At 34.4% G+C, this 118,808-nt stretch overlaps 10 protein-coding genes, 1 non-coding gene and 2 pseudogenes across 14 annotated transcripts; 9 read left to right on the top strand and 4 right to left on the bottom strand.

The window, feature by feature from the left end:
- Positions 1 to 15,703: 15,703 nt before the first annotated feature.
- On the bottom strand, positions 15,704 to 33,096 carry LOC129316729 (G-type lectin S-receptor-like serine/threonine-protein kinase At1g67520; annotated as a pseudogene).
- Positions 33,097 to 35,360: 2,264 nt separating this feature from the next.
- On the top strand, positions 35,361 to 37,817 carry LOC129315954 (uncharacterized). Its single transcript, XM_054960141.1, has one exon. The coding sequence runs from the start codon at positions 35,843 to 35,845 to the stop codon at positions 36,959 to 36,961; it is 1,119 nt and encodes a 372-aa protein (XP_054816116.1). The 5' UTR covers positions 35,361 to 35,842; the 3' UTR covers positions 36,962 to 37,817.
- Positions 37,818 to 39,084: 1,267 nt separating this feature from the next.
- LOC129316728 (uncharacterized) lies at positions 39,085 to 40,383 on the top strand (the record flags this gene model as incomplete). Its single annotated transcript, XM_054961120.1, has 1 exon — positions 39,085 to 40,383. A coding segment is annotated over one exon (1,137 nt), but the record flags the coding sequence as incomplete, so codon positions are not given.
- Positions 40,384 to 46,874: 6,491 nt separating this feature from the next.
- On the top strand, positions 46,875 to 58,276 carry LOC129315596 (thiosulfate/3-mercaptopyruvate sulfurtransferase 1, mitochondrial-like). The gene is made up of 12 exons (XM_054959427.1): positions 46,875 to 47,126; positions 47,949 to 48,143; positions 52,130 to 52,189; positions 52,363 to 52,425; positions 53,411 to 53,535; positions 53,648 to 53,810; positions 54,982 to 55,041; positions 55,392 to 55,450; positions 55,862 to 55,943; positions 56,662 to 56,725; positions 56,856 to 56,923; positions 57,860 to 58,276. The coding sequence occupies exons 1-12, from the start codon at positions 47,040 to 47,042 to the stop codon at positions 57,953 to 57,955; spliced, it is 1,122 nt and encodes a 373-aa protein (XP_054815402.1). The 5' UTR covers positions 46,875 to 47,039; the 3' UTR covers positions 57,956 to 58,276.
- Positions 58,277 to 58,470: 194 nt separating this feature from the next.
- Positions 58,471 to 60,655, bottom strand: LOC129316727 (transcription factor bHLH52-like). The gene is made up of 2 exons (XM_054961119.1): positions 59,915 to 60,655; positions 58,471 to 58,698 (listed from the first exon to the last, which is right to left on the bottom strand). Exons 1-2 carry the CDS (start codon positions 60,653 to 60,655, stop codon positions 58,471 to 58,473), a joined length of 969 nt encoding a protein of 322 aa, XP_054817094.1.
- Positions 60,656 to 63,583: 2,928 nt separating this feature from the next.
- Positions 63,584 to 63,656, top strand: TRNAR-CCG (transfer RNA arginine (anticodon CCG)). The gene has a single exon. It is a non-coding gene; the product is annotated as a tRNA-Arg (tRNA).
- A 297-nt stretch (positions 63,657 to 63,953) lies between these two features.
- On the bottom strand, positions 63,954 to 66,674 carry LOC129316018 (uncharacterized). Its single transcript, XM_054960247.1, has 6 exons — positions 66,307 to 66,674; positions 66,150 to 66,213; positions 65,398 to 65,590; positions 65,067 to 65,140; positions 64,746 to 64,901; positions 63,954 to 64,274 (listed from the first exon to the last, which is right to left on the bottom strand). The coding sequence occupies exons 1-6, from the start codon at positions 66,506 to 66,508 to the stop codon at positions 64,151 to 64,153; spliced, it is 813 nt and encodes a 270-aa protein (XP_054816222.1). The 5' UTR covers positions 66,509 to 66,674; the 3' UTR covers positions 63,954 to 64,150.
- An 805-nt stretch (positions 66,675 to 67,479) lies between these two features.
- Positions 67,480 to 70,305, top strand: LOC129316371 (aspartic proteinase CDR1-like). 2 transcript variants are annotated; one of them, XM_054960760.1, is made up of 2 exons: positions 67,480 to 67,965; positions 69,289 to 70,305. In XM_054960760.1, exons 1-2 carry the CDS (start codon positions 67,487 to 67,489, stop codon positions 70,073 to 70,075), a joined length of 1,266 nt encoding a protein of 421 aa, XP_054816735.1. In that variant the 5' UTR covers positions 67,480 to 67,486; the 3' UTR covers positions 70,076 to 70,305. The 2 variants fall into 2 exon arrangements, with proteins under 2 accessions (XP_054816735.1, XP_054816734.1); XM_054960759.1 differs by having other exon boundaries at positions 69,277 to 70,301.
- A 4,976-nt stretch (positions 70,306 to 75,281) lies between these two features.
- LOC129315409 (uncharacterized) lies at positions 75,282 to 85,425 on the top strand. Its single transcript, XM_054959068.1, has 9 exons — positions 75,282 to 75,589; positions 77,289 to 80,261; positions 80,340 to 80,426; positions 82,315 to 82,467; positions 82,592 to 82,755; positions 83,102 to 83,249; positions 83,329 to 83,451; positions 83,946 to 84,033; positions 84,986 to 85,425. Exons 2-9 carry the CDS (start codon positions 77,511 to 77,513, stop codon positions 85,177 to 85,179), a joined length of 3,708 nt encoding a protein of 1,235 aa, XP_054815043.1. The 5' UTR covers positions 75,282 to 75,589; positions 77,289 to 77,510; the 3' UTR covers positions 85,180 to 85,425.
- Positions 85,426 to 87,401: 1,976 nt separating this feature from the next.
- Positions 87,402 to 95,119, top strand: LOC129315511 (serine/threonine-protein kinase STE20-like). The gene is made up of 9 exons (XM_054959253.1): positions 87,402 to 87,665; positions 88,485 to 91,446; positions 91,533 to 91,610; positions 91,844 to 91,996; positions 92,168 to 92,331; positions 92,603 to 92,750; positions 92,828 to 92,950; positions 93,427 to 93,514; positions 94,622 to 95,119. The coding sequence occupies exons 2-9, from the start codon at positions 88,705 to 88,707 to the stop codon at positions 94,813 to 94,815; spliced, it is 3,690 nt and encodes a 1,229-aa protein (XP_054815228.1). The 5' UTR covers positions 87,402 to 87,665; positions 88,485 to 88,704; the 3' UTR covers positions 94,816 to 95,119.
- Positions 95,120 to 95,833: 714 nt separating this feature from the next.
- LOC129314939 (GRAS family protein RAD1-like) lies at positions 95,834 to 97,613 on the bottom strand (annotated as a pseudogene).
- Positions 97,614 to 108,427: 10,814 nt separating this feature from the next.
- LOC129315833 (nuclear transcription factor Y subunit C-2-like) lies at positions 108,428 to 111,458 on the top strand. 2 transcript variants are annotated; one of them, XM_054959911.1, is made up of 2 exons: positions 108,428 to 108,567; positions 110,168 to 111,458. In XM_054959911.1, exon 2 carries the CDS (start codon positions 110,221 to 110,223, stop codon positions 111,022 to 111,024), a length of 804 nt encoding a protein of 267 aa, XP_054815886.1. In that variant the 5' UTR covers positions 108,428 to 108,567; positions 110,168 to 110,220; the 3' UTR covers positions 111,025 to 111,458. The 2 variants fall into 2 exon arrangements, with proteins under 2 accessions (XP_054815886.1, XP_054815887.1); XM_054959912.1 differs by having other exon boundaries at positions 108,455 to 108,567; positions 110,239 to 111,458.
- On the top strand, positions 108,467 to 118,318 carry LOC129315832 (peroxisomal 2,4-dienoyl-CoA reductase [(3E)-enoyl-CoA-producing]-like). Of its 2 annotated transcripts, none has more exons than XM_054959909.1 (6): positions 108,467 to 108,567; positions 113,040 to 113,266; positions 114,265 to 114,424; positions 116,253 to 116,422; positions 117,121 to 117,343; positions 118,008 to 118,318. In XM_054959909.1, the coding sequence occupies exons 1-6, from the start codon at positions 108,564 to 108,566 to the stop codon at positions 118,160 to 118,162; spliced, it is 939 nt and encodes a 312-aa protein (XP_054815884.1). In that variant the 5' UTR covers positions 108,467 to 108,563; the 3' UTR covers positions 118,163 to 118,318. The 2 variants fall into 2 exon arrangements, with proteins under 2 accessions (XP_054815884.1, XP_054815885.1); XM_054959910.1 differs by lacking the exon at positions 108,467 to 108,567 and adding an exon at positions 112,426 to 112,444.
- The last annotated feature ends 490 nt before the right edge of the window (positions 118,319 to 118,808 follow it).

The following is a 118,808-nucleotide window of genomic DNA, read 5'->3' as shown; positions in this document are numbered from 1 at the left end:
CATTATACCATGTACTCGCGCAATATATAACTCATTGCATTCTTTCACTTTGTTTATTAGCTTCAGTTTTTGTTCATTTTCCCCCCACCATTTCAAATCTTTTTTTAATATAATCACATCTTTTTAATCTTTGTATTTCCTATTATTTATCCATAGTTTTTTGTTTAACCTTTAGTTTTTTTTTTATTTAGCTTAAATATGTCTTTAAAAAGTGCTTGGTACCTTATATTAACTTTTAGGTATTTTTGTAAAAAAAAAGTGCATATTTTTTTATTATAAGCTCATCTTTTTAATCTTTCCACTTTCTAATATTTATTTATATTTTTATATAAACTTAATTTGTTTTAGCTTATATATGCCTTTAAAATGTTCTTTATGCTTTATATTTTTCTATATATGTTTTTTCAATTTTTAGATAAAATTCATAATTTTAATCATATGTTCATAAAAATGTATCATATTACAAAACATTTATAGTATTTTCTTTTTGAAAAAATAATTTTGATGTGGGACTCAAAGAAACCACCAGGCACTCACACCATATATTAGTTATGGCATTCTTTCTTTTTTGTTTTCTCCTTGGGATTTTTGTTGATTTTCTCCCACCATTTTAAAGCTTTTTTTAAATATAAACACGTCTTTTTAATCTTTCCATTTCTTATTATTTATACCTTGACTTTTTTATTTAGCATAAATATGTCTTTAAAAAGTGCTTAGTACATTATATTTTTCTTGATACCTTTCTCAATTTTCAAAGAAATATAATCAGTTTTTGAAAAGTTAATCATATATTCACAAAAAATGTATCATATTATCAGACTTTTAAAGTATTTTCTTTAAAAAATAAGTATATTTTGATGTGGGACTTGAGGAAATCATGATGCACTCAAATTTTTTTGAATTATTTTCTTTAAGAAAATGCATTTTTTTATTGTAAGCACATCTTTTTAATCTTTCCACTTCATATTATTTTTTTATTTTTGTGTAAGCTTCATTTTTTTTTTTAGCTTAAATATGTCTTTGAAAAGTCCTAGATGCTTTATATTTTTCTAGATATCTTTTTTCAATTTTTTAATGAGAGTCATCTTTCTTGAATAATGTTAATCATATATTCATAAAAATATATCATATTATAAAATATTTACAATTTTTAAAAAATATTTTTGATGTGTCACTTGAAAAAATAACCATGCACTCGCACGATATATAACTCATTGCATTCTTTTTTTTTTTCTTTGGGATTTTCGTTTACTGTTCCCTAGCATTTTAAAACTTCTTTTTTGCAAAATTATAATCACATCTTTTTAATCTTTATGCATTTCCTATTACTTACCCATATTTTTGTTTAACCTTGAGTTTTTATTTAGCTTAAATATATCTTTAAAAAGTGCTTAATATGTTATAACTTGCTGGATATATTTCTCAATTTTCAAATAAATGGTGGCAATTTTAAAAAAAGTTAATAATTTATTAACAAAAATATGTCATATTATCAAACTTTTAAAGTATTTTCTTTGAAAAATATATATATATATATATATATACTTTTGATGTTGGGCTTGAGGAAACTATTTAAAAAGAATGTATATTTTTTATCACAGGTAAAACTTTTTAATCTTTCCACTTTCTAATATTTATTTAGATTTTTGTATAAACTTCATTTTTTTAGCTTATATATATATATCTATATATCTTCAAAAAGTGCTGTATGCTTTATATTTTTCTAGATATCTTTTTTTTTGAATTTTTAAATAAAATTCATAAAGTTAATCATATATTCATAAAAATGTATCATATTATAAAGCATTTACAGTATTTTCTTTTAAGAAAATATTTTTGATGTGGAACTTGATGAGAACATCATGCACTCACACCATATATAATGCATTGCATTCTTTGTCTTTGTTTTTTTCCTTGATATTTTTGTTTATTTCCCCACCATTTTCAAAGCTTTTATATATATATATATATATGCATCTTTCTAATCTTTGCATTTCCTATTATTTATGCATTTTTTTATTTAGCTTAAATATATATTTAAAAAGTGATTAATACATTGTATTTTTCTTGATATCTTTCTCAATTTTCAAATAAATGTCATCAATTTTGAAAAAGTTAAACATATATTGACAAAAAATGTATCATATAATCAAACTTTTAAAGTATTTTCCTTAAAAAATGTATATTTTTTATGTGGGACTTGAGGAAACCATGATGCACTCACATTTTTTTTAAGTTTTTTTTTTTGAAAATGCATATTTTTTTTATTATAAGCACATCTTTTTAATCTTTCCACTTCCTATTATTTATTTATGTTTTTGTATAAACTTCATTTTTGTTAGCATATATATGTCTTCAAAAAGTGCTTTATGTTTTATATTTTTCTTGATATCTTTTTTCAATTTTTTAATGAAAGTCTTCTTTCATGAATAATGTTAACCATATATTCATAAAAACATATCATATTATAAAATATTTACAATTTTAAAAAAATATTTTTGATGTGCGACTTGTGGAAACCGCCGTGCACTTATACCATATATAACTCATTGCATTCTTGTGTTTTCCTTGGCATTTTTGTTTATTTTTCCCCGGCATTTTAAAACTTTTTTTTCTCAATTATAACCACATCTTTTTAATGTTTATGCATTTCGTATTATTTACCCATATTTTTGTTTAACCTTGAGTTTTTTATTTAGCTTAAATATGTCTTCAAAAAGTTCTTAATACATTATAATTTTCCTGATATATCTCAAATTTTGAAAATTGTTATCATATATTCACAAAAATTATATCATTTCACCAACCCTTTAAAGTATTTTCTTTATAAAATATCTATTTTTCACGTGGGACTTGAGAAAACTATTTAAATTTTTTATCACAAGTAGAACTTTTTAATCTTTCCACTTCCTAATATTTATTTATTTATTTTGTATAAAATTCATTTTTAGCTTATATATATATATCTTTAAAAAGTGCTTTATTCTTTATATTTTCAAGATATCTGTTTTTCTAAATAAAATTCATTAAGTTAATCATATGTTCATAAATATGTATCTTATTATAAAACATATACATTATTTTCTTTTAAGAAAATATTTTTGATGTGGGACTTGATGAGACCATCATACACTCATGCCGATATAATTCATTGCATTCTTTCTTTGTTTTTTCCTTGGGATTTATGTTCATATTCTCCCACCATTTCAAAGCTTTTTTTTTTTAAATATAAACACATCTTTTTAATCTTTGCATTTTCCATTATTTATCCATAATTTTTTGTTTAGCCTTGAGTTTTTTATTTAGCTTAAACATGTCTTTAAAAAGTGCTTAATTTTTCCTTCATTCCAAATTGTAAGACACTTTTGGGAGTGATTTACCATTTTAAAATATAAGACACTTTGAGAATATTAAGGTTTCATTAAATATGCTTATTTCATTATTACGCTTTCTCTCTCTATTTAATACTAATTAAGTGTGGATTAAAGGTTATTAAATGAAAGATATTTTTGTAAATTTATTTTTTTAAAAAAATAAGGTTATTAAGTGTATTGAATGAAATTTTTTGATATATGAGATTTTGTCTAAAAGTGTCTTATAATTTAGGACGGAGGGAGTGCATTATATTTTTCTTGATATCTTTCTCAAATTTCAAATAAATGTCATCAATTATGAAAAAGTCAAACATATATTCACAAAAAACTTATCATATAATCAAACTTTTAATGTATTTTCTTCTAAAAAAATGTGTATTTTTAATGTGGGACTTGAGGAAACCATGATGCTCTCATATTTTTTAAGTATTTTCTTTAAAAAAAATGCATTTTTTTTATATTATAAGCACATGGTTTTGGTCTTTCCACTTCCTACTATTTATTTATATTTTTGTATAAACTTCATATTGTTAGCTTATATGTGTTTTGGAGAAGTCCTTAATGCTTTATATTTTCCTAGATATCTTTTTCAATTTTTAAATGACAGTCATCTTTCATGAATAATGTTAGTCATATATTCATAGAAATGTATCATATTATAAAATATTTATAATTTTTAAAAAAATATTTTTGATTTTGTTGTGCGACTTGATGAAGCTACCTTGCACTCACACCATATATAATTCGTATTTTTTTTCCTTGGGATTTTTGTGGATTTTTCCCCTATATTTTAAAGATATTTTTTTTTTGAAGTTATAATCACATCTATTTAAGCTTTTTGAAATTATAATCGCAAATCACAGGTATATAAATTTGGTCTTAGATATTCATTTTGGGAGAGAGGAGATAGAGGGAGCAACGATAGAGAAAGGGGGAGAGTTAGGGCTTGGACATTTGGGGATCATGGTGGAGATATATGCTAGGTATCTGAATACTTTGATGTTTATACTAATTAATCTTTGTTTAGTATTATGATTAAGCTATTTAGAGGAAGGCCTAAGAGAACACTCTTGGAAGTTGTTAAACGTGATCTCTTAATTAATAATATTCCTAAAAGCTTGATAAATGATAGAGCACAATGGTGTTTTGCAATCCATGTAGCCGACCCCACCTAGTGGGATAAAGGCTTGTTGTTGTTGTTGTATGATTAAGCTATTTGGATAACCCTATACCTAAATTATTGATATTTGCTAATTTAGGACCCTAACCCCCTTGTTTGGTTGGAGGGAAAGGGACCCTTTCTTTGGCAATTTCATGGTAGAGGGAAGGGGAGGGAAAATTTATTAAAATTTTACCACCCCTCCCCTCTAAATTGGGGGGATTGGGAGAGGTTCTAATGAGACCTTGCTTGATAATAGTAAAAAAAAAAAAAAACATAGTAGAGATAATGGAACGAAAAATCCTGAGGTTTTAATATTAATGATCAATGAACTAAGATGTGGAGAAAGGCAGAATAGAGACTTTCCAAATAGACTCAGAAGGGCTAGTGAAGTTTAAGGACCAGATTTTTGCTTCACAAGTTGGAGACTTGAGATAGACCATTATGGAAGAAGCACACCCCAGCTAGTACATCATATTCCCTAAACAACCAAGATGCATCATGACCTCAAGTAGGGTGGTAGCTAGGCATGAAAAGTGACATGATAGACTTCGTATTCCAATGTCACATATTCCAGGTGAAGATTGAGGATCAACAACCACCCAAAATGTTGCAACCTTCTTGATGGGTTTGTTAGGTTTGCCAAGGAAGTTAGCTAGTCATGATCTCATTTGGGTCATTGTGGACCGCTTGACTAACTTGGTTCATTTCTTAGTTATCAAAGCCACCTATCCATTAGCAAAGCTAGTAGAGTTCTATGTATGAGAGATTGTGTGACTACATGAGCTACCTGATAGCATTGTGTTGGATAGGAACCTAAGGTTCACCTTGAACTTTAGGAGATCTCTATAGAATGCTCTGGGCATTTGGTTGCTATTTAATACTACCAACCATGATAGACTAGCAGGCAAATCGAGCATATGATTCAAATGTTGAAGGATGTGTTGTATGCTTGTGCCTTAGAGTTGAAGGGGAATTAGGATCACCATCTACCCTTGGCTGAATTTCCGTATAACAATAGTTACTATGCAAATATCCAAAATGGCGCTTACAAGGCCCTATATGGCTGTAAGGGTTGTTAGACCACCCTGAAGATAGAACTCATCAAACAAGGTTTTTTTTACCACCCATAGTCGTTAGAAAATCAACGCTAATTGCTGATGAAGGTCGTTGGAGTTTGAGGTGGGAGACCATGTCTTCATGAAAATGGCCCCGATGACTAGCATTGAGAGAGCAATTAAGGCAAGGTACATCAATCCATTTGTGATCCTGGACCAAATTAGGCTAGTGGCCTATTGGATCACATTACCTTTATGCCTGCATCTGTTCGCAAACAAAAGACGAATGGATGAAATTGTCCTTTGAAATTCGCTCGCTCGTGAACATCAATATAATAGGGATGTCCAGTTGGGGACAATATCGTAGATCAGGTATAAATATGGTCCCAGGTTTTCATTTCGGGAGAGAGGAGACAGAGGGAGCAGTGTTAGAGAGAAAGAGAGAGAGTTAGGGCTTGGAGATTTGCAACCTTGGAGCATGATTCGAGTCTCCCCAACCCTCTAATAAGTAGTTCCTACCTCCAATCTACATCCCTGTGTTGTATATGTTAGGTATCGGAATTATTTGATGTTTATACTGACTAATCTTCATTTAATAGTCATGGTTAAGCTATTTGGATACTCGTATGGTAATTAATCAGCTAGTCTTGTGAATTTGAGGATTTGTTAATGATTTGAGTAAACCCTAGACTTAAATTATTGATATTTAATAAAGAAGGGCATGGAATGAGGACGTTAAAGGAGCAAATGAGGTTAAAACAAGTTTTAGGGAAAAATTTATGTGATTTAGAATTTTAAGAAGTACTCTAGGTTTTCTTGGTATTTATGGGGGTTTATATGATTTTGTTGATTTACTACTTTATTAGTTGTCTTCCTCTAGTTGGGGAGCTTGTGCAGGTAATGTTTGTTATTGTTGCTTGCCGAGAGGTAACCATATCTAATTTGAGATTCTAGTGCTAATGGAAATGTGCATGTCTTATGATCTGGAAGCATGGTGTTATGAATTGATATTGGTTTAAAATGTTTTCCTATATGTGTTCATACCATATAATTGAGATGGAGTTTGATTTTGAGTTATGGGAGTGATGTAAATTGGTATACTACTGACCATATGGTCTACCACCACTAAGCACCCAATGGTTGACTTATATTCTCAGGACCCTTGATATTTCTCCTTCTTGTGGCCAAGATTAGAGTTGGCCATTGAGACATATGACATCTCTTTGGGTTATAGAGGAGAGGGAATCCATAGACCAATGTTGGGCTCTGCACCTTTGGTTAGGCTGTATGTCATCATTGATGATTGTTGATACATGATAATCTAGTTTGCAATTTTTTTCTGGTTAACATATTAAACATTTAAATGTTGCTTAATTGTTCTATCATTTATGCTTGTGTGAAATTTACTTTATTTTATGGTTATTAGGACTTTTATGTATCTTAATTACCTTATGTATTAGCTAGTCTAGGATTACTGCTGCATATCATGTTTAGCATTTAGATGACTGTAGTAACTTTATACTGTGCTGGGATTGTGTGTTAGTAGGCATTGTATGGAAAATTAGACCAAACCAGCCGGGTGAACTTGTGAACCGGTGACTCGACCTATCCCCCGATCTAGTTTTGATCCTAACCCAGTCAGCAAGTGACCCAATATAACTTAGCTAACGCAGGGTCAACCAGGTGTAAATTGGATAACCCGACGGATTAGTTGGGTCACCTATTTTGCCATTCAAAAACCCTAAAAATTCTTATTTTACCCCTTAAAACCCTTAAAATATGATGTTTTGGGGGTTTTTTGTTTTAAAAAAAAAGAAAAAAACTAAAAAGGCAAAAAGGCAAAAAAGTTTTGCTGGTTTTGTTTTTGAATTCTAAAATCAATTGATTGAACCCCACACCCACCAACTTTGAACACTCATCCCTAGCGCTATCTCAAATCAAACCCCACCCATTGGTCATCGACCATCATTATTGCTCGTTCTACCGTTGTCGCTCTCTTGGGCTCCTGGCTTTCCTAGTTTGAACTCTATCTCTCTTACCGTGTAGTAGAAGTGTAGAACTTGTTGTGTAGCAGAAGTGCAGAACTCACCATGATCGTGATGCGTACCTCATGTTGCTCTCGGCTCTCCTCTTCCTCAATGTGAAGCAAAACTTGCAATGAACCGAAGCTTGTCATAACGTTGCTATCCCCTATCTCTCTTAGTGAATCTCCTCATCGTCTAGTCATTAGTTTTTTTTATTGCTATGCCTCTTCCTTCTCTGCATTTTTAATTCAAAATGAATGGTTTCTACATTATTTATTGTTATTGATTTATCTATTATTGCTTAGCATTTTTGATTTTTTTGTCTATTGTTATTTTTTTTATTATTGTTAGACTTTTGAGTGGTTATATTTCTATAATTATTGTTATATTAGTATCTTGTGTTAGAGATTAATCTTGGATTTGGTTGAATATTTTTATAATTGTCTTTTTATTTAAATTGTGTTATTTTAATTATGACTGGTTTGCCACCAATTTAACCCTCGATTCAACCCCGGTTGATCACTACCCCTTGACCCAGTGCCTTGATTGGTTGAATGACCAATTCGGTTTTAAGTACCTTATTGGAAGGTGCCTTAATCTTGAATTTGGTTGAATATTTTTATAATTAATGTCTTTTTATTTAAATTGTGTTATTTTAATTATAACTGGTTTGTCACCAGTTTAACCCTCGATTCAACCCTGGTTGATCGCTAACCCTTGATCCAGTGCCTTGATCGGTTGAATGACTAATCCAGTTTTAAGTACCTTATTGGCAGTTGTCCATGTGATCGCAAGATTTGAATCTGATGATGTGTCAAACATGATAATTGAAGTTTGGAATATTCTGTGTGTTTTGTTTTGAAACTTAACAATATTATTTTGTCTTGTTTTGTCAAGTTTAAGCATTTCTACCGTGATAAAAGTTTTTATCAATTTGAACTTTTATTATCATGGTAGGTGTTGATTAAAATTGTTCTCTTTGGATTAGAGACATTAGGTTCTTGTGTTAAAGTTTACGTTGTGTTTATGGGTTGGTAGGCAACTTCCCGCCCTAAAAGAACTATTATTGAATCTAGCTAATGAGCATAATTTGTGGTCACCAATTTTGGAAAATAAGGATGACTTATTAAAGAGTAAATATACTTCCATAAATGAATTCTTGGCTAGTTTAGGATTGATTATTATTGATCGAGTAGGGATTGGATAGCATCTATGTGCCAGAGCCCGTCTTGGTTCTCTAGTCAAGGTCGAGATAGGCTTGATACCATTTTATGGCACCTTGAGTGTTCAAAAAAGGGGAGGTTGTCGTCTAGTCAAGATATTTTTGCCTTTGGCCAGGCAACATCTCCTAATTAGAGAGCTAGGATGCCCAATTACACGGGTTTGTTTGTTCCTTTGTTAAACCCATGATCTCAACCAAAAGAATAAGGAGTAGAGTTTATAATTTGGGCCAAGCCCAATGAGCCAACCCAAATGTGACGAAAAATTTTACAGCTAGGCTTAGCAAAATAATAGTTTTTTAAAATATATAAAAATATAATAAATATTAATTAATTATTTAAAATTTAGGCCATTTTATACTAAAATACTATATATATATGAGTGTGTTACTATATATATTTTTTAAAAAAAAAAAAATATTTATATTGTCATATTTTTATTATCTTTAATCTAGAAGGTATCTCAAAATAATATTTGAAATATATTTTAGTATTAATTTTTAGATTTTAAGATCCACATAATTTTTAAAAAAAATTTCGAGTCTTATATTCGAATTAAGTATCCAAAAATTATATTTTATATTTTTTATAAAATAAAATAATTAATTTTAAAGTAAAAAAATTAATCAAAAATAATTTTAAAATAAAATTTGGGTTCCTTTTCAAAGCCCAAAGAAATTCAGACTAGCTTAGTCATTCGGACTTTTCAAGGAGTTAGGCTTATTCAGCTAGAATAACCCAGCTCGAGTTCCCAGCTCTAATGTGGAGCTTAGTAAATTTATTGTGCTTATGTGGAAACTATAATGTAGTGACATGTTATGCTACATGGTACTTGTTGGAATTGGGAACCTTGTTAGTATTGATTAATGCATGACGTTTCTGCCATGATTTTGGTATATTGGAACATTGTTGATTAGATTGCAAAAGCCCAATAGGTCAGGTTTATCACTCATGGATAATCTGTTGCCTTAAGCGTGGTTATTTAGACATCTTGTCTCACTCATTTCCTTAATATTTTTCAAGGAACATGAGTGGAGCTACAAGAAGGGAACCGGTGTAGGGAAACCAGGCTATGTGAGAAGCATAGTTACATGAAGGACATAGCTACTATCACCCTTAAGACCCTTTTCATTGTTATTTTCCGTTGTACCCGGAGTGCAAGTTGTATTGATCTTGGCATGTTTCTTTATTTATTTACTTTAGTGTATTTTGGAATTACCTGATTGATTGATGGAGGAAGATTGGAGCTCTACTTAGGATTTGCTTGCATGTTAGAGTAGGTGGAGCCTACATAGTTTGTGTGATATAACAATTTTGGGAATTGTTTGCTGTTTTGCGTGACCAGGAATAATTCATGATTGTGTGTCTTTGAGGTGTTTAATCCTTTCTTGTTATGGTAGGCTTGCACTAAGGGTTCGCTCTTTTTCTACCATAGTAGACACAGAAATTTGTTGTTGATTGATAACATGTGCATTAGTCTTGTCCACTATGATACCATATATCATTTATGAGTAGTGAGGTCATGTCATATATCATTTATAACAGACAAACAAAATCATTTGTAAGGATGAGACTGAGCAATGGTCATTTATGAGTAGCAAAACCTACTTTTGTAATTGTCATGGTTAGTGAAAATGTATTGCTTATATTTGTACAGGGGATTGCAGAGGATGGGGCTTATTAATTCTTCCTTTTAACAAATCATTATTGCCAGAATATAAAAAGATTTCTATATGTGAATACAATTTGTATTTCTGATATTTATTTTAGTATTGAGGAATTTGGTAGCAAGTTAGGTTAATTTGTACGTTTGAGTGCAAATTACGCTTCTTCGCCTTTCTTTTTCATATCAGGGATGGATTGAAATTGTAGCAAGATATGTTGATATGTACATTTAAGTACACATTACAATTCTTCACCTCCCTTCGCCTCTCTTTTAAATTGTCATATATAAGTACTTACATCTGGTTCATATATCTAATTTATTTACACATTTTCAATAATAATTGCCTTATAACGGTCACATATGGAGCTGCTTATCTGTTTGTCACTTATAGGAGTTATAAATATTGTATATGCAGGGCTTAGTATATCAAATGTCTATTTAATTTGATTTTTTACATAATTCCATGTAAATCACTGAGGCTAGAGATATTGAGTCAATGAACATGTCTCGCAAAGTAAATTCTCATTTAGTATCCGAGTTGAAATGATTGTCAACCATGAAGTTGCATATTTGCTTGTTGCAGGCACTACGTGTCTATTTCAGTTGCCCGTTTTTGTTCCTCTTCAACTTCATACCTTACTGTAATTAGTCTAGGTTATATTATTAAAGTGAGTTAAGATCCATTTTTATATCTCAACTATTTTCATTAGAGCATTCAGTATCTTAAACTCCGTATAACAATGTTGCTGTTGACATTAAATGAACAAATATTGGCTGCTAACATTGCTAACTCAGACTTACCAGCAGGCGTAATGTTGCTATGATCAAATTACTTCAAGGGTAACATTGTTATAATTTAGTGGCATTGAACTTTTGATAAATTTATTTAGTGGCATCAAATGCAGTACTTAATAATTTTCCCTGCGATTAAGATCTTCATTTAGTCTCATGTATCGTTGCAGCCACAGTATCATTTAGGAATGTTCTAATGATTATAGTTCAGCTAATTTTGTTTGATGCAAGCAGGAAAAATTTTGATAACATATTTAAAAGAAAGATGTAATTAAGTTAACCTACGTCTTCGATAAAAGTTGTGAGGGAAAACTAAAATGTAAACTCTGCTATCAATTGGAAAATGTAGAAACTGCAATTTCTTATAATATTTAAATTATTGCTTGTATTATCGCGAAGATGACCATAAAAAATTAATGGTAGAGTTGAACTGGTCACTCAATTATGAACTACAAATTGAACAAGTCAAAGAAGTTCATCCACAATATGTCATGAGTTAAACTATTCATGAAAAAGTAATGAAGTAAAATCTACTCATCACATGGTCCATGTCTACTTGATCATTGAAAGGATCAATTTTATAAGTTTTAAATGTTATAAGAATAAAAGTAATGTTAGTTTCGTTGTGTATTTTGCAATTCTGTACTTTACAATGCTTATGCTGTGATATCGGCACGTTTCAAAAGGTGTAATCAATTTTTTTTTCATGATAATAAGATTAATTTTTTTTATAGGTCCAATTTGGAAAACTACATATATAACAATTGAGTGGTTATCGGTTGTATTTATTTTATTTTATCTAGATTTATCCTTTTGAAATTCAAAACAACTCATTTAAGAAGAAATAATCAAATTGTTTTATATTTTGCAAAATCATAAAATTAAATTTTGTTTATTTTATGATAGGTTGGGTTTGAAAAATTATATATATATATATGTAATGGTGGTTAATGATTTTATATATATATATATATATTTTATCTTTGTTGAATCATACTCAACTATTTGAATTTCAAATACAGTTGTTTAAAATCAGAGTGTGTGAAATTATTTTATGTTTGTTTACAATAATAGAATCTCACAATTTGCTTAAAAATTTGAGTTCAAGGATACAAGATACGCTTCAAAGAGGTCGTTCCATCAGTACTCGTCTGCCGGCTTAAGGTGCACCATGTGAGGGTTTGGATTAGTTTGGGGGGGACAATGAGGATATCGAGCACAAATAAAAGCAAAAAAAAAAAAAAAGGACGTGCCTAATATTTGGTTTACTATTTTTAAGATAATTAAATTATTTTGTGATATTTAAATTGGAGTGATGCTGAATTGAGATTTAAAAATTGTTTCACTTTCAATTTTGATATTACACTTAATTCTTATTAAATAATGTTATAGAAATTCGAAGTGCTTCATCCTGTTAGATAAAATTCTGCAATTAAATTTATGATCAACTCAACACTAATTTTTAGTCTACCCAAAATAAATTGGATAATCAATGTATTTAGTTAATTTATATATTAGGTACATTGAATTTTTTTTTTAATAAGTCAGAAAGCTGGTAAATTGAAATAATTGTCAGGTTAAAATTGAATATGATATAAAGTGCTCTGCTCAAGAGATATTATTCCATGAATGTGCTTGACCGTACTGTTGTTGCAAGACAACGTTCGATCCATTGGAGTAATGTTGTTGCAGGACGAAGCTGCCAGTATCCAACAAGGCGGCAGTAGTGTTACTGATGAGATCTTGAGGCTGATCTGCTGGAGGAGAGTAAAGGATGATTCGTTCCTGACCTTGATGTGTAATTTTCAACACGCCACAATGATCCAAAGTTAATGCTTCTGAAGAAGCATTGAGAATTTGATCATTTCGATTGGCAATCCAGACCTTTGTTTCAGAGGGAAGGTTGTAGACTGGCAAATTGTAAAAAGGGGTGCGACTGTTTAATTCCAGAAAACCCATGCAACATGATTTAGCTAAGGAGCATATTTTGAGGTTTTTTGTGATTTAGCTGATCACCTGGCTTCAAATGATCCCTTTTATCTAGAGCATGACAAGAAGATTTCCCCAAAACAAGTAGCAACAAGACCAAAAGTTTCCTAATCACAGACATGATTGAAATCATCAGGATCTCATAAAACTCTTAGTTGACACCTGGATTCAAATAGTCTCTTGTGTCTTGTGCATTTCCACGACCCAAGCTTCCTGAAAGCAAGCAGCAACAAAATAACGAGTTTACTGATCAGAGACATGATGCAGAAAACGGGGCACAACTAGCAAGAAATTAGTATTTCTGTGACTCAAGCATTTTGATGATGTTCAGATACCATCGTTTGTTATTGGTTTTCCAAGGTTTGTCCTAGTTACACCTGTTGTCTTCGTGACAATTGGCAAATTCCAATATGATAGCTATAAAATGACGAGTGATCGGTAATACATGCTTTCCTAGTTTTCTTTTAAGACCTACGGTTATTTTATATACACACACACATTGCTTTCGTTTGATTTGATTTGATTTATTATCAAGTTTTTATTGACTGCTTGTTCAAAAGACTAGAGTTTTTACCAGTGACATTTGTATTTATATATAGTAAAAAATAAGGCTAGGTACTAAAAAATTAATTTAACAAGTAGCAATTTAAACAGTTGTAAATATGGAGTACGTCACAGTTGTAAATTTGGCATTTTAGTTTTATTGGTCGCTTCCATGATTTACAATTGAGACTCCTAATTTATAGCCATCTAATTTGATATTTGTAACTATTTTCAACCTAACTATCATTAAACTAAACTTTTTGAAGTGCTACTCTTCCTTTGTTATTAACGAGTTCATGTGGATGGGGTTTAAGACCGTTGCTCAATTTTTTTCCATGGATTTTATGCATTTTGATCCTTCATTTTTTTTTTCATCCTCATCTCTGATAATGGTTATTCAGCATTAGACCAATCTTATCCTATAATATAGTCAGTAATAATAAATTATAAACCTTCATGTTGGACTAGAACCTTCATGTTTACCATGAACTTATGTTACTCATTTTTCATTAGAGGTAGTGCCGCTTGCAGGGCGTTGGAGGGTTGACTGATTCAGGGGGAAAAAAAAAACTCTGCCACTTGCTTACATATAAGTTGAAAGTTGGAAACATATTATATGCAGGCAAGCCTTTGTCTTTTTTCTCTTTAGTTTGATTTCTTTGATATATAACTTCATCACAGAGAATCATTCCACTGTCATAAAATGTGCCCCAATATAACCTGATCCCCATTCTGGAAACTTGAGCGTTTGAGGACAATGGTGTAGTTATACATGTGATGCACTCTTTGACATGTTTTTACTTTTTAGAATTTTCCATTTTTGAATACCCTGCTTGGCCAATGAATAAGAAGAAAATAGATGATATTGGGAAGACAGTTTTTTCTTTTACCTGAAATAGTGGGAAAACACTTAAATTTAATTTAGCATGTTGATTAATATCATAAAAAATGGATCATTCACAGTCTTATTTGTTTTTTCAAAAAACGGTGTGAATTTGCTTCTTCCCAAAAAAATAAAAACAAATTAATTTTTTTAAAATATTTTTGAATCAAATCCAGAGGAAAAAGTTGTTTCCTCTTGATTCAACTTCCTGTTGATGGCAGTATTAAGGCTTTTTCTGTCTTTAAATTGCTGGTCTAATTTGTTTCTTTCTCTTTCTTTTACAGTTTTGTAATCCTTTGTGTCCTGCACAGCTAATTAAATACATTCCCATTTCCACTAAAAAAAAAAATTCCTCCACAGCAATTTAAATTAAAAACAAAATGAAATTTCTGAGTAGGTTTTTTATTTTTTACTTTTTTTGGAAGAAGTCAATTTACACCAAATTAATTCCCTCTGTTCAGCGTGTCATAAAAGATATTCAAGTTGTTCATCTTTAAGGTTAAAAAATAATTGAGTTCATCTATAATGACTTCGTGGATCTTGGTAATAGCCTAATTATTTTGGCTTCCATTGCTAATCCAAACTTGCACCAAGATATAGTAAAATCGAATCCAGATTCCATGCGAGGGAGGGATTAATCTCCTGTGGAATACATGAATATATTTGAAAAACTTAGGCATTCAAATTAAATCAATATTGCAAAAGACGTTTAGCTGGCTTGAAAAGCTGTGACCCATGAATGTTTGACAGAAGCATGTGAATAATTTGACACTGAAAGTTATACAGAGGGAGGTCTTGGCTGCATAATCATACAAAATAAATGGACTAATCATCAATGCTCAAGTTCTTGAACCAAAAGTGTAATATAAGCAACATGCATGAATACAATTAAATATGATGTGTATTACTGAAAATTTGAACTTTACATATTCCATAAAAGTGTAAACAAGGAAGAAAGAACCTCATGATGCTATCATTTGGAAACCATTAAATTTTTATCTCGCTAATATATCAGAGATGGTCAAGCTATTAGCTGAATAAACAATGGGCCTTGTAAGATGTTCATTTCCTGCACTAGCATGATCTCTAAAGCAAAATGCAGGTCTCTTTAGCAAACGAGGCTTGGCACTTTCATTTGTCAACATTGACAAAATTTCCGACATGGTGGGCCTATCAGCTGGCCGTTCTTCTGTACGTAATAGACCAACATGAATGCATCTCAAAACTTGATCTAGAACAACGAAATCGTTTATCGTTAGATCTACCAATTTCAAAGCTGCTGCTTCACCTTCTCTCCAAAGCTCCCATGCCTAAGGCGTGTTAAATGCTACCCATTTCAAGCACTAACTACACAAAGGACTTATATATGGTAGAAAATTTACTGTGAAATTGAAAACACTATTGTAGTTTGACTTAAAAGATTTTGTTAATGGAGGAATATTTTTATTCAAAACATAAGCTGCACACGGCATGCATATATACAGTGAGACGCGATCGTAATCCTCGCATATGTTCTGCCTAAGATATCTCCTGTGACCTCACGATATTTACAATTAAAATAATAATATCTAAATCCCTATAGTCACGTCCTTTAGTTATGCCGCATATCACGCATGAGCCCACGTGAATAGTTATTACGCATGAGAGTACCATGCATGCATGCTTTCACTCCCCCTCAAGTTGGAGTGTGGAGGTCCGTAACACCCAATTTGCTAGTTAGATCATGATGGCGTTCCTTGATCAAGGCCTTCGTAAATATGTCAGCCACCTGATGCTTGGTCCAAATCTTTCGTGGGGATATTTCCTTGGACTGTATCCGCTCGCGAACGAAGTAGCAATCCATTTCGACATGCTTAGTTCGCTCATGAAAGACGAGGTTTGCTGCTATATGAAGTGCAGCCTGATTGTCACAATAAAGAGGAGTAGCTTCTGAGCAACGAATACCCAGTTCTTTGAGCAACCATCTCAACCAAACTACTTCACTCACAGTACAAGCCATCGCACGATATTCTGCCTCTGCGGATGATTTAGACACAACACTTTGTCTCTTAGAACGCCATGAGATTGGAGAACCGTCGAGACTAACAAAGTATCCAGTACACGACCTCCTCGTCATTGGGCAGCCTGCCCAATCGGCGTCACAGTATGCAACGAGCCCCAATGAACCAGAGCTTCTCATAATAATTCCTTGTCCTGGAGTCACTTTTAAGTAGCGGAGGATGCGTTCTGCAGCGTCCATGTGGATCTTACGTGGTGACCCACTAAACTGACTCAATACATTAACAGCATAGGTGATGTCAGGACGTATGATAGTGAGGTACTAGAGTGATCCTAACAAGCGACGATATCGTCCTTCATTAGCAAAAGGGTCTTCGTCTATAGGTTTTAATCTACAACTTTGTTCCGTGGGAGTATAGCATGGTCTACACCCCATCATTCCACTATCTTTCAAAATGTCTAGGATGTATTTTCGTTGACTAAGCATGAACCCCTCACTAGATCGGGCAACTTCAATGCCTAAGAAGTACTTTAGCTTCCCCAGGTCTTTGATGCTGAATTGCTGATGGAGGAAAGTCTTTACACTCTGCATGTGAGTCTCATCATTACCTACCAATAAAACATCATCCATATAGATAAGGGCTGCTGTGAACCGCTCCCCCTGTCGATGAAGGAAAAGAGAATGGTCGGCAGGAGAATGTATAAAACCACGTGCAAGAAGGGCATCCGTGAATTTGTGATACCAGTTCCGTAAAGCCTGTCGCAAACCATATAGGGACTTCCGTAATCGACACACCTTGTGCGGTCCAGAACGATGGAAACCCTGTAAGATCTTCATATATACTTCCTCATCGAGGTCGCTATAGAGAAAAGCATTGTTTATGTTGAGTTGGTGGACAAACCAATTCATCTTGGCAGCAAGGGCAAGAAGGCACCGTACGGTCACAAGCTTAGCAACCGGAGCAAATGTCTCATGAAAGTCAATACCCTCTCGTTGAGTAAATCCTTTTGCTACGAGGTGAGCCTTATATTACTCTACCTCTCTCGTGGGTTTATACTTAACTTTGTATACCCATTTCGAGTCAATAGCATGTTTGCCAGGTGGGAGATCGACAATCGACCATGTACCATTCTGTTCAAGAGCCTCGATCTCACATGCTATGGCCTCACGCCAATGTGCATGTCGGACTGCTTCTGTAAAATGCTTGGGCTCATCTTGCTTATCAATTGCTGCCAAGAATGCTTTGTGCGAGGAAGAGAAACGCACGTTAGAAACAAAATTAGTAAGAGGGTGTGCAGTGGAGTTACCTGATACAGATATCGAGATCCCTGAAGAGGGTAGAGTAGGATGAGACGGATGGGCTAAAGAAGTTGGAAGGTCGAGGTCATAATCTCCTAAATGGCTTGGTGCTTGCCTGGTTTGTTGACTACGACGAACTGCGTTAATTTGTTCAACTTCTACAGTAGGAAGACAGTCAACCGATTGCTCAGTACTTGATGCAGCACCAGTCTTACCAAGAGAAGAATGACTAGTAAGTGGTACCTCTAATGCATGTGCTACCTCCTCATCATCAATAATGGCACCATGGGTAGGTGGCTTACTAACCAAAGCTGTAGTCTCGGTTTGTAGGCTCTGGAAGGGAAACTGAGTTTCCAAGAAAACCACATGGCGTGATACATAGACTTCTCCACTATGGATATCGTACAAGCTATATCCCTTCTGGCCTGTGGGGTATCCGATGAAGACACACGCTCTCCCACGTTCATCAAACTTATCTACAATTCTTGAGTTGTGTACATATGCCAAACACCCAAAACTGTGTAAGTGTTCACATGTCGGTGTCTTACCAAGTAGCACCTCATATGGTGTTTTATGACACAACACCCTCGACGGGAGGCGATTGATAAGGTGCACAACTGTCAACACACACTCCCCCCAAAATGACGTTGGCAAGCCTGCTTGAAAACGTCATGCTCAGCCACCTCCAATATATATCGATGTTTGCGCTCCACAACCCCATTTTGCTATGGGGTATATGGGCACATGGTTTGTAGTGTAATGCCCTTCTCAACATACAATGCAAGCATAAAGCTGGACTAGAATTCTAAGCCATTATCTGTGCGAATTGTTTTCACTTGTGCCCCATACTATGTTTCTATCATGGTCAAGAACATTGGTAAATATGTTTTCACATCTGACTTATGCTTCATAAGATAGACCCAAACAGTTCGACTAAAGTCATCTACAATGGTGAGGAAGTAATGTGCACCTGACAAAGATGGTACTTTATATCCACCCCATATATTGTAACACCCTCAAAAATACAAACCAATTTTTTGCAAATTATTAAAACCATTATCGTGGTAGAAAATTTTCTTACCATGATACATTCAAAACATAACACAAGTCTTAAAATATCTAAAAAGGTAATTAAAACCATGAGAGACAGACATAATCCTCATGGAATGATATTCAAATCAGATCATACATCAAGAGGGACAGACATAATCCTCTTGGTCATATAAATACTTTTAATAAAAAGGATTAGAGTTTACATGCTTCACAAAGAAGATATGTCCTAAGTTGGCACAAGATACATTGTATAATCCAAAATAAGAGGCAACGCAAAAGATGGTGTCTCATACATTATAGTTACACCTCTGGTGCTTTCTCGGCCGGACTCGCTCCTATAAAAATATTAACTAAGGGGAATGAGACTTAAAAGTCCCAGTAACCAAAAATTAATACGTAATGATGCATGCGGTTGTAACTAATCATGCGATTGCTAAGTGGGCATATAAAATATTTAACCGAACAATATTTTCAAACAAACTGAACAAGTATTTAATTTGCATGACTGCACCTTATATCCTCCTTTCGCCATGCTCAGACGCCAAATCACCCAGCCAAAGGTGAGTTGGACCAACCGAGAAGCCACTCATTGGGTCCAATGAGGGCTTACCACGTGTTAATAATTAACCGAACAGAAATTCCCATTCACAACGCATTAATAATGGTTACCTTGTGTCTTGAATAACAAGTTCCCATTCACAACTCCTTTTTCACCACTATCTTTGTCAATATAATCTACATAATTATTTCACAATACTATATATTAATTTTATATTAAAATAAATAACTCTAATTTAAAGAGTTAGAAAGTCTTAGATCTATAATCTATATTAACACTAATTTAAGATTTATGCCTCATTTAACTTCTCAAATTCTTTTCTAAAATTCCCATACCCTAATAAACTATTTTTTTATCCTCAAATCACTTCTAGTATCACAATTTCATGCTTCTATATTTTAAAAAATTCGTCCAAAAATAAATTAAAATTTTAGAATTATCCTCAAGCCTCAAATCACCTTTCTATATCCTCAAAAATACCTATTCATACTTAAATAAATATTTAATAATCAGAGGTTCATCCCCACATCTCAGATTTGACATAAATTCAACCATATAGATCTAGAGTTTAACTCAAAAATTCTTAAACATGAGTTTCAACCTCAAGAAAATATTCTATAATATTTATTATATCCCTAAGAGTTTTAACCTATATTTTTAATCTATCAAATCATCAGATTAACTATCCTATAGAAAAATCTTAATCAGAATATTTACTCTATCCTACAAAATAATCATATTTCTAGAAAGCTAATACTATTAGAAAATAACTATAAAATTAATTTTGTAATTAAATAATTTTTTAAATGCTAATCTAAACAGGAAAGTTAGAACATACCTAAAGAAAAAGAAAATAATCCTCCCTTGCAAGAAGACGTCGAGCAACGTGAGAGGAAAAGAGAAAAATAATATAAAAATGAGATTGTGGGTCCTAAAATTATATTAAAAAAACTATAGGTCTGAATTTAATTATTCAAACCTTTAGGCCATTACTTGCAATTTTCTCTAAATTGCATCTTGGGCCCTTAGTTACAATTTTCACAATTGCATAAACTTTTCTTTTCTTCCTTCCTCTGCACGCTCTCGCTTTCTTTTATACATGAGGAATCCTTTCCTCATCCCACATCTAACCGATGTGGGACTTCTACACCCCCCTTTCATTTTTTTTTACTTTCTTTTCTTTTTTTTTTAAACTCACACACACACAATAATTTTTTTTAAATCTTAAAATTATATCTTAACAAAATATTTCTTATATAATTTTAAATCTAAGTTTTTAATTCATAATTAAATTTCTAACCATATTATTATTTCTGAATAATCTCAAATAATATAAATTCCTATTATTATTTATTTATTTATTTAAATAAAAACTTAAATTTCACAACAATTTTTTTTTTCTAAAAAAAATTTAGGATGTTACAATTCTCCCCTCCTTTTAGAAATTTTGTCCTCAAAATTTAATGTTGGTAAGCTTAGAAACTAAGTACCTAAGCAAATAAATGTGGATAATCTCGCCTCATACTCTCCTCGGTCTCCCAAGTAGCATCACCTAGGGCTCCACCCTTCCAAATCACCTTCACAAGTTGGATAGTCTTATTGCACAGTTGTTTGTCCTTAAAGTCCTCAATTCGCTCTGGTTCGGATCTAAAGGTCAAATTCTCCCTCAATTCCACTTCTTCAAGTTCAATAACATGGGAGGAATCCGGGTTGTACTTCTTCAATTGTGATATGTGGAACACATTATGGATACCTGCAATCTATGGAGGCAATGCAACTTTATATGCAGCAGGTCCAATTCGCTCCAAGATCTCATACGGGCCCATAAATCTAGGTGTCAACTTCTTTCCTTAATGGATCTACCAATGCCTGTCACCAGAGAAACCTTCAAAAATACATGATCTCCTACTTCAAACTCTAACGGCCGTCTTCTCTTATCAGCATAGCTTTTCTGTCGACTCTGAGCTGTTAGCAATTTTTGCTTAATCATTGCAGTCTTCTGGGTGGTCTGCTCTACAATTTCTGGACCAATGGTACTCCTCTCACTTAATTCTGTCCAACACAAAGGCAATCTACACTTCCTTCCATACAAGGCCTCATAAGGCGCCATCCCAATACTAGAATGATAGCTGTTATTATAAGCAAATCCAGCTAATGGCAAATGACTATCCCAACTACCTGATAGTTCAATGGCACAAGCTCTCAACATGTCCTCCAAAGTCTGGATCGTCTTCTATGTTTGTCCATCTGTTTGGGGGTGGTATGCGGTGCTAAAACTCAGTCTGGTACCCATAGCCTTTTGTAGTGCACCACAAAAGTTAGAAGTGAACCTTGGGTCACGATCTGACACAATTCTAGAGGGTATACCATGAAGTCTAACTATCTCCTTGATGTATATCTCAGCAAATTTTTCTAATGTAGAGGTAAACTTGATTGCCAAAAAGTGATCCGATTTGGTGGGTCGGTCTACTATCACCCAAATAGCATCCTTACTCGAGGGTGTTCTTGGCAATCCAGTGATGAAATCCATGGAAATATCATCCCATTTCCACTTTGGAATATCTAACGGTTGTAGTGTTCCAGCTGGCTTCTGATGTTCTATCTTTATCTTCTGACATGTTAAACATCTAGAAACAAATTCGGTTACATCTTTCTTCATTCCTGGCCACCACCAACCTCGCTTCAAATCATGGTACATTTTAGTTATACCGGGATGAATTGTATATTTGCTCCTATGAGCCTCTTCTAAAAGGATATTCCTCAATCTTGGATCATTAGGTACACAAACTCTACCTTTATATCTTATCACTGTGTCATCAGAGATGGTAAAATTTGGAGCTTTACTTGCTATTATCTCCTTCCTTATATTCTTCAAGTAGTCATCACTCTGCTGTGAGACTCTGAGATCTTCCCAAAATTTGCTCTCAAAGTCTGCTACCTGGAGTATGGCCATTTGATGTTCAATCACATCCACTGAAACATCATGAAAACTATTCCACAAATGATATTCATGAACCATCAAATGTGCAGCATGAATAGTCTTTCTACTTAAGGCGTTAGCTACCACGTTAGCCTTACCCGAATGGTAATGTAATTCAAAGTCATAATCCTTCAAAAATTCCATCCATCGCTGCTGCCTCATATTAAGCTCTTTCTGATCAAATAAATACTTCAAGCTTTTATGGTCACTGAAGATTTGAAACTTAGATCCATACAAGTAGTGTCTCCATATCTTCAGAGCAAACACAACTGCAGCAAGTCATGTGTAGGGTAATTTTCCTCGTGTGGCCTCAACTGTCTAGAGGAATAGGCAACCACTCGGTCATCTTACATCAAAACGCATCCTAAACCCTTTAAAGAAGCATTAGTGTACAGAGTGTACGGCACCACAGGGTCAGGAATAGTCAACACTAGAGTAGTGGTTAACCTCTTTTTCAATTCTTAGAAAGCAGCTTCACATTTGTCAGTCCAACTAAACGGGGCATCCTTCTTAGTTAGCTTAGTTAAGGGCATCGCAATTTGCGAAAATCCCTTAATAAAGCGACGATAGTAACCTGCTAAACCTAGAAAGCTTCGTATCTCTGTAACAGATTTTGGCTGTTCCCACTTCATCACTGCATCAATCTTGCTAGGATTCACCGCAACTCCATCTCTGGACACAACATGGCCTAAAAACTTTACTTCTTGGAGCCAAAATTCACACTTGCTTAATTTGGCATAATGCTTATGTTCCCTCAAAACTTGCAAGATGATTCTTAAATGCTCGCCATGGGCCTCCTCATCCTTTGAATAAATAAGAATGTCATCAATAAACACTACTACAAACTTATCTAAATAGGGTCGAAAGATCCTATTCATATAATCCATAAGCATTCGTAAGTCCAAACGGCATCACCATGAATTCATAATGCCCATATCTCGTCCGAAACGCTGTCTTAGGTATATCCTCCACTCTTACTCTCAATTGGTGGTACCCTGACCTTAAGTCAATCTTTGAGAAAATTACGGATCCCACAAGCTGATCCAGTAAGTCATCAATTCTCGGAAGTGGATATTTGTTCTTGATGGTTACTTTGTTCAATTGTCTATAATCAATGCACAATCAGAGGTTTCCGTCCTTCTTCTTTACAAAAAAGATTGGAGATCCCCAAGGTGAAACACTCGGTCTGATGAAACCCTTCTCAAGTAGCTCTTCAATTTGCTTTTTCAGTTCTGCTAACTCTGAGGGGGACATCCGATAAGGAGCCTTAGAAATTGGTCCTGTACCGGGTACCAATTCAATTGAGAACTCTACCTCGCGCTTTGGGGGTAAACCGGAGACTTCGTCTGGAAATACATCCGCAAATTCTTTGACAATTGGGATATTCTTCACGCCTTTATCAATCTCAGCTTGGATGGAGAATAAAACCATGTAGGCCTGGCAACCCTTCTTCATATATCTATCAACTTGCGCTACCGACAAGAATACATGATCTTGAGTCTCGACTGGAGTCACCGACAAAGAAGATAAAGACACACTCCTCTCTCTACAATCTAAGATAGCATCATTTGCAGCCATCCAATTCATTCCCACAATTACATCCATACCTCTCAATGGTAGGATAATTAAGTCCATAGTTATTTTCCTATTTTTAAACTTGACCACTAGGTTAAGGCATGCCTTAGCGGTCCTCACAGATTCTCCCGTAGGAGTAGACACATTCATTTCAAAAGGTAAAATACACACACAAAAATCAAGATTCTTTACACAAGTTTCAGAAATAAAAGAGTGTGTAGCACCTAAATCAAACAGTGCAACAATATCATGATGAAGGATTTTGATGTTACCTTTAATGGCATCTGGGGAGTTCATCGTGTCCTGAGTAAGGGCAAACACACGGCCAGAGACAGTAGGATGTTGGGAAGGGTTCTTCATATTTGAGCCCTGGTTGTCCCCACAAAACTTTACAATGTGACTGGGTTTCCCACAAATGTAACAGACCCAGCACTGTCCGAAATGACGACGCTTGCATTTAGTGCACTGCTGAGAGCTTGCTGTACTCGGGCCAGGGGTAGATACTGTTGGGCTCCTCTGTGACCCGTGATAACTACTATGATAGCTCCTCTGTCCTTGGCCCCTTTGAAATGGACCCTTCTGTCTTCCTTGGTTCCATGAGCTACTCAAACCCTGATGGTTTTTCTTCATAATGCCTCCGGTGGGTCGAGGGTAGGTTGGGGGTCTACTATATGAATAACCCCTCTTCTCTCTCTCGACTCCTTCTTACTGCGAGCTACTACTTGTAGTTTTATGCACATTTCGTCATAATCTCGGATATCTAGATGAGCCAATTGCTCCCTCAATTCTAGTCTAGCCTTCTCCAATAAGTGCTTGGCCTTTCATTCAGAATCATCCCTATACTGCAGGTACGTGGAGTATCTAGATAACTCCTGAAACTTAACAATGAATGTGTCCTCATCGAAGTTCCCTTGCTTAAAGGCATGGAACTCCACTTCCTTCTCAGACCTTAACTCTGATGGAAAGTAATGCCTGAATAATTTTTCCTTGAATTCCTCCCAGGTGAGTGTAGAATCATCCCTGGGCCTTGCTGTCTCCCACCAATCTCTTGCTCCTTTTACTAGGAGCACTAATGCTACTTGTACTTTTTGATTGCTAGTGCATGTGACTACTCGAAAGATGGACTCGAGTCTCTTCACCCATTCCTCTACCACGGATGGTTTAAGGTTACCATCAAACGTAGGAGGGTTAAACTTCTTAACAGTTTCCCACACATCAGTAATGGTCGGTGGGGCTCTCTGTTCCTCCTGCCTAATTTCCTCCCTTCTAGACTCATGATCTCTCAGAGTGGCAGGATGTGAGGAACTGCCTTCCCCCACATAACTCTCAACATGAGCCCTATCTCTATTTTCAGTTACCTTTTGCCTCTTTAGCTCCATCAACTCTTGTTCGTATCCTTGAACCTTGTCTGTTAATGTTTTTACAAGCATTCTCAATTCCGCCAAGTCAGGCTCCTCATTTGGCAGTGGCGGTGGTAGATGTTCATGTTAGAATCCTGAGTTACCGCAAGTAACAGGCATTTTCTCTCCCCTCCTAAAGGATACAAGATATAAATAATAAAATTAACCTAGTTATATAATGGCCATACAATGAGAAACACCATAACAATGTATATTGCCAACCGACTATATGTAATGCACCACACATAATAAATACATATTAAATTCACACAAATAATAGTTTCAAACAAAAGTTTAAATAAGTGTTACTAAAATAAAGGCTCGAAACATGATGCTCTGATACCAATATGTAACACCCTCAAAAATACAAATTGATTTTTCGTAAATTATTAAAACCATTATCGTGGTAGAAAATTTTCTTACCATGATACATCCAAGACATAACACAAGTCTTAAAATATCCAAAAAGGTAATTAAAACCATGAGGGACAGACATAATCTTCATGGCATGATATTTAAATCAGCTCATACATCAAGAGGGACATATAATCCTCTTGGTCATATAAATACTTTTAATAAAAAGGATTAGAGTTTACATGCTTTACAAAGAAGATATGTCCTAAGTTGGCACAAGATACATTGTATAATCCAAAATAAGAGGCAACATAAAAGATGGTGTCTCATACACCATAGTTACACCTCTGGTGCTTTCTCGGCCGGACTCGCTCTTGTAAAAATATTAACCACGGGAAATGAGACTTAAAAGTCCCAGTAACCAAAAATTAATATGTAATGATGCATGCAGTTGTAACTAATCATGCGATTGCTAAGTGGGTATATAAAACATTTAACCGAACAATATTTTCAAACAAACCGAACAAGTATTTAATTTGTATGACTGCACCTTATATCCTCCTTTCGCCATGCTCGGACGCTAAATCACCCGGCCAAAGGTAAGTTGGACCAACCGACACGCCACTCATTGGGTCTAATGAGGGCTTACCACGTAGTAATAATTAACCGAACAGAAATTCTCATTAACACCATACATTAAAATACCCTGACAAGTCATGCATCATTCAAATATCCAAACAGAATATATCCGAACAATAATATCTCATCATGATAAACAAAAATAAATTTTTTAACCCACTTGGTAATAATTTCAAACAAGTATATACAGTATTTATTTTCAATAATTCATAATTTTTTCAAATAATAAAAACAACACATAACCATTTACAAACACACCCATCACAACACATTAATAATGGTTACCTTGTGTCTTGAATAATAAGTTCCCCTTCACAACTCCTTTTTCACCACTATCTTTGTCAATATAATCTACATAATTATTTCACAATACTATATATTAATTTTACATTAAAATAAATAACTCTAATTTAAAGAGTTAGAAAGTCTTAGATCTATAATCTATATTAACACTAATTTAAGATTTATGCCTCATTTAACTTCTCAAATTCTTTTCTAAAATTCCCATACCCTAATAAACTATTTTTTTTATCCTCAAATCACTTCTAGTATCATAATTTCATGCTTCTATATTTTAAAAAATTCATCCAAAAATAAATTAAAAATTTTAGAATTATCCTCAAGCCTCAAATCATCTTTCTATATCCTCAAAAATACCTATTCATACTTAAATAAATATTTAATAATCTGAGATTCATCCCTACATCTCAGATTCGACATAAATTCAACCATATAGATCTAGAGTTTAACTCAAAAATTCTTAAACATGAGTTTCAACCTCAAAAAAATATTCTATAATATTTATTATATTCCTAAGAGCTTTAACCTATATTTTTAATCTATCAAATCATCAGATTAACTATCCTATAGAAAAATCTTAATCAGAATATTTACTCTATCCTACAAAATAATCATATCACTAGAAAGCTAATACTATTAGAAAATAACTATAAAATTAATTTTGTAATTAAATAATTTTTTAAATGCTAATCTAAACAGGAAAGTTAGAACATACCTGAAGAAAAAAAAATAATCCCCCCTTACAAGAAGACGCTGAGCAACGTGAGAGGAATAGAGAAAAATAATATAAAAATAAGATTGTGGGTCCCAAAATTATATTAAAAAAAACTATAAGTCTGAATTTAATTATTCAAACTTTTATGCCATTACTTGTAATTTTCTCGAAATTGCATCTTGGGCCCTTAGTTACAATTTTCACAATTGCATAAACTTTTCTTTTCTTCCTTTCTCTGCACGCTCTCGCTTTCTTTTATACATGAGAAATCCTTTCCTCATCCCACATCTAACTGATGTGGGACTTCTACACCCCCCTTTCTTTTTTTTTTACTTTCTTTTCTTTTTTTTTTAAACTCACACACACATAATAATTTTTTTAAAATCTTAAAATATATCTTAACAAAATATTTTTTATATAATTTTAAACCTAAGTTTTTAATTCATAATTAAATTTCTAACCATATTATTATTTCTGAATAATCTCAAATAATATAAATTTCTATTATTATTATTTATTTATTTATTTAAATAAAAACTTAAATTTCACAACAATTTTTTTTATCTAAAAAAAATCAGGATGTTCCATATATCGCAATGGATCATGTCAAAACAAGAAGAGGTTTTTATTGTACTAGAAGGAAATACAAGACGGGTCTGTTTTGCTCTTAAATAAGAATCACAGTGTGCCAAGAGCTCATTATTGAAAGCATTTGAGAGTAAACTCATTTTCTTCATTTTGTCTTCAGGAGGGTGCCCGAGTCGATGATGCCAAACCTGCAGATCCACTGTGTTTCGCACATTCATCACACTTCGCACCTGTGTGGCTGCCTTTTGTGACATTTCCGACTCGAACATATATAGCCCATCTCGTTCTCTAGCCACTCCAATCAGGGTCCTCGATCTGTAGTCCTGGATAAGACAAATATTATGCACAAGAATCACCATATAATCATATTGTTTTGGCAGCTTCATTATAGACAACAAATTGCATTTAAAATCTGGGATATATAGAACTTTGTCTAGCTGTAGATGATCATTTATTATAGCCTGCCCAATGCCTGCCACTTGCATACTATCTCCATTAGGAATTTGCACTGGAGGCTGATTTAAAGCCTTTGAAATGTTATGCAACAACGTTGGGTTGCAAACTATGTGGTCGGTTGCCCCTGTGTCAATCACCTAGCTATTATTAGAATTCACCATACCTACCATATTGGCTCACGGTCCACTTTCAACCTTATTGACGTCTATTTCTTGGTTGATGCATTATAGAAGGCATTCATATTGATCAGTTGTCAATCCTGGAATAGGACTCTCAGTCATGCTCACCTGTACAGCACGTGGCATACCCTTTTTCTCACCCCAGTTTGTCCGTCTTTCTCGTTTGTCACGACTCCCTTTCTTCCAATCTTCAGGGAACCCAATCAACTCGTAACATCGATCTTCTGTATGTCCTAACTTTTGGCAATGATTGCATTTAGGCTTTTCCCTTTTTCCATCTCTGGATACTTTATCAGTACGCACTTGAAACGCCGCACTTTCAATCATAGGCCTCTGCATAGCTGAAACTTGCCTTTGTTGTTCATCCTCTGCAACCAGGTGGTATGCTTGTCCCAACCTTGGTGTGGGTTTCATACTAAGAATCTGAGTTTTAATGGTGTTGGATGCCTCATCTAGTCCCATGAGAAACTCGTACAAGCGATCTCGTTCCTTCATTTCAATAAGCTGCTTTCCAATATCACACGTGCATTTACCACACTCGCACTTAGGCATCGGCATGATCATCTCTATTTCATCCCACAAGCTTTTCAGCTTGGTGTAGTAAGTGGGTGCTGAAGATCGATCCTGCCGCATCATTGCTACCTACCTTCAGAGTTCATATACGCGAGGCGCATTACCTTTTCTGAATCGTTCCTCGAGATCTGTCCATATCTCACGAGCACTCTTAGCGTAACGTACGCTAATGTGAACATCCTTGTCCATCGAACTCTTCAACCATCCCTTCACCATTGCGTTGTAACGCATCCACGCACTGAGTTCCGACGAGTCGACAGACGGCATTGACGGTGTGCCATCAACGAATCCTATTTTGTTCTTAGCAAAGAGAGCGTTCGCCATGTCATTCACCTACTCCGCATAGTTGCCTTCATTAAGCAGCTCACTGACATAAACTTGCCCTGGGTTATCAGATGGGTGTAAGTAATAAGGAGACAATGTGTCGCTACTGTTCTTCCCATCGGCACCACTATTAGCTTCATCAGTTTCAATCATGGTTGAACACAAACAAGGTATTCAGGACCTCAACTCTGATACTAAAAAGATTTTGTTAATGGAGGAATATTTTTATTCAAAACATAAGCTGCACACGGCATGCATATATACAGTGAGACGTGATCGTAATCCTCGCGTATGTTCTGCCTAAGATATCTCCTGTGATCTCATGATATTTACAATTAAAATAATAATATCTAAATCCCTATAGTCACGTGCTTTAGTTATGCCGCATATCACGCATGAGCCCACGTGAATAGTTATTATGCACGAGAGTACCATGCATGCATGCTTTCAGACTTACATGTCCCACTAAATTGAATGGGCCATTGGCATTGTAAAAGCTGTTGTTTCTTCTGCCACTCAATCTCAAGCATTAGGATTCCAAAGCTGTAGACATCTGACTTTGTAGAAAAGAATCCTCTCAATTACATATTCAAGAGGCATGTATCCACTGCTTAGATTTATGTATGACAAAATACTTAGCTCATAATTCATACATACATGCATGCTTGCATGCATACATATACAACCTAAATATATATATAGACAAATCGAATGCAAAAAGGAAATATAATGCAGTAGCTATTTAAATAGTACAAGAATTAAATAGAAAACAAAAAGTCTTTAGCCAATGTGTACTCACAATGTACCAACAATTCTATTAGTGTTTCCCTCTGATTCTTGTGCAATAATTCTTGCTAAACCAAAATCAGAAATTTTGGGGATCATTTTTTTATTGAGTAGTATGTTACTTGCTTTCAAGTCTCTATGCAATATTTTTAATCTTGAGTATTTATGAATGTACAGTAATCCCCGAGCGATATCTTCAATTATGTTGAGTCTTTTCTTCCATTCAAGTAGCTTGCTTCTTGTAGGATCTTTGAAAGAAAATTGTCAACAACGGATGAGGAAGACAAACAATAAGCTTAGCAAGCAAATACCATTTGGTTTTAGTAACTTCTTGAAAAGCATGCATAGATTGAGGATGTCTTTCTTACCAAATAAGATGAAGTCCAAGCTTTTGTTGGGCATGTACTCATAAATTAAAATTTTCTCGTCTCCTTGAATGCAACAACCTAGTAGCTGGACAAGATTTTCGTGCTGGAGTTCCGATATTAGCTTCAACTCATTTGTGAATTCTGTCATTCCTTGTCTAGAGCTTCTTGAAAGTCTTTTAACAGCCACTTCTTTCCCTGTTTGTAGTCTTCCCTAAATAAAAATTAATGACTTGATCATAATATATCTTAATTTATCTATCAATTGAAATAATTCATTTGGAATGACCCTGTAGGGCTATACCTTATAAACATGTCCAAAGCCTCCCTCTCCCAACTTGTTCTCTGATGAGAAGCAATCTGTAGCTTTCAGGAGGGATGCATAACTAAACATTTTCAAATAACGTCCATTCTTATCATAGTTCTGTATGTCGTTTGCATTTGCAACTCCATTTGAAGTTTCCTCCATCTCTGATATTTGACTTTCTGCTGAAGTTTGAATGGGAGATGTAAATTCAACTCTAGGATTTATGATAGGTTACTTACATGTAATTATTGTGTACCTTTGACCCTGAGTTTCCTCTTTAATAGGAGCAACCACACAATTGCAGATATTATGAATAGAGTGATCACAGGGACAGCAATAAGTAATTTGTCTGTTTTTGCATTTGAATTTGATTCTTGGTAAGGTCTTACTGGCCCTGAACTTTTCTCTGGTGATGGGATCCCTGTATAATTAGCATAACATATTAGACAGTACTTTTAAACATTTGGAGTTTAAATTCTAATCGGAGCCAAAACTAACCAAAGGAATATGAGTGATACGATAGAATCTATTAATCACTAGATATTAGTGTCCGAATGATTCATCATGATACTCATCAATACAATGTTTAGTAGCTGCTTGAATGACCCACTGCTTTGAAATAACATCCCTTATAATCGATTGACCACATTCTGCATGTTCATCTGTTTCATTCGCATCATTTCGAGGTACGAACATGAGATACTCTCCATCTTCTTTTGAGACAATGGTGTAGTTATAGGAGCTTTGGGCTTCTTCTGACATGCTCTGGAACTTCCCGTTTCTAAATACCCCGCTTGCCCAATAAACCTATTGAAGATATTGCAAAAACACTTAAAAATTATAATTTTAATATTTTAACTTTATATAAAATTTTAATTCAATTCTTTAATTTTGTAAAATATTTTTTAAATCTTTTAATCCTAACATTATTAGTTTCAAGTGATTGTTTTTTGTACCGATTATTGTTATTAAGAAAATAAACTCAATATGTCAATCTTTGAAAGTTCAATAAAAAAATTTATTGGGATAAAAACAACAGTGTTGGCATTAAAGAATTTAAAAAACACTTTATAAATTTAATAGACTAAAATAAAATATTATATAAAGTTAAAGAACTAAATGTATCCTTTAACCTAAATTTATATTAATGGAACTCAAAAATAGAGTCCTTTAACTATTTTGTTCGACTAAAAACCTATTTAAGGGTATTCTATACCAACATTACAAATAGTAAATGAAATGTCAACATTATTCTCTATCCTTCATTACCTGCCCCCTTCTCCTAATGATTAATTGCCTCGTTCTGGTTCCCATTCCAATGTGAAAGGACCTGGATAAGGCATCCCACGAAAGTATGAAACTAATGACAAGTTTCTTCCAGTTTTGTGGTTAACGCCTAACCTCATTCCTGGAACAAGAGTATCAGTGGGATAATCAAAACTCTGACACAAGACAGTGTTTGTTCCATTTGGGTGGTGATGTTGCAGGACAAAGTTTCCAGTACTCAACAAGGTGGCATAAGTGTTGTTGATGAGATCTTGAGGTTGATCTGGAGGAGGAGAGAATTGGATAGTAGGCTCTTGACTTTGGTGCGTAATTTTCATCACGCCAGAATGATCCAAAGTTAAAGCTTCGGATTCTAAAGAAGTATTGAGACTTCGATCATTGGGATTGGCAATCCAAACTGGAGGATCATCATTCTTTGAATTGTAGACTAATAGGCAGTAAAAGGGAGCGTCATAGTACTTTGCTATTTTCTTGAAAGCCATGCAATGATGGCCCCTGGCTGAGCATGTAGAAGGGTTTGTGTGATTTAGCTGATCACCTGGCATCAAATGGTCACTCGTGTCTTGTGCATCACAAAAAATTCTCCAAATCCCCAGGATCCCCACAATAAGAACCCATAACACAACCTCAAGATTACTCTTCACAGACATGGTGGAGAGGCAAAGGGCATAACCAGCTAGAACTCAGTATTTCATGAAGCTTTTTGATGATATTTATTCATGGCGTAACATTTTGTTCTGTGTATTTGTTGTTGTTGTTGTTGTTGTTATTTGGGTTTTGGTCCTAGTTAATAACATTAACTGTCTCGGCGGCATTTGGCAAAACCCAGATTGATATCAACTTCATATCGATCAATTGTTTAAATTTTTATTATAAGGATTTGATTTGGTCTCAACTCTCAAGTCCTTTTCCTTCTCGTGAATTCTTGTTCTAAAGTCTTTGTGGACGGATTCAAGTTCAATGATTACTGGCTAATTAAGGGAGTGTTTCGGCAGATGCTTGGTTCAATTCCCCCCCCCCCCACCCCTTATTTTGATTTGACTCTCAGCAGCCCATCAGCCTTATGCTATGTAGTTTGTACGTTAACGTTAACTTTTTTAATCAATTTTGTTATATATATTGACAATATTTGATTTGAGATTTACAAAAGGAACATTTAAATATTTAAACTTCTTTGTTTTGTTGATATTAATTAAATATTAAAAATACGTGACTAAAGGGAAAAAAATGGTAGCCCTCTGGGAGAAAATAGTAAGTAAATAATAACTTAGATTTAAGTACATTAAAATTTGATTAAGTTTATGAAACTAACAACTTGCATTTAAAAAAAATAATAAGTTGTCATTTGCGTTAAACCAAGTTGTTATTTTCATAAATCCAAGTTACATATATTCAAGTAATTATTTTCTTATCTCAAGTCAAGTTATCATTTACTTTCAACTAAGTTGTTATATTCATACAATCAGGTTGTTATTTTGCCCTTGTTTTTCTTCTCTTGTGAGAAAGTTGACAGTGATTTTTCCTAGGTTTTTCTTCTATCCTTTGTTCTGAAATGAAAGATACAAACTTGTATTAATATTAATAAGTGGATATATCGTCAAGCCATTGTAGATGCTAAAGCTAATTTTTAGAAACAAAATGTTTATAATACATATCAGTGAACAAAAGATATTGTACGCATCATTTGAAAGTTGAAACTTTATGTTTGTGCCATGGTCACAGTGACTTGATGAATTTGTACAAGACTGCAAGAATTAAAGAAAACTAATGATTTGACAATACCCTGAATGCCCGATATTGATAATGAATCATAAGAAAATAAATGATATTGGAAACACACTTGAATTTGATTTGACATATCATCACAAAAATAAGTCATTTAAATTCCCATTAGACCAAAAACGAACATAAATCATATAGCTTATGATAATATCAATTTGGATTCCATCATATTTTGCGTTTTTGTCCTTTTTTTAATAAAAAAATATAAATTCTATCTTATTACTTTTCACACAATACACTGTAAGTATTTTTTTTACCATTTTTTATTTTTTTAAATTCCTCAATTTTTAAGTATAATAAATATAAATTTAGAAAAATATATCTACAAGTGCTTATAATTTCAATTAATTTTAAATTAATTTTATATATTTTATTTTGTTTTAATTGAATTCTTATAGTTTGATTTATTATATATATTAACTCTTGAAGATTAAATTTACTAATGAATTATCAAATTTTACAAAATAAAAGCACTCTTGAAGTTTACAGAAGATTTAATTACAAACTTTTAGCCGAAATTTAAAAAAAATTAATATACTGTTTATATTTTTATTAATTGTTAATAAAAATTCTATATGTATAAAAATATTTAAAAATAACTTAAATATATAAATTTTGAATTATAAAAATTATGTATTCTAAAGTCATATAATCATTAAATAAAAACATAAAAGTTTTTAATTTTATTTTTTAAAAGGAATATTTTAAGCATTCTAACTTTTAAGAATAAAAAATTTAATTAATCAAACTATAAGAGCTTAATTAAAATAACATAAATTATAGAAACTTAATTCAAAATTAAGTAAAACTATAAAGACCTATAAATATATTTTCTCTATAAATTTCTTGTAATTACTATACATAATTTTTTAATAATAGTAAGTCTCATCTTATTATTGTTTAATGGATAAATTTTTAAAGCTAAGAATCAATTTTATCTCTATTGTTTTTTTAAATTCTTCGTGTATCTTAAAGTTGACATTAAATTATTTTTGTCCTTGAATTGTTTGAAGTGCATTGCCTCCTTATCTCGCTATTAACACGCCATTACTTCTGTTTTTGTTGGAGTGGGTTCTATCATTTTTTTATAAGATAAAATTACAATGATGAGTATTTTGGTTGAAAGACAATGAAAGCGATGATGAGATCTGTTTATCTAGAGGCTAAATGGCTGCGACAGAAACTAACTTTGAGAGAGTTGTGCAGATGACCCTTATGAATTCATATTCACGCTAATTGTCCTTCTCCCATTTCTGGCCTAAATTACAGCCCTAGCATTCGAGAACGAGCCGTCTTCTTTCACAATCTCAGCAGTCAGCACTCTGTAGTTGCCTTTCCCTGCGGCTGCCATTTTTCGCTCTTCATATTCGCTTTCTCTCTATCCTCACTGTTCTTAATCCTTATTTCTTTACACCAACTATCATGATTTCGTTCTCAGACCTTGTTTCAGGTTGGTTTGTTAACCATATTGGTGGAAGCTCGAGGTCACCATTTATTCCTCGTTCAGGGAGTAGTAACAGTAATTTTAATACTGGCATCTGAGTCCCTTATTCGAGATTTCGGGTTGAGGATGCTGAGATTAGCGCGATATGAATTCGAAGGAGACGCGCTCTAATGATTCGTCCTCTATCAACAGTCTCACGTCGTTTTCAGCCTTTCTCTACAGGCATTGCTTCAAAACCCTCGCAAGCATTCACTTCCGCCACCCGTTCGACAAAATGTCTGGCCCAAGTTAAAGAGGCAGAGGAAGAAGCTGCAGGTCAACCTATAGACTCTGTTCAAGTTTTCAGGAAATGGGGTTGTAATGATGATGATTTAGCCAGAATTTTTGAACGGAACCCACAATTGCGCAAAGCTGATATTGCCCTGCTTCAAGCGAATCTCTCTGTGCTTAGTCGCTTGGGGCTAAAGGCACCTGACTTGGTAAGGATAATCAATTGTAGGCCTAAGTTTCTTCTTATTAGTCAAGTTCATCGTTATTTTGATGATAGATTTGTATATCTTAATTCATTGTTTGAGTCGAAGGAATTGCTTAAGAGAGCCATCGTGACTAACCCTTCTCTCCTAACCTTTAATTTTAACTCCATTGAACCTGCTCTTGCAAAATATCAAGAATTGGGTGTAAAGAAAGAAGAATTTCTTGCCTTGATCTGTACCCGGCCCACAATAATTCCAAGGACTTCATTTAATGAGGAGAAGCTTGAATATATACGAAAGACAGGGCTTTCCCCGAATTCAAAGTTGTATAAATATGTGGTTGCAATAGTCGGCGTCTATCGTATGGAAACAATTGATGAGAAGTTAACGAATTTTGCCAACTTTGGATTCTCTGATGATGAGATATTTGAGCTTATTAGGCGGCATCCTCTTGTCATGACACTGTCAATCGAGAAGATTCAGAGGAATATGACCTTCATATTGACCGCAATGAAGTTTGATGCTAAAACTGTTCTTGAAATCCCGCGTCTCCTGTTTATAAATCTGGATACGTTGTTGAGGCCAAGAGTTCTCCTAGTAAGGAGGTTACAGGACATGGATGTTAAGTTAGAATTTACACACCGTTCAATAATTCGCGCTTTGAGGATGAAAGAGACTAGGTTTGTTCAGTTTTTCATTGAAAGCCAACCTAAGGAAGTTGCCAATGAGTTAATGGAGTTCTATACCAAAGCGAAACAAATTAAGAGTCTAGCAGGGTCAAGAAAGAGGTTTATTCAAAAAGGCTTTCCATTTTGAATTGAGATCACAAGTTCACAACACATATCTGATGCGTCTTTCACTGGTTCAACATGGACTGGGTTTTCTTGGAAACAGGAGTGTCAGTTTTGTGTTTCATCTGGCAGTTTCGAATTTGTTCCTTCCTTATGATGCTTGATGGTGAGTTGGCATTCAGGATATTGTTGGTGAAAAAAGTGCATATTGGGCTTCAAGGTGGGGGAAATAGTAAAATATAGCTTGGAGGAGTACACCGACCGCACTTAAACTTGATTGAGATGCATCCAGGTTGATGAAATTCTAGATGAATGAACTTGGAATTGCTCCATGACAGAGTGCTTCAGGGTAAACCTGAACGATGAAGCTGAGTGATAAGAAGCCAGGTTTTTTTTTTTTTTTTTTTTGCATAGGTGCTCTTACTAAACGCAATCTTGTTCAAGGTATGTTAGGTATTAAATGTGAGCACATCTTTCTCAGCAGGAATTCAAACCAATTCTTGTTAAATCCAATTCTTGTTGTACCAATTTATTATTATTATTATAATTATTATTATTTTTGAATGCGTTGAGATGTTCCTATTGAGCTGCACAATAGAAAGCCATTTGAATTTTTAGGTCGATGGGATATGACCTTTCCTCTGACACAAGAAACTTCATCTTCATGTCTCTAGTGTTCTCATAAATTGTTTAGAAGTATGGAATGTTGCTTATTGGTTTTTCCCCCTCTTCTGATGGAGATATGTTGTGATTCTAGCAGCGTAACTTGCTGTCGTTCAATATAACTATGCAACATGGATTAAAAACTGTGGACTGTACTGGATCTAAGCAAGCTATTATTAGACTTCCTTTGATGTCTGATCAAGTAACTCAATTCAATTGCTAATAAATCTGCAATTGAAGAACTGTGCTCACGCATTAAGTGCGACTGGTTTGCTTTTTTTTATCATTCCTCTGGCAATGTGGCCATCTGCATCTGATTTCCTTTTCGTGTTTATCTCACAGAATTAAAGCATGTATTAGTGTTATACATACTTTTCAGATGGAGTTATAATCGCACTTATTTTAATCAAAGCATTATCATTATCATATCTGTTACTTGTTATTACAAAGTACTAAACCTTAACATCACACAGATACATGTACATCTTTTTTTGGCCAAAAGACACGCACACACGCACGTATCTTATTCTAAAACTTTATAAGGAGGTTTGGACAGTGAAATTTGTTTATATTTTTAAAATTATATTCCCGTCTACCTAGCTATTAGGTAGTAAACACTTGACAAATCAAATCAAATCAAATTTAACTACTGAAAGTTATATTGTGGAGTCTGATATACTTGAAATTACTTTTGAGAAGTAGCTCGTGCTTTCAAATTGCCACAGTTCTTATGGATCGGAAAGGAGTTTATTGATTGAGAGAATTAGATGAATTAGGGATTTAGTAATGTTAATAAATTGCAGTAATGTGTTCCGAAAAAAATCGGAGTAATGTATAGATTTTTCAAACTAAAAGAAATATCTCAATGAGATGGGTTAATCAAAATGGAACTTAGTGTTTTACTCTATAAATGTTAGAATAATATAAAAATTCAATTTTATTTTAACAAATTGCTAAAAGTATTTTACAAGAGTAAATTCACAAAATAATAATTATATTGTGTGAAATAATTAATTTACTTTAACTAAATGATATATTAATAGAAAATAGTTCAATTTAATTACAAAATTTTCACTAAATATATCATATTTAGAAAAAAAATATTATGACACATTTAATGAAAATTTTAAAATATAATAATTCTAAAAATATTCTCTTAAATTAAACCTAGACAACGACATGGTTTGAACCTGGAGGTCAAGGCTCTAGCCCTGGCCCAAAACAGAAGGAGGAGAAGAATGAGAACCCGGAGATCTAGACGCAACCCAGTGCGAGCGCCCGATTCGGGTGGCTGATAGATCTGGACAGGCTAGACCGTCTGGTTCGTAATCGTATCTGAAATCGCGTCCAAAGGAAGGTTCAGTATGGTTTGTCATTATACTTTGGAGTACTCTGCTGGATTACTCACTGTAATCTAATTTGCCACTGACCATTCGAGTCCCGGCCTTCAAAATTTCTAGTTGAAAATACTGTAATTGACTTTGATATGAATTTGAAGGAAGCGCGCTCTCATGCTTCGTCTTTTATCAACTTTCTCACGTCGTTTTTCTGCTGTCTTCGACCGCGAAACCTTCCCAACTATTCACTTCTGCCACCTGTTCGACCAAATGCTTAGCCCAAGTTGAAGAGGCAGCGAAAAACACTACAGCTCAATCAACCGATGCTGTTCAAGTTTTTAGGGAATGGGGTTGTAATGATGAGGATTTGGCGAAAATTTTGAAACGTAACCCATGTTTGCGCAAATCTAAAGCTGCGCTGCTTCAGTCGAAGCTCGCTCTGCTAAGTCGCTACGGGCTAAAGGCCCCTGACCTGGTGAGGATAATCAATTGTAGGCCAAGGTTTCTTAGCTCCCGGGTTAATCGTTTCTTCGCCGAGAGGCTTTCATATCTTAATTCATTGTTTGAGTCGCAGGCATTGCTTAAGAGAGCCCTTGTGACGAATCCTTCACTCTTAATCTATGATTTTAACAAAACCATTCAACCTGTTCTTGCACAATATGAAGAGTTGGGTGTAAACAGAGATGACTTTCTTTTCATGATCTGTTCTCGGCCCACACTTATTTCGAGGACTTCATTTAATGAGGAGAAGCTGGAATATATACGCAAGACTGGTTTAACCACGGATTCAAAGAGGTATAAATATGTTGTAGCAATAATTGGCGTCTCTCGTCTGGAAACAATCCGTGAGAAGATGGCACATTTTGCCAAATTTGGTTTCTCTGATGAAGAGATATTTCAATTTATTGGGCGGTCTCCTTTTGTCTTGACACTGTCAATTGAAAAGGTTCAGAGGAACATGACGTTCGTGTTGGGCACAATTAATTTGGAAGCGAAAATAGTTCTTGAGAATCCACATCTCTTGTTTTTAAACCTAGATAACAAGTTGAAACCTCGGTTTTTCCTGATGAGGAAGATAGGAGACATGGATTCTAAGTTGAAATGTACACAGCCTTCAGTGATTAGTGCTCTGAGGATGAAAGAAAAGAGGTTCATGAAGGCATTCATCGAATGCCATAGCAAGGAAGTGGCCAATGAGTTGTTGGAGTTCTATATGAAGGCAAAAGAAGTGAAGAGATTAGCAGAATCATCGAGGAAGCATGTTTGTCTAGGATTTCCATTTTGAGTCCCTCCCATGTGCTTTTTCATAACTTGCAGCAGGAATATAGATCAGGACGCATGTTGCAAATTCGTTGTAGTTGTTGAGGGTATAAGGGATTTTCTTGGAAACAGGGGCTTCAATTTTTGTGACCCATCTGGCTTTGAAATTTATTTCTTCGTTCTGATGCTTGGTAGTTCATGCTGGATTCCATCCCTCTTTCCTTCCTGTCTCTTGTGGTGAATTTTTCTGTCTGATGCATTTAAACCTTTCAGTTTTACAGTCAATAATGTAGAAGAATTAGCATCAGATGATTTGGGTTTCGGGGCTAAAATTGAAAGGAACAAATGTAAATGATGGAAAAGAGGGGGTGGGGGGAAGCACGTTGATGGGGTATATGCTTCCTCCATCCATATACTAACACCAGAAGTTTCATCTTCAAGTCTCTCATTTTCTCTTACATTTTTGGGAATTAGGGAAGTTGTTTGTTATTCTTTTCTTTCTCATCTGATTGTTATATGCTTTGCACATAAAATACAAATTGTGTGGTTTAGTTGAAAAAAAGTTAAAAAAAATTATTTTCAATCATAAAATACTTAATAAATATAAAAAAAAGTTTATTGAACTGTTATAAGATCAGTTATATTATATGATGGTGATTGTTAGTTTTTAATGAGACAGTAAAAGCATAAAATTAAAGTAGCAGAAATAAGAATGTTGAGATGGATATGCAGACATACATGTAAAGATAAAGTCTGAAATGAGTACATACGTGAAAAAATGAGCATAGTATCTATTGAGAAAAAAATAATAAAAATTATTAAGATGATTTAGATATATAAAAAAAAATGATCGCGAGCAGCACCAAAAAATAAAATAAAATAGATAATTTTAAATTTTATTAAGAGGGATAAAAAAAATATTTTTAAAAGTTATTGATTGAGACCTTTTAATTAATAATATTTTTAAAAATTTAATATATGGTTGATCTTAACAGCATCGTACAATTTATGAAATCAGCTCATCCAATGGAATAAAGTTTCTTGTTTTTGTTTTCTTCATTATCGTCGTCTGAATGTTATATGCTGTGATGGTAGCCGTGCAACTTCCTCTAAATCTAACTGGAAGTAATTGAAATATGCCATCAACCCAGTTCTTCTCGTATAATGTTATCTTTTTTTTTTTTTACATTGGCATATTTACTGATGCAAGGGCTGCATTACACATTTTGAGATTAATAAGCTGCCACTGACGCCATTTGTCATATCATCATCAACAGCTTGTCAGAGATCGTGCCGACTATTTTGGTCTGGCATAGCCTTCCAAGGTCAAGCAATAGATAAGTGTACTTGTTCCGATGCATAGTGACTTCCATGGAATTTTCTGTCAAGCGAAGCTCGGAAATCTGATTCTTGTTAATGAGAAATAGCTTCCGTACTGTGGTTTAGTTAACCCCCTCCCCCTTCTCTTTCTCTATCAATCTCACTCTTTTTCGTTTTTACTTTTTCCTCTCATTTCTAAAAGGATCTTCCCCCCAAATAGCTTCCGCACCTTGGATTTATTTATGATATTATGCAGGTGAATTTTAAATCAAGTTATGGAACTATTAAATACAACACACCAAATTTTTTTTTTATAATTTAATCAATCATAGTTGGGTTACAGCCACCCAACACATTTTTATATCAATAATTTTAATATAAAATATTTTATAATTGGTTTCAACTCACACACTATGACATTTCAGATAAATTTTTACCTCCCACATGCCATTAGGCTAAATCACATTGTGTCCATCCTTATACTACTCCCAACAAGTAAACTAAATCACATTTGTCCATCCTTATACTCCCAACAAGTAAAAAAGCAATTTAATAAATTTTCAACACAAGCCAGTTATTTGGCCTTATAATCATGATGCATTTTTAACCAATCCAAAGTAAACCAAATATAAAATTACAGTCATCCAAATTGTACCAAAAATAAAAATAGTTTGAAAGGCATGATTACATTTATATAGTCATATAATTGACAATAAACAAAAAAAAGTCTTAATATTGGCAATATAACACATTATAAATCATAAATTAAATACCCAAAAAGACAGTGAATCTATACCACTAAGCCTCTGGGACTCCTCCACGTGTCACTCGTGGCTCTTCTCCTGAAAATTGTTAACCACATAATGAGACTCAAAAGTCCCAGTAACCAAAGCCAATTTATGATAGTGTATACAAACAATTAAGTGTGTGCTTACTAAGTGAGAATTAAAAATAATATAATTCCAACAAATATAAGAAATATTACAATATGCACAAATAACCATCCTTATATCCCTCCATTAACCTCGAGCCGTAGCCCTCACTTGGTGCTAAATTACCCGGGCAAAGGTAGATTAGCCCGAGCCCTTACAAGCCACCGATTGAGCTCCAATAGGGACGTACCACGTGGCACATAAATACAACAATAATAGCAAGTCTCCCAACACCTCCCACAATAATTAAACAAATTCATATAATATTGCACAATTATACAATATTACAAAATTCATAATTTTTCTCAATAATCACCCAATTAACATGAAGTAACACTAATCACAAATTAAAAGCATGGTTACCTTGTGGCTTTTTTCAATAAATTATTTCTTAAATTTCTCTCTCACCACAATCTTCACCAGTAATACAATCTACAAATAACATATTATTTTAAATATTAGTTTCAATTTGAAACTAATAAAATAATTCTAATAATAGAATTAAAAATATACATAATCCTAATCTCAATCTTAATACAAATCTAGAGTTAATACTATTAAGTAAAATTTTTAACTCCTCTTATAATTACCAATAAACATTAATAATCTAAAAATCACTTCAAACTAATTTTTATTATCAAAATTTTCTTTTTATTTCATAAATTCGTACCTAAAATACTCAAAAATTAAAAATTAAGTCTCTAGCTTAGAATCATAATTCTATAGCCATAATAATTCATTTCTCATCCCAAATAATCATCTAAACCTCAATAAATCAACATATATTTTCAGATCTAGTCTAGAATTTGATCCATAATCCACAAATTCAAATATCACTAATAAATTTATACTCTAGAATATTTTATTATATACTAACAACCTCAAAAACCATATTTATTCAACATAATTCATCCCTCTTCCAGATCTTAAATTTTCTACCACTATAAAATCAGAACCAAAGAAGAAGGATGACTAAGAAAAAATTTTAGAACACTTACTTAATCTTAAAAAGCTTAAAATCACACCCTAAATATCCTATTAAAAACTTTTACCTTAAAAACTCAGATCTCCCGCACCGGTAAAACTAGACGCTCTTTCAGTCTCAGCTCACGCACACGAAGAATGAAGAAACGAAAAGAAACGGGTGAGTTTTTATAAAAATTCAGTGGGTCCCACATTTTTTTTCTTTTCTCTCTCTTCTTTCTTTCTTTCTTTTTTTATTATTATTATTATATGTAATGATGTAACGCGTAAACGCCGAAAGCAAAACTCTTCCTTCTTCTTCTTCCTTTCTTTTATTTTAAATACCCTTCTTTTTTTTATTATAATAATAATTTAATAATATTTTTTTATTATTTTTTTTAATTAATTTTATTTTTTAATTTTAATTTAGAATTATATCCTAAGTTAGATTTAATAATCATCTTCTACTAATTTGCTTACCTCTAAATATTTTTTTTAAATTTTTATTTACCAAAAATTAACTATAAAAAATTTAAATTGAAATGTTATATTAAATGTTACCTTTTGTATATACTTGATCTCAGAACAAGCAAAAACATTAAGTGCATGTTTTCTATCCGGAAAAGCGTTTTCTACAAAGGAAATGGGATAGATGCACTTACCACCCTTTTCAGAAAATACTTTTTTATCTATCAAACATTGCATGAGAGGAAAATAAAGATGGCAGGGTGTATTTGTGGCAGTTCGAGGCCCTCGATTCTCGCTCGCTTAGCATTGTTGATAGAAAGTGAAGCATCTCTATGACAAGTAAGAGAAGCCATTGACATGTTGTGTCTGATATAGTTTCCCCTCTTACTTTCCTAGATATTTTAGAATATTTCTAGCATTTAATAGTATGAACAAATATCACAGCAAGCCAAAAATAGTAGCTTTACATCATAGCAGACAGAGAATCTGATAGAGCCCTGCTCTAAATTCAGTGCCATCAACAGAACCTTAAATGCAAGAAGACATGAATGAAGAAAATTATGAGGTTTTTTATGATAAGTCATAAGAATCGAATCAGTGTTATAAAAGAGAAGTTCATAATAATCCGGACTAAAATTCTATTCCGTATGAATAAAAATTACAACCACAAGGAAATAATACAACAATAAAATAAGATCTCTCATTAGTGTTTGAAAGACCAACACTCTCCTTATTTTTGTTTAACTCACAAAAATATTCTTAAGTGCTAACCAAAATAGTACAACAAAACAAAGCAAGCAAAAAGTGACTCTAGTATCGAAATTAAATTTAAACTATCCTACCAAAATATCTTGATATAATCCTTCTTTTTTGGACCACTAGGATATTAATTCTAACCTGCTAGATATTTCTTTTTTACACTTATCTACACCCTTAATCTTCTCTTATAGATCTAACTATATCTCACAATCACATCAAAATTTCACACATTTGGTATGTCTATAGAAATATGAGTTAATATTATCATCCTCAGGATATTTCCTCTTTATTATATGGGAGCGACGTGCTCCTTTCATTTAAAAATATAAAAATTTTTTAATAAAATTTTACTTTTAATAAAGTAATTATTTACTTTCAAACTAACTCTATCTTCTCATATTTATCCCTATTAAATATCATATAATAAATATAAAGTCATTTATCAATATGGGCACTTTTAGAGAAAAAAAAGATAATGATTATATTTCAAAAGACTAAAAATATTTTATATTTTTTAATATCTCACTCTAATGAATGGAGTAGTATTATTGCCAATGATTCCATGTTCAGCCTTCTGTAATATTTTAATCAGTGAATTGATAATTTGATATTATTTGTGCACAAGCACGATTTTAATATGATTAGAACCAATCACATTTAATTACGCAAAAAAAAAAAAAAAAGGAACCAATCAAGTTTTCTTCCATTACACCTGTTCGTTCTTCCCTATCGTTAACTTCATCGTTTTGCTTTGTGTTTTGTGATGTACCTTTGCTTCTGTTATGTGATATATAGTTAGATTTATGGGCCATTTTTTGTGAATACATTATTAATGGAGATCATCCATCTCCAATTCTAGCCAACTTCAATTGCTGCAATCAACCATTTATTGTTGTATCTTCATCTGATTTTCTCATATCTGTTGGACTGTATGATGATGATGTTGTATAAATTGTTAAACTGATGCGATGATAAAGCTGAGTGTCATGTGTGGGGTAAAATGCAACAAGCCACAGTGAAAGTTAATTTAGATGTAAGGATTTCATTTATAATTTATAAGGATGTATGTTTATTTACTACTATTGATATAAAGATTTTATCAGTGGATAATCTATAAATATTTCTACAAACACTTTAAATTTAAAGGCATACTTTAGTTTTAATGAGTCCTTAAAACTCAATTTACATAAACTTTTGACAAACAAATAAAATGCAACAATCTATCATCCATCACTTGTTTTTTAACTAATTAGTCATGGCAGATAAATGGAGAAGCTCTTTTAAATTTTTACTTGAAAAATAATAAAAGAAAAAATTAATTATAAAACAGTCACAGATGCTGCTGGCATTCAAAGATTTGTAACTGGGTTTTTTGAAAAGAAACTACAGCTGGTTCTGCTAATTCCTCAACTATCTTCTTTTTTAACTTTTTTATGTTGAAACGAAGAAATTGTTTGTGAAAAATTTGAAATGCTGAGTTAATAAGTAGAGAACCAAGACTTCCCCAAATTTGCTCTTGTAACTCAATACATTTGCTACTCAGGAAAAAAAAAAATCACATTTGCTCATATTAAAATGCTTTTTACACTATCCTTTTTAAAACATGTTTATCTGTAATTTAAAAAGTTACATATTAAAATTTTAAATGTAAAAGTTTTCATTTTGAAATGACAAAAGTATTCTTTCTTTGATCAAAGACAAAAGTATTCTTTCAAATAAGATCATCCCTGGATTTAGGAAGGAGAGCCAAAATAAAAACTTAATAAAAAAGAAATTCAAACAAGCCAAATTCCATATCCATAACAAACTTTTTTTTATTAATTAGAATCTAGTTTTTATTTTCATAATATACAATACAAAAAGTTTAACAAGTCGTTAGACACTTGCATATTTATCAGCTTAGATACAAAGTTAATTTTCATTACATAGCCGATCTTTTGACATTTTAAATTTATATGCTATGTATAGAATTAATTAGAATTAGTTATCTTTTCATTCTTTTTATTAAAATAAACATGAATGATTATACCCAAAAGAAAAACAATGAATGATGATCTTATACAAGTAATTATATCTATAAAATTAAATTTACAATTTACAATGAACAAAATTAAAAACACAGATTGGTGCAATTTAGATATGTTTAATGTTATATATACATAAATATAGAGATTAATTAGTCTTGCACATATTAATGTTTTTAAATTTTCGTAAACTCCTACTCCACAATTCTATTGTTTCGTTCTTCGTCAATTTCTGCCTCTTCGGCTTCAGAAAACGATACCCCACTCAGAAGCATCTCCGTCACGCTCAGTCTCTGCTTTTGGCTGCTTTCATTCGTTGGCACCTCACTCTTCCAGCTATCTCAGGACACACACTTCTTATATGATCGCTGACGGATATGGCATCTTCTCTTCTCACAAGGATGTTATTGGGTCCTCGCCTCATTCATTCTTCGAGGCCCCAAATACTCACTTCTTTCTTCAATGTAAGTCCCGTCTGTTTCTTGAAATCCCATATGGGTTTCCTTGTATTCTCCAATTTCTGTATGGATTATGTAAAATTGTCTCCATTATTAGACTCAATTCTGTGTTTGTGAATAGGGAACTTTGTTCTTGTGCTCATTTATCCTCTGCCGTTTAATCCTGTATATTGGTGTTCTGTAGTTTTTTGTTGGTTTAGGTGTTCTTGGTCTGTTGAGCTGCGTGGCCTGCTTTCTTTCTTTACTGTCTCGAAGTGTGATTGAGTGTGAACCGAACGGCAATTAGCAAGTTTATAACTGCTGGTTATGATCGCTTTGCTTGCCCCTCCCTGTACGAATATATTGTTAATACAACCTGGTGAAGCCAAACAACATCCGGTTGTGTAAATTTGACTTCTTCTTCCTTTTTTTTTTGGGGGGTTAATCGCTGGTTTTAATTTGTCATGGATGGTGATTAGCATGCAAAATGTTTTCTTTTGCTGGTTCTCACGTGAGTAAGTAATTAAATATACGTTGGCAATAAGTGCTCTATATATGTGTGAATTGTTGGTATGAATTGTTGTTAGGCTCTAAGATGAAAACATACATTTTGGTATTTTGATTAACAAAATTTTAATTGACACCACTAAAGAGTAGCATTTTATGCGATCAACCATTTAAAAGCTCTACCTTTTGGCAAGATTAACTTTTCACTTTGTTAGCCCATTTTTCTGACAAGTTATCTTGGTGATCAAAACACATTTATTTCTTTCTGCATTGTCTTATTTGTTGTAGCTGTTCTTTGATCTTGGTAGTTCATTTTGTATAGTTAATGTCTTCTACCTGCAGAAGAGTTCATTTCCTCCACAAACTGTCCCAGCCTATACTGCTCAAAAAACAAGGACAACTAGTTGGGCTCGATTTGTCATGGCTTCTTCCTCTATTGTGACACAAGCTTATTGTTCAACAGTGTCTGTATCTACAGATGATCCTGTTGTTTCCGTGGATTGGCTCTATGCTAATCTGAAGAAGCCTGATATGAAGGTTCTTGCATTAACTGCTAATTTGGATTGCCCTTGTGTGTGCTGCATATACAACAGTCATCAGAAATAATTTATTTAAGGCTAATTGCAGTTTCCTTTAGTCCAGAAGTCCAGAGCTAGGCAAATATCCTAAAAGCTAAAACAAACTATCTCATATGAGGGAAACAAAATTTTATCTGGATCTTATCAACTATTTGGTGGCTCTTTTATATGTCATCTCTTATTATGATTTAACCAAAACACTACTGTCTTGATCATGAATTTTACCTTCCTAAAACAAGTTTAAGAATTAAAGATCTCATAATCTTGAGATGCCTTCTAACGTTGCTTTTCGCTAACCAAAATTCTCATTCACCAAACAAGTTTGAGAATCTCATATAGATGACTACAAGTAGGTGAATGATATCTATTAGAACTTTTTGACAAAAAGTTGATGCAAGATGTGTAGCAGACATGTCTATGGATTGAGTTAACATCAGAAACACAAGAAAAAACCCAACTTTGGGTCCAAATGAGTGGCTTAACTTCCAATATTATACAATTATTTATTTCAAAGAGTTTTCTATTTTCCATGATCTTTTATTTTTAAAGAGAACTCCGCCTATGTTTATAGCCGGTCCCAAGCCCGGGTAAAGGAGGAGGGTTGTGTTAGGCCATCAACAGCCAATGTAAAAATTTGTTGAATCTATCATGAACATGGACAATAGACGTTATAATGTTAATGCTAGGTCGTTGCCCGTAAGTAACGCGCTGCATGGCTCGAGTACAGTGATAAGTGAGTTAGAGCCGCTGCATCGGCGCCCGGATGTAGTGTTAAATGAGCAAGGGCTACCGCGTCATTCTGGACGCACGCGGCTAAAGAAGTTAGTCCATAAGAGCAAAATTAGATTTGGTACTTGGAATGTTGGGACATTAAATTGTAAATCTGTAGAGGTTGTAGGGGTTATGATTCAAAGGAAAATCAATATCCTTTGCTTGCAAGAAACAAAATGGCGTGGAGAAGGAGCTAAGGATATTCAAGGTTTCAAACTTTGGTATACAGGAAAAGTAAGTGCACGCAATGGAGTAGGCATCATTACAGATAATGAGTGGAAGAAGAACGTTGTAGAAGTTAGCAGAATTGGAGACAGAATTATTTCTTTAAAAATGATAATTGGACGTGAGACTGTTAATATTGTTAGCGCTTATGCGCCGCAAGTCGGGACAGAAGCCAGTCTTAAGGAATTATTTTGGGAGGATCTGGAGGGGTTGATTCGACACATACCACAGAGTGAAAAGATTTTTATTGGAGGAGACTTTAATGGGCATGTCGGGAGGGAAGCTGGTCAGTATGCGAGGGTGCATGGTGGTTTTGGTTTTGGAGAGCAAACAATGAAGGGCAAACTCTTCTTGATTTCTCATTGGCGTATGATTTTAAGATTGCCAACACTTGTTTCAAGAAGAGAGATGAGCATCTCATCACTTACAAAAGTGGAGCCTCAAGGTCGCAGATTGATTTTCTTTTGGTTAGGAACACAGATAGAAAACTTTGTAAAAATTGTAAGGTGATCCCTGGAGATGCTGTAACGACACAACATAGGGTCCTAGTCCTTGATGTGTGTATTATGAGTAAAATCCAAAAACGTCGACAAGTAGTAACACCAAAGATTAGGTGGTGGCAATTAAAAGGTGAGAAGCAAGATATTTTCAAGGCGAAATCTTTTGGATAAAGGAATTTGGGATTCTCAGGGAAGTGCTAACATCATATGGGAGGATATGGCTAAAAAAATACGGGAGGTTGCAAAAGTAGTTTTGGGAGAATCGAAAGGTTCTGGTCCGAGAGATAAGGAGTCTTGGTGGTGGAATAATAGTGTACAGGACAAAATCAAGTATAAGAAGAACTGTTTTAAAGCCATACATTTGTGTAACAATGAGAAAAATTGGGAGAGGTACCGTATGGCTAAGAAGGAAACTAAGAGAGCTGTGGGTGAAGCTCGTTCCAAAGCTTTTGAAGAATTTTATAAGAACCTTGAGACGAAGGAAGGAGAGCAAAATATTTATAAGATTGCTAAGAGTAGGGAAAGAAAATCAAGAGATCTAGAACAGGTAAGGTGTATTAAGGATGAAGAGGGAAGAATTTTAGTTACAGATGATGAAATTAAAAATAGATGGGAGACTTATTTTTGTAAACTTTTCAATGATGGAGAGGATTCATCTAGTAACTTGGAGGATTTAGTAACTGGTGAAGGAGAACAAAATTTGTCATTCTATCGAAAAATACGTGATAAGGAGGTAAAGGAAGCTCTTAAGAAAATGGCAAATGGTAGAGCTAACGGACCTGATTGTATATCTATCGAAGCGTGGAAATGTTTAGGTGAAGAAGGGGTGAGATGGTTAACTAAGTTATTTAATGTGATTTTACGGTCCAAGAAAATGCCTGATGAGTGGAGGAGAAGTACATTAATTCCTATTTATAAAAATAAAGGAGATATTCAGAATTGTACTAACTATAGAGGGATTAAACTCATGAGCCACACAATGAAATTGTGGGAGAAAGTAATTGAGCACAGGTTGAGATTGGAGACAAGTATTTCTGAGAATCAATTTGGTTTTATGCCAGGTAGATCAACTACAGAGGCATTTATCTACTAAGGGGATTAATGGAAAAGTATCGTTGTAAAGATAAAGATCTACACATGGTTTTTATTGATTTGGAAAAAGCTTATGACCGTATACCAAGAGAAGTGCTTTGGAAAGCGTTGGAAAAAAAGGGAGTACGGATTGCTTATATTAAAGCCATACAAGATATGTATGAGGGGGTAAAAACTAGTATAAGAACGCCTAGTGGTCAAACAAAGGATTTTCCTATAAAGATTGGACTACATCAGGGATCATCTCTGAGTCCTTATTTGTTCAACTTGATTTTAAATGTTTTGACGGAACATATTCAAGAGGAAATCCCGAAATGTATGCTCTTCGCGGATGATATAGTTCTTATAGCAGAGACAAGAGAAGAGGTTAATTGCAAACTTGAGTTATGGAGGAGGACATTGGAGTCGAAAGGTTTTCGTCTGAGTAGAAGTAAGACGGAATATTTATATTGTAAATTTGGTAAAGGACTATTCGAAAATAATTTGGAAGTGAAATTGGGAGATCAAATTATACCTCAAGTGGAAAAGTTTAGATATTTGGGAGCCATTATTCAAAATGATGGCGAAATCAGTGGAGATATTTCACATAGAATTCAAGCTGGGTGGTTTAATTGGAGAAAAGCTAAAGGAGTTATTTGCGACCGTAAGGTGCCTAATAAACTTAAAGGAAAGTTTTATCGTACTGCTATCAGACCAGCAATGTTATATAGTAGTGAATGCTGGGCTCTAACGGGACAGCAAGAGCATAAAGTTGGAGTAGCAGAGATGAGAATGTTACGATGGATGTGCGGACATACACGTAAAGATAAAATTCGAAATGAGCACATACGTGAAAAAGTGAGGGTGGCACCTATTGAGGAAAAAATGGTAGAAAATCGGTTGAGATGGTTTGGGCATGTACAAAGAAGACCAAGGGAGGCACCAGTGAGAAGAGTGGAACATATAACTTTGAGTCCGATTAAGAGAGGTAGAGGAAGGCCTAAGAGAACACTCTTGGAAGTTGTTGAACGTGATCTCTTAATTAATAATATTTCTAAAAGCTTGATAAATGATAGAGCACAATGGCGTCTTGCAATCCATGTAGCCGACCTCACCTAGTGGGATAAAGGCTTGTTGTTGTTGTTGTTGTTGTTGTTTTATTTTTAAAGACTTTTCTATTTTTGGCATTTTTAAATCCTTCTTGGCCATATGACCAATCTGTAATAGGTATCATAAATTTAATATGCTTTGTTTCTAAATTCTTTAATTCTACTAGAGGTACATGCATGGCCTGAATTTTCCATCTTTGTACTTTCTGAACATTTTACATTACTTTACATCATCCATGCAAATGCCTAAGCTTGTCTAGTCTATTCAGGTGCTGGATGCCTCCTGGTACATGCCAGATGAGCAGAGGAACCCAATTCAAGAATATCAGGTCTGAACATGATTTTCTTATCAATCCCATTCTTTCTTGTTAAAAATTCTAAGCAAATTATGAAACGTGGTATGGAAAGGATATGCTTCTGCTTGTGTTTATTTATTGTCTTGCAGTTCACTTCTGTTTATCATCTGGTTATACATGTATTTTGTTTAACACCATTGCAACAGGTTGCTCACATTCCTGGGGCCCTTTTCTTTGATGTAGATGGAATATCAGATCAAACTTCAAGTGTGAGTGGTCTCTCTTCATGTTATTTATTAAGTCTTTGTTTAAAAACAATTTAGAAGTTGTATACACTTTTATGTTAAAGTTTTTATTAATTGTTCTTAGCTTATAAAAATGAGATCCTTATGGATCATACTGTGCAAAGCAATGTCTTTGCAATTTTAGTGTGAAACTTTTCAGTAAATAATGTCTCTGAAAAATTCTTATTTGATTCAAACCAATTGTTGCTACATACAGGAGGAGGTAGGCCTCAAGAGAAGCATCCAACCAACATCTCCGAGAAAAGGAAAAGATAGGAACATGAAAGCAAAATAAAGACTCATAACACTGAAAACAATTAAAATAAGGAAATAAAATCAGTTGACTCCTGCCCATTAACACCTATAATCCCATGTGATTCTTACGAAGAATTTTTCAGGTAAATGCCTAAGAAATTAAGCCTCATGAGATATTAACTGGCAATAGATATCTAAAATAAATTACTAGAGTAAATTGAAAATAAGAAGGATAAGAAGGTCGACCTGGAAACATGACAAAAGCCAGCTAACAGTCATGCGATCAATTAGCCATAAATGCTAATAATCACATGATTTTCAGCATAGTGGATTCCTTAGATGCAGCAGTCACGACATTTGTTTTATCATTAATTGTGGGTCTTATAAAGTTTTTCCTCACGTGAAAATATTGCTATCTTATATTTTCTCAATGCATTTTTAATGTCAAGCGGTAATAAATGAAAACTTTCTGCAATTATACATGGTTTATGTTATACATTAATGTTAATTATATAGGTTGATATTCATTTTTTTTATTTACCTCTGCTCATATTATGCATTCTTAATTATTTTTTATTCTCTATAAATGTGATTATTTTCTTCTTAGTGAATGATGTCGTGGCTTTTCATTTAATGAGAATGTTTTGAATTCCACTGTATTTTAATGCAATTTGTATCCCTGGTATATCTGATATATAAATATGACTTGTTCCAGCTGCCACACATGTTGCCATCAGAAGATGCTTTTGCTGCTGCTGTCTCTGCTCTTGGCATAGAAAATAAAGATGGATTGGTTGTTTATGATGGAAAGGGAATATTTAGTGCAGCTCGTGTATGGTGGTAAGCCATGATATCTTGAAAAAGCATATTAATCTCTCATTGGAATGTGGAATCTAGGATTTCTGCTATTCATCTCTAACTAATACCTTCGTCTTGGTTCACTGGTTAAAAGGATGTTCCGAGTTTTTGGGCATGACAGAGTTTGGGTATTAGATGGTGGCCTGCCAAGATGGCGTGCATCAGGATACGATGTTGAATCAAGTGCTTCTGGTGATGCTATATTGAAGGCTAGTGCTGCAAGTGAGGCCATTGAGAAAGTATATAAGGGACAAGCAGTAAGTGTGCAATCTGTCCAAATATCTGAAGTGCAGAACACCTGCTTATGGACATTCATTATGAAGGAGATTATTCTATTAACCTGTAAATTGTTAAGAAATGCTTGGTAATGATTAGAATGATGATCATGGATACAAATGTAACAAGTGGCAGGCCTCAAACTTTTAAACTTTGTTTTTTGAATGAGATAGAAATTATTAAAAGCATATCTTAATAATACTAAATTGCCATGTGAATTCAGTTAGGGCTCTCTTTTACTCTTTCCTGAGTGGTCTAACAGATAATGGAATTGATTTGAGCTACTTTCATCGTTATTCTTTTATCATACCTCTCTCTGCATGCCTCCGCACTCCTCCATAAAGGGGAGAGATGTAAGGACCTCTTCTGGCTTTATAGAAGTGATTCATGGCTTCCACTCCTCCTCCTGTCATCTAGCAAGAATTTTAAGTCACATAGTGACACAGCAATTATATGGCTAAAAGAAAAAGGAAAAGTGTTGGTGTTAATTGTTAATGTTAAATTTTCCTTAAAACAACTCGAGGAATAGGTTTGTTAAAATTGAGTTGTACTATGGTTATTAAGCTTATTCATGGAAGATTTAATAATCAGAGGAATATATGTCGGTGATATATCATATATGTTGGATTTTCCTGTAGTTATGTTGAGACCACTAATTGCTGTAGTTGCACTCTTCCTGTAGACTAACATGGGATTGTGACAGATATATGTGTATATAAATAAAGATTATCCTTCTTTCTTTTAACGCATTTTAGTTGATAGAAGCTTTGGCGGTGGATGGCGTAGATTATGTCAACATTATTGTGGAAAACCCAAGTATACCACAACAAATGTTGAATCAATGATATGGCATTGCAAGAATTTAAACGTTGTCTCAATTTTACATGATGGGTTCTTTTTATCAGTTGCTACTAATTAGAAGATAGTATGGAATGCATACTTTTGAAAGAATTTTTAATGATTCATGTCCTCACCTTTTGATACAATTTGTAAGCTTATGCTTCTGCTTTGCTTAGAAAAAATAATTTTCTTTTCTAGTGTAAAAATATATATTCGTCTGTGGCTCCATCATAGATTCCTATAGGTTGTGTGTTGGATTTAAATATATACAATCTTTTAATGCATCATCCACTCATGCATTTCTCCTATCAGGTTGGACCAATCACATTTAAGACTAAATTTCAGCCACATCTTGTTTGGACCATCGAGCAGGTGGGTTGCATTTATGATTAGCACTTCAAATATGAATTCTCTGAATGCTTGTCTTGATTTCTCAAAGTAATAGGTTAATCATAACTAGAAATTGCAAGTGCAAGTATATATGGCACGGCCACAGAGGATAGTTTATATGTGCTGTGATGATGATGATGATAATAAAAGCATACAAGTAGTAAGTAGTCAGGACCAGTAATGATTAAAGTCAGATGTTGAATCTAGCTAATGTTAATATATGCGATGCTGAATCTACTAGTAAGCAGTCTCTTGAAATGTTTGGTCTTGAATTTGATAGGATTTCCTATTAATAAATGCATTCTTAGTTATTTTATATCTTCTCGTTTTAGGTCAAGAAAAATGTTGAGGAAAAAAGTCACCAACATATAGATGCTCGATCAAAGCCCAGGTATATTACATTCCTTTTGACTGCTCATATACTTTCACATGGTTCTCTTCACTGTTGTGAGCATTTACCTTCCTGATTTGTGTATATTGAGGTTTAGCATGTGAGCAGTTGGCTTCAAACATGTAATTTCATCTTACTATTGTTGGTATTTTATTAATAGCTTAAGCAATATCAAATGCTCACAATTATGGATGGAGTTTGTTTAAAGTCTCGAGGCAGTGTTTTTTTTTTGGAATACTGTATGGGCTGTATTTTTCATAAATTTCAATCTTTTTTTGGTACTAGTCTTTATTTCCATTTTTTCCGCCATTTAGAACAATTTCTTATTTTCTCTTTAGGAGTTCACTAGTTTGGGATTTCAATTTCTGGTGTGCCTCTGTAGGACTTTATAGAGATTTTATCCTCTGGCAGGTTTGATGGAGCTGTGCCAGAACCCCGCAAGGGAATCAGAGGTGGTCATGTACCTGGCAGCAAGTGCCTTCCTTTTGTCCAGGTACAGCATATGGTCATGTCATTACTATCATTATAACCCAGAAAAGCGCCAACCTTTCTAGTCATAGCATTGTCTTGGATAGCTTCTCCCAAGTTATGCCTCCAAATGTTGTTTTGTGGTTTTGGCTTCTTAAATTCAGTCTGCTGAATTTTCTCTGTTTACAAATAACCAACTTTCCCGTGTACTATAGATTAATTTTTTTTTTTTTTTTAAAGAATGAGGTTGTGTTTGATCCTAGCTGTATGATCATGAAAGATAAGTTTGACAAAGAAAAAATATATATATATTTGCATTGAAAAACTGAGTTTCTTTTTTTTTTTTTTTCTTTTTCCGAAGAAGCCTAACGCACTCATACTTTTGAGGGCCACGAATTGGAGGAAATTCTCTAAATGGTCAAAGAGGATAAGAAGCGCTCTGTGACAAAATGGGCAGGACAACAAACCTGGAAAAGATGGAAATTTTTCTTGAAAGTGGAATCAAACTTCAGTTTATGTCAGTCAATAATGAGATGGCAAATCATAAATCATAGTAGCTCTGATTTTGAGCGCGCTATAGAATAGCAGTGGTTTCATTCCATATCCTCCAGGATAGACTGATACCATCAGAGCTGGACATGATAAATTTTGTTGAAGTTATTAACGTAGACTCAAACACAAACACAATATAAAGAAAATATTTGCGAGACTATTTTATCAGTTATGTTCGTCTTCATCTGCAGGTGTTGGATGCTTCACAAACATTGTTACCGCCAGATCAGCTTAAGAAGCGATTTGAGGAAGAAGGTGTGAAGCCTATATTGTGACAGATGTCCCTATGCTGAAATTAACTGTTTAGTGCTCGAAACTTCTGATACCTGCGGATGACATGTTTGATATAGTTCTTCAGTTACCTGACATCCTTGTTCATATGCAGGAATCTCTTTGGAAAGCCCAATAATGGCTTCTTGTGGCACTGGTGTGACTGCTTGCATTCTTGCATTGGTACCTCTCTCTCTCTCCCCTCTCTCTCAAACACGCACACACAAAATTGGATGAACCAAATGGTATATTTTGCTCTTGGAAATGAAGGGTAAAGCAAATTGTCTGAAGCTACTTCTTAATGGGTCAATTAATTAATGCCTATCTTCCCTTCCCAATGGGGTAGAAGGGGAAAAATTATTTTGAGATGGTTGCCTTTAAAAGGTATGGTTGCTATTATCCTTGCTTCCTCTCCTCTCCGTCTGCTAAAAAGGTTGGTTACCATATTTCGCTATGATACTTGTGTTACCATATTTGATTCTGCCTCCCATGGTTTGGTCAACGAGCACACCCCTGAAAAAAATTTGGCATCGCTCTCAGACCCATCTGACAACCTGGCTAACCCTTTGATGTTGAACAGGCCTATCGGCCAGGCAGGTTGGGCCTCTATTTTCTGACCTGGCTTTTAACCAGGCTGGGTCTAGGTTTGGCAAATCCTGGTCAGTTGTGTAGACCCACTATTGCATTCAGCACACATGCAGGCCCCACCCATCTATCAACAGTAACACCTGAAAATCTTAAATTGGAAGTCAAAGGACAGATTGATAAATTTAGAGTGTCAACTACTATTTGTGTGGTTTGCGGTAAACGACAAGCTTGTCACTTCTGTTAAACGCTACCTCAAACAAACCCTAGAGCCTTTACCTATAGCTCTTGAGGTTGAGCACATAGGTGCATGTCATTATTCTAGTTAAAAATGGGCGGGATTCCAGTATTCAGCTGAGTAGGACTGTGCTCATTTAGAAGAAAGATTTTTAGGTAGACCTGGATTCCAGAACACCTGTGAGAACATAGATGATATACAAGTGTATTAGATATATAAATCTTTCGGGTCTGTAGAAAGAACATGGTAAAGGTGAAACCTCTCATGCCTTGTTTTGGTTATTCCCACTTTTTCAGGGTCTGCATCGTCTTGGAAAGTATGATGTACCGGTCTATGATGGATCTTGGACTGAATGGGGAGCACATTCTGATACACCAGTTGAAACTTCTTAAATGCAATTTAGCCGCATTCTCATGACCAGCATGTTGAATGTATCTGTTGGCGAAGGGGCCACATCCACCATAGTCAACCTAGCGAGTCCGACATTTTTTGTTTCTCTGCTTCTTCCCTTCTTTTCTCAATGATTAAGTAACTAATGTCATTGAACCTTGATAAAAGTTGTTACTGAAGCTTGTTATGTGGTTCATAAAAATAATGTAAATGGATTGTTCATGAGAACCTGATAGAAATTGTTAAACGTAAGGTATTAGCTTGTTTCGGATTCACTGAGAAGTTGAATATTGTCAATGAGACAGAAAATGACTTGCATAAGACACCAACTGGGGAAAAAAATTGTAGTTTCTTTTTTCTATTTTTTTTTTAATGCAAATCCAATTCAAGGCCAAAGAGAAGCCAAATATTCTCAGATTACATTGAACAAGAAAGAACAAAATGGTGATGGCCACAACAACAACGACGACTGAGGAAAGAACGTTAATTACAGTGAAGGATAACAAAACATGATTGATTATTGGAGCTGTTTCTTCTGAATGTCTGTGACATTGATAAGCTGATTAAGATCTTTGAGAATGGAAGGTCTTGCCTGGATATCAGTATGATTTGTCAAGGTGGTGACCAAGTGTTGTGGAACCAAACATTTTTCTTGCAAGTAGAGCTTCTCTTCTACACCGGGACTGCCAAGTATTGCTTGCAATTGCTGATATAGATTATCACTCAAAGTTGATGGCTTATCTTCCTGCAAAATAGTCAAGAATATGATGAAACAAATTAACTGAGAGAATTCAATTCAAAGTGTTGGTTATTAATCATTGGTGGATTCAAGTTACAAATTTTTTGTTTTCAATGAACGTTTTTATAGCATGGGATGAGCTCGTTTGTGATTCTAATAATTGTCAGTAAAATTATTCTGCCTGTGGAAAATATTATACCAAACATATATATGATCGAAATTCTTGGCATAATTAAGATAAAAAAAATAATTAAACTAACTAATTAAAGTGAGTAAAAGGGCGGCAAAAGTGGAGGAAACATTGAAATAATCCGCTATCTGGATATCAACTCGGAAATAGATTTGTAAAACATTTTTCTAAAACATAAAAAACTTATTATGCACAGTTTTCCAAATAATCGCATTAATTAAGTGGTAAAAACAATTCATTTGGTCATATTACATATTTAGTTATTTCTTTGTCGTTAAAATATTTGCTTAACAAACATTTTGTTTCCAAATAAATCAATAAATAAATAAAAAAGAATGCTTGCTCCTGAAGACTCGTTTATGCTGACCATGTCTTCACATCCGCTTAACTGCCTCCGTAGATTTCTCTCCCCTCACCTCTAACCTCTTATATATTTATTTACATGCGCGCGTGCGCACAATAAGAATAAGAATAGGAATAAATGTATATTATATTATATTATATTATCATTATTATTATTATTATTATATACACTCTTTCTATTTATTTCCTAGAACGCATAAAGAAAGAAAGAAAATAGGCAAAACTCCCACAAAAATGTGAACCAAAAAAGATTGAAAAGCAGAAAAATGGTGAAACCGTCAGTCTCACACGCGCGCGCTTGGAATCCAAGTTTCCCTGTCAACCTTAATTACCAGACAACCAATATCCCTGTTGGTTTTTCAACGATCAAGAGCCCACAAATCATATTCTAGAGTAAATAGTTAGTACTTCAATTAATTATATCTATCTTGAAGCTGCATAAAAACGACAATCACATATGAAAAAAACTCAACTGATAACGCATTCCTTACACTAATTTTCACAGATAATTAAAATTACTCCAACAAAACAAACCTGGAGACCAATATCTCCATTAAAAAAATATGTTCTTTTTTCTCTTATGTATGAAAATTAAACTTTGAAAAAGAATCTAAAAGATTCAGAATCTTGAACGAACAACGTCGTACGAAATTAATATACGATACATACCATGAGTGTGTTCATAAGTTGAAGCATGGAAACTTGAGATTGCAAGTACTTGACATACTTGGAAGCTGCAAGAAGCATCTCAGCTGTGTTCATCTTACACCCTCCTGGAACCATCTTCCCCAGCTCCTGCGTCTTCTCTGCTATCTTCTTCCTCCTTTCTCTCGCTGCCATGCTCTGCGCCGACACCTTCCTCTCCGTCTTCACCTCCCCGCCGCCCCATATCTTCTCACCATAATCACTCGCCGGCGCCGGAAGTTGCAGAGGTGGAACTCCATCATTAAGCTCCAGCATTAAGGAAGAACAGTAAGGATAATGATTACTACTTTGCTGATCAAACCCATCATAGAAATAATAATCAATATCATTATAATGATATGGTAAATGATAGTTGTTATCTTCAAAGCACAACTTCTGGCGTTTATTATTAGGGTAGGGATATTGGAAGGTCTGATCATCATCACTTGGGAAGACGTTAATGTTATAGTCAGATATCTGTAGAAATGATGGTGTCTGATATTCAAGAGGGGAGGTCAATTCTGGGAAGGAATAATAATAATCAAACAATAAACTGTTTTGATTATCATTATTAAGGAAGAAGAAGCTTTCATGATCTGAAAAATCTGGCAACGGTGGTGGTGTTTCTTCTTGGAAGAAGGAACAGTAACTGCTCATTTCTGCAGGATCGTTCATGGTTTGCAAAGAGGTTTCCCAGTTGAAGCACGGTTTCAGGGGCAATGCCATGGGCAAGGCAAAGCAAAAACCTGGTGCAATTACAAACAAAAAAGATAAACATATGTTATCAAGTTTAGCAGAAAATTGAGGATAACATTTATATATACGATGATAACACTCTTGTAACCGACAGTATACTAGGACGACTAGAATTCTGTTTAAGTGAGACATTGATATCAGACATGATACTTCATACACTGTTTAATGATACTCGTGGTTGTTAAGTGATCAGTAACTAACAAGGAAGAAGCAAAAGCTCATTAAATATAGAAGACAAGATACACAAAAATGCAGTGACAGGAATACGTGTAAATATACTATGTACGTTAGAACATGTCTCAGAGAGAGAGAGAGAAGATACCTTGGAGAGAGCAAGAAGAAGCTGAGAATGTTAGTATGAGTGAGTGAGTTGAGTGAAGGGGAGAGTGCAATAAATAAATAAGAAGAGAGGAAGAAAACGAGAAAAACTGATGACATTATCGTCACTGCCTTGTTGCTGCTTTGTGGGTTCAGATATTTCAGGAGAGGTTGGAGGCAGTTATGGAATATGTGCTTTTATTAATATTTTTTTAATATTTTAAATCATTTTTAGGTTAATCATAAGCTTACTTTTCATTTTAATTGTGCTCTAACTATAACTGAATCACAGACTTGGGAAATAGATCCTCTCTCGTTACAAATTATATTGTTGTCTCATGCTTCAAATCTGGTTCGTTGGCTTGTTGAACTGTGTTACTCACAATACTTAATTCAACGACTAAAATATTATATATATTTGTCATTGAATCAAGTTTTTTCCTCAACCGTTAGATGAAGTCAACGAATAAAATTTCAGATTAAAGAAGATGACTGCAAATCTTTTGATAACAGACGATCTAAATCCCATTAACTTTCGCACCAAGCTAAGCAAAACCGTAAAAAAAAAAAAAAAATCCGTCTTATAAAAAAACCGTAAAATCTCTCTCTCTCTCTCTCTGGGCTTAAATTTTTCTTTCTTTTTTATTAAAAAAATGACATCTTAGAATTCTTCAAGGTAATATTGTAGTATATGGTATCAATTGAAGGAATCTAATGTTAGAGTGGAAAACGTTCTTGTTCAATTAATTAATTAATTTGATCATATACTTCGATTGTTTTATTTTTAACTTTAAAAAAATACATATAATTACAAAACTATTTCCCTGTTATTATACAAAAATTTTGAAAGTGGCAACTAGTAAGCATGCTATTTATGACTTACAAATAACAACAATATAATTTTTATTATATATTTTGATGATAAATATATTGAGATATATGCTCGTTCTCATGGCAAACGTGGGGAATAAAGTGTTTATTTATTAACAGGAAGAAAAAAAAATTGCTTGCACTTGCTGGCAGCACACCCCAGAGAGACAGAAATTTTTAAATAGATCATGTGTATTATATTATTCATAATCAATTCAATAAAATTGTACTAATTTAATCAAGTAAAATATTACGTGTCATTGTTTTAGTAATTTTATTTTTATAATTGAATTCCTATTTAATTTTTTATGTTTTTTATCTATATTATTATTAATGTCATAATTAATTCACATTTAATATTATTTAAATAATATATTTTTATAGGATGATTCATAGATGATATGTTGTATTAGATCTATCTAAGAATTCTCAACCCAAGGACACACACTTTGACCGGACAGGAGTACGTACAAATGAACCAAAGAATTAAATGTATAATATAAAAAAATTTATCCAATATATATGAAGAGAGAATTCTCAGCTCATGTAAGTTTTTGAAAAATAAAAAGATCTAATTGTTGACTGCTTCTTCAACTTCATAAATTGCTTCCTTTTTGGAGTAAAACAGTAATAACATGTAACTATCTGCGTGTGTGTTTATCAGCAAGAATTTTTTTTTTTTTTTGGTCGCATGGGATGATTGGGATCAAATCTTACTACTTTGAAAAGAAACCAACAAAATTTACGATCATGGCCTGCTAAAATATAATGCAAGTTAATATGATTGTGGGGGAAAATATATTTTTTCTCATATATTGTAAATAACATAATTATACTAAAATTTTATTTGTATAGCTAAGATATATTTCAATAAAAAAATCTAGTTTTGTTCCAAAAAAAAAATCTGGTTATAATGCAAGTTAATGACTTTAGTCAACATTGGTGGTTCTTCAACTTAAAACACTTATCTCAGTTGTTGTTAGCTTAAATATGTAAAGGTTAAAAATATTTTTTTTTCTCAACTTTACTTGAAAGGTCAATAGGCACCATGAACTCAAATAAAAATTAATTTTATCCTTTAATGTTAATTATTCTCTTTCTCATCACCTGTCATTTTCTCATTACATTTTTTTAAAAGACTCTTTCTTCTCTATTTATAAGCCTTACATCATTTTTTTTTAAGAGTTTTTATTATAAAATATATGAGTTTAGGATATTCACTAATATTTCAAGTAGAAGTTGAGAGGTAAAAATAATTCTTAACTCAATATTTTATAAAAAAATATTAAAAATGAAATATAAGGCCTATCAACAATGAAGATATAGTGAGTTAAAGTTAGGGATACCAATAGAAAAAATTTCTAATATAAAGGGATAGAATAAATCTTTATCATGATACCCACTAATCCTTTAAATAAAGTTAAAATGTAATAATAACCTCAACTTTTAAATTTTGTATAGTCGCCATTGTTCTATCATTTGGTTAAAAAACGTGCAGACTTTTACTTTTTGTTTTTGTTTTTTTTTTTCAAGGGAACCACAAACATGTAGTGTAAATATAAATTAGCCCCTTTTTTATATGAGAAAAGTAAGGCCAAAGCCTCGTTAAGTTATACACATTTATTTAACATTTTTTGGGTTTGTTTTGCTGGATCGTACATAGAAAGAGTATATTACTCTATTACATTACCAGACAACCAACAGACATCCGATCGCGTGGCCTAATGGATAAGGCGCTCGCCTCCGGAGCGGGAGATTGTGGGTTCGAGTCCCATCGCGATCGCTATATGTGTGTGTTTTCAGAATACCCCCAGCGTTTTTCCTTTTCACTCAGAAACTAGAAAGTGAAAAGCAAAGGTCTTCCAGTTCAAGAACGCGCTTATGTTTACAAACTGTGAAAGAGCTTGTAAACGTAACAACGTAAATTTGATATAGACAAGATTTTATTAGACCCACTTCCTACATAAATCCATTAACTATTAGTCTGTAGATATAGATACAGTGGGATGAATTCATGGTCAGACGATAATCATGCTGAGGTCATAATAGTAAAGGGATGGCTTCCATTGAACTGAGACAATTAAGCTAAGGCCTCATTAAATTAATTTCCAATTACACATGTAATTCAATCCCTGGCAGAGGAGCTCAGACAAAAATTAATGTTCTTTCAAACAAGAAATCAGAAAAGGACACATCTAAACGGCTAGCGAAGGTGAATATTTCATTTAAAAAAAAAAAAAAGAAAGAAAGAAAGATACCAGAACAGACATTTTTGCATTATCTTTTGAATAAGAAAATGGGCATTGGAGCAGATGGTCGGTTTAGCATCTGGAGCTTACAGCAGATCCAATCCTCAGTAGACAGTCTAGCAGCAAAAGCTTCAATACTTTTCAATTCTTCCCTGTAGAGAACATAAAACGGTAAACTTCATAACATGCGACTGTTATCAATTCAACCAAGAGTTTAGATCCCTGAATTTGAAAGATTGTTCATTTCTCAATATCTAGAGTGCATCGGAACTGACTCTTGTGTCATCATCCACCACAAACTTTCAACACAATCTTTTTTCCCCCTTAGGGGCTCTACAAAGACACAATCTTATTCGAATTCACCATCATCATTACGTTATTTAAGTAACATTCTTTTTCTATCAATTTTCTTATTTAGGCACACAAAAGACATTTATCCCCAAAATTACCTTCTCTATTTTATTTTTCTTTTCATTCCATTTCATTTTGAACATCAACCAGAAAGGTTACCATGGTAATGGGTGTTGGAAGTTATGTGTTCAGGCTCAGTTTGCCTATTTATTAACCAAAGTCAATAAAATAATGTGTATTATTAATAGAGGCTAGCAAGTATGGAAAATCACCATCCTCCAGGGTGCCCCACATAGACCACTATGCTGATAAGCCCTCCTGGCATTAAAATTCTCTTGGCAGCTTCCAGTGCTAGTAATGTTGTCTCTGATCTTGTTATTATTTCTTTGTCACCACCAGGAAGATAACCTAAGTTGAAAGCAACAAGCCTAAAATACCCAGCATATAAGATAGGGCTTAAACCTTAAATAAGATAATAAAAATTAGAGTTACCAAGAGACCATATAGGTTGTCCAGAGTTTTATTCTGAATTGTCAACATCAAATACCAATTGATGGATAAGGGCATTAAGAAACTCAAGGAAACATGGGTACCTAACAGATGCATTTGTTGGAATCACTTCCTCCATTTTACTATGGCAGATGTTGAAGAGCTTGATAAGTTGTTTCTGCATATATTCTTCAGTTATTAGTAGAAAAGGGTGACACCAAAGTCCATAGTCATTTTTTGAAGGGGGGAAAAAAGCCAAATTTATAAGGCTATGCTCAAGGCCTATAGCATGCCAAAAGCATATGCACAGCCAAATAAAAAAAATCACTAAGTCAGGTTTTTAAGGATTAAAACAATCAGCTGTGTTGTATAAATAATAGTTGTCAATCTACACTAATTTAGGGTTGAAATTCTATACTTAACTTCACTCCTTACCTCAGTTGGATCAAGGGATTTGTCCAGCCAGGATGAAGTCATATCCAAAGCATCTTTCTGAATGTCCAATGCATAAACGAAACCCTTATTTGAACCATGAGCAACCAATTTGAGCATTGCCAAGGTGTCATAACCATTGCCACAAGTGGCATCAACAACTGTATCCCCTTTCTGGACAACATGCTTCCATACCCTGGTTGCAACAGCACTCATATCAGGTCAAACCATTCCATCACAAGGCATATTGATGGATCGATTAATCACACATACATAACTTTAAAGACCAGGCAACAAAAGAGATGAAAATTAAACAAGAACTTTATGTCATGGACTTTATGACACAAGTGCAGGATGTGACCAATACTGAGTGGTTCACACTTGAACAAACAAAAGCACAATACAGTTTCAAAGCATAGTATTCTGATAAAATAACCACATATACATACATTGATATATTGATCATTCTTAACTATAAACAGACCCGCTATCCAAGGACGGTAACAAAAGTGCATTTTAGGCGGAGATGTTGTTCTGAAGAAACATTCAGCCATTCAGATGAGCCCCATAATTAATCCCCTGACTGCAAGCTAGCTAGCTAGATAGTGAACGATGATACTTCAAAATGGAGCCATAAAGTGTTTGACTCTCTATCAAACTTAAAACTACACTTCAAAGCAATAAAGGCAGGAATTTGAACAAAAACTTTACAAGATAAACAATAGGAGAAAATAAAAAGGCCACTGAATGCGTACATGTGAGCAACGTCCGTTGCCCTCTTCTTGCCAAAGAGATAGCCCATCAAAGCATCCTCCATTCCTGAAAAAGGGCATTTGCAGAAAATTACGAACAGGAGTTAGGTCAGTTCAATAAGAGAAATTAATATGCGCTAGATTGAAGGATATTGTGCACCAGAAAGGGGGGAATCTCGGGGGACCGAAGAAGATTTGAAATGTGCTCTATTTTGCTGATTCGGCTTCAGGCAAGAACAGAAATTCCAGGAGCTCTTGCATGGAGTGTATCTTTGAGAAGGATCGAAGAATCTCGGCGATAATCTTGTCTGAGGTTTCTGAATTGCAATTGAACCTGGCCAGAATCTCAGTAGTAACGACATGAATTGTAAATTGTAATTGAACAAGTCGCTACAATGCTCCTGTTGTCCGAACTCCGAACTGAAAATCTTGTTAACTGGGTTAAAATTCCTTCCTCAACTGACGAAAATCCCAATCCCATACTCATAATATAACAGAGTCACAGACACACATGATAAAACGCGCGGCCCGGCCATACATACTGATACTATGTTGACACGAATTAAAAAAATGAAAAATCTGTCCTAATGCTTCCCAAGTAATTATTATTTCACATGTCTAAATAGTAAAGTATTTTATCTGATTATAATTAGTCAACTAGTTTTCTAGAATTAAGAAATCATCTTATTGAAATATGCCCACCAAATAAGACTTTAAATTAAATTATGGCTTTTAAAAAAAAGTCAAAACTTAGATACTTCTTGAATTTGTAAATTAAGAAGTTTTAAGCTATTTATACCAATTGGATTTCACCATTCCTTTTTTTTTTTTTAATATGGGTTTTCTCCATTAACTTTCCTTTTTTAGTTCTCTTAAGTTTTCTTCTAAGATATTGCCAATTGTCAAGTTTAATCAATTTCAAAAAATACCAAACCAATTTGTGACCCCTTTGCACCCAAAGCTGACAAACTCAAAATTATTTTATTTCATTATCCATTTCTTGCCTTATTCGCATTCCACAAGAGAATCTTTTCTTTTCCTTTCTTCTCTCTCTCTCTCTCTTTGTTTTCAATTCAATCCTAAATGTATAGAATCTTAGCTTCGTTTGTCCTTGTAGGTATTTCACTATTGTAAGCAATACCTTATTGGATCAAAGAGCTCATGCACATTGAAAGGACACGCTTTGTTTCAAGAAACTTTGAAGATTCAGATTGAGAAATATTCCTTTAATGCTTCGCGTCATGCATCTAATTCAAAACAATGGAAATCATCTTCTATAAATTGAAGCACCATGAATCCTAATCTGAATTCTAATCCTTTCTTCATATAACTCTTCAGACATGAATGTTATAGCACAGTTTCTTGCACTGCTGCTTTCTCTTTCAGCTCTATCTTCTTCTTCCAAAGCCTGTCATAAAACCCTAATCAGCAGCTTCAGCATCGACCTTATTCATCGAGACTCAGCTTTCTCGCCATTTTACAACTCTTCGCTGTCACATTCACAGGTCATCATGAAAGCAGCGAGGCGATCCATTTCTCGAATCAAACACTTTCAGGGTGGTGGTGATGGGGCTGTTCTAAGTCCGAACAGAGGAGATTATCTGATGAAGATCTTCTTGGGGACGCCATTGGTGGAGCTTCATGCAGCTGCAGACACAGGAAGCGACCTTGTTTGGGTACCGTGCTTGCCTTGTGGTGGTTGTGATCCCCAGAATGCGTTTGATCCTGCAAAGTCTTCAACTTTCACGGTTCTGCCTTGTGACTCGCAACCATGTGGCTCTCTGCCCAGACAATCCTGTGGAAATTCAAATCAGTGCAGGTACGTACTAACAATGTGTACAAGCAATTCGATGATGACTGTACTTAATTCATGCATTGAGTGCTCTTATTGTTTAAGCTATTCAAATTTAAATTAATAATTTAAATAAATTTATTCATTCATTAATTTTAAGTGGAGTATAAGTTTATAATTATTAATTTAAATTTTAAAGATTTAGATCTTACAATCATTTAGTATTTATACTAAATATAATCATTGAATTCAAATTCCAAATTAGATTACGAAGACGATGATGTATAGAAGCCAACAAACATATAAGTTGCTTTATATGTGAGAAACGTGGGACTTGTGATTTCTTTATCTCTAATCTTCATGGCATTAAGGGATAGATTTAGTGGCATGTCATTATATATGTTTAGACTTCTTAAGTCTAATTTCTAATTGGATATTGGAGCAGATTGAAAAAAGAAAATTCTTATTTGCATGGTGAAATAAAAGTAAAATGATTATTTATCAATTATAATTGGCCCTTAATTTTAGTGTTAATTAAGTTTGAGTTTGTATTTGTAAAAAATTGTCCTCCATAATTTATGCCTTTAAAAATCTCGTGTTTGGATTCGTACTTGATATCAGGTTTACATAATCATGCAACCAAAAAAGAAAGAATAGATCAGTGAACCACATATGATCTCTTGAATTGTATTTATACATCACATCAATAATGGATGAATTTTTCAATGGAAAAAAAAAGCCCTGAATTTTTTAATGATAGATTCAAAATTAAAATTAAACAGATCTATTTTTATGGTTTTAAAATATATAAAATACTGATATTGAATAAATGATTGTCACCGAGAAAAATTGTTCTTTTCATTTTGTTTAGCATTTGAAGATAGATGATGTATGAAATACAAATAATAAAATATTATTCACAAACAAATAAAAGATGAAAAAAATTTACAAAATTTTAGAACATGCATGTATCAGCATGAGATAAAACAGATTAGTGGGCATTGTAACTTTGTAGTAGAATAGTATGGCATGCTAAAAATTTTATATTAATTAATAACTATGAATAATATTATACTCTTATTTTATATTAAAAAAAATTATATTCTTGCGAATTAACATTATAAAATTTTTCAAGCAAAAAAAAAAGTCGTAAACTTTAAATGTTCATTACCGGATTCTTTTAATATAAATAATATTGCGTGCGGGGATATTTTTCTGACACAATTGTGTAAGAACATGCTCTGTTAACAATATAACTAAGTCATTTAAATCTGATATATATCAATAATCTCTTGTGAAGGACTGCACATAAAAAGTTAAGTAAAAACTTTTCAACAGGTACTTTTATAGATATGGAGACCAATCATTCACAACGGGAGACATAGCCACCGAGACAATCAACTTCGGCAACACTTTCTCGTCTCCTTCAACTGTGATTGGATGTGGGCACGACAATCAGTTCGAAGACAACACAGGAATCGCAGGTCTCGGTGGTGGTCCTCTCTCTCTCATCTCACAACTTGGTGACCAGATCAGCCACACATTCTCCTACTGCCTCCTCCCTTTCTCTTCCAACTCCACCAGCAGACTCAAGTTCGGCAACGACGTCGTCGCATCAAACCATGGCGATCAGGCTGTCGCCATCGTCTCCACTCCTCTGTTCACCAAAACCCCAACAACCTTTTACTATGTCAACCTCGAAGCTGTCACTGTCGGGCACAATACTGTTCATACTGGTCAAACTGGAGGCAACATAGTGATTGATTCAGGGACAACGTTGACAGTACTGGAATCAGGTTTTTACAGTGAGCTCAGGGATGCAGTGAGACAAGCTGTTGGGGTTGAACCGGTGTCGAACCCACCTGATCCGTTGGACTTGTGCTTCAGGTATGATGACGAGTCTGCAGGCATGGTGCAACGAGAAGGTCTTGAGTTTGTGTTGCATTTCACGAACGGTGATCTGAAGTTGCACCGTGGAAACATGTTCACGATCGAGGATGACTTGCTTTGCTTGATGGTGATACCCAGTGATGGTATGTCGATTCTGGGGAATATTGCGCAGGTTAATTTTCAGGTGGCGTTTGATCTTGTTGGACGGAAGGTTTCTTTTGCTCCTGCTGATTGTGCAGCCAATTAGAAATATGTATATGAAAATTAAATTCTGATCATGTAAACTCAGATCTATAAAAAGTCTAAAGATGAAAATGAGTTTGAGAATATCCACTGATCTCTGAGAGAGATTCTTTTCTCTTCTACTCTGTTGACAGAAAAGTACAATTGGGTTCTCTCTTCCATAAAGCAACACTTCAAGAAGATAAACTAGAAGGATTGCTTTTATCCAGATATGAATACAACAAAAAGTTTTCTTTCAAGTGAGTATAAATTAATTTCTTGTGTTAAGCATTGATGAGACTTAACGGGCGCAAATTAATCCAATTGAATTAGAACAGAATCTTTTTTTTTTTTTTTTACAAGGAGAGGGGAGAACCCCTTGGAAAGACTAATAAGGTCTAGACAAAATTTTGGGTGCATCTTTCATAATTATAGCCTGTGAGTCGATTACCAGGAGGCAGGAGCAAAATTAGCAATGTAATCAGTGCATGAATTCTCTTCTCTGTAAATGTGTTTGGCTCGTAAGAAATCTTCCAATCCTTCATTGAGAGGTTTCTGATCTTGCACCATGTTGAAAGTTTGATGATTTTTGTTATGAATGTTCATGATTCCAAGGATAGCTTTCAAAGAATCAGAGCAAAATGTTTAATTTTTGTAAAACTGGGAAGTCCAAATTGCATGCCCGCTTCCAAACCAAAGTGTTCAGCCTTGATAATTGGCATGGAATCTTTTTCAACATAACATGGACATGAACAAAGTTGGTAACGACGCAAAGATTGTTGCATTCTGAATTCAAAACCTTTAATTAAATTCATACAATTTCATTAGCATAAAGCTAATATATATTATTAGACGGCTTACTCTCCGTACAAAATGGGAATCAGCCATTAAATTAAACTTGCACAAGTCTTGAAGACGCCAGTAATGGGTCAAAGTTGAAAGGTTTGGCCCTACTTTGGTGTCAATTGTCAATCTAATTAATGAAAATGATTTCTCATATTAGATGCCCAAAAAAAAAAACAGAGAGATATATAAATGCTAATTATAACATTCTTTCCATCCTATATATAAAACAGGAAAATTCTTGTATAGACCTACTTCATCATTTATAAACTATCTAATAAAAACATGTTATATCATATGAATATAAATATAAATTAATTTGTCATTGATGATTAAACAGAGAGAACAAAAAATTAAATAGATATTACATATCAAAAGTAGAATCACTAAAAACAATGACACATAAGATTTTATTTAATTAAAATGGTACAATTTTATTGGATAATATTAATTAATGTGATGCACTAGATCCATACAAAAATTTTTATAAGTTATTTTGCATAAAAATGTAAATTATTAATTATTTTCTTTCAATTTTACTCTTGCACAAATTTTGATGAGAAAATTACATGATAAAGAAAATGCTTTTAAAGATGATTCATTTAATTTAATAAGAGTAAATTGAAATTTTTTTTATTTTTTTAAACAACATTAATAATTTAATTACCTTTTTATTGGTTTTATAATTTTATTGAAATAGTTAGAAATGATTTATAAATAAAAGAAAAAATTACTCTTAAATTTAATTAAAATTCACTAAATACTTCAAACTCCAATGAAATGTAAAAATATTTCTGAAGTCCGTGTCCCTGAATTTAGACAATGACAAAATGCCATACTGAAATAAGATCTCCATCCTCGCCTGGTCTCTCCCTCTTCCTCCTCAGACCTCACCATGCCCCTCTGCTCCATCTTCCACTTCCACCTCCTCTCCGTTCTCCTCACTCCCTAGTAGGTGTCGTCTCCGACTCCAGCATTGCTTCCACCCCCTCTATCTTCATCCGCCCTCCTCTTATCTTGAAGGACCATGCAACTTACAAGTATGTAGCAGGGGCATAAGATGAAGAGTGTAATCAAGAAGATAAAGGAATTAAGAAAGAAGAAGCTAGATGACATTGACTCAGATACACAGTTTTTCAAGAAGAGAAAATTATGGGATTAGAGACTTGAGAAAGGGAATGAAAATTTCGAAGGTGAATTGAAGGAGAAGCAAAGGCTGGCCATGGCTGTTTCGATCCCCAGCTTCATTTCCTATCATCTTGATCGCAACCTCCATTACATCATTGCAGCTATGGCCACCGGCTTCGAAGCTCTCTTCTTCCTCCCAGCATTGTTGCCGCCAGCATTGTCACCAGTATCTCTCACATTCATCATGTTGATTAGCCTCATGGTTAATGCCTTTAAGGGTCCCTTCCTTACCAAACCTCAGTACCGCTTTCGCTAAGCTATCTCCCACTATCTCTCACTGTACTCCGTCACAGTTGGATCCGTCGGCATTGCCATCATCTTCACTTTCACCTACCACATTCTGGACGAGCCTAACAAGCATGAGTTCATTAGCCTATGGCTTGTGTCTATCATTACTGGTCTATTATGGCTTGTTGGCGTCGGTGAGGGAGGAGGAGCGGAGGTCAGAGAGGATATGAGGAGGGTGAATGAAGTCAGAAGAGAAGGAAGTGATGCCGGAGTTGGAGACAACACTTGCTGGGGATTGAGGAGAATGGAGAGGAGGTGGCCAGTGGATGATGAAGCAAAGGGAGCGTGCTGATGACCGAGGAGGATGGGGGGAGACTAGATGAGGATGGAGATCTCATTTCAGTAGGTTATTTATGTCATTGCATGTTTAAATTTTGGGACTCGGTACTTCAGAAGTATTTTCACATTTCATGAGATTTTAAAATGTTCAATGAATTTTCATGGGACTTAAGAGTGGGGAGTAATTTTCCTTAAATAAAATTGAAAGGAATAACATAATTGATAAGAACTTGACTCATATTTTATGCCAATATAAAAGACTTTGTTAGTGTAATATGTACATAATTATGCAAATGTAAGTTCCGATTCAATCCAAGAGGATCTCAACCTACACTTTTTTAACATAAAAAAAAAAAAAAACAATCAGTCATACAACGTTTGCTTGCTGCTTCCTTTTGATAGTATTTGCAAGTTTTTTTTTTTTTAATGATGAAATGGAATGGAGTGAGGTGGTTGTAAGTTTGATACCATGATTTAGGAGAATTTTTTTATATGGAAGTAGAATAACTTGACGTGGCCTTCCTTGCCCATTTTAAATCCATTTTTTTAACCCTTAATTTGGGAGATCGAGAATGAATTGATCTAATATGAATAATATTATTACAAAATTATCCATGTTCTTCTCACTCCTTCTCATCCTTCAACTCCCTCCCATCCTAAAATTGGAAAACATAATTATATATAATTCAAATATATTAAGTGTATAATTATTCTTAAACACTTTCTCCACACCATATTATAAGTTATTTTTTAGAAGTTTTGCTTAGCCTAAAATATAGAATATTAGGTAAGTGTTTAGTATTTTTTTCTAATTACACTCTTACTTTATTGAGTAATTAATAAAATGTTTTGAATAAGTCAATTGCTATATTTATTATTGAATTAAGGGTCAAAAATGTTCTTGAAGTATACACCAAGGATCACAAATGACCCTAAACTTAATTATAGGTCATTTATATCCCTTAACTTCAAAAAATCGTTGCTTTGTTATCCTAATGTAATAGATCTATTATGTGGATCCCACATATGATTTTTTATTATAAAATATTTGTGTGTGGGTCTCACATAATTTTTTTATATTTTTTTCCTCCTCCTTCACCATGTTCTCTCTCTCTTTTATGCACACATCTTTAGCAAAAATAGAGCATGCTTTCTATCTGCACTCTCCCCTGTCTCTTCATTCTATCTCATCTCCTTCTCTCCTCCCCCACCCTCTTCTTCATTTCTGCCATAGCGGCCTCTTTCTCAAGCTTTCTCTCTCTTATTAGGAGTCATTTGCCTTGCACGCATGCTCTCTCTTTCTCTCTCAACACACACATGCACACACACACATTGTTTTGGTTCTGGAGGGAGGTGGTGGAGTAGAGGGGGAGTTAATGAGGCCATGAGGGAGAGGAGGGGGGAGAAGAGTGTGGCAATGCGAGCAAGCGTGTGTGCATCTTGTCCAAGTCCAACCCATCCATAGTAGTCACTGGAGCTATCATGGTGTCAGTGAGGATGACGACCAAAGGGAGGAGGGGGAGGAGGAGAATAGGGGAGAGAGAGAAAGTGGAGGAGACAAGTGGAGAGGGAGATTGAATGGAGGAGAGAGAGGAGAAAGAGGAAGAGGAAGGGAGAGAGCTGTTGTCCCGTACCATAAACAAGACGTGGTTAGCTGAGGTGTTAAGGATGGCCTTGTAACTGAAGTATGCGAGGCCATTGACGTTGCACTAGTTCAAGACGCATTTGAGGAGGTCGGTGAGTGACAAGTTGTGGGAGATGAGGTGATGCTAGACTTGTAGCTAAGATAGAGGAGAGAGAGACTATATGGAGGAAGGGGGAGAGAGAGAGGATAGGGGAGAGATGGGAGGGAGGGAGAAGGTGGAGGGGAGAGAAATTTTTTAAATTATTGAAAAAATATAAAAAAATTGTAGGCCCCATAATGTAATATTTTATAATAAATAAATATTAAAAAATTTTAATGTGAGCCTAACTAACATAAGAATTGATGGTAAAAACAATAGGGTGAAAATTTTAAAAATCTTAGCAATTAAGGTGGTATAAATGGTTCATAATTGAGTTTAGGATCATTTAAAATCCTTCATGTGCACTTTAGGGATATTTTTGATCCTCAACCTTTTATTATTCTCAACGATATAGTTAAAAAAAATGAAATTTCTTATAAAATCAAAATTTCAACAAACTTTTTTTTAAAAACATAAATTAATCAACAATGACTTATATTGTGGTATAAAAGGAGTAATGATTAAATAAAATCATTTATTCCTTTGATAAAACTCTCATATAATGAAATGTTTTATTTTGTTTTATCCTATTTCATTTCTTGTCATTCTATTTTATTAACGACCATTTTTGAATTCATTTCATCATACACCTTCAAACGTACCTTTAATTTTTTTATAAGAAAATTTTGGAGTCCCCATCTTGTTTATAAGAAACAAACATCACTAATTTAATTAATTTTGATTTTAAAGCGTATTGCCCAGGGCGGTGCGGTGTCCTACGAATCCTACCGCACGGTGTTCCTACGTGGCATTTTGTAAAAGAACGATGAGTCAGGAGGGGTAGTTTAGGAATTCGATCGCACTTTCCCATTTCGACAAAATGCTGAAATAAATAATTTCAGCGCAAGACGAAAAGAAGGGTGGTGGTGCCACAGGCTAAGCGGGTGGAAGTGCCGTCATTCTGTTTTGAAGACATTGAACCAGATAAAGAAGTAGATTCGGTTTTTCTTCTGGGCAAGAAGAAGAAGTAGATTGAGTCTAGAAGAAACGTAATGCGGGAAAGCGATATAGATTAAAGATGGGTTCTTTTGCTCTTCGCATAAACGCTCTGTCTCGGATGCGGAACTTGCTCTTCCTTCCTCACACCTTGAACCTTAGCGTTTGACGTATGACCATGAGCTCGAACAATGAAGAAGAGAAAATTGTTCCTTAATCAGGTATTTCGATTCTGTTTCGTAGTCTATCTAGTCTTGCGGTGTATTGCGATTCCCTTTGTGTTAACTAGTAATCACTGATACTGTAGATGACACGACAATGTATTTATTGTTAAACGTATAATTTAAATGGTTGCGTTGTGTATGGTAGGAGTGTACGACAGATTAAATATTGGTGCTTTATTGAAAGGAAGCTGATTGTGTTTCTTGGATTTCTTGAGTCAAGATGATGGTCAAGTTTGCTAATTCTGGTGAATGATATATCTCTTATATGATGATAGTGAATGTTACGCGTCCACTTTTTTGGTTTGTGGTGATCTCGATTCTTGACTTAGTTGCTAACTGCAATTGTTCTTTAACTAAATGGTTTATCCCTAGTAGCAGTCAGATTTGCACTTGTAATTATAAATAGTTCATTCGAACATGGGGTTGTAATTTCGTGCAGAGATTACAAATTTCCAGGATCATATTTTCATGGCCGGATGTCTGTAATTTATGTTTTAGCTTGCTTCTTGGTTCTTACTTGGGCATTAAAAACAGGGATATTTTTATTAATGTACGTGCATATTTTCCTTTGGTCTATGAACTTATACGGTGCTGTCAATTACAGAAGGCCCGTTCTGTCCGGCTATTATCATTTAACCTAGCATTTTGCTGCTTCAATTGGTAGCCTTGCCTAAATGAACTTGAGAATTCTCCAGGCTCTGAAAATGACAAGACAATGGATAAATCAATACAATAAGATAAGCAAGGATATAGACCTTTGTTTTTTAAGTATAGAAGTGGTGAAAGAGAGATGAATAGATTAATATCTAGGCTTAGATTGAGAACATATGAATCAAAGGATATGGCATCTTTCTGCTGTATGTGACATGTGGCAGTATGGCACAGCATTAGTAATTCCGTTGGGATCCATTTTTTTTTCCTTTCTTCAATTTTTTTCATGGCTAAGGCTGGTTTTGTTAATTGGAAAGAGAAAATACTTACTCGAATGTTTCCTCAAAGAAAAGTTAACAAAATAAAGTAATTCGCTGGTTTTCAATTTCTTGAAATAATTTTGTTCTAGGGTTTATTAAAATTTTTCCCTTTGGGTTTTATTTTTAACATATTGAAAATGAGTTAATAAAGAAAACTAATAGTTTTTATAAATAGGCAATCATAAAGTAATTCTCTGACTTCTTTGGCCGAAAAAAGAAGTAATTTTCGGACAAATATAAGTTATGATTGATGCCCTATACTCATCCAGAAGATGCAGATCCATAGGCTAACTAGAGTCTCATCAGTTTTTTATGAGCATCTTATTAATTATGTAGAGTTCCTAGAGGTTATACCCAGTTCATGTCCACTCTCCCATGATGTGATTTCCTTTTAGCCATGGAAGGAAGCTAAAATTAGCCATCAAGTGGATCATTGATCGTTCTGCAACCCATGTTTATCATTCAGTTTTGCAGTTGAAGTCAGTAACATTTCTTTCTTTACTATGATTTATAAATTATTTATAACAAAGTTTAACTTTAATGGTAATTAGCTAACAGTCCAGGCTGCTGATATGTGGTATCACTTTTAGCAGTTTAATATCTCTCTAATAAGTCTATTGGCCTTTGTTCTGTTTTTTTGCTTGCCATTTAAAGTTGAAACAACATACAGTGACTTCTTTTCCATCTGAAATCGATGCTCCAAGTTAATTCCATTATGTTCACAGGTCAATTGCTCTACATATAGGTTGTTTTTTGGAAAGATGAAAGTGGGACCTGACTCCTGAGAATTTCCAAGATTGTAGATGCTTCTTCACATTTCTGTATAGTGACTGAAGCTGATCAGTCGCTAAAATATAGATCTTATTTATGATTTTATCTGTAATTAAAATTTAAATTCTTCTTTGAAAGTATTATCCATCATCTCCAAAGAGCTTAAATGCTATAAGATGGACCCTAGATATGATGGCATCCAGCCTTCATCTCAGTCAGTAATGCAGGACGATCTGGATGGCATGCATACCAGTAGGGGATCATATGCCCCTAATACATCTGAAGTTAAACCTGTACTTAATTATTCCATACAGACTGGTGAGGAGTTTGCACTTGAATTTATGCGAGATAGGGTGAATTTTAGGAAGCCTGTAATTTCCAATGTTGGTGATCCCAATTCTACAACAGGTCATATTAGTCACGCAGGATGTGAAAGTGGATCAGATATTTCTATGCATGAAATGGTTGGCAGGGATCCAAAAGGGTATGATGGAAAGGATGCATTGTTACATGGAGGCAGATGCAATTATGGGTCAATTCAATCAATGCCAAGAGCTTCATGTAATCGGGAAAATGGTCGAATTTTGCATGGGCATGCCTCTTGTGGAAGTTCTGATAGCTCATCAATGACAATGAAAGTCCTTTGCAGCTTTGGTGGTAGAATATTACCACGACCTGGTGATGGGAAATTAAGGTATGTTGGAGGTGAAACACGCATTATCCGAATAAGAAAGGATATATTTTGGCAGGAGCTTATGCAGAAATCTTTGTTAATATATAATCAAACTCATGTAATTAAGTATCAGCTTCCTGGAGAAGATCTTGATGCTTTAGTCTCTGTGTCATCTGATGAAGATTTGCAGAATATGATGGAGGAATGTAATCATCCACAAGGTAGAGAAGGATCACAAAAGCTTAGAATTTTTTTATTCTCAATGAATGATTTGGATGATGCACAATTTGGTCTCAGTAGTGTGGGTGATGATTCTGAGGTCCAGTTTGTTGTTGCTGTTAATGGCATGGACTTTGGTTCAAGAAACAACTCAATTCTTCTTGGTGCGAGTTCTTCAGCAAATGATGTACAAGAACTGGTCAGGCAAAATACTGAGAGGGAAGTTAAGAAAGTTCCTGTAGAATCTATGGGTGCCAGCAACGGTCCATTGATTGGGAATTATGACTCACCATCAACTATTCAGCCTTCAGAATCAATACCCCCAACTTCCTCAAATGCTCATGAAACCTATCCTCCCTACAGAGACCAGATGATGCACCTTGGGGAGGCTTTTAGTCAATATCCTATTCACCATGGCCTTAATCCTTCTCAAAACTTTACTCTCGTAGAGACTTCCAATGCTATGCTTTCTCATGGGATGATAAATCAACAAGGGAATTTGAATGAAGGTTCTTCTCCTAACGTATTGCAAGTACTGAATTCAGAAATACCAGCAATGCTGGTGAAAAAATTGGGTGATAGTTCAGTTCCACAAGGAAGTAACTCTGCAAAAGTTTTATCCTCGGAAACACCATCCCATGTTCCCATGCAACCAAAAGATGATTTCTTGAGAAGCAATGTAAACAAAGCAACGGTTGCAGTCAACATGCCTGAGTGGAATCTGCCCACATTGCTATCAATGAAAAAGGAGCAGCACCAGGAGCATAAAGAGGCCCCTTCCACATCTGGCAGTGCATTTGGTGCTGGTAATGTTGATTCTCAATCCAATGGGATGATTGATTTAAGTTGTCTTCACCCTCCTCCGATGCCTAAAAGAGTTTACTATTCTTATTCTGAAAGAACTCCCAGGGAGCAAGTAGAATTGCTGAATCGATCTGCTAAGTCAGATGACACTTATGATTCTCAGTTTCCTGTGTCAATTTTACTTTCTGACATCAACTCACAGTATTCAGTCACAGAATCTGGTGACAACTTGCCTGATGGAAATCAGTATAATTTAACGGAGGATTCAAGTGCCACACCAAAACCCTTGTATGTGGATGGCAATGTCATTGTTAATGGGCTTAACGAACTACAGATGCACAAACTGTTGCCTGAGATGAGCAGTCATATGAAGTCAAAACTCTCAGAACTTGTGGATGTGGAGTTGAAGCAGGTATTACCAAACAATGAAGGAAGTAAAGTGATGGTAAATGAGGATCAGGTTATTATGTCCGAGACTGATAGTTACTTTGAAGATAACCACAGCAAACCTCTGGTTGAAGAGAACAAAAACTCTAAATCAGATTTTCCTGCTTTGGATCAGGTTCCCAATTTTAAGAACAATGATGGACTAACATCTCATCTTCCAGGGATTAATTGGGGTCATAGTTCAGGGAAAGAATTGAATAATGATTCTGTGGTGCAAGAACTACCTGTTTCTTTGACCGGGAACATGAGTGAAGACATTTCTCAAGGTTTTTCATCAAATGCTCTTCCCAAACAAGCACAGGCTGACATTCTTATTGATATTGATGATCGATTTCCTCGTGAATTGCTTTCTGATATGTATACTAAAGCAGTACTTGCGGAGGACCCATCCAGTCTACATCCACTGAGTAGTATTGGAGTGGGTATAAGCATAAACATGGAAAACCATGAACCTAAGTCATGGTCATATTTTGGGAAGTTGGCACAAGAGCTAGATAACAGCTCTCTTATTGACCAGGATCCTCTTGGTTTTTCACCTGAATCTGGAAATGTAGGTGGTGATAAAACTCACCTTGTCACACCTCTAACAGCTGATGAAGCATCTATAGACCATGCAGATTTGCATCTCAATTTTGATGGAGAAAGTCAAAAGGGTTTTCATGGAATGATTGGAACAGAACCCACTTTTCTGCGGTCTAATTATGATCATTCCCATGTGAAGGAGACAGAAAGTATGCAGTTTGATGCTACAGTGAACTCAAGAGCTCAAGAGTCAGACTATGAGGTATGTGGTGGTTCTTTTGTTTCGGGATCTGTGTGATCTGATTTTATTTTGACAAAATTTTTTATGACTTTACTTTAGGATGGGAAGTTTGAAACAAGAAATAGCGATCTACCTTCACTTGATCGTTCTCTGGGAGGTTTTGATATTAGTACCTTACACTTACAGGTATGATGCTCGTATATGTGGCAGTGCTTCCATAATATGTTATTTAATCCAAGATGTCAGTAGCAAAATTTTTATTCTATGTGAACCATTTGTTTCTGATAGAAATTGAGGATGAATTTAGTCGACAACAATAGTAGGGGCATCAATTTCCTTGATCTGCTATGGGGATTACATGCATGATGGATGCTGGATCAGTTGTGGTCATCTTGATTTTTATTAAGCCATCACACTAGTCATCAGATCCGCTTTCTTCTTGAAGTATAAGCATTCAGATCTAGGACATCTCTCTAGTAATAAGAGTTTATATAGGCATTCCGTTATGTGCTAACTTAATTCTCAGATTTCTTGCCCTAAATTTTGAAATATGTTTGGAAGATTTTTTTTTATTGAAGTTCTCTATCTTACAAATTATACTGCGTTAATGATGTGAGAAACCTATAGATGGTGGAAGATCTTCTTTAGTATTTTTCAGACTCAAATGTTAAGAGTCATGATATCTTTTTACTTGTTTGGAATGTTGATAATATAAATGAATTTTGTCTTTTTTAGCTACTGGCAAATATTGGGTCTTGATACAACAACAACAACAACAAGCCTTTATCCCACTAGGTGGGGTCGGCTACATGGATTGCAAGACGCCATTGTGCTCTATCATTTATCAAGTTTTTAGAAATATTATTAATTGAGAGATCGCGTTCAATAACTTCCAAGAGTGTTCTCTTAGGCCTTCCTCTACCCCTCTTAACAGAGTTCAAAGTTATATGTTTCACTTTTCTCACTGGTATCTCTCGCGATCTTCTTTGTACATGCCCAAACCGTCTCAAACGATTTTCTACTATTTTTTCTTCAATAGGTGTTACCCTCATTTTTTTGCATACGTACTCATTTCGAATTTTATCTTTACGTATATGTCTGCACATCCATCGTAAGATTTTTATCTCTGCTACTCCAACTTTATGTTTTTGTTGTCCTGTTAAAGCCCAGCATTTACTACTGTATAACATAGCCAGTTCGATAGTAGTACGATAAAACTTTCCTTTAAGTTTATTAGGCACCTTACAGTCGCCAATAACTCATTTAGCTTTCTCCAATTAAACCACCCAACTTAAATCTTATGTGAAATGTCCCCATTGATTTTGCCATCATTTTGAATAATGGCTCCCAAATATTTAAACTTTTTCACTTGAAGTATCATTTGATCTCCCAATTTCACTTCCAAATTACTGTGTCTTGATAGAGTGAGCAAAATTTTAGAGTATGTATGTTAATATATATGATTCTTGGAACATTTGTGCTGTGGAACACTCTTGCAAATAAGAAGCGCACATGCTGACATGCATTGTCAAAGAACCACTTTAGAAGCTTATTTTGGTTTAGTTTTGATATGAGGATGGTTTTGTCTATGTACAAAGGTTGCTCAGTTCTCAACATGAAATCCAATGGGCTTAGAAGGTCAATAAATGTGCAGGCTCACTATTACCTTGTTTATATCTCAACAATAACTTGTGCTGAAATTTACTTATAGACTGCTTATTTAACCAGTACCTGATATCGCACTATTTCTGATATTTTTCATCTAAAAGCTTAAATGGTCAAGCACAAGTCTAGGAATAATTACTTTTACAATGAAATAAGGGCTTTCTTATAGAAAAATATTATGATGTGTAACATAGACTTGCCTCCAAAGACAGCTAAAAACGGAGATAAAATTAATAAGTTGGGCTCATCAAGCAAAACCAATAGGTTTTTTTAAGGAAAATAAGGCAATAAAAGTAAAGTTTTATAGTGTGTAGAAATATTGACAGGCTTTGTATATCTATGTTATCTTAATCACTGGTCTCAAACCTTCATGTTTTGTTATAGAGTTTTGTCTCCCTGCAATTGGTAGGTCATAAATAATGAAGATCTTGAAGAACTGAAGGAATTGGGTTCTGGAACCTTTGGAACTGTGTATCATGGAAAATGGCGAGGAACCGATGTTGCCATTAAAAGAATAAAGAAAATCTGTTTCACTGGTAGATCATCTGAGCAAGAGAGACTGGTAACTATTGGATGGCTTGCTCTTTCTTTTCTTTATGATGTCTTAGCTTAAAGGAAACTACATAAACGAGAATGGTATATATATTTGAGGCATGAGAGTTGATGATAATTGCTTCTTTTCTCAGACTGTAGAATTCTGGCGGGAAGCTGACATTCTTTCCAAGCTTCATCATCCAAATGTTCTGGCATTTTATGGTGTAGTCCAGGATGGACCAGGAGGAACGATGGCTACTGTGACAGAGTACATGGTAGATGGTTCTCTTAGACATGTATTACTTCGCAAGGATAGGTAATGGATCCAGATAGAGTTAATATATTTCTCTCACCAAGTTCGTTCAACCTGTAAACTCAAAATGTAATTATGTTCGTGCAATACTGCTGTGATATTACCTGATTGTGGCATACTACCTCAGTTTCTCCTTACATTTAATAAAGTGAATGTCATAAGCTAATACAACATTGTCTCTCAGATGGAAGCCAAACCATTTTTCTGTTTGTTAGTATAGCTTTCACAATCACGTAGCTGCCTTAGCCATGAAAACTAATATTTTCATGTCAATGAACGTGTCTGTGTGATGATCTCATGCTTTCTAGATAGATTATCTCCAAGGATTTGATCATGATTTTGATTGCAGGTATCTAGATCGTCGCAAGAGGCTTATAATTGCCATGGATGCAGCTTTTGGTATGGAGTATTTGCACTCAAAAAATATTGTGCATTTTGACTTGAAATGTGACAATTTGCTTGTGAACTTGAAAGACCCTGTGAGGCCAATATGCAAGGTATTTATGCCGATATTATTATTCCACAATTTCCCTAATGTCTATAACTGTTGAGAAAACTGAGAAATTTTATTCTCAGGTTGGTGATTTTGGCTTGTCAAAAATTAAACGAAATACATTGGTTTCTGGCGGTGTGCGGGGGACCCTTCCCTGGATGGCTCCAGAGCTGCTGAATGGCAGTAGCAACAAAGTCTCAGAAAAGGTAAGTCTTATCTCATGAAATGCTCTTCTGTAGTAGCACTGCAAAGAAGTGGGATCCATATAATTTAACTGTTTATAGCTCTACCTCTAGATGTTGGAATTTGTCCATCTCTTAAGTCTCAACTATTTAAAATTCATTCTTTGCCAGTCCAGTTCTTAGCAACCTACCTTCTGTCTTGAGATGAAATTCTTGTCTAATTCTATCTGCTTGAGTAAATTTAACCTGGACCGGCACTTTGTCCTATTTCATGTATTTCTTGAAATGTTGTATTTCATTTTTATTCTTCCACTCCTGTCGCTTCAGATAACAGCTTTAAAGCTTGGTGAAAGTATAAAAAACTTTTGCTCATATGCTGTAAATTTTCATCTCTTTTATGATCATCCAAACAGATGGTTCCTTCAGTTTATCTTCCTATTTCTATCCTTTGTCTTTGGCTTTCTTTACTTTTATGTTGCTTGCAGCTGTTGATAGCTGAGAATGCTTTTGATTTGTAGGTTGATGTGTTCTCCTTTGGCATAGTATTATGGGAGATTTTGACCGGTGAGGAGCCATATGCCAATATGCACTATGGTGCAATCATAGGTGCGATCTTTTTCAATGCTTTTCTTTATCTTCTCTCCATTATGGATTGAGATACAAAAAAAATCTTGTTGCATCTTTTTGAAATAGGCTTCTACATTTCTATTTAAGTAACCTCTTAATAGATTTAAGGATCTTATAAATTTTATCTTAAATATTGTCTCCTTTCATTCATTATCAGCTATTAAGCCATTTTGGTTTTGGGGCCATGATTCACCGCTGACAACTCTGTAATAATATACGGGGAATTGTTTTTTTCTTCTCCTGAGCTAAAACTTAATTATAAACGTGAATGTGTGTGTGTGTGTGTGTGTGTGTGTACAGAAAAGATGACCTTGGTGGACTCATTAATACAGCTTCAGACCTTAAAAATCAAAATATTATCAAAGACCATAGAAATAAGGACTTGGTGATATTTTTCATGTTACCTAAAGTTTCTTCTTCCTTTTGGGATTTTTTTTTTGGTTGTTTGGGGGGGGGGTTAGATCTTCCCTAAAGTTACAGCTTACTTTTCTTGTTGTTAGAAAGATGTTTTAAATTCCCCCTCTCAACAACCATATGAATAAGATGCCATGACACTTCTTAAAATTATCATTCATGCTTTCTAAAGTAACAACTTGATTTTCTTACAGGAATGCTATAAATCTGATATTCCTTTTGGATGGAAACATTCTTGTAACATATAGAAAATTAGGGTGTTACTTTATAGAGCATAAGTAGCAGCTAACAGAACGGTGCTAATTGTAGTTTAGTTTCTATGGCGTTTGAGAGGAGACACTGGCTTTAAAGGCCTTTAACTAGCATGCTTGCTCTCTGCTGATCATACCAACCATATCGGGTAGTTGATAAAGTACAATGATATCGAGTAGTCCATATAGCAGACCTTACTAGGTAGAATAAGACTTGTTATTACTGTCGTTATCTTTCTCCTTATATAGTTTTGTTGAATAAGCAGGTGGGATTGTAAATAACACATTGAGGCCAACAATACCAAGTTCTTGTGATGCTGAATGGAGGACACTGATGGAGCAATGTTGGGCACCCAACCCTGCAACCAGGCCATCCTTCACTGAAATAGCCTGTCGCTTAAGGTTCATGTCTGCTTCTGCTTCCCAAACCAAATCACAGCCTCACAAGCCAACCAAATGAGGTGATCATTGGACGATGATACTGATACTGTATGAGATCTTCTCTACTCTCAGATTTTGATGCATTTGGTTATACTTCAAGGATGTATGATGTTATATTAGAGGTGGTGGCTAGCCAAATACTATTAGCTGATCAAATTTTTTCTTGTATATTAACTTTCCTCAAAGAAGCTCAGTTTTGCTTCTTGACTGGTTTATTATTTTTTCCTTCAGAAGCCTTAATGAACGCCCTTTCTTCCCTTTTCTACTAGGTGGTGCTAGTTTTATGAACTTATAATTATAATAATTCATTTTTTCATTTCTCTTATTTTTAATTGCCCAGCAAAATCCCAAAGTATCAGTTTGGAATGCGCATTGAAGTTCAGGTGCTGCAAACCGTATATGGATTTTATCCTCATCTTAAAAGAATGAATATGGAGTGATTATCTTTTGTAAGGACCATTCAAATTATTGTTGGATATTTTGGGTGGTAGAGTTAATTTTAATTTACTATAAAAATATTATTTTTGTTATTCTAGCAAACACAAAATTAAAATAAAGAAGCATTTTTAAATAAGTTACTTGGAAACTAAGAAATAGTAATTTGAAATAAATTTGTGAGTGGGATGTTGGATTGTGATGGGTGAAATTTAATCTTTTAAAAAGTAAAATTCCATGTAAAGTTTCCTTGCATTTATTACCGTGTCAGCAAAGTCATCATCTTGGGTGGAATATTTCTGATAAGTTTAATGAATACAATCTGATTGACAAGAACTATTAAAATTAAAAAATATTTATGCATACATACTAAGTATTTTTTAAATACGATATAAAAAATATATACCATTTATTAAGCACATGATCTTAGCCTAAAGGCCAAGAAAGGTATACCATTTATTGAACATGTTAACCATTTAATTCTCTCTTAATCATTAATTTCGTGAATGGCATTGTGGCGTGAACTTTTTTCCATATACACACTCTAAATCCTTGAAATTTCTAATGCAAAATTATATATATATTTTAATTTAAAGGCATAGACACTAACAATTTAATATTCTTTCACTTATAAAAGAATTTACTTATCACAGATTACAAGATGTATATCAACTAAATTGAAGAATGAATCATTTATCAACTCTTATAGTTTATCATTTTCAGGATTATAATTTATAAATAAGATATTTTGTGCATGTGATTTGTTTAATTTAACAATAATTAAGCTCTAAAAATTCACCTAAAAGATGAGCTGCATATATCTATTTAGATAGTTTTAAATATGAGAATTTCAATTATAAATCATGATAATTAATCTCTTACTTTTAAATATTTGATTTATAATCAAGAATCTCATATTGCAACCATTTGAAATTTGAATCACTATTTATAACTCACTTATTAACATCATTAAATTAATTTTTTAGACTCAAGTATCATTTTTCTTTGTTTTTGTTTAAACCATAAATCCACGATAAACAATTATTTACTTGAGTATCAAAAATATTCTTACACCCATGGTTCATGTTTTATCTGTGTACTAAACCAATGGAAATAAACAACTGGTTTGACAAACATTAAAGGATCAAATCTTAATTTGATACACCATATCTATGAAAAAAAATAATTTTCTCTTAATGCCATGCATATACTACAAAAAGTATTTTCAAAGAAGATTTTGACCCACATTTACCAAAGGTACCATGTGGCAGTTGACCAGAGTATTTAAGTTAAATGTTAAAAAACAAATTAAGGTTTTAAGAAAAAAGACCATCAAAAGACATCCTCATACATTGACATTTTTTATAGAACACGTATTAACTTTTTAACATTACATAACTTTTATGAAGACCTTCTTATAAAAGAACACTGACCTTAGACATTCTCACAAAAGAACACTGACCTTAGAAAAGCTAACCTTTTTAAGGAAAAAAAAATATGTAACTTGTTTTAAAAGATCTATTTTTTTAATGGTTTAGTCCATAAATGTTTTTCTTCTATGGAGTTAATCATCGTCATTAATCATAAATTATTATATCGGGTATCCTTTTCATAAATTTATCATCAATGATTTATCTTTTATATATATATATATATATTATATTTAAAAATAATTATGGAAAAAACAAATAAATAGAGAAAGAGAATCAAATGCCGGCCAAGATGTTTGTTTGGAAAAATTTTGGGCCTTGATCGGTTAACTGTTTCTTGCAGCATGCTTACTCAGTATGACTGTTTGCTGAAAGAATAAGATATTTTATCCAGAAGCAGAAACAGAAACGGGGCGAGAGCGCGAGTCATCATCTTATGTGGGAAGGATCATTGAAAATAAGGTAGACACAGATTGGGAAAGCGAAATACAAATAAAAAAAAAAAATAGAGGAGGAAGTGGGGATTAAACGAAATTGGATTCATCTATTTTTTTTCGAGTTCACTCATAGTCTTCCTTTCATCTTCCTCTCTCAATCCTTCTTGAGCTACAACTGAGCCTGAAGAACTGTCATCAATAAGGTACTCAATAGATTTGGTTTCATGGGATTTTCACTGATTTAGCCGTGTTTCAAATGATGTTCAATTTTTTTCTAGCTGATCGTTTCAGTCAACTGATGTTTTCCAATTATGATTGATGTATCTTGTGCTTTGATAGTGGAAGCCCAGTTTAATTACTTCTAGATTCTAAGATCGAAATTGGGTGGAACCGAAGTGATCACGTGAATAGATGATCCATATTGATAATTCTTTTTTCTTTCTTCTTCCTTTGGAATTTGCATGTGCTGTGCAAGAAAAAATGATGGGTAATATTTTTGCGTCCTTTTGTCGCTGATTTTGATATGCTTCTAGGATTCTATACTATTAGCGTTTGAGTGTTTGTTTGATCTTTGAGATTAAATGATCCTCTTGGTTGGACTGTGAGGATCTCAAGTACCGTAAAAAATAACTATATGATGTCCAACACGATGTAAAATACTCAATTAATACAACACAGTAAGTTACAGTGCAACAAAAACTTAAGAGAATAACTATGTAATTGAAACTCCCTGAGAACCAAATCATCCACAAAGGTTGAACTGTTAGACTGAACAAAGCCCTGATGGTATATAGTGCTTCTGGTTACCCTACAAATATCGTAGTGATATATATATATATATATATGTATGTATGTATATGTAGCAGAAGCTAGACTTTTGGTGATATGGTTTTGTGATTTTATTGAACATAATGCTTCTTGTCATTTACAGTTGTATATCTGTTCCAACTATTATGTATTTGCTTTTGTCTTTTGTCACATCTATGTTAATCAATTAAACTCTTTCTATGCTATGCCTACAGGGGTGGTGGTAAGCACAGAAAGTTCTGAAGGTTACTGAAACATTGGCATATTTAATCATGGTGACTTGAATTGGAATCAGTAAAGCTTCTTTTGCTGTTTATGAGATTCATAAACTAAATTTGTAGCATCAGATTCATTCTTTCTACGTGGTTGTTATGTGCTGTCCCATTATCATGGCATCACGGTAAATCCTGGCATTTAAATGTTATAAATCATGGTATGATGGAACAACTTGGAATGCAGAAACAGCAACAATACAATACCATGGAACCTCAAAATGAGGAACTCCATTCTGCACCACAATCTACCTTTCAAGACCGCCTGGAAGGCATGCGTATTAATATGAGGCCTGCTGACCGTAATATGTCAGATAAAAAACCTGTACTTAATTACTCCATCCAGACTGGTGAGGAATTTGCTCTTGAATTTATGCGAGATAGAGTGAATCTTGGGCAGCCTGTCTTTCCAAATATCATGGGTGATCCCAATTATGCAACAGGTTATATGGAATTGAAGGGTATTTTAGGCATTAGTCATTCAGGATCTGAAAGTGGCTCAGATATTTCTATGCTCCCAAAAGTTGAAAAAGTTCCCAAAGAATTTGACAGAAGAGGCTCTTCTATGCAACGGGACAGAAGCAATTATGGGTCAGTTCGATCAATCCCTAGAACTTCATCTAATCAAGAAAATAATCGTGTCCTTCATGGTCTTGCTTCTTCTGGAGCTTCTAACCGCTCATCAATGAAGATGAAGGTTCTATGTAGTTTTGGTGGTAGAATATTGCCACGCCCCAGTGATGGAAAGCTTAGATATGTTGGAGGTGAAACACGTATTATTTGTATCAGAAAGGACATAAGTTGGCAGGAGCTTATGCAGAAAGCCTTATCACTCTATAACGAAACTCATCTTATAAAGTATCAGCTCCCTGGGGAAGATCTTGATGCCTTGGTTTCTGTATCTAGTGATGAGGATCTGCGAAATATGATGGAGGAATGCCATGATCTAGAAAACAGAGAAGGATCACAAAAACTTAGGATGTTTCTGTTTTCCACGGTTGATATGGATGATCCTAGTGTTGATGGTGATACAGAAGTCCAGTATGTAGTGGCTGTTAATGGCATGGACTTGGGATCAAGGAACCATTCAGTCCTTCATGTTGTGAGTGCTTCCACTGATAATTTACATGAACTAGATGGACAGAATATTGAGAGGGAGGCCAGTAGAGCACAGATAGAATCAACTGGAGCTGCTAGTTCTTCCTTGGCTGCTGATGCTAACTCATCATTGGGGATTCAGTTTTCGCAACCAATGATTCCAACTGCCTCAAGTGCTTATGAAAGCAATCTGTTGTTTCATAGTAGCCAGCAGGGGGACACCAGTCAATATCCAGTGCACTATGGTGTTGATTCTTCTAACAACTTAGCTTTTAGACAGATTCCAGTTTCTGCACCTACTCATGTGCCTGGCAATCAAGGAATTATCAATGAAGGGCATCCTGATGTGTTGCAAGTACAAAATTCAGAAATGCCAGCAATGATGGTAAAGAAAAGGGGTGATAGTTCCATTAAGCATGAAAGTGACTCTGGAAAAGGCTTATCCTCAGAAACACCATATCCTGTTCCTACACAACCATTTGACGGAAATTTACCAGGTAATATTTCTGAAGTATCAGTTACAAATGCTGTACAAGGGGTGCACCTACCTAAATTGCCTTCAAAAAGCAAGGGCAAGCACCAACATTATGAAGAGGCCTCTTCATTGGCTAATGCAGTGAATTCTACACAGATTCTGAAGTCTGGTGAAGATGACCTCTACTCTACCTCTACTAATGCTTTCAATCCTTCTTATGTCAATGCTGGGTCCAATGTTATTGATTTGAGTTGCCTTGAGCCACCTGCACTTCCCAACAGAGTCTATTATTCAGAGAGAATTCCTAGAGAGCAGGCAGATTTGCTGAACCGGTCCACAAAGTCAGATGATGCACATGGTTCTCAGGTTCTCATGGCTGATTTACTCTCTGGCTACGACCAACAGAGTTTAACTACAGAATCAAGTGATCAGTTTCAGGTTGGAAATCTGTCAAACCTGACTGCAGTGTCAAGCACAACAGCAAAACCTTTGAATACAAATGGCCATGCCATTGGGAATGGGCTTGCCCAGCTGCAAAATCATAAACAGTTGCCGGATGCAAACGTCACAGATACTAAAGTTGCTGCAAATGAGGATTGGGTCCTTCGATCAGAAAATGAAACCAATTTATCCAAAGATAACCATAACAATCACCTAGTTGATGAAACCAACAGCACTGAACATCCTGCATTCCACAAGGTTCCATCTGACCATAATTTGGGTGATGCTTCTGACAAAGAATCCAGTAATGATGCTAAGGTTCAACTGCAGCCCTTTTCTCTAACTGGGAATGTGAGCCAAGATGTTTCCCAAGGTTTACTCTCAGATGCTGTTTCCACACCTGCTCAGGGTGATATTATGATTGATATTGATGACAGGTTTCCCCGTGATTACCTTTATGATATGTTCTCCAAGGCAATACTCTCTGAAGATTCCTCACGCGTTAGCCCATTGCCAACAGATGGAACAGGCTTGAGCTTAAATGTGGAAAATCACGAGCCAAAAAGTTGGTCCTATTTTCAGAAGTTGGCAAATGAAGGGTTTGATAATGTGTCTCTAATTGATCAAGATCATCTAGGCTTTTCATCTACATTAAGAAAAGTACAAGAAGGAGATAGTAGATCTCAGCAAGTTGCACCCCTGCCAGCTGATGGAGTTTCAGTAGGCCATGATTTTGGTGAAGAAAATCAGAAAAAATTGCTTGTAACAACTGGTAGAACAGAGGCCACTGTGCTGCATCCAAACTATGATCAGACCCAAGTTACTGAGACTGAAAACAAGAATTTGGATCCAGCAAAGGGAAACACTAGAGTAAAAGACTCTGAATATGAGGTATGCTTTGCATGTCTTTTCTTATGGGGAAAAATATACCCAAATATACTTTTCCACTGATAAATTTTGTAATGGATTGAATTTAGGATGTCAAGAATAAAACAGGGAATATTGGTCATCCGCATGATCATTCTTTGGATGGTATTGACATCAGTACTTTGCAGGTATAAGTCTTGGGTTTGTTTACTAAAAAGAATCCTCTACTATAGGAGTAAAGCATATAAAAATTTAAGGATCTAAACTCACATTACTTTTATCATGCCCTCCTGATGATACGTTATATCTGCATTTTCTCTTGAAACAAAGAATATTAAAATATTGGTAAATGGGGTGACATTATTAGATTAAAGGTGTACAAGATTACATACATTTATGAAAGATTTTATGCTCATAGCAGCTGATAAATAATGAAGATCTTGAAGAACTGAAAGAATTGGGTTCAGGAACCTTTGGGACTGTATACCATGGAAAATGGAGGGGAACTGATGTTGCCATTAAAAGAATAAAGAAAAGCTGCTTCACTGGTAGATCTTCAGAACAAGAGAGATTGGTAATGTATTCTTTCACGCCTTTGAATCTAATAAGTAATTTTTTTTTCTTTCACTCTTTTTTTAATCATAGTTAGATTTTATTTTCATGCCACTTATGCATGAAAGTGAGTGTAAAAGTACAACAGTGTCTTCTTAGAGGTTCTATATTGATGATCCTTGTTTCAATTCAGACTGTAGAGTTTTGGCGGGAAGCTGACATACTTTCCAAGCTTCATCACCCAAATGTGGTGGCATTTTATGGTGTAGTGCAGGACGGGCCAGGAGGAACATTAGCCACTGTTACAGAGTTCATGGTAGATGGTTCTCTAAGGCATGTCTTGGTTCGCAAGGATAGGTAATGGTCTATCCTGAGTTATTGCATTTCCATTGAGCCTCGTTATGCCTGTACCATCATGTTACAATAAAATTACAAGATCCATGCCTGCTACCCCTTACATTGTTTGAAAGAAACTGATATGATATTGACAATATCACTGGATATCACAGTCAGCTAATAACGTAAACCCTTGATACCATGACCTATTTGTTATCATGTTAAGGGCATAAATATATATTTTTTCCTGAAAGATTATGTTCTTGGATTTTTGACACTATCTTGGTTCCAGGTATCTAGATCGTCGCAAGAGGCTGATAATCGCCATGGATGCAGCTTTTGGAATGGAGTATTTGCACTCAAAAAATATTGTGCATTTTGACTTGAAGTGTGACAATTTGCTTGTGAACTTAAAGGATCCTTTACGGCCAATATGCAAGGTATTTATGTTGCAAAGTTTTCCTTTTGGCAACTTGTCTTGACTGTTGAAGAAGTTAATCACGTGCCCTATCTCCAGGTTGGTGATTTTGGCCTGTCAAAAATTAAACGAAATACTCTGGTTTCTGGTGGTGTGCGAGGAACCCTACCTTGGATGGCGCCCGAGCTTTTGAATGGCAGCAGCAATAAAGTCTCAGAGAAGGTAAAACTTCAAATTCTCATCTGAAATTTTACTCACTAGAGTAGAGCAATTTTATGATGACCAATAAAGAGATAATGGTGACATTTATTTATTTATTTATTTATTGATATAAAAGGTGACATTTATTTAATTTCCAATAGATCTTCAAATTATCTGTATCTCAGATTATGGTGTCTCTGACCAGCTAAAAATTTTATTTCTATTTCTCAGGAGGAATTTTCATGCATTTCTTTTGAATGCTATAATTGAAATTTTCTTAACTTCATTTTTTTTTCTCTAATTTACTGCACCCAGAATAATTTATTTTGGGCCTTCTGATTTATTGTCCGGTTTGTTTGGCATTGAAATTAAAATTAATCATGTGTAGCTCCGTGCTCTGTGGGACTGTTTTAATGGTCTCTCATTATCTTTATTGTATATGATCTTAATATTCCCTTGCAAGCACGGACTGATGACATATTTTGTCAACTCTCTAGGTTGACGTGTTCTCGTTTGGCATTGTATTATGGGAGATTCTTACTGGTGAAGAACCATATGCTAATATGCACTATGGTGCAATCATAGGTATGTTTCTTTCTCTTCTCTTCTCTTCTTAAAGCTGTCTGTAGTTGCTTTACCTCAGAGTGTTCTTCTACCTTTCTAAGGCACGAGTCTTAGCCAACGCATTTTTCACTGATAACTCATGATAATCGAGTTACACTTGAGAACAAGCCTGATTTAATGTTATGATCAAGGATTTAAATTCTCTGGAGTTGAGAATCATGAATTTATGTGAAGTTTTCCTTTTAGTACTTTCTCTCATTTTATTGTTTTTTATAAAACATAAAATTTTCTCTCTTTCTTAAAACGGAAAACTTCATGAAATTCATGGATTCTCATCTTCAGAGGATTTAAATACTAAAGATCAAATAGTTGAATTTTTAAAGCGTAGGTCAATAAGTGTCAGTTACAATTGGAATAAAAGGTCCATATAAACAAATCGGGCAAAACTATAGCCTATATATTCTCACACACACATGTACTGATCTAAGTTACCTACTTTTGGACCAAATTAATAAATTTCCTGAACGTGGACGACACAATATAAAGAAAAGACAATCAAGGTAATAAAACATATCTCCTGGAAGATCGACCATCTTATTATGCCAATTACCGGATATATGATCAGTTCCCTGAGCAGAGGTTGTTTCTGTAAGGTAACAGAGTTGGATGATCTGTTTAACATATACTGAGAGAATTATGAGCTTTCTATCATCTTTTTGGACTGAGAATTATTCCGCTATCACTTTCTTAAAGTAAGTCATTCATATAGGTTTAGGTGGTTTCCTTAATCTATGCGTTCCGTTGGAATATTCCGTTCACCAGAAACATCATTTTTTTACAGTTAAACTTCTGTTTGAAATTTGCTGGAAGTTTTTATAGTTTGGTCAGGCTTCACTGCAGGATCTGTTTCATAACAGATCACTGGGAGATATCAGATGTGCTTGTCTTAGGTAAAAATAATTTATGATTGAGAACAGATTTAAAGATATTCTAAATTTGAGTTATGAATTTTGAATGTAAAGTATCAGATTATGTCGCCCTTGCATCCCATCATTCCACCTTTATCCTTGTTTTCCTATGGTGTTGTGATTGGTTTCTCACTGCCTCCGTGACACACACTACAAGCAGGAGGCATTGTAAATAACACATTGAGGCCAACAATCCCCAGTTATTGCGATCCTGAGTGGCGGCAACTAATGGAGCAGTGTTGGGCACCTAACCCTGCAGCCAGGCCGTCATTCACAGAAATTGCTCGCCGCTTAAGGGTGATGTCTGCAGCTGCTAGTCAGACCAAAGGGCAAGGCTATAAGGCATCTAAATGATTGTTCAACAGATCTGATGCCTTTAACTTATTCATTTGCACTGCAAATGTGGTATATTTATACAGAAGTCTCGCAATAGTACATAAAGGATTGTCATTGTAAAATTCTGTTTTCTCCCTCCTTTTTTTCCTGCTTACTGGATGTATTATGTGCCGGACCACATTAAAATCATAGTTGTTGATAATTTTGTTTGTAATGGTATTTGCACAGTCAATCTTGGACTATGAATTTGGTTCCTTTCTTTCCTACTATTTCTTTTGAAGGAACACTCTGATCTTACAATAGAATGAAACTTGAAACTGAAGGGTTCATTTTTTTGTGCCTGTATATGTTACAGAACTACTTAAATTTGAGACACTGGGATATATTTAACTCTCTCTTGGCTACAGCTTCTGTAACATGATCAAATTCAACATTCAGCTGCATATAACTAAGTCTTCTCCTCTTTTTGCTGCCAAAGGTCAAACAAAATGCAGTTTTTCTCATTCATTTGACACATCCGTTTATTTCGATACTTTGATTTATTCAAATAATTTCTTTATAAATTGTAAATATACATTTTTCGGTAAAAAAAAAAAACATTGTAAATATACGTTTGTATTGCTAGTTGCAAGAGATACAATAAGGATATTGTTGGAAGTAGTAGCACGGGGTCATGGATAGTAAACCCAAAAGAAGAGAAGAACATTATTTGAAGTAGTCTCATGCTTCTGATATTTCAGCTATCGTGGCGAGTTCAGGAAGTGATCTTTGGAAAATGGTTAAATTGGTTATACTTTTTGCCACTTTGAGGATGTAGGTTATTTTCCTTGCTTTAATAAATATGGTTTGGGAATGCTGTCCCTGACATGATCAAGAAGTACAATTATGAACAACTAAACATTTTTTCACAAAATTTAACCCTTTTCGAGTATGAAAAGTTCATGGCGAGGTAGAAGATAATTTTGACTTTATTCGGATCTCATGTTGCAGAGACAATCAAGGCTGTGAATGAGAGCACAACCATTCTGCTGTCTTTTTTCCTCTATTTCCCTGTAAAAGATAAATAGATCAAGCTAATCATTACTAAACATGTAAATATGTCAGATATAGATCTCATGACAATAACAAGCATAACATGCTTGCATTAGTCTTCCAATTTTCCGAGAGTTTTTCATGAATGCGTTACAAAGTTGCTTCTTGCCAAGCAGAAGCCATCATTATTGACCTTCCTCTCCACCCAAGCAGAAGGCAACCCTTCTGACTGGACAATGTATATCCATCACAGTCATGAACAGAAAGCATCATTCTAGCTTGACTTGTGCACTTCAATGCCATGACTTGAAACCCTGCTCGTCCCAGTTGCCTTCGCCATCGATCTACACTTTCATGCCTTTCCATCCTATCAGGGCCTTCATAAGCTACAATGTTGCGAATCTCTCCTGCAAAATATAATCTTTCGATTTTCATCCTCGGCTGGCTATTTCTTGGCATACTTGCCTCAAGTGAGTCAAAAATGGCAGAGTAATAGTGTAATGATTCCAGAAATCTCCCTAGAAAGAAAGGCCCATTGTGGTTTGAATCTTGCTCTACCACAATAAGTGCAGCCGGACCTAACTTCTTGATTGATTGCAGAATTGCCTTGAGATAGCCCCTACTTTCTTTTACATACTTGTGCAAGTGCAGGATGCAATTAACAAACAAGGCTTCTCCTTCTCTCAAGTTCAGATTCTCCCTAGTTAGAAGAGAGGGGGTTGCTGGCTCTGATATTATGTGGAACTCCAGTGCTATCCCAAAGGAGCTTGCTTCCTCCGCAAGAAAACTCATGCTTGATTGAAGTTTCGGTTCATCATCTTCGTAGTTGATTAACCCTGTGATCCGGAGCCTTGGAGTGCCCTCAGGCCTCGAGGCAAGAGCCCTTACCAAGGAAGACCATTGAAGGGTATGTTCCATTCCAAGATCAACTACGTGTAAAGAGTTTTTCCCTTGTGATGCTTGGCATATAGCTTCATTTGCAGCCATGTAGCCAAAAGCAATATATGGTGTGGTTTGGTAAAGGAGATGAAAAGCTTCCAACTTCATCCCCCTCGTTACCGAGGAGGCATTTATGGTAGTACTGTTTTTCGCTGTATTATCTGAGATACATTGTGAGGAAGAAGTGACAATCTACACTTCAATCCTTCAGCAAAACAATAAGCGACTCTCTGTAATGAGTCGCCGCAAGGACTAGCCAAAGCCCAAATTTTTCTAAGCAGTAAGTCTGCCCGCTGAGTGTCTCTGCAGCCCACAGCCTCAGCACAAGCCAACAGCATATGAACCAAATCTAGCCCTTTGTCCGTACCAAGGCTCATCTTTTCTGCACCAAAGGTGCCCCTCATCTCCATTTCTTCTCCCTCCATTGTGATTGGAACATACCCATAACATTCTTCATTCAACATAGCGAATGGGTCAATCTCATCATCATTCACCGTGAAAGGATCATAAGTTTGACCATGATGATGATTCTCTTGAGGTTCTTGATATTCTTCATTGGCATACTCATTATCGTCATGCTGGTCCATATTGATGAAGCTATCAACAAATTCATCAACTTCTGAAGAAGCCAGACATGGAGTGCTTGTGGTGGCAGCACCGGGAGAAGACAGTTCAGTTTCACCAGGTACTGTTGGTGGTTCTTCTTGATGATCTTGGCTCTGATCTCCTTGCTCTTGCTCTATTCTCGCAGGACAGAACCTTCGAATGGCGAAATCGTGATTGAGATTCTCATTCATGGAGAAGGATAGCCAGATGTTCACATCTTCCATTGCAGATTGAGGAGCCTGGAGACGCCTGCAAAAATGGAAAAGGAAAGGTTTATAGTATTAGAAATTTCTAATCACCATTGGTTCATAAGAGCTAAGAAGTTAGTTTCCCTTTTGACTTACAGGAGTCAGAATATTCTTCTTGTGGTAAATGCAGGAAATTAGCTTCATACAGAAAACAAAAGTATATTCTGTGAGAACAGAACAATGAAATTAATAGAATTCAAAAATAATATCAATATTCTCAAAGAAAGCAATCTATAACTTCGTTATATATTATGTGCATTACTTCTGAAATTAATACAAAGATTACCAGCTAAGTATATTCTGTAAGCACTGCCTTTGTAGCAAACGCAATGTCTAATTCTTTAATAAGTTTTGCACGTCAGATATGAGTAGTGGTCAATTCCATACTACGAAAAATAAACCAATGGGATTTAAGATATGGATGAGAATTTAATAAAATGATTGTGTCAGTAAATTTTGATTTCTTTTCATAAGCTGATTGCACTTGTCTTAAATACAAGGAGCTTCTCCAATTAGGAGGGAGTTCTGAGGCTCTGGGATATTCTCAAACAGTTACTATTAATAATTATGTATTTAAGGGGTATGGTACGAGAGAAATTTGGTTCCAACTCCCACAACCACTTTCATTTATGCCTCCATCTTCCAGTGATATGTTGAATTGTCACTTTCCTACGAGCCTGTGCACATTAAGTCTATAAAAAAATGGATTGAAACTAAAACCCCTTTAATAATCTGAGATGTTACTGCTCAAGTTAAGTTTAGCAGCAAATACTCCTTTTGATCCTCATTATAGGGTAAAGTTAATCACTTTCATGATTCTTAAGGAATGGTAGTTAATATCTTTAAACTTATAAAAAATGTTTAACTTTTCAATTTTATCTTCACTAAAATTAATGATCATCATAAAGTATGTCTAAGAATTATAACTTGGTGCAATCAAGAGGGCCAATGTTAAAAAAAAAAATTGACTACTACATTTTTGCCCTATTTGTGAGACTAAATAGAATTTTAAAACTTTGTCCTATACTATAATTAAAATCGGAGGGGGTAATTCATGTTGAGCTTGGAGATAGGATCTCCCTCGTGATTGTTGTAAATCATTTTGAAGAATTATGCTGTGAAGCACAAAAACTTCACGACAAATACCCTAGTTTTGGTACAAAAGATTTAGTAAGGGACAGATAGAGAAGATAGATTCCTACTTTTTGGAGGGGGAAAGACTCATTTTCAACACAGCATCATTTTTTTACCAAAGCATAAGAGGAAACATATACAGACAAATGAAAATAAAGTAGAAGGTAGGTCTCTCTTCCTCCCTTTGTCTCTCCAAATTTTCATTACCAAAACATAAAAAAAAAAAAAAATTGCAGAGGAATCAATTTATAGATGAAGACAAACAAAACAGGTTTCTAGATATTCATTTATAACTCTGTATGTACAGGGAATCCGCCTAAAACTCAAACCTCTCTTGTCAATCTCTCTCTCTCTCTCTCTCTCACTCACTCACAAGATTAAGAAGAACTAATGTGCCACACACGAGGTAGCCAGGTAGGTATAGGGAAACCAGGAAGAGGTCATACATAGTAATTAATTTGGTCCTGTTCATTTGTTCGTCATTATAAAGAGGACGGCTTTTGGCGGTCTTTTAATTGTTGTACATGTGCCTTTAATCAAGCCGTCAAGTAAGCTGATGAGCTTCATCAAACTTTCACTCTGCAATTTCTGGATCCCATACCAAGAGGAGATATATTCCCATGTATGAACACAGTATATGCTGCATTTGAATCTATAAAGTGGTGGCAATCACAAAAGGCACTATAAAAGCAGCAACTCTTTCAACGAGTATTTAATAAAAAATGCAAATATAGGATTTGAACTCGAGATTGCTGGTTGAAAAAATGAGGGAAGCCGGCATTGTGAAGCACGAGAGAAGTGGGGTCCGTTGGTTAGTTGGTTGGCGTAAAGAAAGAGAAAGAGGGAACCTTGGATTGGATTGTGTTGGTGTGCGTCATGTGTTTGTTTGCCCTGTGAAGGTATATTTCTCTCTTTAGTCGGCTAACAAACAATACGACGCTTCAAGGTGGCTTAATCTAACACCCACCTTCGACTTTCCATCAGCCATTATTTAGTTATTCCGTTACTGTTACCTTCTCTTTTTTGTCTTTTTTATCCTCTCTTTTTTTTTTTTTGGGACCTTGTCTTTTCCTTTTCGATTAATCTTACAAACATCCTTGTTTCCCTTTTTTTTTTTTTTCCCTCAAACACCATCAATTTGATGTCATATTGCCATTTACTTTTAGGACAAGTCAGCAAAAAAGATATATATCTGCATTCTTGCGAAGCAGTGCTAATGGCCCTCTAAGCTTCAAGATGAATTTAATGGTTGTGCTGATAATAACAATTAATACTACTCTGCCCCTCAGTATAAGACGAATAAACTTCACAGCCTATTAAGACATGGTTGTGGTAACATTGAAATTGTAAAAAGAAAAGATGTAACTTTCTAATTTTTACCCTTTTTATAATTAGTAATCATAATAAATTATTGTTTAAGAATTCAAATGGAAATAAAAAATAAGGGATAAAATTGAAAAAAAATTGATTACTCTAAGTTCATTTTATATTTACTTTTTTAAAAAAAAATTCCCTAATCTAGCACTTTCCTGTATGAAAAAAAAGACATACATCCACTTACACACATACAATCAGTATTTACTTTTTAAAAAATGTGATGAAAGAATCAGACCAAGAGCCTCTTTTGAGTTGTTATAGATATTATTTAATGAGTTTTTTTTGTTTTTCTTTAAATACAATTGTTATATATCTATTACTATCAGGTTAGATTCAAATATTATTATTAAACTAAATTAGGATACCTCTCTTAATATAATTATTTTATTTCAAAGATTAGAATTTCTTATATACTTATTTGACTGGATTATATTCAAATATTCTCGAGCTAATTGGGGTAGTTCTCCCAAAAATATTTTATTGCATTCATACATAATCTAACTCAAGATCTCATGCTTAAACCAGCTATAATTGATAGTCAAATATCTTTCATTTTTTTAATTTTTCACCTCTCTCAATATATACTCAAACATTGATTCATCATATTATAAGAGACTAAATTTTTTTTGATAATCCTAATTTTGATTGACTATTTTTTTTTTGTTAGGAGATATATTCTTTTATTGGATGACCGTGACATTTAAAATAGTCATGGGTGAGATTTTTTTTTTCTTTGAGGGGCTTTAAAGCTCAAAGTCAAAGAGAGTTTTTTAGTTGAAGTGTGTTCAAACTAAATACTAAAGTACTATTTTTGGCCCATATTTAAACATTATGACATGGCCTCTTATAGACTTGGTGCTTTAAAACTAATAGTTTTTTTTTTTAAATCGCACTGAAGTCTTATAAAAAGATTCTAACTACCAAGAAGTCCCATGAAATGTAAAAATAAAGCTCTTCATCCTTCTTCTTGCTCTTTATCTAAGCTTATCTCTTATGTTATGCCACACTCCTAGTTGTCGCCCTCATCCTCATCTCCCCCTTCATCCTTCTTCTTTCTCAACAATACCAAGCTTATCAGATTCCTCCTCATCCTCCTTTTCCACTTGTGCTTCCTCCCTTGCTAGCGATGCTATGTTTGTGATGCCATCTTCCACTCACTGCAACGTTGAATTGCAAGGCCAATATAATATGAATCATCTCGATGGCACAAGCTAAGGGCATAGCCATTAATGAGTTTGCACACGACAATAAGAGCATTGGGCTCACGTGGTCCCACCAACGAGTTCGCATGCATTGATTTGTGGTTGTTGATTCTTGAGTTTCTACATAGCAATAGTCACATCCAAGGCTTGGTTTTCCTTGGTGAGAACAATAGCAATAGAAAGAGAAAAAGAGGAGAAGGAAACTCCATGAATCAGAGGCTTTGGAGGGAGGGAGGAAATATGTAATTTTCTAAGACCATAGAAGAAATAAAAAGTTAGGAATATGGATCTACTGACCTGGGTGAATGTAAAATTGGAGCATCTGATTCATATTTCTGATGGTATTCATATTTGATTCTTTCCTCAATTAGTTGAGTTATATAAGGAGTGTAAGAAGGAGAGATTTATTAATCACTTTCTAGAGGTTGAAGTTCAAAAGAGGATAATAAAGGGGTAACATTCTAAATTTTTAATCTAAGAGTAAGATTAATTAAGAGATTTAATTAATTAACGTGGCAATTAGAAGTTAATGTTAGAGTTTGGATGTCCTTTTAGGCTACTTGGACCTCATAGGATATTTTAAATGAGGGTTGGAAAGGTTATTGGGCCATCTTGAGCCTAAATTAGTGGGCTTAAGTATAGTTTGCTGTTTTGGCAAATTCACCACGGTAAATGGCACTATGCACCATAACAAATTTTAAACTCTCCAAACGTGTTTTAAGCAACGAAAACTAAGGAGATTTTTGAAGGTCTAGTCGAGAGAAAACAAGGAGATCTCTATTAAGGTTCGTCTTAAAGCTATATTAGAGGCTATCTAGGGCTAGAAACACCTTGAGTAAGCTTCCTTCTTCCCTCTTCTCTCTTCTTCTCATTTTCTAAGGAACTTTTGGGTTGAGTAAGGTGTTATTTGAACCTACAGTTGCTTGCAACCACTTAAATGAGTTCATTGAAGTCTATGAATGTTGTTTAATGCTTCCAGTAATTGGTCTTGGTGGTTAACAACATTAAATGCCTTTAATGAGAGGTTTAAGATTAACATTAATGCTAAGTAAGCTAGTTTATGCTATTAAGAGTAGCTAACAATGGTCATTAAGCTTAATAGGAGTTATATAAGTTAAAGGAAGAGAGTTTTAGAGCTAATTATGCTTAACCATGCTTAATGAGGGTATTAGGCCTTAATCATGAGTAAAGATTAATTAATAATAATTAGTCATTAATGTTGTTTTTGAATTTTTGTTGTAGATTGATTATGCTCAGAGCTTGTATTTGAGACAGCTTTCTTATGAGATCTAAATTTAACTCTTAAGGTAGTAACCCAAGAGTAAATGTAACCAAGAATTTAATTTGAGTATATTATATTGTTTGAAAAATTGTACCAATGTTATGATGCCTTTGAATTAACAAATAAAAGCATGATGATGAATTTATTAACTTTGAGTTTGACGCATGAGTTACAAAGAACAAGTCTTTATGATGAATTGTGGTTGGTGATTTCGTATATATAGTTATCATGTGAAGGTGTGATTATGAATAGTTGGACCTGAATTGGCCATGTATTGGTTATGTGGCCTTGACGATTGATAAAGTGGTATGCATGCAAATTCTTGAGTTATAGTGATAAGCATGTCATGCATGTATAATTGCATGAGTTATTGAGAACCATGAATATGTTAGCACAAGGTAAGATGAACTTGCGTGATTATGATAGGTAGGAGTTCACCCTAAAGTAGTAAATTGTATTATTGCAAAAATTCACGTGGTCTGGCCTCCACTGAGTTTGCTTACTGTGATTGACAATTTGTATTATATAAGTGCTTAGTATTGTCAATATTCTTTTGGGAGTTGCATGGGTTGGGCACAAAGGTGAGTATCATTGGTCTCTAGTTTGGGTTGATAACTATGACACCCTGAAATTTAAGTAGGTAGAATACATGGTTCGAGAGTGAGTATGGGAGAACCTTTGACTAGGTAACCCCTCTCGATTAGAGAGAGGGGCTAGTCTAATCGCATAGGCTAGACCTATATGAGTCAATAGCCCATGGATTCAATCAGATGATATAAGAAGTGGTATAAGGTAGTTCCTTTAATCATGTAGACTATAGTTAATTATTGTATTGTAATTTATGCATAGTTTGTCTGATGTGAAATGTTAATTACCTACTTAATGTAAATGCCATACTTTAATATGCTTTAATCAAATTATTTAGTTTCTGAGATAATTGAATCTCACTTTCATTTGTTAATATCTCTTCAAGAGATGATAAGGTGAAGAACAAAGAGGAAGCCCTCGAGGCCAAACACTAGAATGTAGTTTTGTAATATTTCTAGTTGCTTTTGTTTTGTGTACTGAAATATATGTATGTGCGTGCACACACGCGCCAACATAGGATGATTGTAATGTGCTAATTATAGATCATTTGCATATGAATCCTTGTTGTTAACTTAGGAATTTTTAGGTTATTAGCCTTAAGCTTTTAAGAGAAGACCAACCATACAAATGTGTGCCTGATGAGGATTGATGTTTAAATTGTTAAATCATACATGGTTATATGATAATAGTATTTTGTTAGTGGTTTGTGCTTGGTAATAGCTCAAGAGGGAAGACACTTGTGTGATTGTGCATGGAGCATAAATGCTTGTCTTGGCACTAAGTGTTCCGAAATCCTCATTTTGTTATCAAATTGCATTGTATCCAAAGCCATCAGCTAGATTTCTAAATTATTTACTTGTGGGCGTTTAGATCACCTTAATCAAAGGTTTGGGCATTTAATTAGGTGCTTTGAAAGTTTGTAATCATTGCTACATAATTCTATGCTATAAATGCCTATATGCTGCAGCAGATGTTTGCATCCTAGTTGTTTGCAATAGATGTGCATAGTTTTGCTGTAATATATATTTTTCCCCTATTTGAATTGGTTTTAAATGCTCAACCTATTTCCATGATTCTACAACTTTCCTTACTCTAAATTTCAAGTGTTACTACTTTATTATTTATTTTTCAAATGATTTTTAGGATTCCAAGATTTATAAAATTATTTCAAAGGCTTGATTGTTGATTCTTTTAACCTTTGCCATGATTGACCTTTATTCGTAAGGGTTGATTTATTAGATGAGTTTAGATTTGGGTAATAATGGAAGTCATTATAGAGGGCGAGTGTGGTACACAGCATAAGAGAGAAGCTTAAATGAAGAGGAAGAAGAAGGACAAACGGGAACGAATGCTCTTTTTAATAAGGGCATTTTAGTAAATGCATATCAAAATTTATTTACCATCAAAGCCTATGAGACTTTAAAATTATTTTTACATTTCATGGGATTGCTTCGTAATTAAAATCTTTCTATGGGATCCCAATATGATTTTTCCTTTTTTTAACCAATAAAAATTAGTTGAGTTAATAAGGATTTGGTTCACAATCTACGAAGTATTGGTTTAAATCCCATTGCTAAAAAAAAGAACTTATTGATGGATAATTTGTGAGTACATCTTAAGTGCTATTTAAACATGGAGACATACTCTAGCCCTTAATTTGTGAGCTCTAAGAACCCAATTTGTTTAAACTTTTCTTTATAAAAAAATGATAGTTTTTCTACAAAAAAAAACTTTAATAGTTTAGGCTCAAATTTAGCTTTTTTTAAATTTTCTTTACTATCTAAATTTAGATTTTTTTTAGTTTTCTCTAATGACTTATGGCTCACAAAAAACATAAGGTTAAATAAAAATTTTTTATCCTAAACTATAGAGTTAGGGACAGTTTGAATCCTAAACTCATATGTAGTATATTTTAAAACCTTAATAATTAAATTTGGTATAATTTTACCCCCATTGTTAAATTGATACAACGTTGACCATCAGTTGAAGAGGGAGAAATTTTGTTTTGACCTAGTGTTGCTAAGTGTGCATTTTCAGTTCCTCAACAAGGTACTCTCTTATCCCTTTCCTTTATTATTATCATTAGCACCACCTACCATATCCACCTTGTTACCACCATCAACCAATACCTCCATCTCATCTATACTAAGCACCACTATCCTCTTGTCCCTCTCTCAGTCATCAATTTCTCTACTAACACCCGCCCCTTGTCGTCCCTCACTATCATTATCATTAAACCCCTTTCCACTCCATCATGACGTCAATGTGTCCTATTCTCTGACAATCCCTTCAATTATACTTGCAAATCTCACTATAGGTACACCACGACGCACTATCTGAGGCTTAAAGATGTTCTTACAGCTTGTATAGGAAAGTCTTACTTGCATAGTTGTGAGAATATACCTCTACGATACATCGATGAAAATAAGGGCAACAAGACATTTTTACACTGCAAGCAAAATCACAACTAGCAAAAATAAAATTAGCTAGAGGTAACAAGCAAAAAGCCAAAATCAAAATTAGCCAACAAAAACAAGAAATTCAAAAGTAAGAAATTTCATATCTAAAAATATGAAATTATTAAAAAAAAGGGTTTTAGAGTGATTTTAGCAATATATATAGCATTGAGAGAGAGAGAGAGAGAGAGAGAGAGAGAGAGAGATTGATTAATGGAGGGTTGTAGTTGAAGGGAATATTGAATAATAATAGCATACAGGTTGAGATTGAAACTTGTATCTGCAACCAGGGCACTGCTTAGATCCATATAATTAATGCTCTTTTAGCTTAGCATCTATCACATTAGAGTTCTTCAAATGTGAAGACAATTGATATAGCAAAAAGTGCATATTGTAAAGCAAGAAATATAAAAATAGATATACTCTACTATAAAAGAATTGAATTTTTGGCAATTAAAGTTTGGGGAATTTTTGCAAAATGGTCTTAGTAATGTTATGGATAAAAGCAAAAGAGAGAGGGAGAATAGGGAGAAAACATGCCATCTAGGAATGCAAAGAAGCAGAAATGTAAAAAGAAAAAAATTCTATGCTACTTATCTGACCCCTTACTTAAAGTAATGGGTGTTTGCTTCAATTTAACATTGGGGCAAAATCATTCTAATTTTAATTGTTTAGAGTTTAAAATATATCACATACAAATTTAGGATTCAAACCATCCTTAGCCATATAATTTATGGTCTAAATTGCCATTTAACCTAAAAATATAACATATCGGAAGAAAACTTAAAAAATATTTAAAAATTACCGCACACTAAAATTTTCAAAGTGATATTGAGATTTGAGCCTATGTTATTAGAGTCCAAATAAAATCCTTACTTTCTATATCAGTGTTTTTTAAATTATTATAGTGGTATATGATAAAAAATCTGGAAAGTAAAAAAACATTATTTATGATTTATGAATAATTTAACTTATTATATATATATATATATTATATTGAATTCTGATCTAGTTAGTATATTTTAACTTTAAAAAATTGTGTATATTTCCATATGATTAAAACTTGGGTTAAGGTCCAAACACGTCATCGTACTATTTCTCTACGAGCACTAAGCACTTTATAATTTTAAATGGGGTGATTTTCACCCTGAAGTATTTTTTTTTACAGTCCAAGAATGGCCTTTTGTTAACTAGGCATGAAATCCATCATTATTTGCTAATGTGGCAACTTGTTGGGCCCACACATGGTGCTGACTTGGCTTTAAAGGTGGTTAGTTTGAACTTTTTTGACCAGATACATGTCTCCCTCTTCTTTAAAACATCAAAGGGTGACCCCATTCAAAGGAAACATTCATTGTGTTTAAAGTCCGTATCTGTTATATTGGCTCTAGACAGTCTACTTTTGAATTTTTTGACTAAGTACTCTAATAAACCTTGGGAAAATCATAATCCAATCTTGCTTTTGAATCTAGATTGAGGGCCAACAAACCAAATTAAAAAGCACAACCAGCAAATCTATGTATCAACTATCTAATTTATTTTGATACTCAGTATGAATCTACCCGAAAAATGAATAGAACAAGAAAGGTAACCAAAACGAGAAATCCAAAAGATGAGGAAAGTAAAATCTAGATAATGACAAGTCCCTTAGAGACTTTGGTCAAGGAATGGATGTATGCCTCTAAAATAAAGTCGTGAAGTCGAAAGGAGAGGCAATTAAACATAACAACACACATAAAAGAAAATAACCAATAAAATGCAACAATTTAAAATCAACTTTCGATAACACACAACAGAGGATCACCTTTAGGCATAGGCATAGTACAATGTGAGCCATCATTGAGGAAGTCCTGGTAAATTTAAGGATGGGCATAAGAAATGGTGTCGTGGTAGGAAATCAAAGGGATTTGGCGAGAAGAGTAGCAATGGTGGTATTGGAGAGGAAGAAGATGAAGGGAGGGTTGGTGAGAAAGAGAGAGAATAAGCGAAGGAAGGAGAGAGCAAAGGGAAAGCAAGAGAAGAGCCAAGAGAGGAGGAGTAAGGTGAGGTAGAGCTCGAAAATGTGAAGTATTTTGGCAATGATGATAAAAAGGTTGAAAAAGCCCATAAGAGAGAGTGTGATTTTGAAATGGCAAGTGAAGGGGACATGTATTGGTCAAAAGGGTTAGACTAGTCACCTTTGAAGTCAAGTTAGCATCATGCGTGGGCTTCACAGGATTTCATGCGTAGCTAGTATAAGGATATTTTTGAATCTTGAAAAAATATTTTAAATAAGAATTATTTCGCTTACAAATATAAATTGTTTAATAGTTCAAAAAAAGAGTACATGAATTAATTAACATTAAGCCTTACAACTATTGATCAGCCCTAGTGCCGGACATCCTCAAAGTTAAAATAATAAAACGAACAATCTAGATATTATTTTATCCTTTTAGGCTTTCAACCTACTATTTAGCTTATTTTAATTAATTTGTAATTTGTAATGCTACCCAATTCCAAAGATGCCCTCTATGTTTATTTTTCATTCCTAAATTATCCCTCCCTCCCTCCGCAGACAGAGGCACCCGCATGCGCTGTCATTTTCTGGATAAGTCACAGTCGTCTACAAGGAGCGCAGAAACATCCAGTATCTTTACACCACGTGGACGCTGGGAACATACCCTCAAATAGTCAGAGCTCTCACATGCCGACACGTGTCGAGGTACGATGCTCCCAGAAACTTTCTCTCTCTAGAAACACCACCAATCCACCATATTTCAAACCCTGCCCGGTCCCTCCTACCCTTTTATGCTCTCAACTCTCTCTCTCTCTAACTCAATCACTCTGCTACCCTCTCTTTTCCCCTCACTCTCTCTTAGGGTTTCTCCGCATTGACGAGCTTTCGGAGTCAAGCTCGTAGTAGATGGGTAACCTCTCCGATTTCGCCTAAAGTTCTTTCTTTTTCTTTTCCTCATGTGTTTTTATTATCTGATCAGTCGCAAAATGAAAACTTTGACATTTGTCAGTTTTCAGTATCGATCTTTCTTTGTTTTTAGTTGCTATTTAATTGACCTTCAGCTTAGCTTTTTTTCTTTCTTTTGACTTGGTCTGTATGGCCCCTATGTTTCTTTAGTTGTAGGAATTAGTTAAATTATGTGGTATTTGGAAGAAGCCGGAAGTTAATTTGATTTTTATCATGTGGGTTGGGACCATCAATCGGTTGGCATCTGGATGGATGATTTACTCAGATTGGATTGTAAAATTAGCCGTCAGTTTTTTAAACTATTGTTGGGATTGATCATGGCTATATTTTGGCTATGCATGTGCTAATTACATGAATACAACAGCGACAAAACAAGTGAGTATGAGTACGAAGGAGAGGGAACGTGGTGTTTTTGATTTTTCTTGCATGTGATTGTTTATGAAGTAATATTTGGGAGAGAATAGTGGAGGTGTCTTTAATATCAACTATGGAGTCTGGACTGCTCCAATGGAAACGGTTTCCAGAGCTATTTTAGAAAGGGATAAGAACTCTATGTCTAGGATGCTTATTTGTTTCGTTGCTTTGTCCTTTTACTCGTACCCCCTGGGAGGTGGCTGGGTTGGGTTTTTGAAACTGGAACATTATGAAAAAGTTCTTTACCATCATGATTTCCATTTCAGTTTGGTGAAATGAAGTGATAAATGAAAAGCCATAACCACAAGTAATTTTCTCAGTAGCACTTGCATAATTTTTACTGCTCTTTGTACTTGTTCCCCAGTCTTCTCTACTGTATAGACGTTAGGTTTTGACCTTTCAGCTCTGGCATTGTCCTTAACTGACTAAATTGATGTGGTCTGTTAAGCTCTGGGCCCTGTTTGGTTAACAATTGGAAAGGAAAGGGCGAAGATTTTTTTTTTTTTTTGGGGGGGGGGGCAATGTCTCGTAAAACTGTAATCATTACTCAACTGTTTTTTTTTTAATCTCTTTTTAATACATTCTGGAGGAAGGGGTATAAGGGGTTATTTTTCATCTTCAAAATCACTTTATTCATTTCATTTTCATTCCCTTTTCTATTCCATTTTTTATATCAAATGGGTATATGACATGTTTCCCTTGCTAAAAACTCTACCTTTAAAGTGATCTAAATTTTTTGCTTTCATTAGCCATTAGCATTCACTGATTGAAGTGAGGAAATGCCTACCTCCTATCAAGCCACAGCACTCTTGGTTTTCATCAATATGAATGTTTCTCTCTGTTTGTTTGAAAATATGTTATTTGTGGAGGGTAAAAATTTTAAGGGAAGAGATGCATGTTTGGTTTAAACAATGTGGAGACTGTTGATATCCCTCAGTCTCTCACCTCATGCCTATAAAAATAATCAAGAGTCAGACTAATTTAGTGAATGTATATATGTTTTTATTTTCCACATAATCTTTTTCTTCCAGCGCTTCTTTACCAAACTTTGGCGTTCTCTGTAGTTTAGAAAATCATATGATTGGAGGTTTTCTATATCTTTATTTTTTTCTCCTCTTTTCCCCTATCAGTTGTAAAGGGAGGGTAGTTAGAAGAGACAATCTTATAGCATTAACTGGTGGTCATGGATCAATCGGAGCAGGCACAACAGCAGCAGCAGCAAAAGCATGTAGTAGGCGTTGCAGCTGCCCCTGGCCAGATGGCCTATTCTACTCACTACCAGACTGCTCCCATGGTAGCATCTGGAACATCTTCTGTAGCCGTAACTTCCCCAACACAGCCTCCAGCTCCCTTCTCGAATTCCCCTCACCAAATGGCATACCAGCAAGCACATCATTTTCACCACCAGCAGCAGCAGCAGCAACAGCAGCAGCTTCAGATTTTTTGGGCTAACCAAATGCAAGAAATTGAGCAGACAACTGACTTCAAGAATCATAGTCTTCCACTTGCAAGGATAAAGAAAATAATGAAAGCTGATGAGGATGTCCGGATGATCTCAGCGGAGGCACCAGTCATATTTGCAAAAGCATGTGAAATGTTTATCCTGGAGCTGACTCTGCGATCATGGATACACACGGAAGAAAACAAGAGGAGAACACTACAGAAGAATGATATAGCGGCTGCAATTTCAAGGACTGACGTATTTGATTTCTTGGTTGATATTATTCCAAGAGATGAGTTGAAAGAAGAGGGACTTGGTGTGACAAAAGCTACAATTCCAGTTGTGGGTTCCCCTACTGATATGCCATATTATTATGTCCCACCACAGCATCCTGTAGGGCCTACTGGGATGATCATGGGAAAACCAGTTGACCAGGCAGCACTATATGCCACCCAACAGCCTCGACCTCATATGGCGTTCATGCCGTGGCCACAGACACAACCTCCACAACAGCCACCGCACGATCAGCAGCAAACAGACACTTGACAACTATGGTCGATCAAATTAGAAAACGGAATGCATGTTCTGATTGCTAATGATTAACTTCAAGCCTTTATGCGGCAGTAATTTAGTCCTCTCCATTGCTAACTGCGAAGTCCTAGACACATATATGCAGTGCTTGCACTGCATTAAATTTGTGCTTGTATGAGCTCTTATCTTGAGCTTTTATGTGGCTGAGTTTGCTTTCAGTTATTGGTATGGTAGTTACATTAATTTGGGGTAGTACTTATGCAGAGTTTAGGGAGTCTGGAGATTGGCGGGAAAAGGTTGTATTTTGTAGTGTGATTTTACTGGAGGCTGGTTGATTTCTACATTCCATTCCATTGTGATGGATAGTTTTAAACTCATGATTCAGGTCTTATCAGTGCCTCCTCTCGAGTTCGTTTACCTTTTCTCTAGCAAGCTGGTACGTTTGTTGTTGTTTCTGGGTAACAACAATTGTTAGTTCTCACCCGAAAATAATCTGTTGTAAGTGTTAACTTGGGTTCTGAACCGGGACAAGACCTTATTCTCATGGGGTTAGTCTTTCAACCTATGCAGCATTTAGACTTTCTTTGCTGGAAGATGCTGAGTAAACTTGATCCCTGCAGAAGGAAGTTGCTTGGGCAAAGTAGAGGGTTGGAAATTTTGAGATCTAAGTGTCGTGCAGGTTGAAAGATTAGTTCTATGATGTTAGGTTGCTGTAACTTGTTTTCGTTTTTAATTTTCAGCATGCCGATAGTATTAGGAAAAAAAAAAAACTGTTACTTGGGTTTTGAATGCTGGACCTATAATTTTTTTTCCCATTAAAATTGAAAATAATCTGTTTGTGAGGATTGGAGAAAGATGATTATGATTTGTTCTGTTCATAATAGCGTCGTAAGTTCATTAGTGGTCACTGAATCTATTTTGTCATCATAGCTTAATCCCATTCATTCTTCTTTGAATTTTCACTGTGAAACTAGGAATCTAATCATGGAACCAAGATGCAATTGTAAACTTGAAAGGAAAACGTGACAAATAAGAAGTAGAGTTTGTTCATTGATGGTCTGATGCTGAAAATTGGATGAAGTCCATCACTGAAAAATAATGCGTAAATATACTTTCTGTTCAAAACTAGGCCACATCATTTTTATTTCCCTTCTCACTCCTCCTCATGGCATTGACATCGCAATGAAGAACAGTGCTATTGATCAATGTTTTTTTCCCCCTTGTGGGGAGCTCTGATATCAATCTTATTCCCAAAAAAAAAAAAAAAAAACACATGGACTGCTGTTTGGTACTCTTAACAAAATGCTAGAACAGGTGAAAGGTGACGGTGAAGAAGGAAAAGATTAGAGCAATTAAGTGGGTGGGAGGGAAATAAGTGAAATAAAGCTTTTCTCTCAAAATCTTTCAGAAAGAACACTTAAAAAGAGAAAATATGGTAAGTTTCATGTTCAATTTTTCTCTCTCTATTTTTCACTCCTCTCTCTTTTCTCTTCTCACCTAAACAATTTTTCTCCTCATTTTCTTCCCTAATTTTTTTGCTCTCATATTTTCTTTCCAACTAAATAGATCATTAAGCAAATTTAAAAGCAAGCACAATATACAACTATTATTTTTCATTTTATTTTTTAAGAAAAAATATTATATAATTTACTTTTTTTGAATGGATTATGATTTACTCTTTTAAAAAATAAAATATTTCATTAAGCATGCATACAATGAACCAAAATGTATATAATTAAACATGCAAGCAATCTTAACCCTTATTTAAATTGAATTTAAGGAATTATTTGACATTTGGAATAAAATGAATTAAAATAGATAAGAGACTGAAATAAAAATTTATATTTCAAAAAATATTAGTAAATAATAATAGATATATTACATATCTCGTTTTTATATGCCCATACAAAAATCTCTCGAGTTTTTAATGTAATAATTACCTGAATGAATCTTCCATTGATGGAAAACAATCAAGTTGACGAATTCAAGTTATAGCTAGGCTAACATTCTAATTCTCGTTCTGCGTCCAGCCCCAGAATACTTGGTGAGGGAAGAAGCGAAGACTATTGCTATGGCGTCACCATTTAAGCCAGATGTATTGAAGGGCAAGGTTGCTCTTATCACAGGAGGAGGCTCAGGAATTGGATTCGAAATATCCACGCAATTCGGCAAACATGGTGCCTCCGTTGCCATCATGGGTCGTCGCAAGCAAGTTCTCGACTCTGCTGTCTCTGCTCTTCAATCACTTGGAATTCCGGTAATTTATCCTTTTTGGGAATTGATTTTGTGATTCTGCCCGTGGTCTTGAATTTTTATTTTTCGGGTCAACCCTTCGTCTTGAATGTTGAACTCCTAGTTTCTCATCGGATCACTCGGATTAATCAAATTCCTTCCTATTTCTGTAGTCCGCAACTTTGACCCATTTTGGGATTTGTTCGATTCTCTGGAAATAAAAAGTTTAAGAAAAACTGGAACTTTCGATCCAGTAAGTTAGATGATCATTGGAATTTAGTTTATATTAATGAATTACGAAGCAACCAGTAGACATATTAGGAACACTATCCCATACGGATCTCTACATGACATAATGAGTTTAAAAGTAACTTGTCAAGGATAGTTGAGCTTGCAACTTGCAGAAGTGTTGTCTCGTAGCTGAAAAACGGATCTTTCCTTGTAACCAGGGCCTTTCGTGCAATTAGTGATGGTTAACATGTCTTCATGCTGGAGTTAGTAATTGAATTGAAATGAAAGGTCGATTCACTGGGCTTACATAAAAGAAGGCTATCCGAGTTGTGCATAGTTAGTAGTAATCTTGTAGCAAAAGAATTTCACTGAAGTGACTTTTTTATTATGGTTATTTGCTTATTACAGGTTTATGAAGCAAACATCAAAAGGAATGCTAACCTCGAAAGTGATTATGCAATATGTATCCCCCTCCCCTAACTACATCACATTCTTTACTTGTTATTCAATGTCTATTATCAAGTGAGCCACAGGAATATCTATTTATTATGTTTCTGATTGTTGTCTGTCCCTTCATCTCTTGAGTAGCAGATTGTGCATGTTCCTATGATTGGTGACATGATGCTTATTTAGGAAAGGCTAAAAGCATCCATTGATTCATCAGTTTATGGATCACTATTCTTATGCAGTTTGTTGAAATGTCAATAGAGATAACATTTTTGTAATATATGTGGTGGAAATGGTCATTGATGACTTTTTCGTGCAATCTAAATCATTTGAGTATTTACTTAGGCTATTGGATTTGAGGGGGATGTTCGCAAGCAAGAAGATGCAGCAAGAGTTCTGGAATTGACATACAAGAATTTCGGAAGGATTGACATTCTTGTGAATGCTGCAGCCGGAAATTTTCTAGTGTCAGCAGAGGATCTCTCTCCTAATGGATTTCGAACAGGTTGTTTTACTTTAAGAATTTTGTCGTGAATTTTTTTTTTTCTCAGTGTGAGGATACTGGCATAGCATGAGTCTGAATCCTCTCCCATAACGGAGGGAATGCAGTGATGAAAGAGAAGAGATAGGGGTGGTACCCACTGCATCCCTTCATTAATGTTCAGCAAACCTTGTGTCTGGTAATTAAAAAATGATATGGAGATGCATTTGCTTGTTAACAAATGTCTCAATTTTCTGTTTATATTCATAAAGATTAGAATTTAGAAAGAAGCAAGGTATTTTTTGGGGAACCTGAATAGCAGAAGTTCTGGTTTTCTGCAAATAAATACGAGTGAAAACATCTGTTTTCTTACAAAATGAAGTGCTGAAATTCACCGTCTATAATAGTCCCAGAGAGAGAAAGGAGAAAAGAAAAGAATCTCATCTAAATTTCGTGAAAAAGAAGGATGAGGAGGAAGTTTTGTTTTGTTTTTTTTTTCTCAGTACCTCTTTAACGGGGTGCCTTTTTTTTTTTTTTTTTTTTTTGGTGGTTACTAAGGGTACCCTAGAAGAATTTTTTCTAGTGAGTATGCAAAGAGGCTTGCAAGATTGGCTTGATTAATGTGACTTTTTCTCAATGGATTTATGCCTTTTATTTTCACTTCTTTTTTTATTCTAAATTATTTGCAAGTGTTAGGTAGTGAACTGAACATGCAGCAAGAACTTGAATCCTGAGAATATATGGTATAATCAGTAAAGTTTGGATGCATATGCTCCTCTTAGGCTCTATGGTCTTTATTATACGTATGAAGCACTCATCTCGTCGCACTATTAAACATCCTGGTCACAATCTATGATCAAATATGAATGTTGAAATGCTGCACAACTTGCAATTGAATTATTGCTCAAGTGGTGATGTGATGAGGGATGAGAAGAAATATTTATATTCTACTTTCTCTGGTCTTATTTGTTAGTGACTTCCAACATGTTTCACTGGAACCAAGAAAAATTTTAAATTTCATTAACTTTGTTTTAAAATTTAACAAGTTTTCACTTTTACTCCTAATAAATATTCTTAAATTCCATTACTGGTATTTTTATTTAAAACATTTAATAAGGGAAAAAATGTAAAGAGGAGCATTGGAAAATGATAAGTGCCCTATAAATGGGACCAAATTTTTTCTTCTTTCTCTGCCCTATAAATAGAATCAGAGGGGTACTTCCTATCTTCTAGAAACACTGGTATAGTGGTGATACCAAGTTTAGAGTTTAGAGGTTGTAGCTATGTCAGTATTGATGGGACGTCAACTATGGCACTGCCAATAGTGACAGTGTTAATGAGATACAGGCAAGAATAACTGCAAGAGAACTTTCTCAGAGGCTACAGCAAATGCGCTTAAAACCTACAAAAAGTTAGCAGTTTCTTGCCCAGATAAAATTATATTTCTCTATTAACCTACAAAAAGTTTAGTAGTTTCTTGCGTAGATATAATTTTATTTCTGCTAGTGTGCATGAGAAGCCCTAAAATTGGAGACACTTAAGTGACCTTAAGTTATCCTTGTTAAAATCGGGGCCATGCATACTCTGGTTCTCCAACTAAAGAATCCCAGATTGCCTAAAGAAGGCATTCATCAAGGAGGATGGTATTATGTTAAGGTTAAATGTGTCATTGTGTTTTAGGCTACAAGTTATTCCAAGTCTCCAAGACCTGTTTCTACATAGCAAGTTGAGTCATGGTGCAGCTTTTTCTTAAAAAAAAAAAAATTTGTTATTGGACAATGCTGCAGTCTATTAATTATGCTTATTAGGTACAAGAAAGGAAGTATTGATCCAACCTAAATTTTGTTTGCAGTTATGGATATTGATTCTGTGGGAACATTTACCATGTGCCATGAAGCTCTAAAGTATCTAAAGAAAGGAGGAGTTGGAAGGGGCTCTTCTGGTGGGGGTACAATACTGAACATTAGTGCTACCCTACACTATACGGCTTCTTGGTATCAAATTCATGTGTCTGCAGCTAAGGTTTGTATTTACTTTTAATGCATCATGTATGTTAGTAGATATTAAAGATTTAGGAAAGTATTGTAAATGAAGGGGATAATTACTCGTTGCATATCCAAAGTTAATGGTAATATCAATGTAAAGTTACTGCTGTGTTAGTATAAATTGAGTCTTGAGTGTTCATTCTTACACACATTGTAATTGATTCTTTGGTGAGATAATCGATCCCACATTGAGTAGTATGAATATATGAACTACTTTATTGGGCACTCAAATTGGTATGTTCTCTTACATAAATAGTTAGCTTGAAGGAGGATTTTTCACCCCACTTAGGTGGCTATTAACTGTTATCGGAGTTGATATTCGTTGGCTCTAGAAAGGCCTATGAAGAAACCAAGTCCAGTGTGTAGGCATTAAGATGTCAATTGTCCAGGTAGGCCACATAACGCACGCTAAGATAGGATGGGATGCTTAGTCTCTATTGAGTAGCATGGGCTCTTCATAGGGTGCTTTACTTTTAAATGGTTTATTATTATTATTTTTTTAATCCCTTGGCAACATACATGTGATATGTTTTTATGTAATGGTTGGTAGGTAGAAAAATATCTTTTAAAAAGAAAATGAGAAATGTACATTTCTCATTTTCCATTTACTTTTTAGAAAACACTTTCCGGTGTGCCAAACACTTGCTTAGTGTTTAGAGTGATCTTCTCGTACAGGCAGCTGTTGATGCCACGACAAGAAACTTGGCATTGGAGTGGGGAAGTGATCATGACATAAGAGTGAATGGGATTGCACCTGGTCCAATAGGTGACACTCCTGGCATGAGTAAACTGGTTCCTCAAGAGATAAATAGCAAAGCCAGAGAATTCATGCCTTTGTATAGACTTGGGGAGAAATGGGATATTGCCATGGCTGCTCTCTACCTCGTATCAGATGCAGGTTTGTAACTTTCATTTCTCTGAATAACTCGACCTCATCTTTTTTTAAATATTTTCAGGACATGTCATATTTTTATGGTTAAAGGCCAATTTGGCCCTTATATTTCGGTCTAAGAATATTTGGGATCTTAAATTTATTTTAGTATAATATTCCCACTCAACTTTTGAAAATAGTGTAATTTCACTCATATTATTGACAAAAGTTAATTTTGACTATTAGTAGACTAAAAAATAACTTCAAAAATTACATAAAGAGACTAAACAATTATAGAAAATGACCCAAAAAATAATAGAAATGGACCCAAAGAATTACAGAATTTTCTTAGTCCTGTTCTACAATTTTAGTACTTTATTTGTTATTTTTTGGACAACTAACGATCAAAATTAACTTTTATTAATGGTAGGAATGATATTGCACCATTTTCAAAAGTTGATAGATAAGTTTACTATTTACACCAGAAACAAATTTAAGGTTTCAGATACTCTTGAACTTATAATTTAAGAGTCAAATTATCATTTAACCCCTATTTTTGTTGAAAAATCTTGCAGTAAATACTAGTTGACTCTTTTCATTTGCTACTCTTGGTAATATGTGGTTAGTGACTCTTCATTTTCTTCATTTCCTTATTTGTTTGCCTTGTAACATGTTTTGCAAATTCTTGAAGGAAAATTTGTCAATGGTAACATTGTGATAGTAGATGGAGGACTTTGGCTGAGCAGGCCACGTCATCTAGAAAAAGAGGCAGTGAAGCAGATTTCAAGAGTTGTTGAAAAGAGGTCCAGAAATGCTCCAGTTGGTGTTCCAAGGAGCAAGATGTGATTTTGTTGGAAGCATGTTGGCCCATCTTTGCAATAGCTGATTAGTATCCTATATATATATATATATATATATGGAAAGAATGACATAAAAGTCTCAAAAATATCAATTAATTCAAGTGAGGCCTCAAGTACTAAATTTCAAGAATTTGTAACTCAATCTCTCAATTTTGCAACTCTGTTGTAGTGAATTTATAATTTGTATTTTAAATTTTAACAGAAAAAATATTTTTTTTTAGTCTTTAACTGAGTTAAAATTTAAAAAATAAATTGTAAATTCATCACAATGCAGTTATAAAATTGAGAGATTAAGTTATAAATTTTTAAAATTTGACATCTGGGACTTAAATTAAAAGGGATCTCTTTGTCATTTTCCCTGTATATATGATCTGCTAGGTGGTGTTGGTGCTTCCATATTCTATACTGCACCTATTTAGTTGAAAAATACAATTAAAAAGTTTTCTAAATAGATTTAATTCCATAATTTTTTTAAAAAAGTATTTTTTAGTCATTTCACGCTAACATCGTTGATCTAATTTAAAAAATAGGACCGAACAATTTTAAATACTTATTAATTATATAATCTTCTATATCTTTATAATAAAATAGCAAATGTATTATATAAAAAAAATTTAAAAATGGTATTATTT

Source organism: Prosopis cineraria, unplaced genomic scaffold (genome assembly GCF_029017545.1).
Source record: "Prosopis cineraria cultivar Desert tree isolate PC_DT_omini unplaced genomic scaffold, ASM2901754v1 PC7, whole genome shotgun sequence".
NCBI classification, from domain to species: domain Eukaryota; kingdom Viridiplantae; phylum Streptophyta; class Magnoliopsida; order Fabales; family Fabaceae; genus Prosopis; species Prosopis cineraria.
This window is presented reverse-complemented; position numbering and strand designations above follow the sequence as displayed.

Excerpts from the sequence above, each read along its gene's own strand:
- LOC129316371 (XM_054960759.1), top strand. The coding sequence starts at position 67,487 with ATGAATGTTATAGCACAGTTTCTTGCACTGCTGCTTTCTCTTTCAGCT. Across the intron at positions 67,966-69,276 it reads GGAAATTCAAATCAGTGCAG|GTACTTTTATAGATATGGAG; the intron begins GTACGTACTAAC and ends ACTTTTCAACAG.
- LOC129315596 (XM_054959427.1), top strand. The coding sequence starts at position 47,040 with ATGGCATCTTCTCTTCTCACAAGGATGTTATTGGGTCCTCGCCTCATT. Across the intron at positions 48,144-52,129 it reads TGAAGAAGCCTGATATGAAG|GTGCTGGATGCCTCCTGGTA; the intron begins GTTCTTGCATTA and ends TAGTCTATTCAG. Across the intron at positions 55,451-55,861 it reads GATGCTCGATCAAAGCCCAG|GTTTGATGGAGCTGTGCCAG; the intron begins GTATATTACATT and ends ATCCTCTGGCAG.
- LOC129316018 (XM_054960247.1), bottom strand. The coding sequence starts at position 66,508 with ATGTCGTTACTACTGAGATTCTGGCCAGGTTCAATTGCAATTCAGAAA. Across the intron at positions 64,902-65,066 it reads CCAACAAATGCATCTGTTAG|GCTTGTTGCTTTCAACTTAG; the intron begins GTACCCATGTTT and ends TGGGTATTTTAG. Across the intron at positions 64,275-64,745 it reads GTGGGGCACCCTGGAGGATG|GGAAGAATTGAAAAGTATTG; the intron begins GTGATTTTCCAT and ends TGTTCTCTACAG.
- LOC129316727 (XM_054961119.1), bottom strand. The coding sequence starts at position 60,655 with ATGGCATTGCCCCTGAAACCGTGCTTCAACTGGGAAACCTCTTTGCAA. Across the intron at positions 58,699-59,914 it reads AACTTATGAACACACTCATG|GAAGATAAGCCATCAACTTT; the intron begins GTATGTATCGTA and ends ACTATTTTGCAG.
- LOC129315833 (XM_054959911.1), top strand. The coding sequence starts at position 110,221 with ATGGATCAATCGGAGCAGGCACAACAGCAGCAGCAGCAAAAGCATGTA.
- LOC129315954 (XM_054960141.1), top strand. The coding sequence starts at position 35,843 with ATGATTCGTCCTCTATCAACAGTCTCACGTCGTTTTCAGCCTTTCTCT.
- LOC129315409 (XM_054959068.1), top strand. The coding sequence starts at position 77,511 with ATGGACCCTAGATATGATGGCATCCAGCCTTCATCTCAGTCAGTAATG. Across the intron at positions 80,262-80,339 it reads CTCAAGAGTCAGACTATGAG|GATGGGAAGTTTGAAACAAG; the intron begins GTATGTGGTGGT and ends ACTTTACTTTAG. Across the intron at positions 80,427-82,314 it reads TTAGTACCTTACACTTACAG|GTCATAAATAATGAAGATCT; the intron begins GTATGATGCTCG and ends TGCAATTGGTAG.
- LOC129315832 (XM_054959909.1), top strand. Across the intron at positions 113,267-114,264 it reads TTCAATCACTTGGAATTCCG|GCTATTGGATTTGAGGGGGA; the intron begins GTAATTTATCCT and ends GTATTTACTTAG. Across the intron at positions 117,344-118,007 it reads CTACCTCGTATCAGATGCAG|GAAAATTTGTCAATGGTAAC; the intron begins GTTTGTAACTTT and ends AAATTCTTGAAG.
- LOC129315511 (XM_054959253.1), top strand. The coding sequence starts at position 88,705 with ATGATGGAACAACTTGGAATGCAGAAACAGCAACAATACAATACCATG. Across the intron at positions 92,332-92,602 it reads GTCTTGGTTCGCAAGGATAG|GTATCTAGATCGTCGCAAGA; the intron begins GTAATGGTCTAT and ends TCTTGGTTCCAG. Across the intron at positions 93,515-94,621 it reads GCACTATGGTGCAATCATAG|GAGGCATTGTAAATAACACA; the intron begins GTATGTTTCTTT and ends CACTACAAGCAG.